This window comes from Lepidochelys kempii, chromosome 9, assembly GCF_965140265.1.
Source record: "Lepidochelys kempii isolate rLepKem1 chromosome 9, rLepKem1.hap2, whole genome shotgun sequence".
Lineage (NCBI taxonomy): Eukaryota > Metazoa > Chordata > Testudines > Cheloniidae > Lepidochelys > Lepidochelys kempii.
Genome location: NC_133264.1, coordinates 76,706,498 through 76,831,424, shown reverse-complemented (window position 1 = coordinate 76,831,424; position 124,927 = coordinate 76,706,498). Strand labels below are relative to the sequence as shown.

Below are 124,927 nucleotides of genomic sequence, written 5' to 3'. Positions count from 1 at the left end.
GGCTACGCAGGTGGTGTCGGAGAGAAGGCTTTGGATTCTTTGACCATGGGATGGTGTTCCATGAAGGAGGAGTGCTGGGCAGAGACGGGCTCCATCTTACAAAGAGAGGGAAGAGCATCTTTGCAAGCAGTCTGGCTAACCTAGTGAGGAGGGCTTTAAACTAGGTTCACCGGGGGAAGGAGACCAAAGCCCTGAGGTAAGTGGGAAAGCGGGATACCGGGAGGAAGCACAGGCAGGAATGTCTGTGAGGGGAGGGCTCCTGCCTCATACTGGGAATGAGGGGCGATCAACAGGTTATCTCAAGTGCTTATATACAAATGCACAAAGCCTTGGAAACAAGCAGGGAGAACTGGAGGTCCTGGTGATGTCAAGGAACTATGACGTGATTGGAATAACAGAGACTTGGTGGGATAACTCACATGACTGGAGTACTGTCATGGATGGTTATAAACTGTTCAGGAAGGACAGGCAGGGCAGAAAAGGTGGGGGAGTAGCACTGTATGTAAGGGAGCAGTATGACTGCTCAGAGCTCCGGTACGAAACTGTAGAAAAACCTGAGTGTCTCTGGATTAAGTTTAGAAGTGTGTGCAACAAGAGTGATGTAGTGGTGGGAGTCTGCTATAGACCACCGGACCAGGGGGATGAGGTAGATGAGGCTTTCTTCCGGCAGCTCACGGAAGCTACTAGATCGCATGCCCTGATTCTCATGGGTAACTTTAATTTTCCTGATATCTGCTGGGAGAGCAATACAGCGGTGCACAGACAATCCAGGAAGTTTTTGGAAAGCGTAGGGGACAATTTCCTGGCGCAAGTGCTAGAGGAGCCAACTAGGGGGGGCGCTTTTCTTGACCTGCTGCTCACAAACCGGGTAGAATTAGTGGGGGAAGCAAAAATGGATGGGAATCTGGGAGGCAGTGACCATGAGTTGGTTGAGTTCAGGATCCTGACGCAGGGAAGAAAGGTAAGCAGCAGGATACGGACCCTGGACTTCAGGAAAGCAGACTTCGACTCCCTCAGGGAACGGATGGCCAGGATCCCCTGGGGGACTAACTTGAAGGGGAAAGGAGTCCAGGAGAGCTGGCTGTATTTCAAGGAATCCCTGTTGAGGTTACAGGGACAAACCATCCCAATGAGTCGAAAGAATAGTAAATATGGCAGGCGACCAGCTTGGCTTAATGGTGAAATCCAAGCGGATCTTAAACATAAAAAAGAAGCTCACAAGAAGTGGAAGTTGGTCATATGACCAGGGAAGAGTATAAAAATATTGCTCGGGCATGTAGGAATGAAATCAGGAGGGCCAAATCGCACCTGGAGCTGCAGCTAGCAAGAGATGTCAAGAGTAACAAGAAGGGTTTCTTCAGGTATGTTGGCAACAAGAAGAAAGCCAAGGAAAGTGTGGGCCCCTTACTGAATGAGGGAGGCAACCTAGTGACAGAGGATGTGGAAAAAGCTAATGTACTCAATGCTTTTTTTGCCTCTGTCTTCACTAATAAGGTCAGCTCCCAGACTTCTGCGCTGGGCATCACAAAATGGGGAAAAGATGGCCAGCCCTCTGTGGAGATAAAGGTGGTTAGGGACTATTTAGAAAAGCTGGACGTGCACAAGTCCATGGGGCCGGACGAGTTGCATCCGAGAGTGCTGAAGGAATTGGCGGCTGTGATTGCAGAGCCATTGGCCATTATCTTTGAAAACTCGTGGCGAACCGGGGAAGTCCCGGATGACTGGAAAAAGGCTAATGTAGTGCCAATCTTTAAAAAAGGGAAGAAGGAGGATCCTGGGAACTACAGGCCAGTCAGCCTCACCTCAGTCCCTGGAAAAATCATGGAGCAGGTCCTCAAAGAATCAATCCTGATGCACTTGCATGAGAGGAAAGTGATCAGGAACAGCCAGCATGGATTCACCAAGGGAAGGTCATGCCTGACTAATCTAATCGCCTTTTATGATGAGATTACTGGTTCTGTGGATGAAGGGAAAGCAGTGGATGTATTGTTTCTTGACTTTAGCAAAGCTTTTGACACGGTCTCCCGCAGTATTCTTGTCAGCAAGTTAAGGAAGTATGGGCTGGATGAATGCACTATAAGGTGGGTAGAAAGCTGGCTAGATTGTCGGGCTCAACGGGTAGTGATCAATGGCTCCATGTCTAGTTGGCAGCCGGTATCAAGTGGAGTGTCCCAAGGGTCAGTCCTGGGGCCGGTTTTGTTCAATATCTTCATAAATGATCTGGAGGATGGTGTGGATTGCACTCTCAGCAAATTTGCAGATGATAGTAAACTGGGAGGAGTGGTAGATACGCTGGAGGGGAGGGATAGGATACAGAAGGACCTAGACAAATTGGAGGATTGGGCCAAAAGAAATCTGAGGAGGTTCAATAAGGATAAGTGCAGGGTCCTGCACTTAGGATGGAAGAATCCAATGCACCGCTACAGACTAGGGACTGAATGGCTAGGCAGCAGTTCTGCGGAAAAGGACCTAGGGGTGACAGTGGACGAGAAGCTGGATATGAGTCAGCAGTGTGCCCTTGTTGCCAAGAAGGCCAATGGCATTTTGGGATGTATAAGTAGGGGCATAGCGAGCAGATCGAGGGACGGGATCGTTCCCCTCTATTCGACATTGGTGAGGCCTCATCTGGAGTACTGTGTCCAGTTTTGGGCCCCACACTACAAGAAGGATGTGGATAAATTGGAGAGAGTCCAGCGAAGGGCAACAAAAATGACTAGGGGTCTAGAACACATGACTTATGAGGAGAGGCTGAGGGAGCTGGGATTGTTTAGCCTGCAGAAGAGAAGAATGAGGGGGGATTTGATAGCTGCTTTCAACTACCTGAAAGGGGGTTCCGAAGAGGATGCCTCTAGCCTGTTCTCAATGGTAGCAGATGACAGAACGAGGAGTAATGGTCTCAAGTTGCAGTGGGGGAGGTTTAGATTGGATATTAGGAAAAACTTTTTCACTAAGAGGGTGGTGAAACACTGGAATGCGTTACCTAGGGAGGTGGTAGAATCTCCTTCCTTAGAGGTTTTTAAGGTCAGGCTTGACAAAGCCCTGGCTGGGATGATTTAACTGGGAATTGGTCCTGCTTCGAGCAGGGGGTTGGACTAGATGACCTTCAGGGGTCCCTTCCAACCCTGATATTCTATGATCTAATATGTCTCCTTTAAAGTAAATAATCTGAGAAACCTCATGCTCAAATAAATTGGTTAGTCTCTAAGGTGCCACAAGTACTCCTTTTCTTTTTGCGAATACAGACTAACACAGCTGTTACTCTGAAATCTGCGTAGCAGCTCAGGAGCAGAAAAAGAACGTTCTCAAGAACTAAACCAAGACTTTTTCTGGTTATTTAAAAATTGACACCAACTTCAAACCTAGTAAAAAAAAAAAAAAAAATTGTCCTTTCAAAGTCTACACCTACCTCTGACTCCTTTTTAAAAATTCTCTTAGACAGTATAGTAAGAAAAGCATCTGGCAGAAACTGCACTCTTCAAAACTTCAAGCATTTCTATTTGAATTACAAGCAACACACTCAAGAGGAGAGGGAAAGATGTACATAACTATGGTACAAGACAGAAATCCTGAATAATAATGAACATCATGGTGAGTGAGCCCCAAAAGCAATTTTGAATCACAGACACGGTTAAAAAACAGCTTTTATTGCAGCATCGTTATCCTGGCACTATCATTCTTCTCCTGATTCCATTAACTCTGAATATTTACACATTTTCTGTCACAATTTGTGAACAACATTTTGGCAAGTTCCAACTTGGCATCAGACTCAATATGAATCACACCTCTGAAAAAGTATGGAGACTGGACTGTATCCCTTTACAAATTATCATAATCGTCATCATCTTCATGCTTCCTTTTCAATGGATTTGCCTCACTGGCTGCATTCTGTGATGATACCATATTTGTAGTAATCAGAATGTTTTTTGATCCAATTAATGAAGGATTAATCAGAACATTCTGAACTGTAGGGGTAGTAGGCGTTGCTGTATTTAAAAGGAAAAGAAGTGTTTTAGCTGCCATTGCCACAAAAATATAGTTAGTATTTCAAGCTAATGAAAATATAGTTTCCTATTATAGGACATGTAATATCCTAAAGGCGAAAGGTGTGCTGCATGCTAATATTCCTGTTTATTTTCAATAATGTTCAATGGAGTTTCCATCACATAATTGTGGATTTGCTGCAAAGCTTAAATTGAAATTTGCTATATTGTTTCTGTCAGGTTTTGCTAGTCCTCACTTAAAGTTGTCCCAGTTAACATTGTTTCGTTGCTGATCAATTAGAGAACATGCTCCTTTAAAGCTGTGCAACGCTCCCTTATAACGTTGTTTGACAGCCGCTTGCTTTGTCCACTGCTTGCAGAAAGAGCAGCCCGTTGGAGCTAGCTGGTGGGAGTTTGGAACCAGGATGGACCAGCAGCCCCTAAGTTCCCTGTACAGCAGCAGCCCAGCAGGCTACCAGTTGACAGGCAGTTCAGCTCTCCCTCCCCCCACTGCCTAGGAGCTGCTCCCGACCTCTGCCTAGGAGCTGCTCCCAGGAGCCTCCTGCTTGCTGTGCAAGGAGAAGGGGGAGAAGAGAAGAAAGTCAGGGTATTCCCCTACCCCCGCTAATTTACCCCATTTCCACAGAGCAGTGGGGGATATGACAGGGCTCAGGACAGAGGGAGCTTCTTGGCAGCAGCTGCTGTCTCAACTTGCTGATCTACTTAAAAAGGCAATGTACTTAGAATGGGGTCTGTGTACTTAAAGGGGCAATACGCATCACACACACACATACAGTGTGTGTCTGCCTCTCTCTGCCGTGCTGTCTCCCTCCATTCGTGCTGCCTTGTAGACTGTGAGGCTACATTAACAACAATGTATTAACCGTTGAGAGCTCTGCCAAATGCTAGTTCATCATTTAGCAGTAAGGCATTCCCTGGGGAATATCCCACCCTCTGACTTCACCACCTCAACCAAGCTTCACAATCATCCCTGCTGTGTATAATATTAAACTGTTTAATAGGGAAATTGGATTTGCTTAAAGTAGCATTTTTCAGGAACATAACTACAACTCTGGTTGCTTGTTTTTGTTCGTTTGTTTTTAAACAGGCTTAGTCCTTAAAGGAAGTTTTGTGCTGTCTGTCTAAGTAGGAGCTATGACAATTTTACTGATTAAGAGAATCTGTAATTGCTTAGTAGCAGAAAGTGAATTATTTCAATAGCTAAGTAAGACTAACAATGGCTTTGGTACATTTGTACTGGTTATGTTAAGACTAAGAATTGAGGACCAAAATAAAGTTGAAAAGACAAGCTTAATTCTGGCATTTCATGCCTTTTGAGCGCTTGACTTTTAAATCTTAAGTAAGTAAGTAAGTGTGTGTGTGTGTGTCTAGCTTCCTAGGTTTTTAAAAGAGAAAATGGAAGAAAGAAATTCCATCATGTGGTATCACATTAACCACATGGGTCATCAATAGGGTTAGAACCTCTAGATCCACCATGCAGATCTCTTGCACCTCAATAGAAGAAAAAAACCAAACCAATATATGTGGTCTTTTAAAGAAGTGGTGTAGGTCTCAAGAGATTGGTGTTTTGTAACTTATGCCATACCTGATTTGACTGTTGTCTGAGAGGATGGGATTTGTACAGTGAACCTTTGACCTGTCAGTGATACCGGAGTGCCAACTTTTGTTGAAACAGCTACTGTTTGTGCTGAAGGAGTTCCTGAAATACACAACGATTTCATTAGAGGACTCAGTGCAGGCAAATACACAACTCTTTACATTACATAAAATGTCTTCAAAAAAACTGAACTTGCTACTTTCATATAGAAAAGAGATAAATTACTATTAAATAATATCAATATACATTGATACTTCATAGCTAGGTTTGATCTAGATCCTAACAAATGGCCAGATATGCAGAGTAAGCTGTGTGCAGCAGCATTTCATACATTTGTGTATGAACACAACCAGTGAAACTCCCAGCTGGCCAGAAGCACATGCATGGTTACATGTATATCATTGCATGTGCCCAACTTAAATTCTGGTTCAAAATAGCTGAGTCAGTAAAAAACCTGTTTCAATCTATACTTCAGGGTGTAAGCCCTCCTCAGAATGTAGTTTGTACTTTTTTAAAAAGTCATTCAACTAATTCATTTTTCTCTCCTGAAAAAGTGCCACAGTTTCCATTTTATAGAACAGGTCAGAAATACAAGAATGGTATTATCATTCCTACATACTAAATAAAAATGGTCTAGCTTTGGTAACTTAGAGAGAAACTTATTTTCATTTAACTTCCATTGCACTTTCCTAAAAACTCATTAGGTTGTTAAGATATCAAAGTTCACTGAAATGGTGAGTTGGATGTTATCTACTGTTCCTTAAAAACATACTCCAAGATGGTTTTTAACAGGCAAGAATATTCTTCAAAATTTAGAACTGTTCCATAAGTTTAAAGTTTTTTCTAAGCAAGGTCAATATGGCAAACCATAACTGAGTTCCCTCTTACCTAACGTAGGCGTGCTAGGTCTACTACTTACAGCACCAACACTTAGTCGGGGCACTGTTATTCTTCCCGCAGAGGAAGAGACCTGTAGATAGAGAATATATGCATTCAGATTAGAACCACCATTTCAGTGTTAAGAACCATTGATTATTTCTGTGATAACACATGTATCCTCTGCAACATGGAAGAGTAACAAAATATGAACATGTGATCATGCGCAGCCTACTGCAATGCAACACTTATGTCACAGAATTTACCCACTGGGACAGAAGTTCTCAAACTCCTCACACTGTGAACTACATTTCAGTAGAGATGCCTTGTGGAACCACTAATCCACCATGCTTATGCACAAAGTGCAGAATCTTTTAAAAACTTAAGCTGTTTGAGTTATACAAGTGTAAAAGAAATTACATTAAAGATTTAATTTTAAACACACCACTTACAGACTAAGGCCTTCTAAACTTTGTTTTGGCTCAGGATGAAATTTGTTACCTGGATAGTGTTTACAAGGGAAGTGTTGCTACAGTTATAGCAGTGTTTTAATATTGTGATAGCACTAACCAATTTTAATATTGTAGTTACAGATACTAACCAATCATTTATAATGAAAGTGCATTGCTAGTTTTGAGTAATACTGAAAATTATTGCACTATTCACAGTATACGTGACCAACAAATACTACTATTACATTAATAAGAAGCAATACAATTTACTTTGATTTGCTTTTTCAGTATAGTATGTCATTTTGCATAGGCTAAAGCAATCTAACCAAAGGACAAGTCTTCACTTTAGCATTTATTTATCCAGGAAAGCTTTGTTTAGATTCTGTGTCTGATTTTCAATGACTTTGTACCTTTTACCCAATAGTCCAGCTGAGCTGACTGAATGGTCCACCAGGATACACCTAACCTGAAATCCTTTGTGCTAACCATTAAACAACACAGCCTCTTTTACACACAATATTAAAAGGTAAATTGGTGGAAAGAATATCTGCAAACAGCAGATTATTTCTGGCAATTGCCAGAAATAATTTCCATATACTTTAGCACCCAAAGATCTCTACTGGTATTTGCACCTATGTTTGTACCTTGAGAAAAACTGAATAATTTGAGCATCCTGTTTAATAAAATGTCATCATCACACAAAAATCCCATTTGGCTCATAAAACTCTTACCTTTTTTTGCAAGGACTTAAGTCTGTAATTTGGAGCTGTTAAACAGTATCTATCAGGTGGTAGTCTGGGTCCAGAATATGGCTTTATCAATGGCAGTGGGGTTTGATTCTTTTGTCTTGCAATATCTAGCAAAAACTAGGGGGGAGAAAAAGGGAAATAGTTATCAATACCCATGTTCTTTTGTTATATAAAGATTCTCTAAATAAGCTTTACTTACATCTCTTGGGGGAGGAGAGGTAAATGACTGGTCTGTTCGACACTGGATTGCTAGTCTCACATCATCTGCATCAACACTGGACTTCTTAGCATGACTTGAGTAAATTTTTGCATCTTCCAATATAGTAGTCACATACCCTTCGAAGAACAAAACAGAATATCTCCCAATGCACATGTCTAAAAAAATAGCAACTTCTCTTCACAAAAATTTGGTAAAAGTTCATGTACTCTACAGGTTTTCTAGAAGCTATGAAAGAACATTATTTCCTGATACACATTCCACGAAACAAAAGATGAATCTGTCTCGTCACAATCAACAATACATTTATTGTGACAAAAATTAATCCCTTAGTACCCATCTAGTTTTATTTCTAATAGTTCCTCTTTTTCTTCAAAAAAATTTTTTTTAAAACAATTGTGCTCATTGAAAAGCTAATAGCAATGACTTGTGCAAGACAGTACAAGTTTTTCTATCAAGCATTTGTTTATGTACATGAAACCTAGCATACAATATCACTCCCACCTGTGCCAGAGTCCAGGGCATCTCATCAGCAACATTTGCAAATTGTGCCAAATAACATGGTGGGTTTTCCATATAATTTTTTTTTTTAAATTGCAATGGACTCATTTTTACTTTTGTTCTCATGCTAAGATTGGAGCCAAAAATTCCACAGGTGAAACTCTACAGCAGCAACACACCGCACCACAAACCTTCTAAATATCCAAATTTTTCTTTTCTTTTTCTGTGCCATATATTGGAGAGTTAGGAACATGGAAACCGCCATACTGGATCAGACCAGTACGTTGTCTACAAGTATCCAGAACTAGATGCTTCCGACAATAACATAAGATCATCCTGATCTCTGCTAATCAGAAATTGGTTTAAGCCCTGAAACACAAGGTTTACTATTGTTTCCTACAGTTTTATTGTCATTACTGATAACTCTGGATATTCTTTCGATACCTATAAATATGCAATCACCTTCTGAATCTTGGTAAGTTCTTGACCACAATGATCTCCCGTGGCAATTAATTCCACAATTTAATTACAAGTCATGTGCAAACATATTTTCTTTTATCGGTTTTGAATTTTCCACTTTTTAATTTAATTGAACATCCACTTGTTCTGTTATGCTAAGACAGGCAGGCACTCCTGATCTGCCTTCTCCACACCATTCATTACTCTACATACTTCTCAAACAGTCCCTCCTATTGGTCTCCAGTTTTCCCAGGTCTTTGATCATCCTCACTGACTCTCTCCGAAGCCCTGCCACTTCTGCAATAGCCCGTGTGAGAGAGGTGCCCGGTACCGCCTCGGGGAGGCCACACCTGGAAAGGCAGCGCAGCATGTTCTGTAGGTAGCACTTTGACAACTTACTGTAGGCGAATTCCAACATCTGATTGATAACCCGTGGTTCATACTCCGTGATCCCCATGTCCTTCAGGATCTGGGCCATAACCTGCGTTCGGGGAAGAGAAATACAGCGTGAGTCCATTAGATCAGGCGCTAACATCCCCCTGCCAAGGGCGCAAGGGGCTGGGCACACAGTGCTCCGGGGCTAGCGCCCCCAGCTTCTCAGCGCCCCTTCGCCTCAGCAGCAGCCGAGCACAGGACCCAGTCGCTGCACCGAGGACGCCCCGGAGCCGCCCCGCCGAGCATCTCCACCCAGCCCGGCCCGCGACGCCCCCACTAGGAGCCCCCCGCTACCTGAGCATCCTTAGGCGCGCTCTTGGGAGACGCCATCTTGCTTTGCTCCATTGCTTCCGGTCAGCTGACCTGCTTATTGCCGGGGCTGCCGTGTGAAGTCCCGCCCCCCCCCGTTTGCTAGTGAGCATGCGCAAGAGCCTCCGCACGGTGCTGTTGGGCATGCGCAGTGGAGTGTCAGGGTGGGACTAGTAGCTCATTTTCGGCGTGGCTGTGCGGGAGAGGTCGGGCAGGGTCTGTGCTCTGTGCTCCTCTGCTGCTGCTCAGGGCGGCGCGCGGACCCAGCCCCCGGGGTGCTGCGCGAGCGCGGGAACTCTTGCTGCTGCTTGGAACGCGAGGGTCCAGCCCTGGTGGCGCGCAGGGCTCAGGCGGGGGGATGCCGCGGAGCGGGCTGAGGGCTCAGGCGGGGGGATGCCGCGGAGCGGGCTGAGGGCTCAGGCGGGGGGATGCCGCGGAGCGGGCTGAGGGCTCAGGCGGGGGGATGCCGCGGAGCGGGCTGAGGGCTCAGGCGGGGAGCCCCGAATGCTCGGCTTTGGAAAGAGCCGGGTGGCTGTTTTTAAAGCCAGTCTCATGGTTTCCGGGGGCCTGACTCGTGGCTGTTTTTATTGCTCGGTTGGGGCTAGTGTTGGTGACCCCAAGTGTATCAAAATAACGAGTGCGCCCCACCAAATCGTACTTAAAAATTAGTAAATGAAGGGTTCATTTGATGTGCCTTCCTCTGCCTGAGCCTTTGCCCTGCTCTTGTGTGACATAATCAAGTTTTTCTCTGGCTGGAGGGCTAAAAACTTATTTTTTTTTGAACGAAAGCCTAATCACATGCCTCCAGGAGCTGGGGCTTTCAGAAATATATCAACAATCATATGATTTGCTATAAAAGCACAAGAGTTGGCAGTGCTAGATGACATGAGTTTGGGGGAGTTAGAGGAGGGGCAGGATTCCTACCGAGCAGTGAGACGCTCGTACAGACTGTTACGGGAAAAAGTAAAAGTGGGCAGAGGTCTGCAAAATAAATAAAACCACAAATAAATGCCTGCCTTTCTTTGTTCCTCTCTCCCACACATACAAAAGGCGAGGGTGGTGAATAAAATGAATTGACATAAGAATGGCCATACTGGGTCAGACCAAAGGTCCATCTATCCGAGAGTGGACAACGCCAGGTGCTGAATGAACAGAAGAGGTAATCATCAAGTGATCATCCCCTGTCGCCCATTCCCAGCTTCTGGCAAATATGCTAGAAAATAGGCAAAAGTATCATAAAATGCAACAGACAACAGTGATTAATGAAATTCTAAAAGAGGAATTGGGCAAAGGTTAAATATGGACCAGCCAAGGGCAATTAATAAGCATTCACTTGAAAAATTAGAAAATAGGCAAAAAGTGATTTTTTAAAAAATGTATTCCTATCAGCAAGGGCAGTTCAGAAAATTAAAACAAAAAAAACAATCAAGGTAACATGACATGTCTGCCACCGCTCTGATCACTCTGTGTGTATGGTGTATCTCTACCTGTTGCCTTTTGGCTTTCTCTTTATAGGTCCAAATCTTGCAACTAGATGTGCGTGGGCTTGTGTGGATTCACTTACCTTAGGTACTGATCCACCAAATACTTATGCATAAGTTTTTGCACGAGGGTAGTCTTGTTGATTTCAGTGGAACCACTAACACATGCAAAGTTAAGCATATGTTTGCAGGATTGAGAATGTTCAGGACACTTAAACATTTTTGCTTTTGTGCATGATTCAGTAGGAACTATGGACCAAGTTTCACCACCATCTTGAGGGGGTTACCAACAGAGCCTCTCTGGAGGCATGGGGGATGAATGGGACCATGTGGACTTTGTCCTCCTGTCTCCACATTACTGTTGAAAGAATGAGGGAAGGGGAAAATCATTGTGTGGAGCTCAGAGGGGAAGTGATTTGGGGGGGTGGGGTTGCTACTTCTCGAAGTCACTGTCAAGAGGCAGTGCAATTTAGGGCAGGACCATCTGTGGAATAAGTGTGATCCATGATCAGTATGGGCTGTTGTGGAGCCACCCATTCAAGGTGGTGTGGTGATGGGCTGCCCCGGGACAATTTAGGGGCTTGTGGTCACTGTGGGGCAAACTCCATTAACCTCTCTATCTACGTTCCAGAACCCTGACACCAGCATTACTATGAAAGGATTGCAAGCTGGAAGAACATTGTGCAAACAAGCACAGAATTACTTATGTTTTTAAAATCACGTTGTTATTCTGCGGAAGCAGGGAGAGGCTTGTAGAAGATAGTAGGCAGAGCGGCTGCCTTCCTTTCAGGCTAAATGTGGGAACAATTAAATACTCTTTAGAGATAGTTGAAACAATAGTTGCCACTGCCCAAAGCACAGGCTGCATTTAAAGCCATTCAGGAATCTGAACTATGTGGACAGAGGAGTTTCACTAAGGGCTGAATGTAAGTACAGGGCAGGGGATTGAATTGATTGCAGCTGTGTGTTTGTGTGTGTGTGTGAAAGAAGGCAGAAGCACCACAGGAGCATGCAGAGAAGTAGCAAAGAAGCCTCAGACAAAAGAGAAGCCCTCATAGCATGACCCTGACAAAAGCCTAGAGAGGGAGTTTTTAGGTGGAGTGCTGGCTGGAAAGAGGCTTGGAACTGTGAAACTGTCTCCTGCCATTTGATTTCTACTGTGGTCAGGGAAACAACAACATATGTGACTTTATCATCAGTTTCTCCTAATGGCAACAACCCACTTAACCCCAATTTTAGTTAACCACAGAGGTCAAAAGGGGTAGCAATATTGCCCTACAAAACTACTTGGATTTGAGGCTCCAAACTTTTCCGAGTTGACAGCATGGCCAGAAAACAAAGCCCACACCTAATATGCAGACAATAGAGAAGACTGCCACCCTCTTCTCTTGCTATGGAGTCAGGCTCTGTGAAGATGACGAATCCTAGCATGCAGGGTTCCATTATTAACTCTGTGGATTTAAGCAGACCAGGCAGCTCTCTATATTAAAGATGAGGGGTGCCATGCACGCCATTGTGGTGCTCTGTACAGGGCCATCTCTCTCATAGAATTTGCAGCCCCTTAGTTGTATTAGTTAATTTCTCATATATTAATTTAACAAGAAAGAAAGCAAGAACCACCATGGAAGAAATGAGCCAAAACTGTTTTATTTATCTTCTAATTTTCCATGAAAGTCACCTTTACCACTTACTTACATTATGTACTAGCTGTGGAAAATAATGTGAGTGGTACAAAAAGAGAGGCTGTATCCTGGAGACAGCATGAATATTGTATAATGTAGCTCTTGCTGTCTGTTCATTTATATACTAAAGCAAACAAGCATGTGAAATTTCAGCACAAGTTGAAGCCACAGTCTCCTGGGAAGCACAGATAATGATTCTGAACAGGAAGAAGGGTTGGGGACATATTTCCCCTAAATGGAGTGCATTTTTCCCCATAGATCAGCCCTTCTCAGCTTGCTTTTTTCTTTACTTTGAGGAAGACATTTTCCTGTTAACAACTGGCTGGATGTCTCATTTCTGTACTCTCTTAGGTACTTATTTGACCTCATTACTGTAGCATTTGAGCAACTCACAACATCCCTATAAGGTAGAGAAGTACTATTATCCCCATATCTGGGGAATAACTGGCTAGGCAGAAATAGTGCAGAAAAGGATCTGGGGGTTAGAGTGGATCACAAATGGATTATGAGACTACCATGTGATGCAGCTACGAAAAAGGCTAGTATCATTTTGGGCTATATTAACAGGCATATGGTATGATCTGTTCAGCATTGGTGAGGCCTCAGCTGAAATACTGTCTCCCGTTCTGGGCACCATACTTTAGGCAACATGTGGCCAAATTGGACAGAGCCCGGGGAGAGCAACAAAAATTATAAAAGAGTGAGGAGGAACCTGTTAATAATCTTCACCTATGTTAAGGGCTGTTGTAAAGAGGACGGTGATCAATTGTTCTCCACAGCACTGAACGCAGAACAAACAGTAATCAGTTTAATCTGCAGTGAAGTAGATTTAGGTTAGATGTTAGGAAAAACTTTCTAACTGTAATGATAGTTAAGTACTGGAATAGGCTTCTGAGGGAGGTTGTTGAATCCCTGTGATGAGGTTTTTAAGAACAAGTTAGACAAACAGCTGTCTGGGAAAGTCTAGGTTTACTCTGCTGTATCTCAGCACAGGAGCTGGATTAATTGACCTCACAAGGTCCCTTCCAGCCTTATGATTCTTACGGAGGGGACTGAGGCACAGAGAGACTAGTTAACTAGCCTGAGGTCACACAGGCCAGCCTGTGGCAGGCAAGGACTTGAACACAGCAGGTCTCCAATGTTCCAGGTGAGCACATTAACTACTGGATCACTTGTGACAGGTTTCAGAGTGGTAGCCATGTTAGTCTGTATCAGCAAAAACAACAAGGAGTACTTGTGGCACCTTAGAGAAAACACATGTATTTGGGCATAAGCTTTTGTGGGCTAAAACCCACTTCAGAGGCATGGAGTGGAAAACACAGTAGGAAGATATATATAACAGTACATGAAAAGATGGGAGTTGTCTTACCAAGTGGGGGGTCAGTTCTAATGAGACAATTTAATTAAAATGGGCTATTATCAACAGGACAGAAAATCACTTTTGTAGTGGTAATCAGGGTGGCTCATTTCAAACAGTTGACAAGAAGGTGTGAGTAACAGTAGGGGGAAATTAGTTTTTAGTTTTTGTAGTGACCCATCCACTTGTCTTCTCTTGTCTTCACTGTGTTACAGAAGTACACGATATGTCATTACTAATAATGGCAACAGCTGTAAATGTTGAAATTAAATGTTGAGGGGTGTTTTTTGTAACAGCTATACAGGAGAAAAATACAACTGTACTTAAGGCATTACATTTTTGTGTTCGTAATCTCATGACGACCATTAGGAGCAAAAGCCACATCATGATCTTATTGCTGTTACCCTCTTTTTCCCCTCCCACCCAGTGTTTGAAACCATCAACTCTCATTGATGTCAATGTAGCAACTCCCAATTATTTCAGTGGAAGTAGAATGAAGCCCATAGTTCCTGATCTTGTAAACCAATCTGCAGTTAGATCCCTGTGCCCTGGGCTCACATCATTTCATCCTCTGCACTAGATGAAAGGATACTGGCACTCACAGCCTTACGATGTTCTGCCTTGATGACAGGTTTTTTGCTATGGAATGTATTCTTGACATTGAAAACCAAGTTAAAGCAAGGAACTGAACTTCAGAGAATGTGGATTAGCATGTACGTTGCTTGGAAGGTAGGTAGGAAGGAATTTAAGTTAACACCGAGAGTCAAAACACTCACATGTGGCCATCATTTTAATTTCACTGCAAAATTAATGTTCTCGTATGTGATAATGATGTGTGACATTTCAAAGCATGGAAACAACCACCTGATGAGCAACCACACAAGTGCAGCTCTATTAGCCATCTGGCTCTCATACTGCATCTGTTCTCTCCCATCGCCTCCTTAACCCCATACAGACACTCCTCCACTGGAGCTCCAAGTAGAGAGAGCAGCTCTGGGTGCTCCATGCCCAGATTTCTGCATGGAAATCAGCATGGGAGATGGTACAACTGGGAGGAGTTGTTTTTAAGTTTGTCAATGAAAATGTCTATCAATATCTGTCCTCTGCATCAGTGGTGCAAATAGAAATAATTTCTTGATGATACTGCACTCATGGGAGGGACACGAGGGAGGGGACGTGACCTCCCCACATGACCCTTCATGTGACTCCACCCCACCCTGCTCCCCCAGCCCGGGGCCCCCACACTCTCCCCATCCCCTCCGACACCTCTCTTTGTATATACAAACATCAACATGCTTAACTGCTTACTTTCCCCCACATATGTAGTATTCAGTCTGTTTATATGGAATATGGGAGTTGGATGAGGAGCCATTTCAGCATACGTATGATTTATTAAAAGACAAATTGTAAGTAGAACTGTATCCTAAACTGCTTTATCGCATTGTACCCAAACATTTCATTTCATTTCAATGGGGGATTTAACTTCCTTTATAAGGATAGACCCCTGAAACTCTTACCAGTCCACAAAAGTGGTCCATAGTTATGCAAATAGTCCCATTGTCTTCAATGGGATTGATCAAATGATTAAGGATTTGCAGTATTAGGTTCCAAATTTGGAAATTGTTCTGGGTGAAACTGGCAATGCCTGAGCGGTCAGATCAGAAGGAGCTCATTCGAATAAAGGTGGGCAGATGTGCGATAAGTCCTAGATCCATTGCTAAGATGAGGAACATATTTTCAGCAAAGTTCTTGGCATCAGTGTCCAGCATTATAATCTATACTTATAGTTCTCTCACCCACAAAGCTGGAAAATGAGGCATTTATTTTCTCTGTTTTGCTGCTCCAGTTCCAGTTAACAAAATGCATGTTAGACTAGTTTGGCTGCAAAGAAGAATTCTGTGTACACTGGGGACAACACCTGATTCCTGTCAGGCTGCAGAATTGGGCTGACATCAGAATCCAAACATCCTCTGCTCAGTGCAAGCAGGGGCATTCCTCTAATGATTTGGACTTGATGTGATGCAGTATGAATATCATGGATAATTCAGACAAATGGGGCGAAACAGAATCAAAAACACTGTTTAAACACCTTCCGTTCCACCCCAACGGCCCCCCCCAACAAACTTAAACAAAGCCTTTGTTTAAGTTTGTTAGCATATGCATTGTGCTGTTAAAGCCATTTAAAGGATGAATGCCCTCCCTAGCCGCGTTCTTCTCCTTTAAGGAGCAGAGCACAGACCCAACTCCTCTCTGGGGGAGGCTAGCCCCAACTCTTTCCGGTACCCTGTACCCACTAAAAATCTCTTGGCAGTACTGCGTACTGGAGGGTACCACCCTACATGCACTCCTGCCTCTGCTTGTCCCATAGGGGCAAGGGCACTGCAGTCTAGTCTCATGTGGGGATCCACGAAGCTCCAGGGCCAGCCCTGTATCCAATACATGCCAGCATTAGTTCTGTATGAACAGAAAATGCAGCTGCTGAGATTCTTTGGGTTGCTGCATTATTTCACTGTAGTCCAAGAAATTTAAATTTCACGCATCTTAGTATATTACACAAAAACATCTTGCTAGGATGGGAGGAAAGACAACAAAGGCTATAGACAACAAAACAAAATTCAGCAAAGACAAATGTAAGGTGTTACACTTAGGGAAGAAGAAACAAATGCACAAATACATATTGGGGGATAACTGGCTGCTGAGAAGGGTCTAGGAATTGTGGTGGATCACAACCTCAACATGAGTCAGCAATGCGAAGGTGTTGCCAAAAAAGCAAATGCAATTTTAGGTTGCATTAACAGAGGCATAGCATGCAAGTCATGGAAGATGACAGTACCACTGTACACGTTGTTGATTAGGCCTCAGTTGGAATACTGTGTCCAGTTTTGGTCACAAATATATAGAAAAGATGTGGAGAAACTGGAAAGGATGATCAAAAGGATGATCGTAAGGCAAACCATACGAACAAAGGCTGAAGGAACTGAGTATGTTTAGTTTGGAAAAGAGGAGTTTAAGGGGGGACATGATAGTGATCTTCAAGTACTTGAAAGACTGCCATAAAAAAGATGGAGAAAAGTTGTTCTCTCTTGCCACAAGCGGCAGGACAAGAGGCAATGGATTCAAACTACAACATAGCAGATTTAGATTAAATCTCAGGCAAAACTTCTTAACTGTAAGAACAATAAGACAATGGAACAGACTGATAAGGGAGGTCATGGAAATGCCTTCACTGGAGGCTTTCAAAAGGAGGCTGGATAGCCATCTGTCTTGGATGGTTTAGATCAGAGGTGGCCAGCTTGAGCCTGAGAAGGAGCCAGAATTTACCAATGTACATTGCCAAAGAGCCACAGTAATACGTCAGCAGCCCGCCATCTGCTCCCCCGTCCCGCTCCCAGTGCCTCCTGCCCACTGGCAGCCCCACCAATCAGCACCTCTCCTCCCTCCCTGCACCTCCCCATCAGCTGTTTTGTGGCATGTAGGAAGCTGGGGGGTATGGGGGGAGGAGCAAAGGCATGGCAGGCTCAGGAAAGGGTGGAGTGCGGGCAGGGCCTGGGGTTGAGCAGTGAGCACCCCCTGGCACATTGGAAAGTTGGCACCTGTAGCTCCAGCCCCGGAGTTGGTGCCTATACAAGGAGCCGCATATTAACTTCAGAAGAGCTGCATGTGGCTCCGGAGTTGTATTTTAGACACAACAAATCCTGCATCTTGGTAGGGGGTTAGACTAGATGATCCTTGTTGTTCCTTCTGACCCTATGATTCTAAAGATTAATACCAGACACTGAACTAAAACCAGCATGTTTCTGGCAGGAAAGGGGGATCTATTCCACCAAAAACTGAGCAAAGTTTTTATACAGCCTCAGCCAATGGATTAAATCAAAAGCAGACAAAATCAGGACATCTGTCATGTTGCCATTCACTCCTGCCATACTGTATAAGAGGGAAATACATTGCTGACAGCTTATGAACAAGGACTGATAGCATGCATCTTGTACTGGTGAAAGGGGCTACATTAACAACCCTGAAAACTGAAGTCCTCTGTTTATCCACAGACAGTGGGAGGGCAATCCTGTTTTGGAAAAACCATTTTTAAGCATGCGCAATTAGTTCACTTTTCCATCAGCCTGGTTCCTCTCTGTGGAGACTAACAACAGGGACAGAGTTTGGGAATGTTTTTCACAATGGCTCACTGGGACAGAGACCACAAACTCCTTTTACATAAGCAACCAAGCATCCCTCAGATGATACCTTTTGATTCCTAAGGCTTGATCTGGATTCAGACTGACTGCCTAGACAGGAAGGGTGGAGAGTAGCCATTACCCACCCAGTCCTCCTGATAGTTCTATAAATGAATATTTGGCTAACTTGGAGGTGCTGTAAGTTTTGGAAGAAGAGAGGAACATTCACAGTGCATAGCGCTGATCAGGTAGTGAACACTGTCCAGGCAGCACAACTCTACAGTCAAAAGATAATTTTTTGGAACATAAGTTGTTTCTTGTCCAATAAGATGCTCTTAGCAGTGTTGATAATGATGCTTCCTGCAGGATTTAGGGTGGCTTATTTTTAGAACTCCTATTCACATGAGTGTTGTACATGAAGCCCAAGAAGTGAGGGCTTTGGGGACAGATTTTTAAAGGCATTTAGATGCCTAAAGGTGCAGAAAACCTAGTAGGATTTTCAGTAGTGCCCTGTCTAATGCCCTTTGATTTAAAAGGACATTTGGTGCCAAGACTCAGCTCCTCAAAACTATTTAGGCATCTAACTGTCATTGAAAGCAGTGGAAGTGAGGTGCCGATCTCACTTTTGAAAATCCCATGAGTTGCCTATATGCATCTTTAGGCACCTAAATGCCTTTAACAATCTGGCCCTTTATGCCTATTCCTGTTGAAGTCACACTGGAATGCTTCACTGTAAGCAAACCCACAGCTCTGGAGTTTAAGGAATTAGCTGTGCTGGACATGCACTTTTCACCCCAAATACTGAACTACTGTACAGTACATTTCAACAGCACACCTTGAATAGGCTTTATGATGAGAACAAATCAAAAACAGTATAACTGAAGAAAATGAACATAACAGACTTCTCTTCTGGGATCCCTGTTTCCCTGCTCTCCGATCTTGAATTTACAGGGAATATACAAGTTCCCTCGGATTACTCAGTGAAGCACCCTGTTTTCATATGGAGAGTACTATAGCTCTGATATTTAGCATAATGGCTCTCTTCTAGCTGTGAAGAATGAAACCACTTTAAAAGTTTCCCTGAGTCAGCCACTAATGGCTTCCTTTATGTTTTGTACAGTACCAACACCCCCACCCCCCATCATTTAGTAAATAATTACTGATCCTTTCTGAAGTTAAAAGTAAATCAAAGTGACACGGTCTCATTTTTTAAACTGATGTCCAAACAAACATGTTTCCACCTAACTTGATTATCTTATTAAGACACGTTCAGTCCAGACCTCTCACCCTGCAGCATATGTTATGGAGGAGATGTAGGGGAAAAGGCACTAAATAAACACAGCAGTCCTATGTACAGGCCAATGGAAAAATTACATAATTATCCTGAGTGGTCATTAAGTTTCCAGTATCAAAGAGCTTTTTAATCTCTCTGTTAGCTGTGACTACTTTCCACAAGTTAGGCTTCACTCTATTTTTCTCCCTAAGTATTTAATGATGTATCATTAACTGTATGTAGATGGAAGAGGAGGAAGCTAGATTATTATGAAAGTCTGTGTAATGTCCGTGCTCCACAGGAAGTGCACTAAAAGATCAAAGTACCTACCCCAAATGCTTTCTTCGGAAATTGTGACACGTCAGAAGTCTACACTTGGCTGGGGACATGCTAGTACAAAGAACATATTTAGCACAGATTCTGCGTCAAGCTGATGTTCCATATTGCAAGTGAAGTGTACCTTCTCTCTGCCTAGAGCAAAGAGAACCTGTAAATCCAACTGCTTTGGAGGATTCTTTAGAAAGGAGTGCTTCTTTGTCAAGAAAGGGTCTGAACTTTTGTAACTTGCAAATTCTTAAAATATGGCAAACTTTCGCAGAGGTAAACAGTGATTTTCTCAGTCCATGTCTCTCTGCCTGTTAAAATGGATTGTATCTATTTGCATCCACATTGGCTCCATCTTCATCTCTCAAGAAATACCCCTGGTGGACTTGTCAAGATACAAATGCTATTTTGAAGCAGTGTAAAGCAAACAGTAAAAATGTACATTTTCAATTTTTTTTTTTTAATTTCCAAATGTTTGGTATAGTAAGCAATAGCCTCTCTCTTGCAACAGACCAGTGACTATTTCCATATTTAGTTATATCCAACCAATATTTTGAAGATAATTATTTTGAGTTTTTGTTTCAAAATTGATCTTTAAAGGAGATGACATGCCTGATATCACTCTCATGATAGCAAATGATCTGCAGCCAACCCTACCATTTCTTTTGAGACCCGACATGGATTCCTTCTCGAATTACAGCTATTTCCAAAATGACACAGACTACTATGAAGAGCAGTCTTTTTCTTTATTTGACATTCATATCCTGGTGCCTGTGACTATAATTTCCAGCATCTTGTTTTTCTTGGGTATTGCTGGGAATTTGCTAACACTATTAATTTTCAAAAGATACAAGGAAATGAGGACTACAGTTAACATGTATTTATCCAGCATGGCGTTGTCGGACATTCTGATTTTCCTTGGTCTGCCTTCTGATTTGTACAGGATTTGGAAATACAAACCATACATATTTGGGGACTTTCTCTGCAAATTTTTATTTTACCTCAGTGAAACCTGCACATACTGTACCATCTTGCACATCACCACTGTGAGTGTTGAGCGGTATTTTGCAATATGCTTTCCCTTGAAAGCCAAAACCACCATCACTAAATGCAGGGTGAAAAGGGTCATCCTTTCTTTATGGGCATGGGCTCTCCTGACAGCCAGCCCAATTCTGTTCCTGTTTGGCGTGGAACACCGCAATGGAAGCCTGCCTGATGAAGCCAAGGAGTGCAATTACATAGAACACTCAGCCCGCACAGGGCTTTTAGAAACAATGACTTGGGTCTCAACCATGTATTTCTTCCTACCGGTGCTTTGCCTGACTCTGCTGTATGGACTCATCTGTGGAAAGCTTTGGCAAACCAGACACAAGCTGCGAGGACCTCAGGCCGCAAGCAGAGAAAAGTACCACAAACAAACAGTCAAAATGCTAGGTAAGGATCTGGCTTGAGACCAGGCTAAACATCTGCATTTATATAACACTAGGCCAGACAGAAATTAAAGGTAGAAAGGGGGAGGTGAGACAAAAAGAAAGGAAAGGCCCTTACAGATTTAAGGTTAGTACATTGTACTTCATTTAGTCATGTTCCTGGGTTTTACTGAGATACGGGGCCCCAATTTGAAGTGTGTGCAGGTTGGTCGTAGGAACAGTTGAGCTCATCGTTTGCTCTGGACTGATGCAAACTCAGAATAGCAGCAAAAAGAAACGTAGGATGTGGCTGAGACTTTTTTTTTTAAATTTTTTTTAAGGCAAATCTGATCAACCTTGATTTGTGTGCATCAAGAGGGGCCTGTGCTCAGCAGTCATGGTCTGACTGGTAGTTTTTCAAGCCAGCCACTCTCACGTCTCCCATGGAAAGTTTCATGTGTTTTAGCAATTAAACTTTGGGCCACAATCTAAGCAAAATCATGTGTCCAGGCCTAGTTAAACATTGGTTTTATTTCCACTTAAATCATGTTTAACATTTTAGTAGACTCATTACAGAACCCACTGGTCAGTATGTGGTGTGTTACCCTCTGTGGCTCAGGGACAGGGGCTAAGCATCTGAACCCACAGCAGCATTTACTACTTTAGTTCCGGCTGTAGTGACTCATTCTTGAAGCTCTGAAGGTCTTTGGTTCAACCCCCAGTCACAACAAGCAGTTATTACGATTTGATAAAACAAAGGATTTATTTGGGTTAACAACATTTAATGCTTCACTGAGCCTGTTCATTCATCTCAGGTGAGCAAAATAGCCGCTGCTTGTTGCTGTCAGCAAAATTCAGTGGGTGCAGATACCAACTCTCTGTGCTCACAGTGGAGGCAAAAGCACTGATGGCCCTGGCCTCAGTCTGTTCACAGATCCTCCATCATCCCCCAGTAGCTGTGAATGGCCCCAAAATTGCCTCCTTTTCCAGAGCTCAAAGTGGAATCTTGCCTCTTTTCAGCTCCCCCACTTTCTGCAGGAAACACACAGGGAAATGCAGGACTATGGATCCATGCAGTAAAATGTACTAACTTCAGAGCTGTGCATTTTCCCCTTCCATCAACTGTTATTGTCCCCAACTTTTGTTTCCCATTATTATGGCTTCTAATAATTTGTCCTCTTTTTCAGTGTTTTCCTTCTCCGTCTTTCCCTCTCCCCACTTCTTCCTCTGCATCTTTTTTATTGTTCCATTCATCTCCCAGATTTCTTTCACTCCTCTTTTCCATCTCCTCACCATCCCCTTCTATTTGGGCCCACCCAGACACTTTGTTCCTCTTCTGATCCCACTCACTTCCCAACTGCTGACCCTGCCCCACTCCCCTGGTAAATATTTCACTGACAAGTGAGGCAGATTTCAGGATAACAATGTAACAGCAAGAAATAATGCTGAAGTACCGATGCTGCTGTAACCTAGCCTGGTTTTGTTCCTTTGTCACTGTACTACATACATTTAAAGGGTCTTTTACCTGAACACTGCAGCAGGCAAACAAATCCCCAATGCTTATATCTACCTGCCAACATGAAGCAAAAACGGCTGCACAAGTCAGGTGGTAGCATGTTACAGTACATGCCATATTCAGCGTAGTCGTCTGAGGTCTCAGCCACAGTATAGTTTAAAGAGACAGAACAAACAGTGCTTCAAAATTACTGTACTAAAATATATTCCCTTCCTTTTCAGCAGTAGTGGTCCTGGCCTTCGTGCTGTGCTGGCTACCATTCCACATCGGCCGAATCCTCTTTTCCCAGACCAAAACCATCCTGTATGACATCACTCAGTACTTCAATCTCATCGCCATGCTTCTCTTTTACCTTGGAGCATCTATAAACCCAATACTTTACAATGTCATGTCACAAAAATACAGAAAAGCAATGAGCAGAATCCTGAACTACAGTCAAGTCTGGCAATCCAGAAACTTGACAAGGAGTGAAAGGACTTCTCTTGAAGGTACAGAAGTCAGTTCTGTCATGTAAATAGTTCATCACTGACTTAAATACAATGTCCTGTACAGCTAGATTACAGCCGTCCACTGTGCTTGTGAACTGTGTGTTAATACCAAGCCATGACACATGGGCATGTTGTGAGTGAAGGGGGGATTTTAATCTCTCAGGATGGAAAAAGTTTGCTGCTTCCATCTGTGTGCACAAAATTCTCCCTCAACCATTGTCACTCCTTCTGCTTCAGGGTGATGCCACTAGTATTTCCTGCAACGTTTATGAAGTTTTAGCAGTGTCAGGATCAAGTCAAAACTATATGCAGAAGCCAGTAGTGACTCAACACTCTGAGTGCCAATGGGTTCAATCAATTGCCTTGCAATGTATCTCTGTGCACTTCCAACAAGCCACAAAGTGGTCATCTGCCAGTGGATTTGTCCCAAGCCCTACAAGATCACAGCTTTTGCTTATGGTTGATACAGAATCTATTCAATACCCTCATTCAAGTTCTTAGTATTTGTTTGATGTATGAAAACTAAATCAAAACAGACCAGTGGATTGAATGAAACTACCTTTGTTCTCTTCATTTTAATATATTTAATAACTGGGAAAAACTTAAAGGGAAAGAAAATATGAAGCTGTTGTGATTGTGAAAGGTGCATGTCCATTACAAAGGCTGACCAAGGGAAGCAAGAAAGTAAGCTACAGATTGGGGAAGGGGGGAGAGAGAAAGTTACTTGCTCAACTTCCACAAGAAGTTTGTGACAGATAGGGATGGAACCCAAGTCTCGCACCAGTTCCTTAACCTCAAGGCCATCCTCAAGTGGGGGCTAATGAAATTATACTGTTTGGACAGCCAAATTACTGCACTTGCATTAAAGGCAAAGGACTTTGATGGGTAGAGAGAGGATGGAGTCTATTTCAAGCATCATTTTCCCTGGTGGAAATCAGGGTTATGTCAAAGCAATCAAGCAATCCTGCCTTTGTTGCTCTGTCACCATTTCACGAGAAGTTGTTTGTGTTGTTGTGACACAGAGCACAACAACCTACCAGGGAAAAACAGGCCGTGTCACTTCACACACCACGGGAATTGTGCTAGATCACATCGCTCAATGCCGCTTTCCTTTTCAAAATGTTGATTTCAATGAGACCATTTTCAATCACCACCGTCAGTCATACATGCTTCTTGTCATCTGAATAACTAGAAATGGCGTTATGAAGACTAGTACACAGTGGTTCCAAAGGATGGTCTCCATTGGCTTATAGCAAACAGAACAGCATCCCCGAGTTCACTCATTTCATTAATAGATTGTAAGGTTTATTTTTTGTCCTTCATGCATGTCCTGTAACCTTGCATAGGAAAACGGGTGGAGGGCTAATTCTTTAAGGCTGTATTCTCCACTGGATGGAACACTGAAATCAAAGCAGTGGAAATTCCATTGCCATTGGGCCAAAAATAGTTTGAGGGAAAGGAAGTGAGGCAATCTGCTATAATCCAGTCTCCCTTCCTGGACATATCGTGGCTGGGCAGAGCCAGGGAACAGCTGATCTACATGATTTCAGTGAGTTTCCTTTAGATGATTCCCTGGAGTAAACGAACCGATTGGAATTAACTACTGGAGTCCCGCTCTTTCCACTGCACTGGAAGAAGGGAGGGGAACAAATGGCAGCACAATCCCTACTAGAGCAATAGAGGAGGGCATGGTGAGCAGCACAGAAGGACTGGTCGTTGCCTATGGAACTTGCGAAATCTGTGCTGTGGGAGAACTACATCCCCTCCGCAAACCTCCACCCACATGGAAATAGCACCTTTGGAAGCACACAAGTTTCATCTTGGAACTTCCTGAGCACCTCTCTCATCTGTAGGTTTAAGATGAGATAGCCTCACTAATGCTAAAAATCAACCTAATTCCGTGTTGCTGTTTCCTTCATCCTAAACTACATACTACATGGATGACAGGATTGTCCCAGAAGGAAGTTATTTTCTTCTTCACAAACACACAAATACATATAATCAAATTTGAAAATTTGTATTTTTATTGGCTGTATTAAATATATTATCTATTTCATAGTTACAATTTAGTAATACAATGCAGCTTTAACATAAGTTTGAAATATCTCAAAATTACAATGCAAGAAAAATGAAGATACCTAATCTGTTAATGCCACTAGGGTACATCAATCTGGAATGTATAACCGTCAATATAAAATCTACATTACACTATACTTTCCAGTATATTTCCTGGAAATATGAACATTTTGTGGCAATTCAGAAGCATTTTATTTTAATTTTCTAGGAAATCATGATTTCGGTTAATATTTATTCTGAAAGCCTACTTTATCATTTTAAAAATATATCAGAAATGCTATTGCCAAATAAATCACTAAATGATTTGCTCTGTTTGTCTAAGAGTTAAAGAAAAAATCCCTTGGCAAAAGAAATTTGCTGAAGGCAGTCTATTGTTTTCTAAAAGTAAAATATGAAAGGAAATGAAGGCATATTTGTAAACTTCGGCAAACTAAAGACACTAATATCTGTATAAAACTCTTTCCAACACTGAAGAGAGACTTCCATGATATAAATGATGAAGTTAAAGTTCTGCTACAAGTAGAACAATACATTCAGACATACATTTTCCAGGATTTTTTTAATCAAAATAAATAGAGTACAAAATGAAGAGTACATTTTTGAAAAGGTTAATTTCAGATTGCACCATAGACCTACTTTTAAGAATATTAACTGATACTATGTCATAATTTAGGATTTCCACATTTGAAATGCAACACAATGCCTCAAACTAACTTATTAACAGCCATAGGAGAAACATCCTTAAGATGTTTTATTCTTTGAAAGAATTAGCTTGTACCCAACAGTACTATCCCACATGCAAGTGCACTGCCCCGACGTACATGAAATGTAGCTGTAGCATTTGCAAAGTATGTTAAATCTGTAACATTCTATGGCATGTTCTTTTAATGCCAAAATTATTAAGACGACCCATTCTGAAACAAATGTCTAAATTTGTGGCTTCCAGCTTGCAAAACAGTTGATGTAAAGAAAATAGCTGTCAGACTTCTCTTCAGATACCTAAAGAATATGTCTGACAAGGAACAGTCGTATGTAGTGCATAGTAACCACCAAAAATATTCCTCAAAACAGTGTCAAGACATGCATGACAAGTTTTGGAAAAGTTTCATAGCAAACTGAAAATTCTCACCACCACCATAATGGAATGTGAACTGCCACCACTGTGATAGCAATTAATTTAAAACATTGTATAAATGTTGCCTAAAAATATTTCATATATAGTTTGCTAATTCAGATAAGGATAGAAGAGCATCCAAAAGCAGTCTGAACTTTTTTATTTTTAGGTTAAGAATAGTACAAAAACATTTGCTCAGTTTGAGCCAAAAGTGAAACATTTATCATAAATGCACTCTTTCTCCTTAAAGACAAAATCTGTGCCTTCTCTGAAAATGCTGAAAAGATTTAATCAGACGCACAGGAAATTACTGTTCTCTCAGGCACTGAGAATGAAAATGTGGATTGGGCCAACAGTTGTTTACCAACTGCTGAAAGCATTTCATTCAGAAACATAAAGTACAAAAGAGGACCAATTTGCAATATTACATACAAATACATTCAGTCGCTCTGTATGTACATTACATCCCTCTAGCATTTTTAATTACAATTCTCAAAATGCTGGCACCTCCTACTTTAACGCTTGAAATATTAATTCTTGAACCCCAAACATTAAAATAACTGTAAAGTAGTAATATCATATTTTGTTTTCCTTCTACAGTATATTAAATGTGGTTTGCTCTAGCAATGTTCTGCAGTACAGTACTGTTCTAAGCGCAAGCATTTTTGCTGCTGTATTTCATGTATACCAAACTATAACAATACTCGATTAAAAGTTGCTGATCCACTACCACTTGCTTAGTTGCACTTCAAAAGACTTTATATAATGCCTTTTCTCTAACTGGCGAAAGGGCCTATGCTTTGATAGTGAGAGACAGTGTGGTAAGGCAGTTTTTTGCTGTTTTATTAACAGCTAACCCTGATTACAGAGGACCCAGGATTACCCCTTCTATGGCAGTTGTGTGTTCTTTATTTGGAAAGGTTCTGCCAACCCAGTCTCAATGTCAGTCAGCAGCAAAGATGGAAACGTGTGTATGTCTTATACAATCATTTCCAGCTAGGATGTTATTTAGAATTAACCAACATAAATACCCAGAATAACTGTCATAAAAAGCTGAACAATGACTAGGCTTTAAACAATCTACTTGATTACAAAGTACTGAATAACAAAAGCAAACAAAATAGCAACCATTGCAAATCCCACAAGAAGAAGAAAAGCAAACTGCTCATCACTTAATGTCTTCTTAATCTTTGCAAATTTAGCTGTCGAATCAGTATACTGGGGAACCAACTCTTGTTTTTGAGATGAGAATACTGTACTGGGACTATAAGGTCCATACAGTTCTTGTAATCCAGTAGAATCTTGATACTGGCGTCCAGCACAGACTCTGAACCGATATTCACAGTTTGTCTGAAAGTTTGTGAAACGGAATGAAGTCTCTGATCCCTTGTATACCTAAATAATAAAGAGAGCAAACAAATTGCTCATCTATTTCACTTTCCCAGTATCTAGCAATAGACACAATATTCAGTGCAACCAGAGCAGGCCTGCAAGGGTCTGGGAAGCCCTCCCCACGCATCCAATTTGAGGGCTTCAGAAATAAAAGAATCTCTGCTTTTATTTCTAAACTGTTTCCTAGCAAACAGTCTTTAAAATGTGAGAAAGAACTAGGAGTGAAAACTTGCCACCGATGTTCCCCTGAAGATGACAAATTATTTGCTGTCCCTGCAAGCCTGGCCTCTGAAAAAACTACCACCATAGATTTGTGCCGACGGTGCGCTAGGACCATCCTAAACAAAGACAGCACCTGTCCCAGAGTTTACAATTTACAATGAAGTGCTGGGGATAGGTAGGGGGATAAAACAGTTATCCCTCTCCCACATAAACATCAAATCCCCAACTGTTCTTCAACCTTGCCTCTACTATTTGACTCATTTCATAGTACAAGTGGGGTTTGGGAGGAGATTATGGCAGTGGCTTTACAAATCAGTGCTGACAGAGTGCTCCTACCTAAGGGATAGAGTACAAGAAAGCACAAAGTTGTTTGCAGAAAAAGTGGACAGACGGGTAAGGAGTGAGAGCCAGCCGGTTTATACTGGGATAAGGAAGGGGGCCAGATTTGTGAAGGGCCTGTTAAGATTGGCACGTATGCTAAAGCATCTCATTAACCTTACCCCAAATAATGATGAGGCTGCTCCTGTGCATGGTGGTACACTCAGGTCGATAGGAGGTTCTTTATATGCGAGATGGAGCAGAAACAATTCTAGCTTTTTGAAAATTACCCTGTTCAAAACCTATTTGAGGTTTTCAGTGACATAAGGCATTCAACATGTACAATGGTGTCACTACTATCATCATAAAGCTTTGTGCATGACAGTGATACATGAAGATATGCATAAAAATTGGAAAGATCCTTTTGAGGCCGAGCTGCCCCAGTTGTAATCATTAAAACTGTTCACAACAGTTTAATAGTTTGAGGAAGTTTGTTTAAAAATAAAATGGCAACACAGACTTTTCCAGGTTAAAAATCCATACTGAGGGAGGGAGGATGGTTTATAGAGCCTGGTTTTAGTAGTGGTCAAGAAAGTGTGCACAAGAGGGTTGGGCAAGTCTAAAAACCAAGAGTCTTGAGTTTGTCATTTCAGAATTGGTACTTACGAACCACTATGTTCACAACTGTGTAAACAGAGCTCGCCATGTTCCACCCCCTCCCTCTGGGAAAAAAACCCGTATATTTCTGTCTAACCTCCTAGGTTAATACACTGCTTTGATTCTGTGCCTCTTATGGTCTCAGTAAAAATTTACAAATTCGAGTAAGGCATTCAAATTTATTACTTTGAGTGCATTCAATTTGAAGAAAGCTGGGCAAAGGCAGTATGTATTAGAACAATTTAAAATCTAATCAGCCTAAGGCCATGTCTACACTACTTCTTATGTCGGCAAAACTTGGGTGTGGATTTTTTCGCACCCCGAGCGTCCTACATTTCGCTGGCACAAGTGAGATGGGTTTGTGAGATGGGTTTATGAGGTCAGCATAGAGCAGCCACGTGAGCGATCTTACAGCAGCACAGCTGCACTGATGTCCCTGCAAGCTCGCTAGCGTAGACATGGCTTTAGTAACATTCAGAGACTTGATGTAAAAAAAAAAATAAATTCCTTACAATAATTTTTTTTTAAATAGCAAATGAAATTTTAAAGTTACCTGATCAACCTCTCTCCCACTGGCAAGTTGAAGAATGTAAACAATGGAATCTCCTTTCATTGACTGTAGAGGCTCCCATGTGATTTCACAGATGTTTTCTCTCACCTGATTTACTTTGGGTGCTGGGGAAGAAACAAAAAAAGAATCCACCCACGCGCTTTCAAATTTTTTGTTAGAAAAACTTTTTTCATGGTTAACCTGAAACCACTGTAATCCCTTTTTTACACGACTAAGGACATGGCTTTAGTAACCCAGCCACACCACTAATGAAGAAGTGATTCTCAATGGGGCTGTTAAACAGGCTCAGGACGGATATTCAGTTTTGTGGTACTATCTTAAAGTATCTTAGAAAGATTTAATATGGAAGCCCATTATGCTGTGTGTCAATTTTTCCACATACAACTTGCTTACAATTTGGTAGTGAACGTTTTTTTTTTTTTTTTTTTAAACTGTTAGCCCCAAAACTGAGGCTGAAGTCAGGATTCTTTCCATTTTGCATATCTCAACAATGAAAGGTTTTGCAGGCCAAATTATGCTCTCAGACACTCTGCAACTCTCTTGCAAAACTTAAGGGGGATGCAAAGGTGCTTCTGAAAACATAATTTGGCTTGAACAATCTTTAATCATCGGTGATGTGCCAGATGAAACAAACGGTCTCTAGACCAGCATTTAAAAGTGTGACGTTACCTTGTGTTAGCAAAAATACTCCAACATACACATTTCAAAAGTCTAGTGTAGATCAGACAGTGTACTTTTCAGTGGTGTTAACATGTATTTGCTAATGCGTTAATAAGTGTGAAGTTATCCTAGGCATCATCTACATGGGAAAGTTGCACCTGTCTAACTTAGATCTTTTGTAAAACTGTTTTAAACTGCTGCAAACACCTGTGCAGACACACTTACTTTATTTTAAAATGGCTTCCTTTGGTTTACTTTCAACTGATTTTATATGTTTAACCTAAATCAAAATAAGCCTAATGTAAAATGAAATAATTGTCCACACAAGTTTGTGTCAGTTAAAAAAAAAAAATCACACCTTTAGTCACATGGCAACTCTCACATTAATATGGACAAAGCTTTGGGAAGAGGGTGAGTTTGTAGAACTAGCACTTTAAAAAACTTTACTGGCAAACTGATTGTATTAGTACCTTTGGGAATAGAGAACTATTCAATAACGTTCTTGCTTTTGAGTGATATCCAGTTAGGATGGACGCGAGTGCCTTGTAAACCTGAGTCATTGTAATTTACATACTTAGGAATTTCTAAGTAAGCAGCCTCTGAACCATTTAAACAAGTGGGTACCTAGTGTCTTTCAGGCAGAACTCAGGCAACTGCTTTACTTTCCAACTAAAAATGCATTCTCCTTTTCAAATGTACTCCTGATACCTCTTAAAAGTCACAAGAGTTAGTCAAAGCAATCTAGAGGCTATAGGTCCTCGTATCTTATGATTTGTTCCTATTTTTTCCACTAGGAGTATGTCTACACATAAAATGTGACAGGGGTACAGCTGTAGCGCTTCAGTGTAGACACTCACTACAGCAAGAGGAGGGGTTCTCATTGCTGGAATTAATCCACCTTCCCAAGAGATGGTAGCTAGGTTGACAGAAGCACTAGTACTGTCTACACCAGGGTTTAGGTTGGCATAGTTTTCGCACCCCTGAGACAAACAGCTATGCCAATGTAAGTTTTCAGTGTAAACCAGCCCTAAATCAGATGACACTTACTTTTATGTGCAAAGTGATTATAAGATTCTACTTTTCTAGAGTTTTGTTTATGTCAAATATTCTCTTCTCCTTTAGGTTATATTTCTGTAACCAGATCTGAGAAGGACTTCAAAATTGCTTGTTATGCTGAGATGGTGGATTCTCAAACTAATGCCTGTCTAGTCAGAGAATTATTTAGTAATTACCTTCAAGTAACTAGGGAGGAACAGTGTGTAGGTCCTTGTATCTCCCAGTTGGGAGTGATATATGTCATACAAATCTTCATAATTGTATTCTTTCCTATAAGATAGGTAATATTCTGACTGTCAGACTGAGCTGCTTTTATGTGGCCCCTTAAAGTTCTCATTTAGAGTGAAGAATATTTGATGTGTTTATTTTCTCTTCTCACTTGCCAACAGGCCACTCTAACCTATATCAGCTTGCAATGGTCCCCAGGAGACTATATACCAGGAGAGAATTGGAGGAGCATGTCCTCAATGCCAGGGCTGGGAGAATAGTGGTGCAGGAGCTGGCCACACTGGTTTTATACCTGCAGAATGCTTCGTCCCAGTAGGGGAATTCTTAGCTGGCCAGATACAGTCACAGTATCCAGCCCATCTGTACTGCCTGTGTTTGACAAAGAGGCTAGATAGAGGAAAGAATCTGTTTTTAATATCAAATATAAGGAGGACCATATTGGGTGAGACAAAAGGTCCATATAGCCCAGTATCCTGTCTTCTGACAGAAGTGCTTCAGAGGGAATAAACAGAACAGGTATGCTACTGTTGATTTTTACACACTAGAACAACAACAACTCTTAGAATGCTGTATGCTCACCTTTAAGAGATGCTGGTGGAGATTTGGTTGTAGTGAAAGCATAAACTTCAGAAAACTCCCCTTCTCCAGCATCATTGTATGCCTGGATTTTAAAATAGTATGTAGTGGATTCACTGAGTCGCTGCACCTTGTACGTATGACAAGGTCCACTATAAACAGTAACAAATCTAAAAAAAAAATATTTTTTTACAAATAAGTACACGTTAGAATTACACAAACTAATTTATGTTAATGTTTAACACTGAAAAGTGTGTGATGGGTGAAAGACGTTTGTAAAATTTTATTACAAAAATGGTGACTTTTACCTTAAGTTTGTTACACAAGTGTTAGACCAAAAAGACCTCTTTTATTGCAATAAACAGTTGTGTGTATTAGTGTCATTCACAACAATAACACTGAGTTGTCAGCACCAGGGAGTGCCAATACCTTTCCCCCCCCACTCATTTTATGGGATCTATCATTAAATCTAGATTTGCACTAGGCTGGAACGTTACACAGGAAGTTTGTTACACATGGTTAGTCATGCACTTTGTTTCCCAACCTCTCAAATTTTTAAGTTAGAGGAACTGAGAACTTCTGGGGAGTAGAGGGGGGTGGGGGGGGGAAGGTTCATACGCTTTTATAATCTTAGGACAAAAAAGAATTGTTCACCCTATTTGTCGATTACACACACTAACCCTTTAATATTAGAGCAGATTTTTTTAAATACAGAAAACGGACAGTACACTTACAGGTTAATGCATTATGTTATTACAATGTAACAATTCATAACTTTCTTGAATGGGGTTCTCAAACTGGTAGTGGGACCCCTCAGGGGGTCACGAGGTTATTACGTGTGTGTGTGGGGGAGTCACGCACTGTTGGCCTCCACCCAAACTTTGCTTTGCCTCCAGGCTTTATAATGGTGTTAAATATATTTTTGAAGTGTTTTTAATTTGGGGGGGGGGGGGGTGATGTCACTATATAGAGGCTTGCTATATGAAAGGGGTTACCAGTACAAAAGTTTGAGAACCACTGTTCTTGAATAAAGATGTGACGCAAATGCTAAGTATTAATTTCTCATGTCATACAATGAATCAGATACACCCAAATTAGCTTTTCCACTGGAAAATGAAACTGAATATCCGATTCCACCATAAGAGTTCCAAGGAAACATACAAATGCAATTTATACAGCACGTGGGCTTAACACTTGACAGTCTTGATTATCTTTCCATTTTTTGTCATCCAGTAAACTATATCCACTAACAGAACTGAGGAAATGAATAGTTTTATGATATACATCCTAATAAGATTACCTGATTTCATACCCATTAACTTGATAAGATCACAGTGGACTACAAAACAGGACATGAAGCTGTAAAACATTAGCAGGCTTCTGAATGTTCCAAATTGTAGAGTAATGATCTCACCTGCCAAACCTATCCTCCATCTGCAAGTTGAACTGTGTAGGATTGGTAATTAAAGCTCTACCAGGACCTTCACCCCATTTCAGTTTAAGACTCTGGTAGCTGAAGACCACACATTCAAGATGAGGCGGGTCAGGAGGTAGTGGTTTTGTTTTGGCTTTAATGGAATGATTGAAAGGACCAACTCCAAAGTTGTTTATGGCCTGTATTCTAATTCTTCAAGTGAGAGAGGAGGAAAAAAGGTTTGTTGTTAATTTACAACTACTAGGTTAAATAATATACTAAAATACACTATTTTACTGATTGTAAATTTCAATTACTGATGTACTAAAATAATCTTATACAAGCCCCTGATAATATTTTGCAATGAAGCAAAATGTCAATTGTCATCTGCAAAGAACCAAATACCACAAAAGTTATAAAGCTACAGTTAGAGATTTCAGAGTTGATTTTTGGAAAAAAAAAAGTTTAAGAGTTAAGATCTCTTTCAAGTTGAGGTAATATTTGGAATACAAGTGAGACAAATACCACAAGGTTTTCGGTGGGATTTTGCATAAAATAATGCTGAATAATGCATAAATAACATTGAGAAGTAGTGCAGAATGGAAGCACAGTTGCTGCTGTTCATGAAGGTAAAGCATGCAAGTTACAATATTTTTAAGAGTTCAGAGTTAAAGCAGGTTATGATGTAAGCTTAAAACAAAAAGAAGGAAATTTGCCTTAATTCACCCTATTTCAGTTCAGCTGGTAATTCTCCTTCCCTCTCTAGTAAAGCATCTAAAACTGTAAAACACAGGCACAACGTGATGACTAAGGACAGAATGATAGCCGTGACTATGATAGTCCTTCTCCTTCCCCATTTGAGTTTTACAGGTTAACCTACAGATGTGATATTTTAACCTTTATTAGCCTATTAATTTTTAAAATAGATTGAAGGGCAGTTACATATAGATGTGTATTTAACAAAACTAAAAAAACCAAAATTTACATTTACAATGTATAAAGTATACAGAATTTAATTTTATCCCTTCATATAGAATCATAGAAGTGTATGGCTGGAAGAGACCCCAAGAGATTCTAAGTCCAGCCCCTGAGACCATCCCTGAGAGGTGTTTATCTAACCTCTTCTTAAAAGGTTTTAGAGTAACAGCCGTGTTAGTCTGTATTCGCAAAAAGAAAAGGAGTCCTTGTGGCACCTTAGAGACTAACCAATTTATTTGAGCATAAGCTTTCGTGAGCTACAGCTCACTTCTTCGGATGCATACGGATGGTTAGTCTCTAAGGTGCCACAAGTACTCCTTTTCTTTCTGTTCTTAAAACGCTCCAATGACAAGAATTCTACAACCACCTTTGGAAGCCTATTTCAGTACTTAACTATCCTTATAGTTAGAAAGTATTTCCCAAATATTAAACCTAAATCTCCCTTGCTGCAGATTAAGACCATTACTTCTTGTGCTACCTTCAGTAGGACATGGAGAACAATTGATCACTGTCCTATTTATAATAGCCCTTAACATTTGAGGACTGTCATCAGGTCCCCCCCCAGTGCTAAGTAGAACAGAACAATTACCTCCTGTGTCTTACATATGACACTCCTGTTAATGCATTCCAGAATATTAGCTTTTTTGCAATTGCATCACATTGTTGGCTCATACTCAGTTTGTGATCTGATATAATCCCGATTCTTCTCAGCAGTGCTACTACCATAGCCACTTATTCCCTGTTTTGTAGGTGTGCATTTGATTTTTCCTTCCTAAGTGAAGCACTCTGCACCTGTGTTTACTGAATATCATCTTGCTGATTTCAGATCAGCTCTTCAATTTGTCAAGGTCATTTTGAATTCTAATCTTGTCCTTAAACCCCTCCTGCTTGGTGTCACCAGCAAATTTAAAAAGCATACTCTCCACTCCATTATTCAAGTCATTAATGAAAATATTGAAAGGTATCGGACATGGGAGCGACCCATTGGGACCCAACTAGATACACCCTCCCACTTTGACAGCAAACCATTGATAACTACTCTGAGTACAGTCTTTCAATTAGTTGTGCACCCACTTTATTGTAATTTCATCTAGGCCACATTTCCCTAATTTGCTTACGAGAATGTCACATGGAAGTGTCTCAAAAGCCTACTAAAAATCAAGATATATCATGTCTGCTGTCGTCTCCCCCCGGCCCATCTACTAGGTTAGTAATCCTGTCAAAGAAGGAAATTAGTTTGGTTTGGCATGATTTATTCTTGAGATGTTGCTGGTCGTCTTTGATTGTGAGCTCTTTGTGGCAGAGATTTACTGCTTATATGTGGATATTTCTTAGCATTCCGTGGAAGCTTCTAGTAAAAACACAGATATTTTGTGACTAATAAAGCCACAGTTATGAAAGATCAGTTCCAGAATTCGAAGTGTTGTTTGTTTTATTGTTAGGACAGAAGTCCATAATTATACAGGCAAAACAAAAAAGGAAACACCTTGGTTTTTAAGGTGTCCAACCTTTTCAGGCCAAGGTCCATGACCAGTGTTGTAGAAGCACCAACCATACTTCTTTCAGAGTAGCAGCCGTGTTAGTCTGTATTCGCAAAAAGAAAAGGAGGACTTGTGGCACCTTTATTTGAGCATAAGCTTTGGTGAGCTACAGCTCACTTCATCGGATGCATCCGATGAAGTGAGCTGTAGCTCACCAAAGCTTATGCTCAAATAAACTGGTTAGTCTCTAAGGTGCCACAAGTCCTCCTTTTCTTTTTACCATACTTCTGGCATTCTGGAAACACTACCAAGAATAGAAAAACTATATAGCCAATCAATGATATTTTGCACTATAATTGAAGTTGGACTTAAATATTTTAATATAGATTTTCAATGCATTCTACACCAAGAAGGAAAAACTAATTTATAAAAAAAATAAAACCAGCTAACTGAAACCACAAAGGGTTATTTAAAGCACTTCAAGCCTGAAAGGAAGAATTTGAACTAGTGGTAGACTTTGCTGGACTTCACTGCAACCTCTATCGAAAGCTATCTGATATCCTATGGACAGCTCAGCGAAGCCTCTGCAGCTTGTCTCCTGGCAACCAAAAAAGTAAACGAAGGATACACAAGGAATGGGACAAAAAAAACGACAATATTGCGATACCTTTGTGAAGTCAGTGGTATGCCTTCACCTAGAATGCCCTGTTCAGCTCTATTATTTGTATTGTAGCACTTAGGATCCCCAGTTCTACACACCTACCTCAAAAAGACAGAAATAAAGCTCAGGGAAGGATGACGAAAAGATTATGGGCATGGAAAGACTTTCATATTAAAGAGAACTTGAACAGACTGGTACTGTTTAGAAATGACAGACTGGACGTGACAGATGAACACACAAATAATAGTATAGAGAAATCACTCAGTTGCTCCTGTTCACTATTTTAGAACAGAAGAGGCAACAGATTTAAAGCGGATTTGAAGGAAATCCAAATTAGCTTTTAAAATTCACTGTTACCAAATATCATGAATGCTAAAATGCTTAGTCAGATTCAAAAGAGGGTTTTTTGTTTTTAAAGATGTTTTAGGGCACAAATCAAAACACTAAACTCATGGAGTTAGGAAGAAACTCCACCATCGGCAGGTAATTCCATAATTGTCCACCTTCCTCTGAAACATTTGCTACTGGCTGCTGTCAGGAGCCAAACAGGGCTAGATGGGGACTACTAGTTTGATCAAGGATCCATACTGTTTCTTTAATACCCAGAGTACAGTTTGCACTTGGTAGCATTCCAGATACCAGGAAATGTTAATGGCCAAATTAAATTAAAGTTCAATTAAAGCAATGTTACCATACTGCCCACTATCACAGCTCTGATATTTTTTAAAAGTTATTCAGCACTGTAAGGATTGGGATGGGGTGGGGGGGAGGAAATCAGTAAACTGAAAAACGGACCACATTCAGTGTGAGAATTCAGCTCAGTCTTGCAACTGAATAAGACAAAATGGCTGGGTTGTAGCAGTAAATAAGAATGTAGGCCAATCTCACTAGCTTCCAGTTCTCCAGGTGCAGGTAGTGGATCTTACGAGGAGGGGACTACAATGGCAATGGGCTGCCACTGCCTGCTTGAGGATGCCATGGCAACTGGGCACACAGGCCATCTTCACTGACTAGCTGATCATCACAGTGGCAATCAGACCAAAGATGGCTTTTTGCCCTCCCAGGAGCTTAAAGAGTTCTCAGGATCCATCTGACTGTAGCTGCAGCTGGTATGTAGGTAATAGAGATGAATGACAGAACAACTGGATGCAGTGTTGCTGTAGCCATGTCAGTCCCAGGATATAAGAGACACAAGGGAGGTCATATGTTTTATTGGACCAACTTCTGTTGGCGAGAGACAAGCTTTCAAGCTACACAGAGCTCTTCAGGTCTGTGAAATGCACTAGCTTAACAAGTAATTAGTCTGCAATTCATGACGTGCTGATGAGACCCATCGGTATATTCCTCACAAGTTCAAGATCCATCCCTGCAGACCGAAAGGGAAGACAGCATGCAGTACAAAAAATGTTGAAAGATGGCACCAAATGTGGATGGAAGCACAGGGATTGCTGGGATGCAAAGCGATGCATCTGCAGGACTCAGAATGCACTGCACTCCACACCCCCTTCCCACAAACCACAGCACCAGAATGGGAAGAGGTGCTCTGTGAGATAGCTGCCCATAATGCACTGCTCCCAATGCTGCTGCAAATGTGGCCACGCCAGTGCGCTTGCAGCTGACAGGCAGCGCTTTCCCTGCTGCGGTCTCCGAGGGCTGGTTTAACTCTCAGCGTTCTACATCTGCAAGTGTAGCCATGCCCTAGGAGTGTCACAGCTAAACAGAAGGTGGAAAAGGCTTGTTTAGCATAAGTAGTTAACTCTGAATGGTCCCCTGCCAATATGTGTTAAGTGGCCCGTTAATACCCCTCCAGTCACTGGGGAGCTGGAGGAAGGGCAGGAGAGAAGGCAGCTAGGAGGGGTTATTAATGGGTTATGGATTGTTATAAGACAAATCCAGGTTCTCTATTCAGTCCATGATTATTAGTGTCTATCAAAGTTATGAATTTAAGCTTCACTTCTGTATTTGCATGTTGGGTTCAACCCGAAATCATGTTCCATTTGTTCCTTCCCTGATTTTCTGTGAAGTTTTTTCTTTCTGCAATTGTATTGTCAACTTCTGAGGGCAGTGGGGTGTGAGCTGGTGGAGGAGGGTGGCATCAGTGTGACAAGACGGTAGTTAAGGGGACAAATATATGAAAATTAGTCAGTTATTCAAATCTGGTGTTTGGAGATACTCCAACCGATTTCCAAATAATTAACCACAGGGCTCTGCTAGACACAGGAGGATGCTCCTCTTGGAGCAAAAGAGGAAATCACTTACACTCTGGTTTCCTTAAAACCAGTGGACCTGGAGACCTCTTCAATTGTCCTGATTTAGTTTGTTGGGGTAGGGTCCCAGGATCCCCCATAACATTAGGGAAAGTAGCTAGGATGGATTCCATCACAGGAGGGAATAGGTTAAAAAGACTAACTTATCAGGCTGCTGCATTTTGTGTTTACTAATAAAGTTGTAGACAAATAGAGAAAAATCCAGATATTTGCCTGTCTTTTTTCATTCTGCTGTGATCTCAGCAACATACCGATACAATGTATGCTGTATTTTAGGGCTCCCGGACTCAGTGTATTCACCTTTTTTTTTTTTTTCCCCCCCCTCTAAAGAAGTCAACCACTCTAAAGACAACCCATTACATAAATGCACACTCTGGCTTACAGCATGTTCACCTTAATGAAGTGGACTAGGAGACCAAAAAACCTGGAGGGAAAAAAACAGTCCTGAACATTGTATGTTAAAATAACTACAAGACTGGTTTCAGAATAAAATAAGGAGTAATCACCTGTACAAAGTGTCAGGGTGCAGATTCTCCAGAATATGGCTTGTAACTCTACCAACAGTTACAAGTTGCTTTTCCCCATATTCTATATTATATCCAATGACATCTGACCCATGGCAACACGGTTCCTCCCACTGAATGGCAAGGCACGTTGACAAGGGACAAGGATTTTCCATCTGATCTTCTTCAAGCAGATGAAGTAGAGACACTGCTGCAGGCACTGACGCTGGTGTTGTTACCACACCAATATCTCCAAACAATCCAACTCCAGCTATATTCACAGCCTGAAAGAGAGATTCTATTGTGTTCAAGGAGGCCACATTTTTCTATCTTATCTTTGAGAAACTGCTTTGATTTTGTGCTTCTTGAAAGAAATTTGCAAGAGGATGGCATTTTCCTAAACATAATGAAAACGTATCAGTCCAGAACTAAAGGCAAAATTCCACTTTAGTACGTGCAGCTCACATGGAGGTTGAGAGAAATGAGAACAGCAGCAGAATGTCCTTAACCATTCTGTCTTTCATGATAACTCAGATTAATCTGTTCTGAAACACTTTTTGTTGTGTTCCTTAAAAATATAGTAAGCAATAGCTTGCAGATCTTGAGCACCTTCCAATAAGGACATCTGGCATACGGGTGTAACAGGCCTGGACATGTTCCCAAGATGGCTGGCCACAACCATCTGGGACTTTGAAGAGATGCAGAAGACATTAGTCTAGTGTTTAATCGAACACTATCCTATTCCTAGGTGTACACACTTTGGTTGGAGTGACAGAAGATGCTCTCCAAATCCTTTTCCTCGTCCAGTGCATCTGTACAAGTTGGACCAGAACTTTGTCCTTAGTTTCTAGATGAAGTACTTATTCAGATGCTAATTATCTTTAGGTTTTGATTTTTAGAGTGACATACAAAAGGAAGCCTCTCATACCTGTACTCTGCAATAATATGTGGTTGCAGGTGTAAGACCTTTCACTTCATAGCTCAGACAAGGGCCAGTGTATATGATACGCATTGATCCTTCCATTTGTCCCCAGTCCAGCCTATATTCACAAATTTCAGCACCATTGCATGCAGGACTCTGGGAAATTCAAGTCAGTGAAAGATTAGCTTTCAGATAGCTCATGATTTGTAATTATAAATATATATTTAAGATTATATCAACGGGGAATGGGTAGCGAAGAGTGTGGATTCAGTAAATTTATCAGTGAAATGAGTTGGCTGGTTTCTACCTACTCCTAAAAGGGTATATGTCCTCCTCAAACCACTACACAAATGACGCTCCTGGCTACAGGGAATACAAGTATTGAACAGGAGTAATTTGACAAAAAACTGCATTGAGAAGTTTGCACATATCTACCCTATAGCACACCTGATTTTGGTCAGTAGTGCTTTTTCACACAAGGCACTACTGTTGAAATTATGCTAGTAAACAATGGTGTCAGAACACTTTTATTAATAGTACAGTCCTAGTATGCAAAATGGAGGTTTTTCAGTTTGAAAACCGTTCCATAAGTAACACTCAGACCTTTTAGATAGTCAACAGCATGGCTATAAGTACACCATTTGACTGAAACAGGAACATTCTTCACAAAGATTGCAATTCCCATCTGGTCCCATAATTTTCCAGTAACTAGTTGTAACAGTGGTGTGCACACTACTTAAGGAAAATGTGCTAACAGCAAATAGTCACCCACACCATGAGAAGGGCTTAAATATCACTCCATTTTCTCAATACAAGAACAAAATCTGTAGCTGAGAACATTTACAAAATGAAATTATTCAAAGCTGACTTCTGCCTGAGTACTGGTAAAATGGGGGAAGCATTTGAAATATTTCATCAATATACTCAATTCTTCTCTTTGTGAATTTACTTATGTGCTACATATGATGCATGAAATTCTAAAGCTTTAATAATAAAAATTTTAAAAACCTACCTCCCAAGTGACCACTACACAGGTGGCAGCCTTACAGGTTAACAAAGGTGTACTACACTGATCAGGAGGTCCTGCAGCTGTAGAAATCTCTGCTTTTTCAGAGAGAGGGCCAAACTAGAAGGAAATACAATTGCAAGAGTGTAGCAATGACAGAAAAATAGGACAAATGCACATTTGCACAGTGATAGGTTGGAGAAAATAAAAGATGCCATTTTATTTTGACAGTACTAAGATTTTGCATCACAATACCTAACTTCATAACTCCTACTGGAGCTTTTTGGGCACCTGCTACACATAACTGGTCTTGTGCACACAGAACCTCCAAAAAGCTCCCACTCAGAGGGTTCTGCACAGTGGTAAGCCTCTCAATTTTGTGTGTATGCATGGCTCCCCCAATCTTCCTTTCCTTGCAGTCACATCTTGCTTCCAAAAGCAAGTGGCATTGCTCTAGAGGGACTCTTCTGTGACTAACATTGCTCCAATCCCTTGTTCCAACCCAGTATAGCTTGGAGGTATCCTCTCTGCCCAACACTACCACTACCCTACCCTGAACCTACTTATCACATACTGTAAATTTAAAGTGATCTGCAACATCTAGATGGGACATAACAGAAATGGGGTCACGGGGACGAAACTCCAACTGCAAAATTAGGGGAAACTTTTGGAAGGCATAAAGGACAGTTGGGCTCCTAACTATTCTTTGAGCCACTTATGATCTTGCACATAAATTTCACTGTCTTCTCTTTGCCAGAAGGGCTTTTGCAAACTGGTCCTTCAATGGGACTAATATGGAAAGCCACAGAGATGCTGCAAACACCACCACCAGGATGCTAATATATAGCTATCTTACTAGTGGTAGTACCTGTATAGTTACTTGCAAAACAAAAACTGATCATATAAAGAGATTGATTACCCCAGCTTTATTTCCTGCTCTTATCCAGAAGCAGTACATTCTCCCAGGAAGTAGACTGTTCACTGTGCATTCTGTCGTCTGACCCTGATACACTTGTCTGTGTTCATCTTGTTCAGAGTCTGCCATTTCTACAACATATTCTATTACTTCTGAGCCCCCATCTGTGGAAGGAGGATCTATGAAATATAAAGTTGCATTAATACAAAACCCAACAGCTCTTATTTTAATAACAGTTTCAAGGTGGTCTGTATGAAACCATAAGTTAGACTAATTCTAAAAATACATTTGCAGATGTTTGGTTTCAGCATCTATCTGAGCTGCAACAATTCACAAGCCTCTAATCCTTTTAAAAAACACAGCTGTCAGTTAGTAAAAGATTCATATCAATCTTTTTGATCGGGCATTTATACATATTATCTCTTACTTCTCCCCTTTACAGGGCTAAAAATAAAAAAGCAACAACTTATTTTTGCTTTCAATTGCCAGTTACAAACGGGTAAAGGGTAAAGACTAACCATAGCATACTGTTCCCTAACTTCTGTGCTCGCTGCTCCTTAAAGTTCTGTTAGTAATATACCAACTGCCCCACAAGCTATACGAAGTATAACTGAAGAGCTGTGCATTACAGTTTTTCCTTTTGACTGAGTTTAATTATATAAGCTTTCAAGTTTTTGAATGAGTGTCCTGATATTTCAATTTTAGTTTTGTGGGATCATTTTTGTTTTTAGCCTTCTATTTTTATAATGTTCAAAACCTGGAAAATGTTTATCTACAGAAACACTGGTCCTTACCCCATTGTAGAGTTATTTCTCTGGGCTTAGCTTTGCTAATCAGGCATGGAGCATGGCAAGGTCCAGGAGGAACAGCTGATGTTTGTACAGTCAGAACATCAGAAGCCTAGCAAAAGTGTACATATATTATTTTACAGTTACAGTTGTGAAACACTGCACAACGTTATTTTACCAAAGGAGAAATAAAACTACTTTCAAGGCCTAATGTGTTTATTCTTTTCAAGTGACTTCTTGGCTCACCAGGCTTTCACCTCCCTTACTGACACAGTAAACTCTCAGTTTGTATGAAGTACCAGGCTTGAGATGATCACACACATGTTCTCTCATGGAACCACTATACACTACTTCCCATTTAGTTCCTGCGGGAAAAGGAAAGAATATCAATTTGCAATCCATGGGGAAGGTTTTGTTACATTAAAACATTAAACTTTTCCCCATATTCATTAATTTAAGGCACACACATCACAGAACAAAAACTGAATCCTGAATTGGTTCAATTATGCATACAAACAGCATTTACTGTAATTAACTACTACTCCTATCTATAACAAAATGAACATTCTAATTGCTACAGTAATCACAATACATACTTACATGTGAATAGAAGTGAACAATGCATTGAATTAGGCCTTTTCAATGATTGCTTACCAATTAAAGTTTCTGAAATTTCTAGGAAGTACTTAGAAATGTCTGATCCTCCATTATCCTTTGGTGGATCTGAAAGAAAGTTACATTTTAGTTACAATGAATTTCAAAAGTTTAGAAAAAACCATGAGGTTCATGTACCATCTTGTAATCAACTATTCAGAACAGTATTTTTCATTGTGGAATATACTCATATGGGAAGTTAAACTGGAATTGCAATAATACTGCAATAAAAGATGAAATGTGAAAGCTTCATGTTCAGACAGAGCATAAAACATAAGGATCCTATCAGAATCTGTTTTTATGAAATATTATACACATTTTAAGACATCAGTAGAGTGGGTTGGGCTCCCAGTAAGAGTATGAGGAGAGAGAGGCCAGCTACTAAAGTTCTGCTACTCTTTTCTGAATGAAATAAATATTTTTGCTACTTATATATTATATGAAGACTAAGTTTTAATGTGTAAACTGCAACTTTTCTTGGAAGCCACACTCAAAGTTAAGAGTAGGGTAATCAAATAATCTCTCGGTTGGTAAATATATTCTGAAGGAATAGCTGGTCATTAGTGCATCTTGAAAAGAGATGGGATTGGGAGAAAGATTTGTATTTTTAAGGAGATTACATTTAGGCTAGAAGTTTCTCTGAAGAAAAGAACTGCATGGAGACAGACTATAGTCTATTTTTAGACCAGTTCTCTATGCTATTTTAAATTTGTTTTACTGATACCTTATAGCAGGGGTGGGCAAACTTTTTGGCCCAAGGGCCACATCTGTGTATGGAAATTGTATGGCGGGCCATGAATGCTAATGAAATTGGGGTTTGGGGTGGGGGGGGAGGTCTCTGCTGGGGGTGCAGGCTCTAGGGGGGCCAGAGATGAGGAGGGCTCCAGCTGGGGGTGTGGGCTGTGGAGTGGAGCTGGGGATAAGGTGTTGGGGGTGCAGGAGGTTGCTCCAGGCTGGGGCAGGGAGTTGGGGTACGGTAGGAGGTCAGGGGTGCTGGCTCCGGGCAGCGCTTACCTCAAGCAGCTCCCAGAAGCAATGACATGCCCCCTCCCCCCGGCTCCTACGTGGAGGCACAGCCAGGCGGCTCTGCAGGCTGCCTGTCCATAGGCGCCACCCCTGCAGCTCCCATTGGTCACGGTTCCCGGCCAATGGGAGCTGCAGGGTCAGCACTTGGGGTGGGGGCAGCGTGCAAAATCCCCTGGCTGACCCTACATGTAGGAGCCAGAGGGGGGACATGCCGTTGCTTCTGGGAGCCGTGTGGAGCAGGACAAATCCCCGATCCCACTCCCCGGATGGAGCACTGGAGCGGGACAAGCCCCGGACCCCGCTCCCCAGCAGGAGCTCGAGAGCCGGATTAAAACGTCTGGAGGGCCAGCTGCGGCCCCCAGGCCGTAGTTTGTCCACCCCTGCCTTATAGGCTCATTTCTCTTTCGAGGAGCAAGGGAAGACAAAATTAACACAAGCTGACTTACCCCATGTAACTTTCACATTGTGTGAATGGATCTTTCCCTTTACACTTGGTTTACTTGGTGGTCCAGGTTTATCAGGAATTGTGCTGTATTCTACCACCTCACTTGGGATACTTTTCCCTTCATTGTTACAGGCACAGAGCTGTTAAGAATGAATATAATATATTGATTGCTATGGACAATATCAGACTAATTTGCAAACAAAGATCAAAGAGAAAGGCAATTATTTTTAAAACATCTCTGACACCATAATAAAATAAAAATGTAATCCCACTGAAAAATTACTACTGCTAGGTTAGCCTGCTATTGTATATGGTTAGGAAACACCAAACAAGTGCTACGAGCAAATAGCTTCAGAAATACAATATTGGTCAATAAAAATAAAAGGAAATCGAATACGTAATTTAGCACATACCCTAAACTTATGAGGAGTACTCCTCCTTAGATTTTGTAAAGTGCATGAGAGTTCTTCTCCATTATATTTTGGCTGAAAACCATAACCCTGTAAAGCACAGAAATTAAGAACAGGCATACAATCACTAACAACTCTCCTGGTAAAAAACAAGAGCAGCAATTGGTCCCCACAATTTCTCAAGCATTAAACCGTTTGAATTTCCCTGGGACACTTCTAACCAAGTCTATATGGTTCCATACTATATAAAGTGTCTCTAATAAGGTGAATTACTTCATAAACAGAAGAGGATGGCAACTTCAGCAATTATGCTTAATTTTTTTTTATCATTAGATAGTGTAGGCCTTTACATAGTTCAGCATTTCCACTTTATGAAAGGCTGTTTTATTAATTATACCGTGTTTATGAACTGTTAATTGTAGTGCAATGTTTCGTATTATTACACTTGGGATAATCTTAATGAGTTACATTTACACTTAAAATTACAGACTACTCATCAAAACATTAAGAAAACCCAACTTACAGAATCATCTTCTTCCATATCTAAAGTATAAGTCAGAGAGTCATCTGAAGACATGCCATTAGGTGGGCTCCATTTTAATGATAACCATGTTACTCCTGCTTCAGTTAACTCAGGGGGCAGTGGTGGTGAAGGGACGATTCCTGCTGTATAATATATCACTGTCTCACTAAACCCACTGAAAAGTTAAATTTAAAGGTTAGTAACATTAGCTTGGGCTATTGAGAAATTAAAATGAGAAACCACCACCACATTTTACCTCATTCCGATGTCATTTTTAGCTGCTAGTCTGAGCAAGTATTTTGTAGAAGGAGAAAGTTTGGTTAGTTTGTATTGCTTTAGATTCCCATAGTAGCATTCTTTGAAGGCTCCACTCTTTCCCTTTAAACAAATAAAATAGAGACAGACTTAAGTAACTTTTACATAGGGACTATTTTTAAGGTTAAATTTAATCTCCTCCGCTCTCCACCTTCCTGTTACTCCACTAATTCAAAATTTTAATAAAAGCATTAAACCTAAATATTACATGTGGGCAGGTTGTGATCTGTTTATTTTTTATATTACACCACTTTTCAAATCAGAAGGCCAGTGGCCTGACATTTTCAACGATGGATACCAGCCAAACATGGAAACAAATGACTTACAACTGAGGATACGTCACTAATGGGGAAAGGAGGGGAGACAGACTACAATATAGCAGAATTCCTGGAGTGGAAAGATGGTCATTAGAGCTACAAAGACCAAGGCCTACTGGTAAGAGGGTTTGGAATGTAGAGGAAAATAACCTAAAGGATTACAGGAAGGGCTACTCAAAAATTTGAGACTTAGAACTGGTCTATGCTACACAGTTAGGTCGACATAAGTTGCCTTACACTGACCTAATTATGTCAGTGTCTACACTGCAGCCTTCCTCCTGTTGATGTAAGTGCCCTACTACACTGACATAACTCCACCTCCACCAGAGGCGTAAGGCTTATGTCAGTGTAGTTAGGGTGATGCAGTATGTCTGCGTTACTTACACTGGCTGATGGCTGTCTTGTCAATTACACAGCAGGAATGGTTTCTAGCCTAGACATAACCTTAGTTAAGGTAGCAATAAGCATCCAAACTTCCTTGGATACCTACACAAACTAAGATGTTAATCCTTTCATGTTTTGTCCAATCATTACAGAACACATTTTTAGTAAGAACTTCTCAAAATTTTAAGTGACGTTTATGATTGCCTTTATGAAATGGACCCATAATGCTCTCTTCACTAATAATGGATATATTATGAACATTACTTAGGATGGCAAAAAAAATCAAATAAATCAAACAGTTTACAATTTAACACTGTATTCTCAGAGTAATTTAATGGAATCTCTGTTTGAAATAGCTGTAGCACTATAGACTGGCCCAAGTTTTGTTTGTTATTTTAAAGTTGGCTAGCCACAAAAAAATATATTGATTGGCACAATAAAAAAGCGTGTATCTACTTAAGCAATATACATATTCACCTCATATCTGCAAAGCATTCATATTTGCAAGCAAACTTTTCCATCATAAAAATAAAGGGCTTACCTCATCCCATTCTAAGAGAAAATTAGTTATTTTGGAACCATTATCATTTGAAGACTGAAATAAAGAAACAAAAGAGAAGATCAAAGGTTTAAAAGTAGAGTTTCATTTTACACAGACACTTGGATATTGAAAGGAAAGATTTTAATACCAAGGATAGGGTTTCCAACTGTGTTACTTAGACATAACTAAGTGAAGACGATGCAAACTAATTTTAACTATACAGTCCACACTATATCTCATCTTTTTCTCGCAATACACTTATATTTAAGCACCCTTTCAGTGATCATTTCAGACCTTATTGTGACAGTTTGGGAATGTATGTGAATTTATGAATTCCAGTTTGATTTATGAACTCTCTATACTTTTGGAAGTCTTTCACTATCTACTTGCGTCATACCTTGTGTGTTATGGAGAGGGGTACTGGCATTTGGTTTCTGCCATTCAATGTGACAAATATTAATGCCCACATGAATTGATGAAATTTGCACTAGCAGGACAATGGAGCCTCCCTGGAAGGACTACTGCTCTGCTAATGACTCCTATCACACCACTACCTCCTCTGAGACATGAATGTAGCAACACTGGGGCACGAAGTCTCATGCTGGAACTCATGACCAAAACTGTGCTTATAAGCTGGAGGACTTTTGTGCATGCATAGAGAGACCAAAACCAGAAGACAAGACTGGGCAGGAGGAGGAATGGTGCAAAAGAATCCTGACCTCCCTGGAAAACACTAAGACCCAAAGGACTTTCAGAAGGGTGAGTAAACTGAGGCAGGGTGTTGCATGCAAAGGTATATGTTACTTTTCTATAGATCTCGTGTGTGTCGGTTTAGAAATTCTTTTGCAGAGTCTACGTTATTGTGTTACATCATGTACTTTCCAAAGAAAGTAACGGTAAACCAGAAAGTCCACAGCTTTGGTGGAACTCTGGATCACCCAACAGCTACTGGGGAAGCTCTGGAGAGCATAGGCCCTAATGCAATTGGTCTGTAGGGTCCCACCGCCAAGAGGAATATCTGACTTTGGGTCTACACTTGGAGAGTGGGCCTAGATGCCCAGAGCCAGAGAGACACTGCATCACTTCTGCCCAGCCCCAGGAAGCCAAGAGCATGAGGGACCAAAGGTTCTGTTTGGGTCTTGTGTAATGGCTTGGAGCATCTAGGAGAGGGAACTCATCTAGAGTTGTGACACTGATTTTCTGATTTTTACTTGCCTACTTTACACACATTACCACAATTGTTCTCACAAACTGGGCATTTGCTCATGTGATGACAGCATGTGTAACTGTAATAGAGTTATGCACTTACTTGTATGTATTTTTGAAAATCAGGTTGACAATGTATGTTTATTGAGCGTGAATCTACATTAACCAGAGAGCCATATGTAATTGCAAAGACATTCTTCAGTCAAGTACATGAACAGGGATAGCCTTACAAAACTCAACAGCCTAACAAACACACAATGTATTATAACATTTCTGTATAGAATACATTGCATGGTCTATTCAAGAGTTAGCCTTGGGGGTGGAGGGGGGGAGAGCATGATGCATAAACCAGGCTAAAATAATAGAATTCGGCTTCAGAGATATCTTCGACATTCTGTGATATTTAATCTACCACACCGGGACCTAAGCATTAGAAGTGTTGATGCTCCCCTCTCTCACATGCAATCATTTCATTTCAGTATTTTTCCAAATATTCTAGGTCATACACGTGTCTTGTCAGTGCAAAAATACATGTATTTTATGCTGAAAAAAAGCATTCTACCAACTCACATATTAATGGGATACAAAGGATATTGAATAAGTAACAGAAGAAACAGGATGACCTGGAGATGGAGAAGTGATATGATTTCAGCTATATTGTAGAGAAAATCTTCACTGAGGAACTTAAAATCCAACTTTAAAAAAGAGAAATAGTATGTTTTGCTTTTTCAAGATTTTAAATATCCCTGCCAAGTTATTTACCTTCCAATGTAAACTCAAGCTGTTTTTCGTTCTGTTGATTAGTTTAGGTGCAGTTGGAGGGTCTGGTTCACAGCTTTCTGTAGTAAAACTCACCAATTCGGAAACAGATTCTTTTATGGAACTGCTTGTTGCTGAAACTCTGAATGACAAAAGGCAATTAATGAAGTGTCCCAAGATCATCATCACATGAATATCCTAAAATTTAGAACATGGAGAATCACTTTAAGAAATGTACTTAATCAGAGGCAGAAGGTAGAGAAAGGAGAGTAGATGGCTTGTTGTATTAGAAGTGTAATACAGAGCCTTTCTTCCCTAAACCACTGGTTAAAGAATAGCTCACACTGTTAGCATTGTAATTGTCCAAGAGAGGGCTAATGAAGTGAGTTTATGATCTCATTCCAGTTCCTAGTGGACTGGTATTCATGTCTCAAAAATCACCACCACAAATGCCACTGTCGTTGGCAGTGTAAGGGAGATAAAGGCACGTTGGAAGAGCAACATGGAAATGCTCACAATGCAGTTTCTTTGGATTTAACCATTTTGTGGACAGAGGAACTCAGTCTTGAGGGCTGTCAATCTGGCACTGTTCATGAGCTCTACATTTATATTTTTAAATATGAAAAGCATTGAAGAATCAATTCTAACTGTTGATGTTCCTCTGAATCAAACAATTCAGCATCTCTGAGGCTTACAGTTAACAAGCTTCATCTTTAAAGCTAGAAGCAAAAGTCAATTTTAAACCTGCTATAGACCTTCGAGAAAAGTAAACAACTTCATGTTAAACCATTTTCAAATGAATTCCTTTTTTCAAGGAGCACATTTAACACGAGCCCAGTTGGCAGACTGTCAAGATGTCACCACTATGACAAAGTCTTCCAGGTAAATTTGTATTATATCTATATTGCACAAACTACTAACTTAAATGGAGGTTAACTGCTACTACTTCTTTCGTATGGCTTGGGTAGGTAGCATCAACTACAAATTTATATCTAAGTTTGATAGCCAGCACATTGCCACAGCAGTGAGCTGGTGAATGTCCTTCTAGCTCCCAGCAAAAGAACAAAGGGAACATTCATATATGTGCTCTATAGTTTGTGCCTGGTGACCACAGTTGCATACAGGTGTTTGCCTCATTTTCCATTTAGGGTTTGTCCACATCTTCCATGAGATGTCCTGATGCGATTCAATCTGCACCAGTCTTTCCGACAAATCAAAACCCAATGGCTCCTCAACAGGATCAACGATGAGCTGTCTGTTTTGAGTGGTTAAAATGCTCCATGTGATTCTCCATTGAGGCTCAGGATCAAAGTTGGGTGTAAGGGTCTTGATACAGTTCCATAGAGGGTTGTGGGATTTTAATCTTGTCTTTGGCAGGTTCTGCAGGTCATGGTGCAGTGGGATCCCCGTATTTGCATTGACACGATTAAGAAAGCGAGATGTCTGAGCAGATAGTCTAATCTGTGGAGGCTGGATGTGTGATAGGACTGGGAGCCAGTCAACTGGAGTAGATTTGAGTGTCCCCAACACTATGCGCATAGCATTACTGAATTGAGTGTCAAGGAGTTGTGTGTGACTGCCGACCTCCCAGTGAACGTAAGAATGATCATACTTCCTCAAACCGCCTTTTCCAGGACCAAAAAAGAACAGTTGGGCCAGTCCTCTGAGTATACCAACTTAATGTAGAAGGGATGTCCAGGGAAAAACTGGATTACCTCTCAAGAACCCTCAAAGACAATCACAGTGGTTTCTTGGAGGGCCACAATGTCACACATGAAAGAAGAAGATAAAGCTGCCAGACTTAAAATCATGGCTATACTAAAATCGCTGCTGTTAACCATCCAAAACATGGTGGGGGAGGGAGGTTAACTAACCAATATATTTAGAACTGCAAGTGAAATAATTCAAGAACACTGTCTTTCTGATTTTCAGATGAGCTACAAAGAATTCCAAGATAACACTACTCTTGAACAAGACTAGAAATTAAGTAAATGCAGAACGAAGGCCCCAGACCTACTTGTCTTCCACCATGTATGCATGTTTCATATTGCTTAGATTGGAGGTGGCCCTCGTGATCTATGCAGCACATTAGACCTAAACTATGCAGCAAGACTGCACTGAATTATGCAGCACACTGAAAAACATTCTGCACATTATAGGAGTGGCGTTTCTCTTGCAGTAGGATTTAAGAGTTGTCTTCTCCTGTATCCAACAAATATTGGAGTAGAGCCCTGCATGGGACTATTTTTAATCCCTCTCCTGTCCTGCTCCTGCTATTATGGGCCTCCCTTCTGCTGTTGGATGCCCCCAAACTCACTACTCCGGCCAGTCTCCTTTCCTGCATAATTAGGCACTGCAGGGGCAAGGATTTGTTTGCTCTGATGGGCCTTAAGAGCTCTGGATGGCAGCTGCTGATTCTTGCAAGCCTCTTCTTCTCTCCACAAATACTCCATTCTGCCACTGAGGGGTCTGCTCCCCCACTACTCCAACCAGCTTCAGTTTCCCCTCCTCTAGTACTATTAAGGTTCATAGGAGAGCAGTTTGGAAGCCTCCTCTCACCTTAACACAGATTAGCTCAGAGACTTCTTCTGCTCCCCCTAGACATGTGAAAAGATCCAGGAGGGCTGATGATTATGCTTTTCTTTGTTGCTGTCCTTAGTCTAGAAGAATCTCCCTCTTGCTGACTCCTGTCTACCCTTTAGAGCAGTAGCATGGAACTTCAGGAAATCCACTTAACTCCTCCTTTTTTGCTGAGAGGAGACAGGCAGAGGGACAACGGTAGGCAAAAATGCTAACCAGCAAAGGCAGGATATTTATCAATTTAGGCATTACAAATAGGACAATATTAGTAAACAAGCGGCAACAACAACAGTGCATGGACAGGTTTCAGAGCAACAGCTGTGTTAGTCTGTATTTGCAAAAAGAAAAGGAGTACTTGTGGCACCTTAGAGACTAACCACTGAAGCTCACGAAAGCTTATGCTCAAATAAATTGGTTAGTCTCTAAGGTGCCACAAGTACTCCTTTTCTTAGTGCATGGACACAATCACATTTTACATAGAACCCTGGTAAATAGTTCATAATCCCATCCATCTCAAGAAGGAAGAAATCAAATAATAATTCTAATTTATAACGGTAATGGGTATTCCTACACAGTTAGGGAAACTTCCAGTACATACCTGATATGGTAATCTGTTGCTGGTCTGAGTTCAGGAAGAGTAATTGTTGTTTCTTCTCCTCTGTAGGAACAAAAAAGTGATAGCTCTCCCATGTACTTCAAAACACAGGCTTATTGCAAAATAAAACTATATAATGTACTTTTAGTGTCAAAGTGCCCATTATCCCCTTTATACATAAGGCCTATTGATATTACTTAAAATGATCTGCATGTGAAAAAAGGTCTTCAAGACAACATACACCTGATAAAAACATTGCTGATATATGTCAGTGTATTTGAACATACGTATTGTGCTTAAATTAAGAAACCAGACTTACATATAGACAGATTTAAATTTTCCATTTTTACCGCTGTTGGATACTGCTACTTCAAATATAAATGTTGCTGGAGTGAGACTATGACTTTCTCCATTCTGTGAACTAACTGGGAGATTCCAGGACAGAACTGCTGATCTTGCTTGTATATCAGAAACCTTTTAAAACCACAAATAACGCAAATAGGTTTGCTTGCTATAATAAAGATATATTAGTCATTAACATGGTACTTGCTCATTTCTCACTGGAGGAATTCTTTACTTTTAGTTAGTAGAAGTGCTGAGTCTTTTTTAAGTTAGGACTTTACTGAGCTTTAATTTCAATTTTAACTATTAGTCATTCTAGGGTGCTCATATCAAGGGCACTATATAAACAGACCAGGGGCATATTTAAATGGTCTTGAGGTGTGAAGTGAAGTTTCTATTTCATTTGCAGTGTTTGCATTAAGTATTTAAGCCAAAGTTTTCAGATTTGGAACCCTAAAAAAAACCAAACAAAAAAAACACACCCATGCAGCCAGATGTGTGTTTACGCACGGACAAATGGCTCAATTTTCTAGCTGAGTACCCACAGTTCCCACTGACTACAGCACCTCTGAAAATTTGGCCACTTGTTTAAATTTCTCAGTACAGATTTTTTTAAGGTGCTCAAATCTAAAAGATTTGGTCCAAATACTAAAAAGACTTTTTTGCCATTTGGTTTTAGTTCTTCACAGCACTCTGAATTTCCTCCAAAATAAGGTTTGCACAGTTTTTTCTGGCACTAAACCCACAGGGAATCAGTAGCAGTAGCAACGTTACCATAACATAATGAACGGTGGGAAAGCTGGAGCAAAAGAATGCAGATTACACTCTGTATAATTAATGCACAGAAGAAGGAGTTACATGTACTAGACTGCAATTTTAATCTATAATCTATTTAAAATATCGCCATAAGATTCCAAGGTCCCAAACAGTCTGAAAATACTCAAATCTATGCTCCAATTTGATTTTAAATAAAACAGAAAATGATACACTACTTTTTGCAAGTACCTCTATATTCTTAAATACTTTGCACTCAACTGAGCTCAGTCCAAAACCCAGTGAAGTCAATGGACAGTCTGCATCAGACCCAGAGTGCCTTTCATCACAGGATCTCAAAGCATTTACAAAGATTAAATAATCTCAGAGGCAGGTATTATCCCCATTTTACAGACTGGGAAATTGAGGCATCCAGAGATTAAGTAAGTTGCTCCAGATGTCTCAGCAAGTGAATGGCAGAGCTGGGCATGGAAAACAGAGCTCCTGATGCTTGGCCTCAAGCTCCAACCACTAAAGCATGTACTCTCAATTTAAAACAATGAAAGCATTTCAAATAAAAGATCATTGAAGAAAATGCTTTAATACTGTTTTTAATATTTGTTATTTATCAAGAGAAAGTATACAATCAGAGGATTATACATAACATTTCAAAGACCATACTTACTACAGGTTTACCAATGCTTAAGTGGAGATTGTACAACTCTTTGGATTCTGTGTCAGACTCTGAAAAGCCAAACGTAAAAGTTCATTACAGTTAAAAAAAATAAAAATAAAAAACAACCCCAAATCAGCAGATAAGAAATGATTATCTAAATGCAACCACAAGATGGAGTTAGCTTCACTAAGAGATTAACAAAAGTATATATTATGTAAAGTTCATTTCCCATATTTGTTTTGGCTGTGTGACTTGCAGAATTGTCCAAAACTAACAGCTTTACACAAACCCCGTTTAGTACATCCTGCACAGTGTGAACAAAGGATACATTTCCCTAATCTGAGCATATCTTGGTTTACTTTGAACAAAAAAAATATATAAAAAATATTTTTATATAAAAATAAAAGATGTTAAAATTGACAATATGATTTTGTCTTGGCTGCAGTATGTGCTGGTGATATAGTTAATGCTGCATTTCCTTTGTAAACCAAAATTTCTCCATGGATATAAATTTGGAAGATGCGTTTGAGATTTTTAAATTACATAGTAAAAATACATAGAGCAGAACACATTTCCACCCAGAGTTGTTCTAGTCAGTCATATGCTTGTGAAAAATATTTCATTTAAAACATTGTATTTAATCGAAGCCTGTACATTCAAGAGTTCAGGCTGAAATTGCACCCGTAAAGGAAAACTGAAATGTTTTTAAAAGATAAAAATCTAACAACTTTTTGCAAGGCCAAATCTTTAACAAAACATATGTTTAGATATACCAGTAAAAGTTAGTTGCTCCTTTACTTATCTGCTAAGACCCAAATTCTGAGATCTGTTTTACTCCACTATTGAAGTGCTAAGTTTGTCAACTACAGCAGAAAAACAAACCTCTGAGTATTGCAATTTGAAACCTAATAGGTCAAGTCTTTCACTTCGCCTTTAAAAAACCTGGGTATTTTTACGACAAGCCTACACATGCACATACATCCACATCCTTTAATGAACTGGGATCAAATAATTTACATTTCATTCCTTCCTTCAAACCAGTGTGATACACCGAGATACAACAGTATCTCAAGTGCTCAGGAAAGCTGGTTTTTCAGTTGCATAATTAATTTTTGAAAAATTATTGGCTCTTAGTCCATCACTGTGCTCAAAGGAGTATTTGAAAACATTTAAAGAGACTGAGTAATTTCATTTTAAAATGCTGTTTACTGCTCAGACTAAAACTTTTCAATTGAAATTTCATGAAGATTTATAATAACTGAGACTCACATGAAACATTAGAATGAGAGAGATTCCTGATGCTGTTATACACATTTATGGTACACCCCAACATGGAACACTGTTTTGAGATCTGGTAACACTATCTCAGGAAAGATATGGCAGTAATAGAAGAAAGTTCGGTGAAGGGAGATAAAAAAGAGGCACTTCCATATAAAAAAAATGAAAAGAGTGAGACTGTTTAGTTTAGATGAGATGAGACAATATGGTAGAGGAATAAATCTATTGACTGGTATGCAAAAGATAAGTAAAACACTCACGTTTATCTTCTCTCATAATACAAGAGCAAGGGGACATTCAATTAAATTGAAAGGCAACAAATGAGAAGAAGAAACACTTTACACAATGAACAATTAAGCTGTGAAACTCTGTCACAAGATGAAGGACAAGAGTTTAGCAGATTCCAAACGAGAATTAGAATTTATCTGCCTAGTGGGAATATATCCACTTTTACAGAAAACAATTTTAAAAGTTAGGGAAAAAGAAATCCCCATGTTTCAAGGCATTAACAAACCAGTAGCTGGAGGGTTTGAACAAACTTTCTATGGGTAAGTCATTCTGTAAATGAACTATGCAGTTCTGAGTACCTTTCTCTGAAGTGTCTAGTATTGGTAGTATACCAGACTAGATGAGCCACTGGTCTGATCTGGTATGGCAGTTCTATGTTGCTATTCAAAGGAGCAAGATTAATAACTGAGAAACAATACAGCCTATCATGAAACTAGCCCACAAATTAGAAGCTTGAAAACAGTCAAATACCCTGCAGAAGCAAGCACCCCTAAATAGTAGTAACAGGAATTTTCCAAATACATGGCTAAGAGATGCACATTCTAAATCAGCAATCATGGCAAGCGATAAAGAGTGAATTTCTCACAACACACTTCAAAAATTATGTAAATCAAATGGTTAATTTTTTTCAAACCTATGTATAAACTCTGAAGGGATAGCTATAGCGAAAGTGATGAGAAAAACATTAGGAAAAAAGTTTGAACTTGACGAGTTTGTTTCTTTGATGTATAAAGCCTGAAAGGATTTTTGTTTTCAAGCAAAAAAAAATGATTTTCTTGGTTTATATTAGAAATTGAGATCTTGTCTGCTCTGGAAGACAATTATGATGTATGGAAAACTAGCAAAAAATCACATCAGTCTCTCTCAAAGTTGAGCAACTGACAAAACAGATTTTTACTCAGAGGTGCATAAACTGTTTAATACCACTTGAATTTCAATGACTAACTGAAATTTTGGAGAAAGGATCTTTGTGCAAGATTCAACACCTTCCACTTCAATTAAGTAATTTGAGGTTATAATAAACATGCTTCCAGATTCTCCCAAGAGGTACTCCAGCGAAAAAACCAGGGAACACCAGACTTGACATTTCCAATCTCTCTAAGCTAAAAAAAAACCAACTAAAACAATTGAAAACATTTCAGGCCTTCTCTATAAATCCCAAAAAAGGCAAAGAAATTTAAATCTTTTTATTTTATTTTTTAAGTAACTGCAAGAGACCTTACTCCTGGGGGAATTCTGCACCAAAAAATCAAAGATTCTGCATATTTTATTTGTCAAAACAACAATATAATCATGCCAGTTTCAATTATTTTGATAAATTTATTTCAAAATACCATCAGCAAGTACGTCTGTAATGATACAGACGCCAACAAAAAGATTCAGGAATTATTAATTTTTTTTGACAAACAGATTTCTTACTAGACATTTTGATACAGAACTCTGAGTAATAATTCATTTAAACTACAATACAGAAATGTATTTCTTGCACCCCTCAGAAGTGGAGGGGGATTCAGGGGTAACAGAGAAACTGAGGGAAAGGGAATAATTGTTGGGCAGGAGCCTGTGTATGAACTAGGAGTTCTGTTGGGTGGGGGTGGGAAAAGTATGGAACAGGGTTTTTTGGAGGGGGGAGGAGGAGGAGAAGGGGAAGGGAGGGAGGAATTGTTAGGGAGCCACCCCCATGCAGACCTTGGCTGACCTCTAGTCTCTCCCATTCAGTCAGGCACATCTGCCCCATCCCCGTGTGTCCCTGCACTCCTCCCCTCCATCCCTGCTCAGCCACCTCTCCTCCCCCGTTCCCATGTGTCCCTGCACCTCACTTTTTCCCAGACTCTGCACTACCATTCAGCCACCCTCCTTCCCCCTGTTCCCATGTGTCCCTGCACCCCCATTCCCATTCAGCCACTGGTTCACCCCACTAGCTCTGTGCCCCTGCCCCATTATGTCCCTCTTACTAACCTCTCTGAACCCCAGACTCCTTGACTTCCCAGCAGCCCTGTGTGCCCTACTCTGTCCTCTCATATCCCATGCCTCCTCACCTGGCCCTGCGAGCAGGGAACTGTGAGGAAGACAGCCTCTCCCAGGCCCTCTGTTTGGCACCACAGCAACCCCTGGTGGGTGAAAGGTGTAATTGCAGTGCCTTCCTGACAATGTATTTTCTTTGGGTAAAAAAAAAATTCTGCGGGGGACATGAATTCTGTGCATGTGCAGTGGCACAAAATTCCCCCCCAGCCCCCAGGAGTAAGACCTGTAAGATACTTTAGGTATTTCTATCAAAAAGCCTACATGACAAAAGTGACAAGCTATTACTTACCTCCCATCTCTGAATCTGCTGGTGGGCTTGCTCTTGTTTTTCCCATTTGTTTTTGCTTTATTACCCCACATGCTGCTTGCTGTCCCTTTCCATTTCCATATCCATTCTGAACATTTGTACTGGAAGAATTGTGAACTTTATGCGGTGAAGAAGGAGGGCTGTTAAGTTTATTATTAGTATGACCACTAGCTTGTCTCTCCTTAAGTCTTTTCTTCAGATGTTCTTGCATTTTGACAGTCCTTTCATCTCGCTGAATAAAATTTGTCCTTCCATGGGAACGAGATTCTAAAAGACAACATTTGTATGTTTTATTATTCAGTAGAATTTGCTTAGCTGGCAATTGAGAAACACTCCAGAAGTTAGAAAAGTAACTGCAACATAGCCAGGAGTTGAAAAACCTTGCCAATTCAAAGTAAGTGTAAAGTGCAATGCTATCTGACTGAGTCTGTAGGACAGATCTGGTGCTGCTCATAGCTGTGACAAACCACACTCAAGTGAAGACCAAAGTCTTGACAATTTTCACACCGTTACTCAGATGGGTGTGGGCACCAGTGGAAAGGCTAAGAATTTCATGCTGCTGATTGGCAGGGGCTTCCCATAGGTCCAGGCAATACACTCAGAATTTTAGGATCAATGGTGTCTAAATAAGAGAGAGGTAGCGGTAAAAGTAGACAGCTCCAAGTTTATTTTTGTTTTATACTACAGAAGAACCTCAGTTATGAACAGCTCAGGAATGGAGGTAGTTTGTAACTCTGAAATGTTCGCAACTCTGAACAAAATGTTATGGTTGTTCTGTCAAAAGTTCATATCTGAACACTGACTTAATACAGCTTTGAAACTTTACTAGGCTGAAGAAAAATGCTGCTTTCCCTTTATTTTTTTGGTAGTTTACGTTTAACACAATATGTACTGTATTTGCCTTTTGGGGGTCTCTGCTGCTGCCTAATTCTGTATTTCTGGTTCCAAATGAAGTGTGTGGTTGACTGGCAAGTTCGTAACTTTGGTGTTCATAACTCTGAGGTTCTACTGTATTGCTAATTTTGCTCATATTTGTTTTAAATGTAGCCCTTGCCTTTAATTTATGCCCATTTCCTTTTTTTTGGTTGTATTTAATCCATACCCAGTGAGTTAGTTCTGAACTGTAACTTTTCCTATTTTTAAATCCTCTCATTAGCTCTTTTTAAAACTTTTCCTATTTTCTCTGTTTTTAGTCCTTCATATTCTCAATAGTTAAATCTTTCCTTTTTGCTAGTCTTCACCTAATATCCCCCACCTCCAAAACTATGCCTCTTGAAGAGACTTAGGATCCTTAATCATTTTGGAAAATCAGATTTAAGTGCTTTTTTAAAATTTTCCCTAAGCTTTTCTCCCCAAGAAGTTGCCACCATTACTATCATTGATCAAGCTCCCCACACAGTATGACAGTGGGTACTCTTGCATAGCCCCATCTTGTTAAATATCCTCTTTATTATTGCTCATAAAAGGAGAACTATGTAGGCCTGCTATGTTACAAAAGGTTACATCAGCAGGCTCTTTAACTGAGAGTGTTCACATACGTATAGCTTTCAATATGTATAGCTACTCCTGCCACCCTCAACCTGAAGGACCAGTTGTGTGTGCCAAGGTTTGTGTTTTTTTAAATTTAAGCCATACCTGACTTTGTTAGAAAAAACAAACCCTGAATAAAATCTCCCCATAAGATAAAAGCAGTTGAAAATTTCCTAAAACTTCCCAAAAAATTCACCTTTGGGTTGAGACCAAGTATGAAGAGTATCAACATCAGCAGAAACTTTTTCAGAAAGTTAGAAGCAATTTCTAAAATGGGATCATTATTGAATCTGCATTGCAAAGACTAAGATTTAAAGATATTAAATCTAAAATATAAGGTATTAGAAAAATTTTAAGGTAAGTAAAATTTCTACATTTCTACTATATCCACCCGAAAGACCGAATTAAAATAAATTTAGTTTACTCTATGAGCCTGCACATCTGTAACACCTTTCATTTGAGGATTTCTAAACACTTTAATGAATTTAGGCATACAACATCCCTCTAAGGCAAATATTTCCCCCACTTACAAATAGAGAAACTAAGATTTGAAGAGGCTATGGCCCGCACCCACAAAGCCTGAGTTAGGCATCTAGGTTCCCTATACTATGAAGGGGGAAGAGACAGGCACCTAAGAATGGGATCCACAAAAGCCAGCACGCTAGACAGAGTAACCTAAGCTAGTCATTCAGAAATTCTTACCAAGAGGGATGTTTCTTAAGTACTGCCCTCCCATGGAGTTCAGTACCCTTAGCCTAGGCTGCAGGGAGACGCCTACCTCTCCTTACAAACCACAGCTGGGAACCCTTGTCCTGGAGCCAGACTGCTTAGGCTCCTGCCTAACACAAAATGGCAAGGTGGGGAGGGCCCCGCTGCTTATAACCCAAGGGGTTAGGGTACTCACCTGGGATGTGGGAGACCCCAGTTCAATTATCCCTTCTGCCTGATGAGAAGGGATCTCCCACCTGTCAAGTCACTGCCCTAACCACTGGACTATAGAGTGATTCTCTTGCTGTATCTGGCCCAATTAATATTTGATTTTAATTAAATTGGAACGGCTTTAACATTAGAATATCCCATAATCTCTCAAAATATCGCCAGCCATTGTGTGTGGAGTTAGGTCAGAGCACCCCTACTGGATCAGTCTCCAGGCCTTACTTCTCTCTCCCTGGTTTAAGGATTGCTCTAGGACTTCGGTGTGAGACAGGCATCCAGATGCCTGCCTGAGGCAGCAGTGTGCTTGCCCAGAGGCAAAAAGTTAGGTAACCAGGGAACTTCTACAGTGAAAATGTAGGTTCTGAGTTTGGGCACCTACAGGGCTAGGTGACAACTGAGTGAGGGTTTTGTACATTGCATTGGTGCCTAAATCCCTTTTGGTTCTAGCTCTAAGTGACTTATCCAAGGTCACACAGTAAGTCTGAGAGTGGCAAACAGAATGCAGGTTTCTTCACTTCTAGACCTGGTGCCTTAACCAGGAGACTATGCCCCTTTGTCAGTTAAAGCACAATATTAGCAAGTCTTACCTTGTTCTTGATAAACATGTGCTGGTGGAGGAGGCTGGTGAATGAACTGCGGTGGTATTTCTCCTGTCCCTGGAACTGGAGAGTACACTGGATGAGGTGGGTGGGGAAGCAAAGCAGGGTGAGGATGCATGTAATGTGGCACATGTGGTGGAGGGGGATGCATGGAAGGATGGAATTCAGACGAATGTGGTAATACCACCACCTTACGAACTCCATTTTCTTCTACCATCTGTGATGCAATGAAAAATACAGAAAAAGTCAGTAAAAATAATTTTGTATAATCTACGTTCCTTAATGTTTAAGATTAGATTCCATCTTAAAATAATTGATATTCATAACCAGATACTGACCTGTATTGCTTTGGGAGAAAAATCCCCACTGTGATGGACCTCAATAAATTCAAACTCTTCTGCAAGAAATCCCAAATTTCTGAGCGTGCCCATTTAAAAAAAAAACTGGCAGAAATGTAACTAACTCAGAAAATATCCATAACATATTCCTGTACATATTCCTTGTACCATATTACAAGTAAACTTGAACTGACCATAAATGCCACCCCTACCTCTTTCAACAAAAAGAACAGGAGTACTTGTGGCACCTTATAGAGACTAACAAATTTATCAGAGTATAAGCTTTCGTGGGCTACAGCCCACTTTATCAGATGCTTAGAATGGAACATATAGTAAGATACACACATACACACACAGAAGGTGGAAGTTGCCATACAAACTGTAAGAGGCTAATTAAGATGAACTATTATCAGTAGGAGAAAAAAACCAAACTTTTGTAGTGATAATCAAGATGGCCCATTTAGATAGTTGACAAGAAGGTGTGAGGATACTTAACATGGGGAAATAGATGTCAAAAGTGACATATGACCTGCCTTAGGTCTTGTATAGATTAGGGATAAAGAGATGTGACAGCACTTTAGCTAATATAAAACTAACTAATGGTGTAGACAATGCATCATATACTTTAACATATCCTAATCTGATTGAATTGAAATCTTGGCTCCCTTTAGGCTCTAATTTGATTGTCTTAGCACATGCTGAAATATATATACTACCTTGCCTATGCCAGACTTAAAATGTGCACGTGTTAGTTAACACACCTTTAAATGCTAAATTTAGGCAAGAATTTAGGATGAAACAAAGGTTTTAGGTGAGCACATATATAAGCAGGAACATAAAGAAGGACTCAAAGAACTACATCAGACAATTAGGACCAACTGTGAAACAATAAGCAATGCCCTATCCTGCTGGATCTTCAGGCCATCTGTCAGAGGCAAGCATAGGCTAAAATTTGGGATTTATCCACAGGGAAAGATCCTAGCTGATAATGGATGCAGAACACCTATAGCCTTCTTGTGGTATCTGGAAGTAAATGAATCCAATATCTCTTAGGCTCCATGGAAATGTTATCCAAGGGACTAAACTTTTCAGTATCCACTCTTCTGGTTGGTCCAAAGGCCTCTAAAATTATTATTGTCACATGAATTGTGTTGGTAGTAAAGTTGTTTTCCCACCATCAAAAACAAGATATCACTGATTCTAGATTAAGACTGCATCTAGTCAGAAGTTAAAGAGATAATGAGGTGGATCTCCTGAAACCCCATTCAAGTCAAAGAACAACCAACTACCTTCCTTTTCCCTCTTCCCCACCCCCTCTCGAAGAGCTTCACTAGCTGCTGAGTGATATAACAGAAGAGACACTAGATGACAGAATATATGTTCTGATGAAAGAGGCAAAACAGGTACTTGAGAAGTAACCAGAATTCAGCAGAATAAGCAGAGGACTTAAATTGGTTTAAAATTAGATTTGTCTGTAACCGGATCCCCTCTGACTGCCACCTCCAATCATAGTGTTACATCAAAAATGTAGGTTACAAAACATTGGTGCTATAAAATAATGATAGCATATTAATTATCAATGGACTCAAGGAGAAAAGCCCACACTAGACTTACACTGGCAAAGACAAAATTGAGACATTAACTGATTTGCTTCTTATATACAGTCCTCAAAGTAAATCATACAAAATTAACACTGCTTTTAAACCACCAATAATTTCCAACTAAACCACATTACTAAAAATATATAACACTCATGTACTTGTAGACATTTGCACATTAAATATTAACCTACAGAAATCAACGTACTAGTCTGTAAACCTCTCTCAAATTCTAAGCCCTGTACAAAATTAAATTAAGTTGCTCCTGTTAACACCTAATGCATGAGAAGGAATTAAACACATCAGCAATATTACTGTATAAAAAGTTTTACAGTTCACAGTTAAAGCAGTTTCACAGAAGAGGACAGTACGTTTTATCCTGCTAGTTCTATCAAGATCCTCTACTAGAAGAGCTGGCTATTAGAAGTCATCACAGCATTTCATAGTTTGCAAAGCAGAAATTGTGGCTGTAGGTTTGTTACTTATACCAAAAATATTTTGAAAGGCTCCTCAATAAAAGATAAAGCAAACTGACCAAGTAAAAGAAAAGTATTTTTTCAAGAGAACGAGAATGTGTCAACTCATGGATTATTACGACAAAAATCTGCTGTGATGTGACCTCTAAACCAGTTGTAATTATACTGCCATTTGACTATTAGGATTTTTTGGAAAAAAATATAGATTACCTTCTTCAATTTAAAGGAACATAATGAAAACACTTGTCATTTGTGTATTGAATGTTTGTTTTAAAATATGAGTGAATTTCTCTCTAAAAATAAGTTTTCTACATCAAATGAACGAAGTATATTCACTAAAGGTAGATAAATCTAAAAGTAATGGCAAAGTTTCATGGATCTATTGAACTTAATTAGGAAAACACTCAGTTTGACAAAGGAGATTAATGAATACAATAAGGGTTTCAGCTACAATTTTATAGTTTGGCATTGGTACAAGTCAAGGCCCATTATTCCATTCTACTAACGTAGAGACCAACATTACCACCATTTGTTTACTTTTGTACATCTTTCAGAACTGCAAGGTGAGTCCTCATCTTTACTGGGCTGAGAAAAAGATTAGAAACCCCAAATTTTGTTTCAAAAACTTGGTTTCTACCATTATTTAGGCCTTCCACGGTGGTCACCCAAATCAGTTGAGCTGGACAGTATTTAAATACCATTTCCACAATATTCCCACTCCACTAGGGTCAAGGCATAAGTTCTCTATAGCCTAGGAGCTGTTTATCTCAGATATTACTTTTTGGTCCAAATATACTAATTTCATGAGACTAAACAAGGAGTTTTAGTTCCGAAAGATTTAGAATAATGAACATTCACCAGATTTTTTTTTTTAAATCACCATCAGTAAAGTTTTGGGTCACAGCAAACAGAATCCCCTTTACATCTGATAATTTTTTCTTTACTATTGTTCCAAGATAACTATAATTGAAAACAAGTAATCTTTTTTTCCAGTTTATTCACGCTGTGTATTTGCCAGTGCTTTATGTAGTAATATGCACGGTTAGTCCCATGCACCAACATAACTTATGAAGTGATCTGGGGGAGCTAAAAATACATTTCCCCTCCAAGTCTTGCAAGAGGGTCTTCTGCTGTAAAAGCAAAAGCAAACAAACTAAAGAGGCATTAGGCAGGTGTGTGCACAGACACAATGGGAAGGGGGACCTGAGCATGCAGGTTGATGGGTTCTCAAGGCTTGCTCAGAAAAACTCTTTCATGCATCCCTGGGTAGCTGAAAAAAAGACGGTTACTCACCTTTGTAACTGTTGTTCTTCAAGATGTGTTGCTCATATCCATTCCAATTAGGTGTGCGCGCCTAATTCCAATTAGGTGTGCGGCCGTCTGAGGATTTTTACTCTAGCAACACCCCTTGGGTCAGCTGTGGAGCCCCCTAGAGTGGCGCCTTCATGACACTAGATATATACTTAAGCCAACCCAGCGCCCCCTTAGTTCCTTTTTGCCGGCTACTCTGACAGAGGGGAAAGAGGGCAGGTTTGGAATGGATATGAGCAACACATCTCAAAGAACAACAGTTACAAAGGTGAGTAACCATCTTTTCTTCTTTGAGGGCTTGCTCATATCGATTCCAATTACGTGACTCTCAAGCCTTACCTAGGCGGTGGGGTCGGAGTGAAGTACTGTGGATTATAGGACCACTCTACCAAATGCCTCATAGTGTCTGGCTTGTCGGACTATGGTATAGTGAGAGGTAAAAGTTTGTACTGAAGACCAAGTAGCGGCTCTGCAGATCTCCTGGATTGGGCCCTTGTAGAGTGAGCGGTGGGGTTGGAACACCGGCCAGATCACAGCAAGCATGGATACAGGAAGTGATCCAAAGAGGAGATCTGCTGGAATGAGACGAGGAGGCCCTTCATCCATTCCACCACCGCGACAAAGAGCTGCGTCATTTTCCTGAACAGCTTTGTATGCTCAATGTAGAAGGCCAGGGCCCTACGAACATCTAGGGAGTGTAGCCGTTGTTCCTGACGAGTAGCGTGAGGTTTTGGGTAAAAGCCAGGAGGAAAACGTCCTGGTTGATATGAAAGGTCGATACCACCTTGGGAAGAAAGGCCGGGTGAGGTCATAGCTGCACCTCGTCCTTATGGAAGATCGTATATGGTGGTTCCGAGGTAAGAGCTTTGAGCTTGGATACATGCCTTGCTGACACGATAGCGACGAGGAAAGCCATTTTCCAAGAGAGGTATAGGAGGGAACAGGTGGCCAACGGCTCAAACGGGGCCCCGATAAGCCTGGAGAGGACCAGGTTCAGGTCCCACATGGGGACTGGCTGTCGTACCTGTGGGTACAGACAGTCCAGGCCCTTAAGGAACCTGCTGACCAGGGGGTTGGCACAGACAGATCAGCCATTCGCTCCTGGGTGGACAGCCGAAACGGCCGCCAGGTGAACCCTGATGGATGATATCACCAGGCCCTGCTGTTTCAGGCTCAGGAGATCATCCAAAATGAGACGCACGGACGCCTGAGTGGGGAGGGCGTGCTGCGGTGAGTGCACCAGCATCAGAATTGCTTCCATTTAGCCATATATGTGGCCTGAGTAGAAGGTTTCCTGCTACCCAACAAAACCTGCTGTACCAAATGAGAACAGAGTAGCTCGGAGTGGCTCAGCCATGAAGCATCCATGCCGTGAGGTTGAGGGGTCATAGGTCGGGGTGACAGAGGCTGCCATGATCCTGAGTGATTAGATCCGGAAAGAGAGGCAGTGGAACTGGGGCATCCACTAAGATCTCCAACAGCGTGGTGTACCAATGCTATCTGGGCCATGCCGGGGCAACCAGAATCAGTCTTGATCTGTCCCTGCGCACCTTGAGCAGGACCCTGTGTACAAGGGGAAATGGCGGGAAGGCGTAAAACAACCTGCTCATCCACGAGAGTAGGAAGGTGTCTGAGAAAGTCTGGGGAGTGGCCCTGGAGGGAGCAAAATGCCGGGCATTTCCGGTTGCTACACGAGGCAAACAGGTCGACCTGGGGAAACCCCCACTTTCGGAAGACTGACTGGATGATATCGGGACGGAGCGACCACTCATGGGATTGGAAGGACCTGCTGAGGTGGTCTGCCAATGTATTCTGGACCCCTGGGAAAACTATGCCACCAGCTGAATAGAGTGGGCTATGCAGAATTCCCACAGTCAAATGGCCTCTTCACGGGGGGGGGGAGAGGAACAAGCGCCCCCCTTGCTTGTTGATATAGAACATGGCCGTGGTGTTGTCTGTGAGGACTGCCACGCAACAACCATGCAACCGCTCCTGGAGGGCTTGGCACGCAAGATGCGCCACCATCAGCTCCCGAACGTTGATATGGAGAGAGAGATTGGATGGGGCCCATAGACCTTGCATCTGGATGTCCCTGAGGTGGGTGCCCCATCCAGGGGCTGACGCATCGTGACAAGGGACAAGGAAGGCTGAGGGGTGTGGAAGGGGACTCCTCCATATACTGCCCTTGGGTCTAGCCACCACTGGAGGGAGGCCAGGACCCCCTCTGGAACAGTGACCACCATATTCAGGCTGACTCAACCTGGGCAGTAGGTAGACTGATGCCATCCAGGCTTGAAGAGGGCGGAGCCGTAGTCTGGCATGTCTGGTCATGTATGTGCAGGAAGCCATGAGTCCTAGAAGACTCAAGCACATTCTTGCCGTCGAGGTTGGGAAGCTTTGAAGGCTCCTGATGAGGCCTGACAAGGCTTGGAAGCAAGCATCCGGAAGGAGGGATCGAGCCTGCATGGAATCTAGGACCGCCCCGATAAATTCTATCCTCTGGGTCGGCTCTAGCATTGACTTCACCACATCGAACAGGAGGCCTAACCGTTGAAATGTGTCTGTGACGAATTGAAGGTGAGCCTGCACCTGCTCTTTGGTGCGCCCTCGGATGAGCCAGTCATTGAGATACAGGTATACCTGTATCCCTTATCGATGAAGGAAGGCTGCCACTACTGCCATACATTTAGTGAACACCCGGGGGGCCTTGGAGAGGCCGAAGGGAAGGACAGTGAACTGATAATGTTCACGGTTGACAACAAAATGGAAGAAGCGTCTGTGAGCTGGATGAATCGCGATGTGGAAATACGTGTCCTTCATGTTGGGGCGGCATACCAGTCTCCAGGGAAGATATAATGGTGCCCAAGCAGACCTTCAACTTTACCATGAATTTGTTGGAGTCCGTACAAGTCCAGGATAGGCCGAAGCCCGCCCTTTGCCTTGGGGATTAGGAAGTAACAGGAGTAGAACCCCCACTCCTTAGCTCCCTTGGAAACTCCTCCATCGCCCCCATGGCAGGGAGCGACTGCACCTCCTGGATAAGGAGTTGCTCATGAGAGGGGTCCCTGAAGAGGGACGGGGAGGGAGGGTGGGGAGAACGAAAATTGGAGAGAGAGTATCTCCTTTCCATCGTGCAAAGAACCCAACGGTCCATGGTTATGAGGGACCAGGCACAGTGGAAATGGGATAAACAATTCAAGAATGGGGTAGGATTCTTAGTGAGGTCCGGTACACCATCCTCGGGCGTCCCTTCAGAAGTTTTGTTTGGGACTCGCCGAGGGCTTGGAAGGACCTTGGGCCTGGCTGGATTGGTGGTTGGAGGGTTTTCTCCTGCCACCGCACCCGTCTCCTATAGAAGTCCTGCCTTGGCCGAGGAGGAGGGTAGGAGCGTTGAGGCTGCAGTTTAAATGGTTTCTGCAGGGTAGATGGTGTGTGCATCCCCAGCGAACGCATAATGGCCCTAAAGTCTTTGAAGCCCCGAGTGTCTTGTCTGAGAACAGGCCCCCTCCATCAAAGGGAAAATCCTGCAAAGTTTGCTGAAGCTCTGGTGGAAAGACAGAAGCTTGCAGCCAAGAAATGCGCCTCATTGCTATCCCTGAAGAGAAGGTCTGAGCAGCAGAGTCCACGGTGTCCAATGTGGCCTGCAAAGTGGTTCGCGCAACCATTTTGCCCTCCTCTACCAGAGCCCCAAACTCTTCTCTGGACTCTGGAGGAACCAGTTCCTTGAACTTCATCATGGAGTTCCAAGAGTTAAAATTGTATCGGCTCAGGAGAGCCTGCTGGTTTGCAATCCAGAGCTGGAGCCCCCCTGAGAAGTAGACTTTGCGCCCAAATAAATCGAGGCGCTTGGCCTCTTTCAATTTAGGTGTTGGGGCTTGCTGACTATGATGCTCCTTCTCATTCACTGAGGCCACCACCAGTGAACAGGGCTGTGGGCAAGTGTAGAGAGAATCATACCCTTTGGAGTGAACGAAACACTTCCGCTCCTCCCCCTTAGCACCTCCTCTGCTTGCAGGTTCATGTTCTGCGCCACCCTGCGCAAGAGTTCCTGGTGGGCGCAGAGGTCTATCGGGGGTGGGACCCGATACAGCAGTCCCCGCCACAGTCTCATCGGGCGAAGATGAGGATGCCGCCACGGGAGGGAGAGGATCATCCAGGGCCTCTTGCTGAGCTCTGTCCCACTGCTCCGGTCCTGCAACCTCAGTGTTCGGGCCAGGAGCTGGAGTTGAAGGAAGAGGAGCTGGCGCCTGGAAGGACAACGCCACCGTCTCCATGCCTCTGGGAGCAGGACGGCTGGAAGAAGCCTCAGGCACTTGCGACTCGGACAGGGCCGAGTGAGAAGCCCCAGAGGGAACACCCTGGGCCTGGTGGTACACCCAGGGTGTCCAAAAGGGCCACTGGGTGGACCCTTGAGCAAGCCCCTCTTCTTGCGCTTGCCACTGATCCGCTCCGAGCCCAGGCGGCCGTGATCCGAGTGGTGGCGGTCTGAGACCCTGCCTCAGACCTTGATGAGTGAGAGGCGGAAAGCGATGGCCATGGTGGTGCTGAGTGGGTCTGCGCTGAATCATGTCGATGAGACAAAGTTGATCAGTACTGCAAAGCTAGAGATTGGTGCCAAGATGGAGAAGAACGGTGCCATGATGCTGGGGAGTGGTGTCTGGACCTAGATCGGTGCCGGGACCTGGACCGGCGCCTGGATCTGGACCTGGGTCTCAACGATGATGACCGGCGTCTACTCCTGGATGGCGACCGGAGCAGTGTCAAGACCAGTGCCAGAGTGGTGCCGCGAGTACGACTGCCGCCACGATGGAGAGCGGTGCCGGGACTGGGAATGGTGCTAAGGCTCAACCGACAGTGCCAGCGGGTGAATAAGAGTCAGCTTGCCCCTAGATGGTGCCACGCGGACAGCTGGCAGTGCCTTGGTCTGTTGAGGGGATGCTGATACAGTCAAGGCAATCAGATCCCTTGCCGCCGCAAAGGTATCTGGTGTAGATGGCAACTGGACCTCAACCACGCTGTGAGTTGGGGAGTCCAGACACACCGGACTCAACAGCTCCATCCTCGGTGCCGGAGTCAACAGTGTCGAGGCCGTCACCTGTGTCCCCAGGCACTCTGCTGCGGGACGAAGTTCTGGATCCGGAAAGGGTGGTGACTGCTGAGGTGGGCCAGCCTTTTCTGGCTTCCAGTGCCGCTTCTGACCAGGTGAGTGAGAGCAGTGCCAGACTGAAGATGTTGGTGCGGTGCCGCGGCGGTACCGTTCCTGTAGCTGAAGCTGGGGCGCTGCGTACCAAAGCGGTTGGCACTGGGTCTTGCTGCGCTGCTGGAGGCTGAGGACTTAAGAGTCGCCTCCATAAGGAGCTGTCTCAAATGAAAGTCCCGCTCCTCCTTAGTCCGGGGACGAAAGCTGTTGCAAATCCTGCACTTCTCCACCTGGTGAGATGCCTGAAGTGTCTGGGGGAAAGAGTTGTGGGGGTCACCCATTGGCATGGGCTTGGAGCAGGATCTGCAGCGCTTAAAGCCCGGAGCTTTGGGCATGAGCCCAATCAAGTACGGTGAGGAGCGGAAACCCCTTTTTCCTCCCCACTAATACAAACTACTATACTATAACTAGAACTACAACTATTAATCTATAGCAATAACAAACTATGAACAAACTGTAGGGTGAACACTAGGGAGAGTGGAGAGTAGCAAAGCCAAGCTCCACAGTTCCAACGACTGTCATTGGTGGTAAGAAGAAACTGAGGGGGCACTGGGTTGGCTGGGGTATATATCCAGCGCCATGAAGTTGCCACTCCAAGGTACTCCACAGTCGACCCACCAGGTATTGCTAGGGTAAAAATTCTCCGATGGCTGAGCACACAGCGCGCACACACCTAATTGGAATCGATATGAGCAAGCACTCGAAGAACCAAACCTCCTCCTTTTAAAAATGCCTTTGAAAAATATTTCCAGACATGCTATTCAAAGAAAATTTGATTTTTGAAATTAGTCAGTTTGAAAATAAAAATAAAAATAAAAAAATCATGTTCATTTGAATAGCTTTGGTGTTACTTCAGATATTGCAGGCAGTTCTGATCTCCACAGTTTAGGAAGAACACAGAAAAAGTGTAAGATAGAAGGCCTAAAAGAGGAAAAAAAGATAAAGCAAAAGGAGGAGTAAAGACTCCTGCTACTTTCTTACCAAGTACTCTTGCACAAATCACTAGCATTTTGTCTCAGCTTACATTTCAGCACAAAGAATAAAATATTTAACTATTACACTGAAGTGTTAAGAGGATAAATGTTGATAAAGAGAAAGACTTTGAAATCCTTTGAGAGGTACTATAAAAGAGCAGAAGACATAACCTGAGGAAAGATCTAGGGAGTATTTACATTGGCCAGGAAAAGATGAAAAACAAACACAAGTATGAGAGGATGACATCACAGACTGATATAAAAGAAGAAAGTATGGGAGACAGAAGTCTCATTTATCTGCACTATGGTTAGCTCAAGTTTAAATACAGTGCTGCAAACAATGTGCTTCAGCTATATTCCAGAGGGATCCCCTCAAGGAAAAGCAGACCATGCTTATTAAGTCTTTTGACTCTGTCATCTAGTGCCTATTGTGATTGTTTACATCACCTGGACATCTATTACCACCGAGAACTAAGACTAAAGCAGACTCATGGCATGGGGACAAATAGGCCAACTAAAAGATAACCTCCTCCTAACAATGCTCAGATCCCATATCGCCATCATTCTACACGGTTGCAGATTTTGTCACAGTCAGTCAAAAGGTACTACTGACCTACTTACATCACATAGCTGAACTAGACAATTGCAGTACAATTGCTTTGATAATTCCTTTCCAGACCCAAAGAACTGATGGGAAACTACTTGCTCCCCAAAGCCCTCACTAGTATAATCCCAGCGGGATCTATCTTGTCCTACATGAGAGCTCTTGGAGAGGTGATAAGCAACATGGATTTCATTGGCAACAATACATTGATGACATCCAGCTGTATATAGTTCCCTACAGGTGCCAATATTGGACACCCCAATGCTTATAAGAGATAAGAATTTGGATGGCTCAAATGAAACCTGGGCAAGACCAAAATCATGTTGGCTGGGAGAGGCAAAAGTTGTGAAAACCAAGCTGGAACACTGACCTCCCCTCCCACCTAGTTTCTCCCACCCCACCGCCCAGTGAAATCAGTTATGTAACGCCTTGGGGTCCTATCAGGCTAATCATTAATCCTGGATGACAATGTAGCAATAGTGTAAAGAAATGCCACCTTCTCCACCTTTAACTTATGAGAGGAATAGATGAAGTCTCCTACAAGAATCTGGTCAGTGAACCACTCTTTCACAATTTCCTAGAAACAGAAAATTAATCTACTATATCTTGGTCTAAAGGTTTAATCAATGCAGACATACAATCGAAAGCATATGACTCTTCTACCTATAACCATTGCTAGCTCCCAAGTACCTTGCATCAACAGTGTAAGATTTTGTTTCTGATTTTTCAAAGCCATCCACGTGGGTCATGGGTTGACCTAAGACAGCTCTGGGATAATGCATTTAACAGGTAATGTCCTGAGTTTTGTTATCTAGTCTGGAGGTGATGCATAAATTAGGTCTCAGAGTTAGTGTTTTGCTTGAGGGAGTCTGGCAATGGAATGAGCTCCAAAAGGAGATTCAATTAATTTAAAACCAGACTACCAATTTTTGAACATGCTGCAAAATTCCTCTTTTTAATGAAACTTTTTCACATATCTGGAGAGCTTTAATACTTAAACATACAAACAAAAATCCACATACTCCAAACAGAACTTGCTAGAATCTGGCAAGGGCAAGAACAGATTTCTCTATGATTTAGACCAGGGGTGGGCAAACTATGGCCCAGGGGCCGCATCTGTCCCTCTATACGTTTTAAGCCAACCCTCGAGCTTCCGCCGGGGAGTGGGGTCGGGGGCTTGCCCTGCTCCATGCAGCTCCTGGAACCAGCGGCATGTCCCCCCTCTGGCTCCTACACTTAAGGGCAGCCAGGGGGCTCTGCATGCTGCCCCTGCAGCTCCCATTGGCTGGGAACTGCAGCCAATGGGAGCTGCAGGGGCGGTGCCTGTGGAGGGGGCAGCGCACAGAGCTGCCTGGCCGCGCCTCCATGTAGGAGCTGGATGTGGGACATACTGCTGCTTCTGGTAAGCGCTGCCCGGATCACGCATCCCTGACCTCCTCCCATGCCCCAACCCCAGCCCTGATCCCCCTCCTGCCCTCGAACCCCTCGGTCTCAGCACAGAGCCAATCCTTCATCCCCAGCCCCATCTCAGAGCTTTCACCCCCAGCTGGATTCCCTCACCCCCTCCCGCACCGCAACCCCCAATTTTGTAAGCATTCATGGCCAACCAATTTCCATACCCAGATGTGGCCCTTGGGCCAAAAAGTTCGCCCACCCCGATTTAGATTATGGACCTGAATTACCTGTGCTGGGATTAGATACTACAGTGAGAGGCGTCATAGGAAACTAAGATTTTTCACATGTCAACACAGATCCCAAACAGTCAGATTATAACTACTTTGGTAATGACTGATCTGGGAGTAAATCAAATCTGTGAGCTAACGGGTGAAAGACTCTGTATTCCACTACATATATCCATGATCATACAACTGGAATGTCTGGAAGCAACTATTGCTCTTACTGAATAGTGGTAGCACTTGTGGAATATGACTATCAAACTCATCAATCAGACTGGTATTAAAAGAATTCTCTCCAACTTACATTAGGTTTTCCTACTGCCAATAAAAGACAAATATTGCTAAGGTTTTCAAAGCCATCAAAGGGAACTGGTCAGGCAATTCCCATTTGTACTGGAATTGGATACCCAAGTCAAAAGGCATTTTTGAAAATCTCAGCCTTTGTGCACAAATCAGACACCTGATATACTAGATCTGTTTGTGAAGGAAACCATGATTTCTACAGCTATTAAACAGCTTTAGAAATTGTCTTTCATTTTTATTAGGGATGTGATGAGCAGTAACTTCTGATGCAAAAGCACAAAAAACTGTAAATTAATTCTTACCTGAGATACATAACCAGGAGGCACAAATATCGGAGGCACAGAACCATTTGGTGACACCATAGGAACATGTGCTGGACCTGAAAAGGAAAAAAAGTGTAAGATTTAAAAGTGTTAGCACTTTTTACCACAGTGGGTATTCCAAATTTTACACAATCAGAAATCTCCTCACCCCTCCCCACTTTTATTTGATGGCCTAAAGGTAAGCACTCATTCATTTAAAAAAACGTGGCTAAGTTACATAGGCTGCCCATCCACATTTATCCACCCATCTTTAGACAACTGAATTTAAAATGGGACTTAAAAGTTAGGAAAATGGTAAGCAAATCTTAGTGTATACTTTTTCCATTTAAAAAACCCCAAAAATATTTTAACAGTGTTCATCAGCAGATATAAAGTCACCTCTGTTCACAGGAGTGATTCGCGTTCACTCAAAACAGCGCGTGGAATACAATTTTCATGTCTCACTAAAATGTTTGGAAACTTTTCTGTCATACTGCCCCATATAAATGCTCCACTTGGATGTATACTACTTGGGTTTATTAAAAACACACCTGTGGATAGGAAATAATCATAACCGCTTTATGCTCTCACATACTAGATATTACTTAAATATCTGTATAGGATAATGCTGGTTTTCTTATCTTTCTGATGAGTAGATTTAAAATATAAAGTAACATTACTTATTACTCTGGCTATCTGCACTTGTAAAAAACAGCAACCATTTTTGTTAAGAGAATACAACAATTATTTTCAGAAAGCTGATCTTGGAAGTATTGTGCTATATAATATAAGCACATTTTTAAACCAATGTTGAAATCTGCAGACTTGCCATTTGCTACTATGGAACAAGGTCTCTGTAACTACATGGATATTAGTATTCACTCCTGAATAGCAACAGACTACAAATACCACAGTGTTAGAACATAAAAATGGCCATACTGAGTCAGACCAAAGGTCCATCCAGCCCAGTATCCTGTCTACCGACAGTGGCCAATGCCAGGTGCCTCAGAGGGAGTGAACTTAATAGGCAATGATCTAGTGATCTCTCTCCTGCCATCCATCTCCACCCTCTGACAAACAGAGGCTTTGGACGTAATTCCTTACCCAGAGATTGCACAGAGATTTTGCCATACAATACATATTAAAGTAATTTGGAGTAAGGTAGCTAAAACCCTCAATAAACTGAAGTGTTAAAATCCTGACACAATCATTACAAGTCAATAGTGTTATCTAATTAAGACAAGATTCAAATTGGCCTGCACTATATTTTATAAATAACCAGTGAAGTTTGTTAAGATGTAATACATCCAAGATATTTAACTCTCTTCAAGATTAACATTTATCTTCCAGTGGATTCCTATTCATGCTTACAGTACAGACTGAACAGACTCATTCACTGTATGACTGAAAACATGTAAACATACCTATGACTATGTAGTGGAAGTCTTATGGCAGTAGTTTTATGAAGAATCTTTTACATTTTTTTTTTTTTCCCTGTTTAACACATTTGATTGAACTCAGTGGAATTTTCTTTTACCTTGGATACACTGGATATGTCCATCTTCAGTTCTAATTGTGAAAGTTTCTCCTGGGTTTACCTGCACAAGTATAACCTGAAAACAAAAACACAGTAATTTCAATAAACTTCATTTAAAATATTTTAGAGATTTAAAAAAAAAAATTCCTTTCCAGTCTCGTCTTACAAAATTTCTTATAGATGCAAATAGGGCAAGTTTAGAAATACTAATAATGTGGATTGAATTCCCATCAGTCTCAATAAATTATATAGTTATCCTTTATTCTGAAACATTCAAAATTGTTCCGATAATACCTACCAGTCATTTCCTCCCTAGTTACAGATGAAACGTAAGATATACTTTACTTTTCTTTGTCAACTTTGTTTTCCATGCCATTTCCCTTTTTTACTTAAATACCACTACCACATGATCTAAGAAATAAATACTTTATGCAAAGTCAATACATTTTGCTTTACAGTCTTCTCTATGACACCGCCTCAACAATCTCAGAATTAGATTGACAAGATCGGGCATCTAGAGAGAGTATTTATAAAAGATGTTCTACCCAAGAGGATATTTTACTCAAGAGTTTCCACACTGAAAATAGGTTAAAATATAGTTTGACAATGAGTTCTCCAAAGACCAATTAATTTTATGAAGAAAAATTATTTCTGAACTTGGTCATTAATATTTTCCATGCCTTCTCTTTTTGAGGACAAGCAGCCTATAATTTTCCTAGACACATTCAACCTACTTAAAATTTTCCTTTATAATCAAATAGATATAATGTATTGACTGTTGTATCTGACTGTTTGAAATAGATAAAGCCTCTGGATATAGTCTCTGTCAGTCTTATTTCTGAAGACAAAACCCTTGTGCATTATATTTTATATTGAAAATGTTTAAATCCATTATTTGTACCACTGTACAGCAATACAATTAAGCATTAAAAATTGCCTTAAGCTTTAAGTTAATTCTCAGTTTGTTTTTACAAGTGTGTGTTTTGCTCTATGGCTTGTAATAGCTTCTCTTTGGAGGAGCTGCAGCAGAAGGGATGAGGACAGCAAGTTACACCACAAACAGTGGCAACATTACAATTGTTTATTACAACCTTTTGATCAGCTGTGCAGGGACAGGAACTGTTGGCAAGTTAACACTACCACAGCTGTAAAATAAATACAGGCTCTCCAATTCACACAAAAAGGCTTCTATGTAATTCCCAAATCAAAACTCTGGAAGCTGTATATACTAATTTCCTTGCTTTTGACACAAGCTTATTTAATCAATATTAAGTCAAGTCTTAAAGGAAAAGAAACACATTTAACCAGGGATTAACAAACAAGATTTTAGTCCGTTCAAAATGAATATGCGCCAGATTTTTGCCTACCTGTGCTGCGAAGTGTCAAGATCATAGTTGTTCCAATTAACAGCCCAATGGAATACACATAAAATGTTAAGTGCCTGGCTTGTTTGCATGCAGAGGCTACTCAATTTAAAACCTGAGGGAGCTCACTGAGGATTACTTGTCCTGTTTTCTACTTTGTGTTTACCTTTTACACCCTACTGTACAGGTTAACAATGTTAGAACTATTAGGAAAGGGATAGAAAATGAGACAGAAAATATCATAATGCCACCATATAAATCCTTGGTATGCCTACAGCTTGAATACTGTGTCCGGTTCTGGTTGCCTCATCTCAAGAAGGATACAGCAGACCTGGAAAAGGTTCAGAGAAGGGCAGTAAAGATGATCAAGGTTATGGAAAGGCTTCCATATGAGGAGAGTTAGGGCTGTTCAGTTTAGAAAAGAGGTAACTAAAGGGGGGGAAACTGATTGATGTGTATAAAATCATGAATGATGTGGATAAAGTGACTAGAAAATTATATATCTTTCCCACAACACAAAAATCACAGGTCACCTGATGAAGTTAATAGGCAGAAGGTTTAATACAAACAAGAGGAAGCAGCTTTTCATACAATGCACAATTAACCTGTGGAATGCTCTTCCGTGTGGGATGTTAGGATGGCCAAAAGTATAACTGGATTAAAAAAAAAAACTAGCTACGTTCATGGAGGATTGGTCCATCTTAAGTCCATGAATATTAGCCAAATGATCATAAATGCAACCCCATATCTCCGACTGCCAGAAGCAGATCAATCCAACTGCCCTGTTCTGTACACTCCTCCTGAAGCTCTGGTAGATTCACTGTCAGACAGCATAAGGGGATTGATGGACAGTTGGTCTGACCCAATATTGTAGTTATATTATGTAATACAAAAAAACCTCACTACACTAAAAAACTAAGTATTTACTTTGTACATTGGTGGTTTTTCTATGGACATTTAATCTTTACCTCCTTTAAAGAATGAAGGAAAGTAAAAAGGCTTCAGGGATTATTTACTGCTGATGTTAGTCAAGAATTAAAAAAACACAACACCACACAGATTTAACTAATTTTTACTTTGAACAATGAGCTATAATTTGCCTTAAAATAAATGGCATCACATCCAACTAATCTTACATTCCTGATACCCTGCCAATTCATCCAGGAACCAGGATGGCTGGGGGACAATTTAAACCATGTATTATAGTGAAGTTTTGCCTGTGGTTCACCCTACATCTCAAACTACATTTTCAGTTGGTTATAGGAGCCGAGTATACATAGTATAACCACAGGAGAATGCTAGTTTTACAATGGCTAAAACACAGGGATCCTAAACACTGTCTATATTAAATGGTTCAAATAGTTAAACCCTCAATGTCTGCCATGAGGCATATTAGGAAGGCAGAAAAGCCACAGCAGAACGCATTAGAGCGCTCTCCCAGCTGCACACCTCTCACACTGCAGTAACTCACCTTGAACCTCTCATTACTTCAAAGGCACACATGGATTTACAGACTCTTGCTGTGCAACGTAAGTAAGCTTATTAGCATTTGATTTTTTAAAGGCTTTTGGATAATATCAATGTTTATTTTTAAACTTTTATTTTTATCCATTTAAATTTCCAGTTTACACAAAATTATGGGTTTTAAGCATTTTTTTTTTTATTTTATTGATGCACATTTCCACAGTTATGGGAAACTGTGAGGGAGCAAGCAATAGGGGAGACTGAAAATAATTTAAAATTCAAAAAGTTAAAGCTTTATAACCATTTGTAGCCATTAAAAAAAAAAACAGTCTACATCACAAGTCAATATGCTTAAATCAAACTCTCATAAGTTCAAGCGGATTTCTTACTTTGTCTAATTGTAAATTTAGATAATCATCTATACAAGTATTTTTTCATTGGTTTGAGAGTGTATGAAAATCAACATTTACCGATTAAAACCTAATCCTTCCAAGCCTAAACATAAGGTAAGCAGATGCTGGTGTAGGTTGTCTCGAGGTATTTGACTGACCCATCCAGTGATGTGATCTACTTCTCTGGTTGAGTGTTTTTATTTGGTGATGGTGGATTTGAGTGTATTATGGTGTATATCCCAGACTCTCTTCTTGGAGCACACTATGTGGCTGTAGAGATCAGATTTCTTGGTGTGGTGAGTGGATCTATGAAGGTAGGTATGGTGATCGGTGGGTTTCTCATATAGAGTTGTCTGTACGGTTCCATTGTTGAAGCTGATCGTGGTGTCCAGGAAGATGTTTCTAGTGTAGGAGTGTTCCAGAGAGAGTTTAATGGATGGATGGTGGTCGCTGAAGCTGTGGTGGAAATCTATGAGGGAGTTGAAGTCGTCTGTCCAGCGGATGAAATCATCATCAACATATCCCAGCTACAGCACTGATTTTATGATCCATTACAGAAAGTAATTTGGAGATTTAATTTTTAATTATAACAAGTATTGTTTTGATTAGCTGAATATTAATGTTTGAAACAATTTCAGCTATGGCCTGTTCAGATGTAAGGGGGGGTGGGGTGGAGAATCATTCCTACACTATGGCTAGTCTCATATGCACAACAGTTTGGCTGCTGAAGTGTAGTTCAAACCTTCTGGCAGATGACGACAACTGAGTTAGATATGGGCCTGGGCTGTAAAGTTTGCCTCTAAATCTAAAGAGGAGGTGGTGTTCTTTTGAAGAGATTGTCCTATAAATTAAGTGAACTGTAGGCTCATAGGTCACAGTTGAAACTGAAATCAATAACTCAAACAGTAACTTTATAACAACCTCTCCACAACACTGTATGCTAAAATTCGAGGAAGTATACAGAAAGGTATCACTGCACTTATAGAATTAGCTACAGAAAATTCTTCATTCTCAAAAGTCGTCCAGACACACAGGACTTTGGAAATACCTAATTGCCTTCTGTTAACGATCATTCTGCCAATGCTGCAACAGCCCAACACTTTGCCACATGTTATTTTAATGTATGTAAGTAAAATGGCATATTGTCTTCAAAATTTTCAGAAGTGAAATCACCCCTGCTGCTCAAAGTGAAAGTACATTGCAAAATTAGTTGTTTAAGTGAATTTAGAAATTTACCACCGTTAAAAAGAATTCTCCCCAATGAGTGACTTTCTCCAACTCTACACTCTCTAGATGGATGATGTCTGCCCTCTTAAGCCTTCGATGCAGAGGGAATGAATACCAGGATTCTAAAACCCCAAGTCCTTATAACACAAATCTGTGACGCACTAAGTAGTTTAATCTGCTCTCATTTGCATCAATTATTATGGGAAAAGGAAGAAGATAATGTCCAGAGAACAACATGTTAAAATATAAGCTTAAGGTTCTTTGCAGGAATCAGCACTCAGTTTTCCCATGTCAAGGTTCCTCCCCCACTCTGAACTCTAGGGTACAGATGTGGGGACCTGCATGAAAAACCTCCTAAGCTTATCTTTACCAGCTTAGGTCAAAACTTCCCCAAGGTACAAAATATTACCCCCGTTATCCTTGGAATGGCCGCTACCACCACCAAACTAATACTGGTTACTGGGGAAGAGCTGTTTGGACGCGTCCTTCCCCCCAAAATACTTCCCAAAACCTTGCACCCTACTTCCTGGACAAGGTTCCACGGTAAACATCTGATGAAGTGAGCTGTAGCTCACGAAAGCTCATGCTCAAATAAATTGGTTAGTCTCTAAGGTGCCACAAGTACTCCTTTTCTTTTTGTGAATACAGACTAACACGGCTGTTCCTCTGAAACTCTTCTAAGCAAGTGGCTGCCAGGAACACCTTCAGAATAAGTTTTTGATATCCTACACAGAGAGAGGATTATGACAGTATTCAGGATTAAACTAAACTGGTTTCTATATACCAAGTGGTTTCTGGAAGCTGGGAGAATCCATGCAGCAGCTCCCACAAGGACACACTTCTCTGTAGGGTCCAATCACTACAGACCAGACTTTTAATAACTAGCATTCTGCCTCTTGCCTAGCCCAGTTTAAGACACACCAGATGTCAGTTGCTGCTGGAATAGTTAAACACTAGTCTTGCGACATTATCCCAAAAATATTTTCCTCCTAAATACAGTGCAGATGCTAAATAACTCATTGCTAAAGCAACTCTGAGAATCCATTCTTGACGTTTGCCCACATAATGGCTATGATGTAAAATATGCCAGATCTTAGTAAATCACACAGTCAGCACGTTCTCCGAAATGGACAGATGGAATGAAACTTCCTTTAGTTTCAGATACCATGGGTTCCTCAACCAATGAGAAGCAGAGATGAAGTTCCCCAATGATCTGATTATCTTTTTTATAACTCTGTAGATCAAGTTAAAATTCCAGCTGGATGAAGCTCTTGAACCTACCAGAGTTCTTCATTTTCCTGATGGCTCGCTGCTGCATGAAGACTTGGCTGAGGAAAATGGTTGCCACAAGTTAGGGAAGAATGACAGCTACTACAGCTTTTATAGCAGTAGGGTTTCTCTGCAGCACCCGGCCCTACCTTTGTTTTTGCCTCAGGGATCGCTACATAATTTAAGACATAATGCTGGGCTGCTTTAAATCCAATAACAATGGCATCTCTGTTTTAGGATTCCTATAGGAAATTGCTCTGCAAGCTGTGCCTTTGGCTTCTCTTCTCCATTTACACCCTTTTTGGGTGATCTCATCCACGGAGAGCTTCAACTACCAACTTTGTGTTGACAACTCACATATCTCTCTTCCCTCTATCCAATCCTATCTCTCTGCTTCCTTCTGAAAAGCTTGCTGTCAACTTGAACCTGACATGGCGCAAACGGAACAAGTTATTCTTCCTCCAAAACATTTCCCACTCTCTCCTATTCACTATTGCTGAAATAACCACCATCCTACAAGTCACGTAAGGCCAGAGCTTGGTAATTATCTTTCATTCCTCTATTCTTCACAGTCAGGCTGTGTTCAAATCGTGTCATTTGTTTCTTCCTTTCAGCACCTCCAAGATCCCACTCTTCCCTGCTCACACACAAAACCATCTCATTCCTCAGCATCTCTCACTTTAATTACTGGAACCTCCCTTTCTTGGTGGTCTTCCTGAAACCCAATTGGTCACTAACTTTCAATTTACTATTTTCCTGGTGTAACATGATGCATCAGCTATTTGAATATTCTCTCAGCTGATGAGTGTCTAAAAAGAGGGATTTCACCTTGCTAAAATGCTAGGGTAGGCTAGCTCATATGCTTTTTAGCTTTTGTTTATGTGATATAAACTCTTAAAATTTCCCCAAATCCACACCCGCTATTTAAATTCTGCTGGTAAAAGTATAACATATTCCTTTGCTTGTTCCTTCTCTGAACACTTTCTAGTTTATCAATATCTTTAAAATAATGAGATGCCCGGAACCTAATATAGCATTTTCCAGTGTGGTCCCGCTAAAAGTGTACAGAGACTATAATCTCTAGGTCACATAACACTTCCTCTTTATATTTAGTACAATGCAGTAACCTTTAGAATGCCATATCCAATTGCAAACTCACTTCTAGTTTAGTGTTCCCTAGACGTACTAGCTTACACTTTATCAAGCTGAATATCATCTGTTTTTGCTTACAGTTCTAATCTCAGTAAGCACTCGTGTTATTCTTATGTCCTCATTCATATTCTGATCTCCTTCCAAATTAGCATAAACAATTTTCATTAGTGTGCTATGAACTCCTTTTTGCAGATCATTAACAAAGATATTAAATATCACCAACCTAACCGGTCCTTGCTATATCCTACTACACCTCCTTCCAACATTATTATTTCTTTATGGTACTGCAACCAATTTCTAATCCAGACTGGTATTTATATTTAAGACAGTTTGTTATAATCAAAGATTTTGTGAATTATCAAATGCTTTATTAAATTCAAATACACGCTTTTCTTCCATTGATTTTGTAATTCTATAACAAAGCAATCAAGTTTGTCTAGTGAGAAATATTCTCTCTAAGCTTTACTGCTTATTAAGAACATAAGAATGGCCATACTGGGTGAGACCAAAGGTTCATCAAGCCCAATATCCTGCCCTCTGACAGTGGCCAATGGCAGATGTCCCAAGGGGAATGAACAGACAGGTTACCATCAAGCGATCCATGCCCTGTCACCCATTCCCAGCTAGGGACACCATTCCTGCCCAACCTGACTAATAGTCACTGATGGACCTATCCTCCATGAATCTATCTAGCTCCCTTTTGAACCCCGTTATAGTACTGGCCTGCACAACACCCACTGGCAAGGAATTCCAGAGGCTGACAGTAAGTTGTGTGAAAAAATACTTCCTTGTGTTTGTTTTAAACCTGCTACCTATTAATGTCATTTGGTGGCCCCTTGTTCTTGTATTAAGGAAGTGTTATTTACTCATTCTCATATTTACTCTCTCTATACCACTCATGATTTTATAGATCTCTATCATATCCCCCCTTAATCACCTCTTTTCCAAGCTAAACAGTCCCAGTCTTATTAATCTCTCCTCATATGGAAGCCATTCTATACCCCAATCATTTTTGTTGTCCTTTTATGAACCTTTTCCAATTCCAATATATCTTTTTTGAGATGTGGCAACCACATCTGCACACAGTATTCATGGTGTGAGCGTACCATGGATTTAGAGAGGGGCAATATGATATTTTCTGTCTTATTATCTATCCATTTCTTGATGATTCCCAACATTCTGTTCATTTTTGACTGCTGCTGCACATTGAGTGGATGATTTCAGAGAACTATCCACAAAGACTCCAAGATCTCTTTCCTGAGTGGTAACAGCTAATTTAGACCCCATCATTGTATATGTATAGTTAGGATTATGTTTTCCAATGTGCATTATTTTGCATTTATCAACATTAAATTTTATCTGCCATTTTGTTGCCCAGTCACCCAGTTCTGTGAGATCCTTTTGTAGCTCTTCGCAGTCTGCCTGAGACTTAACTATCTTGAGTAGTTTTGTATCATCTCCAAATTTTGCCACCGCGCTGTTTACCCCTTTTTCCAGATTGTTTATGAATATGTTAAATAGGACTGGACCCAGTACAGATCCCTGGGGGGGCACCACTATTTACCTCTCTCCATTGTGAAAACTGACCATTTATTCCTACCCTTTGTTTCCTATCTTTTAACCAGTTACCAATCCATGAGAGAACCTTCCTTCTTATCCCATGACTGCTTATTTTGCTTAAGAGTCTTTGATGAGGGACCTTATCAAAGGCTTTTTGAAAATCTAAATACACTATATCCACTGGATCTCCTTTGTCTACATGCTTGTTGACCACTCTCAAAGAATTCTAGTAGTTTGGTGAGGCATGATTTCCCTTTACAAAAACCATGCTGACGATTTCCCAACAAATTATGTTCATCTATGGGTCTGACAATTTTGTTCTTGTTGATAATTTCAACCAATTTGCCCGGTACTGAAGTGAGACGTATTGGCTTGTAGTTGCCAGGGTCACCTCTGGAGCCCTTTTTAAAAATTGGCGTCACATGAGCTATCCTCCAGACATTTTGTACAGAAGCTGATTTAAATGATAGTTTACAGATGACAGAAGTCCTGCAATTTCACATTTGAGTTCCTTCACAACTCTTGGGTTAATACCATCAGGTCCTGGAAAATTATTGTATAGTTTATCAATTTGTTCCAAAACCTCCTCAAATGACACCTCAATTTGGGGACAGTTCCTCAGATCTGTCGCTCAAAAAAGAATGGCTCAGGTATCTCCCTCACATCCTCAACAGTGAAGATTGATGCAAAGAATTCATTTAGTTTCTCTGCAATGGCCTTATCTTTGACTGCTCCTTCAGCATCTCGATCGTCCAGTGGCCCCACTGGTTGTTTAGCAGGCTTCCTGCTTCTGATGTATTTTAAAAAAAATTTGCTATTACTTTTGGAGTCTTTTGCTAGCTGTTCTTCAAATTCTTTTTTTGGTCTTTCTAATTATATTCTTACACTTAATTTGCCAGAGTTTATGCTCTTTTCTATTTTCCTCATTAGGATTTATCTTCCACTTTTTAAAGGATGCCTTTTTGCCTCTCACTGCTTCTTTTACTTTGTTGTTTAACCACGGTGGCTCTTTTTTTGGTTCTCTTACTATGTTTTTTAAATTGGGGTATATATTTAAGTTGAGCCTCTGTTATGGTGTTTTTAAAAAGTTTCATGCAGCTTGCAGGCATTTTACTTTTGGTGCTGTACCTTTTAATTTCTGTTTTACTAACCTAATTTTTCTGTAGCTTCCCTTTCTGAAATTAAATGCTAACAATTCTTATTTTCATGATTCCATAACCTTCTATATGCTTAGTGATTTTTTTCCATTCTCCATATTTACATCTGAAGTTAGACTGAAGACAGCAACAGAAAAACTCTGATTTTGAATATCAGTACTACTCTGACTTTCCTTCCATTTCCTGTTAGTGTCCCAATTTTCAAGGAGTTTTCAAACAAGAATTGTCAGTAGTACAAGCACAATTTCTCTATAAAACACATAGCCCAATTATGGACAGTGTTGAAATATCACTCCAATTAGCTTGTTAGGCGATTAATGTCATAGTAGGCAAAGTCTGAACTGACTGTTATGCATTCTAGTTTTACAGGTGTACTTGCCTGTTGTATGCTGTCCCCATTAACCATATGAGGTAGAAGTGGCACTTCATTCATTATAGGTGTGGCTTCTAATGGTGGTGGCTGGTCGGCCATCATGGCTAAAATGACCATTCGTTGACAGTGTTGCACATCAACCACCTGCTGAAATGAAAACACGGAATCAAGATTAGGGTGCTATTTTTATTTTAATAACTTTCTTACTAGACTCATTTTTACAGAAGTTTGCCCTTCACATGAGGTGTCTATCAAAACTTTGAAAAGAAAAATATAGCAGCTTTAGCAGCGTAGATTCTCTTCTTCAGAAGAAAGATTTTATATGAATTGGTTCCTTTACTGACACCACTCTCATCAACTCACTGACATTTTAAAGTCCTAAGAACAAAACATCAGACTTCCTTACTCCACAAAAAAGCAATTATCCCAAAGAGGTTAAAATCATTTCAATCTGAGACAAAAAAAAGTTACTACAAGAGCCACTTTCAAAATCACTGCAACTTAAAAAAAAAAAAGAAAGCACAAATTATTGTTAATTCCAAGGATATTTAGTAGTTTTTAATCTGAAGCAATATTTATTGGGTGTATCTGTAGGCCCACTACATTAGACACACTAAAAGCCCAAAACATTTTCTTGCATGTGATGCTAAGGAACAGACTTGTGCCATATAGAACCTTACTTCTGCAAGTAAGTTCCTGAAATTCACTGTATGCATCTTTAAACTGAAAGAGCACTATCACATAGAAATCAGAAGTAAATACAGGAACTCCTCACTTAAAGTCGTCCCAGTTAACGTTGTTTCATTGCTGATCAATTAGGGAACATGTTGGTTTAAAGTTGTGCAATGCTCCCTTCTAATGTCGTTTGGCAATCACCTGCTTTGTCCACTGCTTGTAGGAAGAGCAGCCCATTGCAGCTAGCTGGTGGGTGGTTGGAACCAGGGTGGACCGGCAGCCCCCTAGCAGCTCCCCCCATCAGCTCCCTGCTCCCCTAAGTTCCCTGTGCAGCAGCTGCCCTACAGATTATCAATTGCCAGCAGTTCAGCTGTCCCACTGCCATGTGCTGCTCCCCTAGACTCCTGCTTGCTATGTGTGTTGGGAGGGGGGGAAAAAGGAGGGGGGGGCTAATGTCAGGGTGTCCCCCTCCCCCCACTTACCTCATCTTTCATAGAGCAGGGACACAAGAAAGGAGGCAGGGAGCTTGCGCTGGCAGCAGCTGCAGTTCAGCTTGCTAATCTAATTAACAAGGCAGTGTACTTAAAGGGGAAATGTGCATCTCTCTCTCTCTCTCACCCACACACACACAGTGTGTGTGTCTGTCTGCCCTCCCTCCTTTCCTGCTGCCTTGTAGAGTGTGAGAGTTAATCCTTGATGGCTCAGCCAATTGCTAGTTCATCATTTAGCAGTAAGACATTCCCTGGGAAATAATCCACCCCCTGATTCCTCCACCTCAACCAAACTTCACAATCATCATCATCACTGTGTACCAGTATTAAATTGTTTGTTTAAAACTTAGTGTGTGAGTGTGTGCGTGTATGTATTAGTCTTTTGTTTGGTGAAAAAAATTTCCCTGGAACCTAACCCCCTCACTTACATCAAAAAGTTAGTATAAAAATTAACAGCAAGAAAGACTACTGACTGGACTGGGGTAGCCACATTGGAGAAGGGAAGAGGAGTGCTGTACAGTTCTGGGGTCTCTACTGTATATTTATGAAGTCTAATGTGCTGCATAGGATAACAGGATACAGGAAATGCTGTATTACATTTAGCTGATATTTCTTTCTCCCTCTCCATCTTCTACAATTTAGACAGATTACTACAATGCGAGTAATTTGAGTATTTCAGTTTATTAAATTATTAAATCAGTGTATAATAGTAAATTCTCTTTTAGTCTGCTGCATCATGCTCCATATTGGGGAAAAATGATTCCTGTGATTATTTCAGAACTTAATGCATTTACACCACAGTAGCAATGGTGGGAGCACTAAAGTAGAGTGACTGATGTAGTTTTTGTCACCGTGCCATCTAACCCTGTTCAGAGCTGCTCTACAGTGAAGGTGCGAGAAATCCCTGAAATCCTTGGTGTGGACAGGGTCAAAGAGACCCTCAACATCTAACTGAAAACTTCCCTCACTCAGAGGAAGTTCTCACGATAATTGACATAGTAGTAGTTTTAGTTCAAAGCTACTGTAACTTCTCAGCATATTATGAAATATCAAACACTACCAAATACAAATAAATAATGTCACTGGACATCAAACACCTTTTAGCTATGCTTTTAGCAAGGGCATTTTAAGAGAACAAATGGGACTGCACAGGTGTGAGGGCAGAAATTGTCCCACGAAGTTTATTTTAAGCATGCCTACATTAGTAAGTTACTTGCTTCCTGAATAAAATAATCATTCACTCAATGATATTTTTGATCTGCTGCAAACAAAAATGTATTGATATCTGATTGCATATAATTATTCCACTTAAAATAACTGTATTTTAATGTTGCCATTAGCAATCCTTAAAGTAAGGAAGTCACATGGCTTACACTGTACAAATCCTGTTTTTAGTGGTTTAAAGATACGTCATTAAAATTATTCATAGCATGAATTTAGCATACATGAGTCATCCAAAATTTTGCAAGACTTCTTTGATCTAAGAATAAGTCATCTCAGAAGATGGAAATAAATACTTAACAGCTAAGAAAAAACCCTTAATCAAACAGCATTCAAATAATTAATAAAAATATCAAATTGCAAAAATATGTATACAAATTATCCTAACACCTGCAACTTCAAATAAATATTTAAAGTTTCTATCCCAGTCTCAAACTTCTAAACATAAAATAATGTATCTAGGGGAATACTGCAACCTCAAGGAAATTTCAGATATAAATATTACTATGTTGTGGCAGCCCTAATTCAGAATGCTCTTATGTTTGAAGGTGTACTTCTATTGACAATTTTTAAATGCTACATTATTGCAGCATGAAAGTAATCAGCATAGTAAAATACAAGTTTTCAGCCTTTACTCCCTCATGTCCTGTGGTGTCCCAAATCAATTTTTCTGATTATATACTGTATATACAAAAAGAAAAAGGAGTACTTGTGGCACCTTAGAGACTAACCAATTTATTTAATTTGCCAGTGGGCAGGGCCTGCTGAAATTCCTCACAGGGTAATTAAGGAACCAGTGAAAGCAATCTTGGAACTGTTAGCAATTATCTTCAAGAACTTATGGCGATAGTTAAGGTCCCAGAGGACTGCAGAAGGGCAGCAATAGTAGTGCTGATCCATGTGTCTAGATTTGACAGATTGGTGATGAAACTTCCTCTTAAGGTCAGGCATGCGGCGAGCAGAGGGTAGCCCTGGAATTCTTCAAGGTATGGAGGGACTCATCCGTCTTTTATTGAAGAGGTGCGATTAATTGAAGAGGAGGTCCTCCATGTTATTCTGGACCTCCCTAGGGAACCCTGATGCATAGAGCCATGACTCCTTGTGCATGACTAATCTGATGCTAAACAGGAAAACTGTTAAAATTATTTACAAACTAGATGATTCTTATTTAGTAAAATGAAGCCAAAGCTGCGGACACTAAAGATTCCGATCCAGACCATGTAGTGATGAGAAGGAACTGGAGAGAGAGTATCAGTCCTGCTCTTATCCCCTTGGTCAGAGCATGATGTGAGCCAGGGTGCATGCACAGACCAATGGACAATGCTTTCAAGTTCAGTGGTTCTAGGCGCATGATGCGCACCAACAGGGACCATCACTCAAAGAAGAAACTTTACTTTCCAAAACTTCAACCCCATTTGTCATTGGTGGGATATGCTATTTTAACAAAATTTATTAAATAAGTCTAGCTTAGTCTGTTGGCCAATACTGCAATGAAATAGAGCAATAATTTAACTTGGATATTAAGCTAATAATTTATTAAGTTTTGGTTCAGTAAAAATTAGTTTTTGTAAAGCTTGGGATAGCTATTTGCACTGAATAAATCCACATGCCACCCTTTTACTATTAGTAAAAGATGAACTAATACACAAATTCCAAAATTATGATTTAGGTCAACCTGAAGCAGGAAACTAACTCCATCTGAAAGCATCATGGATTGCGCTATTTTGTAGTTTTCTGAGTTACAAAAGCATTGTGACAGTCTGTATCCCTAAATTCATCCTTTTTACAACAAAGTAACTGATTTTGTACAAAGTATGCCTTGTGAGGGATCATTTGAAAAACTCGATGTGCTGATCATTATTGTTCTGATAAAACAGGTGTGGCAACACTGCACATAAAAGTTAAGATATTATTGAGACATATTCCAAGTTTAGAAAAGCAGGCACAAACCAGTCCTCAAAGACAAAAGGCAAACTGACACCACAGCCAGGTCTCAACATAATCAAATGGACTATCACCTGGTTAAGCAGCCATTCTTTGATAGAAGAAGGGTGTAAATGAGAAATTTACATTTTGGCAATGGAACAGCTGGAGGTTCCCATGCAAACAGACTGTATCCTGAACCTCAGCTGGAGATGATTTTCAAAGAGGAAAATAATTATAAAAGGTGAGAACAGAAGACACAAATCATCTCTCCCTTTATATCTACTCACAGCAACCACAACACCTGAGGTACACAGGAAACAGGTTGGGGAGAGATCCTGGCTGGAAGATTCAGCCAGTAAAACAGCTAGAATGTGTGGTAAGATTAGACTTTCACTTAGAAATCACATAGCTTGTTAAGTTAGGTATTAGTTTGCGTTTTACCTTTTTATTTCTTTGTAACCAATTCTGACTTTAATGCCGCATTACTTGTAATCACTTAATCTATCTTCCTGTAGTTAATAAACTTGTTTTATCTTAACCAGTGCGTGTTTGGATTGAAGTTGGTTGGGAAACTCCATTTGAGATAACAAGGGTTGTGCAGATCATTTTCTCTTAATGGATTTTTTAGGAGCTTGTATTGTCCAGGAGGGTAATGGGCAGCACAAGAAGCACATTTCTGGGGAGAAGTCTGGGACTGGGAATTTGCTACTGTAGCTCTGTAATATAATTCAGGAGTGGCTGGCTAGAGCACTCAAGATACCACCGCTGGGAGTAATTCACATGCTAGAGGCTGTGTGAGAGCAGACCAGGAGTGGTTGCTCTCATAGCAAAGCAGTGTAAAAGGCACCTCATTTTGGAAAATTGAGGAGACAGTTGTTCAACAGTCCAGACTGTACCCTAGGGAATGTCACAAGCATATTCTGAGAATTAATCCATGGGCAGTAGCTACATTTTCGGGGACTTTGTCACCGTACAGTGTAGGTTTTCAAGTCAGCATGCAATTTAACCTGTTAATTTTAGTAAAATTAGCTTTTACAAATGCAATTCTCGCCAGATTCATTTCTCCACAGAGGTTTCCAAATGATGTTCTAATTGGAGGATCTGTTTCCAAACCTCTGTTTAGTTGGAGTATGATTTAAAAGTCTGGTATAAGATGCACTCTACTATTTTTTAAAATAAGAAACAAAGCTTCTATATTCTTTTGATACTCATAAGAAATTCAGAGTTTTGATTTATTCTGCCAATCTGCAGTGCTTCCCACAAACAAGCCATCAACAGTACTGTTTTGGTAACAGAATCTTAAAGTCAGTAGAACATCAAAATGCATCATTCATCCCTAAAAGTAGTTATTCAAGTTATTTTCAGTACATATTCTTTTTAAACTTTAGTAGCTGAAGTTAACTGCATACAAAATTTGGCAACTGTGCTTGAAAAGTGAAAAATAGTAAAATGCAATTAAATTAATTAAATATTCTAACTTTTGTATCTAAGTATCTTTGGTTCTAGTAGACTTTATTATTTAAAATACAACAACTGAAGAAACTTGGTTATGTTTGCATTCAACAATACTTTAACAAGCATCAGCAAGCCTCACATTTTTGTTTCAACTTTGTGTAGTAGTTCATTTAACTCCATGGATTAAGTGCACTATAATACGTACGTGTTTTGATCACACGTTTACTTCTGTATTATGCTGCTTTGTTCTAATATAGTTTTCAGTCCCTTTGAACACTGGCATTTGAGACTGCCAGCCAAATTAACACTTAGGAAGATTCTCCTACAGCCTCCCAAGAGCTGAATTCTAGAATACTGGATTACTGTTTACACAGAATTGAAGCAGCTATGCTTAGATACCCTATGTGTTGTATGCACAATATATAAAGATCCATAAACTTTCATCTCACACTACTAGAAGATCATGTAAAAAGAAAGTAGGTAAAAAAATGTTTCATATTTAAACTTTCCCTCAGAAGTACACTTGAGCAATTCAATATTCTGATGGTATAATTCAGGTAATCATATTTAAAAAGAAAAGTTACAAAAGAAAGCAACATTTTCCATAGAAGACTTTGTAATAGAGACTGCCTCAGAAAAACAGAGAGAAGTCTATATGACTAGCTTCCCACAAAACAAATACTGTATATAACATTAAGAACGAGGAGTACTTGTGGCACCTTAGAGACTAACAAATTTATTTGGGCATAAGCTTTCGTGGGTTAAAACCCACTTCATTGGATGCATGTAGCATTGTGACTGACCTCATTTCCAGATATAGGAAAAACGCAGAGACGTGACAGCTGAAACACCAACCTTCCCTTCTCTCTTGCTCCCTGTAACACGCTGCGACAATTATTATGGATTCCCATTGACTTTGGCTCAGTATTACCAAGTGCTTCAATGAACACAAGGAGTCCGAAAGTGTGTGTGGGGGGTGGGGCTATATAAATAGGAAAATGTAGCAACCAAACAGATAACAAGAAATGGTTAGCAGTGAAGTGACACTAGATCAGCGGTTCTCAAACTGGGTCAGGACTCCCTTTTAATGGTGTTGCCAGGACTAGCATTTAGACTAGTTGGGCCTTGGGGCCAAAGCCCAAGCCCCACTGCCCAGGTCTGAAGCCTAAGCCCAACGGCTTCAGCCCTGGGTGGCGAGGCTCAGGTTACAGGCCTCCCACCAGGGCTAAAGCTCTAGGGCTTCAGCTTTGTGTCCCGTCCCGTCCCCCCGGCCCGGCAGCAGGGCTCAGACTTTGGTCCCCTGTCCTGGGGTCATGTAGTAATTTTCATTGCCAGAAGGGTGTTGCAGTGCAATGAAGTTTGAAAACCCCTGCACTAGATATTATTTCCTGAACTATGAAATTCTTTACTTAAGAACATTTTGTTAAAAAAAAATTAAAAAGATTTTTAAAATATATTTTACTTCAATCAAAAAGTAAAATGTATATGCAATATTAATATACAGGAAATGGTAAATATCAGACTTTTACTTAACAGATGGCATCTAAGCTTAATAGGCAGTGTTTAAGATTAAGGGGGAAAAAAATCAAACAATCTTTTGCCAAGTAAGTTGTTAAAACTATACCCATTGGGATTGTATAATGGAAATGCCATCAAAACAAGAAGCTAAGATATGAAGTCATTATTAGTTTTACTTGACAAGACATTACACCTTATTTTATGCAAAAACTTGCATTTGTTTTCAACATATAAAAAAGTTCACAACTGGTATAAAACACTAACAGCATGGCAACAATTTACAACAATTAACAAGTTTATAGTGAAATCTCCTAAGAAAAGCAATGTGGACATTATAAAGTCACAGGCAGACTTGTAAAAGCAGAGAAAATCCAGTCATTTATATTCACAGCTTAATGGTCTAAAGAAAGTAAGCACAGCGAGTTTTGCATGAAAAGAAGTGACAACTAATAAAACAAATTGGGAAAAACACTCCACAGAAAAGCAGCAGTGCTTTTTTTGACAGCTGTTTTATCAGGGCTGGTACTGTATTTTGAGTCAGATTTTTCCTGATAGAAAAAATTTTACTAATTTTTATGAACATTCATGCTACTTTTGAGTAATCTACTTTTATCTTAACACCTGAAGTAAGAATTCAGCATGTACAAGGCTCTTAATTAGTAGCAGTATCTACTTTAATGTAATTGGAGGGGGAAGGAAGAGAAAGCAAATTAGCATGTTCCAAGGAAAAAAGGTTGTTTATACTCAATGTCTGTATGGATTTTTTTCCTACAGTCTTGTATAAATCAACAAAATATAATTGCCTTTTGTTGGACTCAGATGCTATATCAATATTTATTTCTGGATTTAATACATTTTAGACCCAGTGACTAGGACTCACATCAAAATATTTTCCCAGTACCCAAAAGTCTCCCCAGAAGGGCATCACATGTCCTTGAGAAAACCATAGAACTGTGTTCCAGTGGGTCTCAGCAGACTTAACGTTACTGGCAATAAGTAATACAATTCCACACACATATACATAGTCTCATGTGATCTATTGTGATTTTTATTTTGTAAAGAAACAACAGTGCTGGCTCAGGACCTCACTAATAAAAGGCCACCCTCAAATCTTTCATGTTGGCTCTGTCTAGTAGGTGTCAAACTTTTCAAGCACTTCAAATGATATTTAAAATGAGATGCCAGATAATTCAGACCCAACATTTAGGATCTGCAAAAGATTTTTCACAAACACTAAAAACAAATTTCTGAAACAGTAAAGAGACTTCCTGTTAAAGCATAAGTCTCAAGACATGAGCATGATTAACCAAATCAGATTTAACTGTCCAAATAAAGTAATGAGCTGAAGCTAAACAGAATGCATAAACAGTGAAAAATTAATTACAGAACCACATAGATTGCTAGAGTGATCTGTATACATCTTAGATTTATTATAGTTAATACTTTTTGTTTTTATCCCTAATTTTGAATTTCCTGTCTTTGAAAAAAAGAAAAAAAGAGCAATTTAAAGGTACTTCAAATGTGCCAACCAAGAAATACTCATTTGAGTTCACCCACCAACAATAACTGTCCTTTCATTGCCACTTGTCTTCCACTTCCCTGCAGAACAACCCCACTAAGTGCAACGTTAATTCTTTCATGTTGAACATATGAATTCATAGATTAAAGCTAGATGAGGCCATTATGATAATCTAGTTTGATCTCTTGAGTAACAAAGGCCTTAGAATTTCATCCAGCAATTCTTTCACCAAGCCCTTAACTTCAGGTGGAACAAGAACCTAGCTTTTACACAGACATCAGATCTTGATTTAAATAATGATAATATGGTATTTATCTCTTTGTTTGAGTAAAGTTATGGTGAGAAGGAAAGAAAGAAAATCTGTCACTTTTACATCCAGATAGCTGAGAGAAAGTTTAAACTCCAGTCTGTATTTGTAATGTGGCGACTCTAACCTATTGGGAGGCTAAAAGAAGTATCTAGCTCCTTGAGTAGTGGGGGACATGGACTGGGTCTTGCATGGATCATGTGTAGATGGGAATAAGCAGGATGCGGTCTGTGGGCTGCAACAGGGGTGAGGAAAATAACGTCTGCAGTCCTTAATTAAAAGCAGGGAAACCACAATTTTCATGCAGATATGTAGAGTTTATCTTCGGTAGCTGGAATCTGGCTGAAAAAAATCAAAAGGCCAAATTTGCTAAGGGGTCAGAGATACCTGGTATTGGTACCTCAAATACTTCCAGATTTTCTAGATATTTCTGATTTTTTGGTGTACAATATTTTATATTTCTGATTTTCCAACGTGTTTCCTCTGTTCCCAATAATTATCATGTATATTAGAACGAATTTAAAGATGGTTAGAGCTTTTTATTTTTTGGAAAAAAGCTTCTTATAAACTTTGATGTGTGAAAATTTTATGTAGATGAAATTGCTACATTTGAGGCAGACAAAGAGCTGGGGTTTCCTGACTCGCTTTGGGACTCTACAGGACACCTTGCCAATTCCTACTGAGGCGTCCTGACTTCTGAGCACCTTAAATCTAGTATTACCTGCCAGTAGAGTTTATGACCTCTGGAGTTTACAGGTTCAAACACCCCACACCTGCCCAAGCCATGGCACAACTCCAAACTTAAAAAGGGGAAAAAAAAAAAAAAAAAAGGCAAAAATCAGTCTTCAGTGAGAACAAAAGAAGAAATTCGGAGTTACTACAGAGCTGGCTATTTTGAGATAGGAAACATTTCACAAACTGACAGGTTTCAGAGTAACAGCCGTGTTAGTCTGTATTCGCAAAAAGAAAAGGAGGACTTGTGGCACCTTAGAGACTAACCAATTTATTAGAGCATAAGCTTTCGTGAGCTACAGCTCACTTCTTCAGATGCATATCGTGGAAACTGCAGCAGGCTTTATATATACACAGAGAATATGAAACAATACCTATTCCCACCCCACTGTCCTGCTGGTAATAGCTTATCTAAAGTGATTTCCAGCACAAATCTTGGGAGACAGGCCAGTCCTTGCCTACAGACAGCCCCGCAACCTGAAGCAAATACTCACCAACAACCACATACCACACAACAGAACCACTAACCCAGGAACTTATCCTTGCAACAAAGCCCGTTGCCAACTGTGCCCACATATCTATTCAGGGGACACCATCACAGGGCCTAATAACATCAGCCACACTATCAGAGGCTCGTTCACCTGCACATCCACCAATGTGATATATGCCATCATGTGCCAGCAATGCCCCTCTGCCATGTACATTGGTCAAACTGGACAGTCTCTACGTAAAAGAATAAATGGACACAAATCAGATGTCAAGAATTATAACATTCATAAACCAGTCGGAGAACACTTCAATCTCTCTGGTCACGCGATCACAGACATGAAGGTCGCTATCTTAAAACAAAAAAACTTCAAATCCAGACTCCAGCGAGAAACTGCTGAATTGGAATTCATTTGCAAATTGGATACTATTAATTTAGGCTTAAATAGAGACTTGGAGTGGCTAAGTCATTATGCAAGGTAGCCTGTTTCCTCTTGTTTTTTCCTACCCCCCCCCCCCCGATGTTCTGGTTTAACCTGGATTTTAACTTGAAGAGTGGTCAGTTTGGATGAGCTATTACCAGCAGGAGAGTGAGTTTGTGTGTGTATCGGGGTGGGGGGGATGTGAGAACCTGGATTTATGCAGGAAATAGCCCAGCTTAATTGTCATGCACATTGTGTAAAGAGTTATCACTTTGGATGGGCTATCACCAGCAGGAGAGTGAATTTGTGTGGGGGGGTGGAGGGTGAGAAAACCTGGATTTGTGCTGGAAATCACTTTAGATAAGCTATTACCAGCAGGACAGTGGGGTGGGAATAGGTATTGTTTCATATTCTCTGTGTATATATAAAGCCTGCTGCAGTTTCCACGATATGCATCTGAAGAAGTGAGCTGTAGCTCACGAAAGCTTATGCTCTAATAAATTGGTTAGTCTCTAAGGTGCCACAAGTCCTCCTTTTCATTTCACAAACTGCAATACATTCCCAGTTTTTCAATCATCAGTCAGATCTCAGACACCCTGTTGTATCACTCCAATCTTAAAATATTTCTCCTGTGCCACAGGACCACACATGAGAAGTTTTAGGCAGACTGGTTTATTTATGGCAAAATTAGAGAGGGTGTTAAAAATCAAGCTTTTAACAGAAGCTTAGTTACAATTTTAGTTCTGAAGAGACCACCACCTCTCCATAACACTAATTTGTTCAATGCTCTTATGTTTTTACTACATCTTTGGAAATAATCCAGAATGATACTCAAGTGAATTTTTCTACACCCTGTCGTGTATAAAGTTTGGCTTCTAGCCAAAAAGCCACCACAAGTTGAATTGACAGACACAGAAAATATTCTTTAGGGCTTACCCAACAAGTAGGTGCAGTCAAACATTTTCTGTACTTACAACTGGGAAAAATACTGTATAATTTAGGCCTGTGTTCTCAGGCTGGGAGACCTCAGTGTTAGGAAAAAAGGATAAAGTTAACTCCAGAGACAGAATAGAAGATGCTTTACAAAAGAGACTACACAGCTTTATTATATTAAGTACATTCTCACAAGAACCCTGTTTAACTTGTTCTCATCCTCCTTTAATACCCAAATAAGCAGCAGAATGCCACAGTGATTTATGTTAGTGCTACCTGCAAGATGCTCCTGTGCAGAATTACTTTCCATATGACAGTACCAGAAACTATATGAAACACATGCTGGCCATAGTTTGAGAGTTTTACTGCTGCTGCAGTCATATAGGAAGCGCTACTGCTCAGAAGCATATCCAAGATAGCAATTATGAACATTCTTTTGTTGGAGGCTTTTAAACAAATGGCAGAGTACCTGGAGATGCAGAAAACCACAACAGCACAGAGAAACTTTTGTTATTGCTTTTTAACGGTTCTTCCAAAAACAGTTTCCCCAGGTAATATACAGAAAGAAGGATTGTGTAACAAATCCTTTCACAGGCCACGTTCCAGACTTTGTACCAGCATAAAAGTTGTGTTGGCACCTTTCTGGAAAGAACTATGTTTAAAAGCTGTTTTTGTTAACTTGATTTCCCTATAGTGTAGACAGGACCAGAGAAACAATATCAGCAATGGCTTTGGTACTAGGAAGACTCCCTTGCATTTATAATATGTCCTGGACATTTTTTGAGAGCTCCAGTCCAAGGAAATTCATTTGCAATCATATAGATTCAAAGGGTTATCCTTTTACTGAAGCAATTTATAAACCTCTGCAGGGACTGAGTAAATAAGAGCTAGATAATATTGCTTTTGACCAGTAGATCTCAAAGTGATTTACAATGGAAGTACCACCATCAGATGGGGAAACTGAGGCACAGATGCAAGATGATGCTGAAAGCTTATTAGATTTTTTTTAGTTAGATTTAGGTGGTCAGTTGACTGACCCTACCTTTGCCACATCAAGGATCACCCCTGTATATTTTAACTAAATGGTTATTTACTTAGTATAAGGCTCATATATACAACTTATATAATACAAACATCTATTATATTGCCATTTGGGCATGCACCTAACTTCCTAACTGGAAGCAGCGGCCAGTACATCCCTCGGCCTGTGTTGCTTCCGGCAACTCCCATTGGCCTGAAGCAGCGAATCGCGGCCACTGGGAGCCACGATCGGCCAAACCTGTGGACGCAGCAGGTAAACAAACCGGCCCAGCCCACCAGTGGCTTTCCCCACACAAGCGACGGAACAAGTTTGGGAACCACTGCATTAGGCTATGGAGCATTCTGATGTGACTTCTGAGGTCACTCTCTTCTGTTTAATAAAGTGGAACAACTTCAATAATGGAATACTTAAGTATTATTTGGGCCAGAAAAAGAGTTAGAATGACTATAGTTTAGTGGTTAGAGCACTTATCTGAGAGATGGCAGATCCCTGTTCAAATCCCTTCTCCCTCTCAGGAGGAGAAGAAACTTGAACTAGGAGTCTCCCACATCCTAGGTGGGAACCTTATCCACTAGGCTAAACATTATATGGGATCTCCTCCTCTGTCCCCCGCCTCCACCTGTTTTGTATGACTTTGTCTGAGGGGTCCCATCTGCTAGGCATGCTCAGAGGCTGCCTACCAGATCAGGCCCCTGCACAAGACTTGGGCAGCCAAATGCTTGTCTTTCCCAGTTTATGAATCGCTCTTGGGTTTAGGCAGGAGATAGGTGTCCAGGCGCCTATAGTGAGACCGCAGCCAGAGGTGAAAGTAAGCCGGTACGCCCCGGTACAGCGTACCGCCAAGAGCCGGGGTGCCGAACCGGGGTGGATTCCCAGGTGCAATTTAAAAGGTCTGCAGCTCCCAGCAGCAGCTCCCTAGGCCTTTTAAATCATCCTCAGAGCCCTGCCACTGCTTCCCCAGGGCTCCGGCAGGCTCCGGGGACAATTTAAAGGGCCCGGGGTGGTAGTGGCGGCTGGAGCCTTGGGGAAATGGCGGCGGGGCTCCGGGGATGATTTAAAGGGCCCAGGGCTCGGCCGCCGCTACTGCCCAGGGCCCTTTAAACCGCTGCCAGAGCCCCCGGCTGCCGCTGTTACCCCAGGGAGGGGGAAGGAGGCACTTGCCGGTACAGGGTGGGCCGGAGCTGGCTCTGACCTCCCCCAGCCCTGCCCCTTCCACTTGAGGCCCCGCCCCTTCTGGGACCCAAAGCCAGCCCCAGCCCAGCCCTGTACCAGTAAGTCCCTAGACTTATTTTCACCCCTGACTGCAGCATGGATGCCCAGAGGAAAAAAATTAGGCACCAAGAGACTTTAGAGGGAGTTTTGTGGATCGTAGTGGTATCTGAAAATGGGATTTAGGTGCTTAAGTACCTTTGTGGAGCCCATCCTTAGAGCACAATACTATGAAGGAGCCAAGTGGCTTCTGAAATGCGCTATTCCCACTTAGGTCAACAGGAATTAAGGATACTCTACTCCTTGCAGAATTGGGCTCTTAGAGTGTTTAATTCTCCAACTACAAGGAGCAATGGGATTAAGATGTTTTCCACCTACAGGTGTTTTTTGTTGGTTTGTGTGCGTGTTTAAACAGATGAGTGCACAACAGTCTGTTTCTTTCCACTTGCTGGGAATACACAGTGTTTGGCATCAGCTAACTTGTTCAGTTAATGCTGTCCTGAAGGTATAAAGCATGAATTCTTTAAACACTTAGTAAATTAAACTTATTTAACACAATTAAAGGTAATTTCTTACGTGAAAATAGGCTAATTATATCTCAAAGCATTGCTCTGGATGTTTAGGGCTTGAAGGAATCCATTTTATTTGTATGTTAACACTGTACTTTGAAATCCTACATATATATCTCATATCTAAATCTGAAAAAATGGCCTTAAGAATTGCAGGAAAAACAGACAAAACCGTCCAAAGATAAACAAATGAATGACTTGGGCTAGAAAACTACAGATTTACGTTGCAAAGGCAGAGCCATTGCTAGAGACAGAAAGTGAGAATGAAGAACCCAGAAAACAGGGAACAAAGACTGAAAATGTCTGTAAAAGACTTCCACAACAGCTGAAACAATAAACACAGCATTGGCTGAGAACACTTAGAAAACTGTTAGGCTGAATGCTTTGCACCTAAAATTAAAGCAACTCTAGACAGACAAGACAAGACTGTAAGCTCTTTGGGGCAAGGACAGTCTTTTTGTCATGTGTTTCTACAGTGCCTAGCACAAGAGGATCCCAGTCCATGACTCCTACCCCAATACAAACAGCAGCAGTAACACGTCAGACCCTATTCAGTCACCAAAAAAGCAGCAGGTTTTTAACCTCTTCCAGAGGCTACAGGTTTCTGCAGCAAAAGCAAAATGTTTGGATGAATGCTGATCCCTTATGAGATCTCAATAGGAGCTGCATGTGCTCAGAATTTCTGAAGTCCAGGTTACTTACATAGGTAACTAACTTTAAGCACCCATGTTTGAAAAATTTGACCTTAATGGGAAAAATAGTGAATTAGTAATTTGTTTCATTAGAAATACAGGTAAAACTGAATCCTTTCTAAGGTAATTTGCATTCAGAAGAACCAAGTGCTGCTCACTCAGTGAGCTACCAGCTCTTTCTTTAGTACCTGGGGAAGAGGTAGCCTTTTGTCTGAAACTAAACAACCCAATATATTGCTTATTAAGCCTGGAAACAGTCTCAAGGTAATGAGTACGTCTAGTCAGACTAACCCATTGTACAGAAAAGACATGGAAGTGCTTCTGAGGGTTTCTCCTGCACTAATGAGTGATTAACTTGAAGACCCAAGTGGCAAGGTACCAAATTCAAGTCCACGAAGTGGCTGATTTAAGTCTACTTTACCTTATGGAGGATATTAATTTGGGTTGAGTATTTGAGGATTAAAAAGTTATAGGACAAGAAACTTTTGAAAATGCTTTCAGATGAAACTGTCAAATATGTAAACTCAATAAAAAGTGAACAAAGAGAAGCAGCAGTCTAATAGGGAACAATGAAACATACAGATCATTAAAAAAATATCATATCCCAGGAAAGGTTCTCTATTAAGAAACTGGTGAGACCAGTCACTTCTTTTCCAACCCAACAAAACAGCAGTAAATACAGGGCTTCACAGCTTTAATACAATCAGGAGTTTGTTTTCAGGCCTCCATCTGCACTAAAAAAGCAAAAGTTGTTTTCCGCTAGCTCTGAGTCAGTCTGCTTATGGGAATCAGAAATGTGCTTGGTCTACAATGTCAATTTATGATTCAGATACAAACTTTTCCAATGTAAGAACTCATTTACAAAGCATGATTTGCTTTAGTTTCATGCTTCAAAATAAAAAAAATTACAGGCCTTGGTACAAATTAAGAGAAATCTTAGTGTTTACTGCCTTGCTACATCAAAACAAGGAAAAAACAAAAACACACCTTTATACTAAACCTCCAAAGGATATTTAAACTATCATGTCCCAGTTTGATTGCCCAGCAAGTCAGTCTAAGGCTTGCTCTTTATACCAGTGGTTCCCAAATTTGTTCCGCTGCTTGTGCGGAGAAAGCCCCTGGCGGGCCGGGCCTGTTTGTTTACCTGCCACGTCCACAGGTTTGGCCAATCACGGCTTCCAGTGGCCGTGGTTCACAGCTCCAGGCCAATGGGAGCTGCTGGAAGCGGCGGCCAGTACATCCCTCGGCCCGCACCACTTCCAGCAGCTCCCATTGTCCTGGAGCAGCGAACCACAGCCACTGGGAGCCGCGATTGGCCGAACCCGTGGACACGGCAGGTGAACAAACTGGCCTGGCCTGGCCCGGCCCGCCAGGGGCTTTCCCTGCACAAGCGATGGAACAAGTTTGGGAACCACTTGTCTACACACACACAATAACTAAAAGGTATGATGTTAAAATGACTTAAACTGGATCAGCTTTGTTTGTGGATGCTCTCACATCATGTAGTCATAACTTTAGTTAAATCAGTGCAACTTTGTGCGAAGGGAAGCCCTAAATCTAACAGTACATAGGACAGATTTATGAAGTGTGAAAGCTTTCCCAATTTTGATTGAATATGTCCTACTTGAAACCTCTATTCTTTATCCGCTTCTCCTAAAATCACCAGAAAGGGAAAATGTTCTTGACAATGACTAAGATTAAGATTTTGTCAGTTATTTTTAGTAAAAGTCACAGACAGGTCATGGGCAATAAACAAAAATTCACAGAAGCCTGCAACCTGCTTGTGGACTCTTACTAAAAGATAACGGGGAAGGGGGGGGGGAGGAGAAGCCTGAGCTCTGTGGGGGGTGGTGTGGTGGGGGGACTGAGAGCCAGAGTCTTGCTGAGGGTGGGGTAGGGGAGGCTGACACAATGGATGACAGCTCCAGGGCCCCTGCCGCCCACATTGGCTGAGAGCCCCGGGGCTAGTAGCTCGGAGCTCTTGGGCTCCCGCTGGCTGACAGCTCCAGTCCCAGCTGAACATGTCATGGAGGTCTCAAAGTCACGAAATCCATGACTCCTGTGACCTTCATGACAAAATCTTATCCTTAACAATGACTGATTTTTGTTTGTTTTTCTTTCCACTTTGGTAAAGATTGAGTGCTAGGAATTGAGAGTGTTGCGCAGAAAAATTGGGGTTGCTGCAGTTCAAACCTAATGTTTAATAGGTTAGTTATATAAAATCTTAAATCTTGTATTTTAAGATACCTATGCCTCAGATAGCAAAAGTATTACTATTTGTTGTTGTACCCACACCAGAAAGTTCATTTTCACAGATGTTCCATGTTTTAACAACTTCCATGGCTGGAGAAACCTTTTAGATAACAATATCAGTGTACAACTATTTAAGACTATCAATGGGAAGAAAGGAAAGAATTAGTAACATAAATAAATAGATTTGAACATACACTTTTGTACTTTTTTTTATCCACTCTACTTAATATTTAGAATCTCTGGGTAGTAAAACAAATAAAAAACCACAACCTTTATAGCTTAAGTCTTTGTAAATATTAAATGCTACCTGATTCCTGTTCAGTCCTTCAGTAATCCTAATTAGAGCAACACATTTACAGTACAGATTAAGCAAGTAGCTGACTTCGCTTAAACCTCCACAAGGCAGAGCCAAATAAACCAACCCCTTTTATAGAGCTATCAGTGTTGAAGATATTTGCTGTAGGGCATTAAATAGCAGCAGATATGTATAATCATTGTGTTACTTTATTTATAACAGTCATCTTAACATCTGGTTTAACAAATGTCTTTCACCTGACAAAGTAATAAAACTACCTAGTCCAAGGACAGTATACCAAGGCATAGCTACCAAAGAGTTCTTAGCATACAAAAATCTCTTTTGTGGGTATTTCAAGATGGCTCTCTCCCTATACAAACACCTATTCATTTTATGGGAGAAGTTAACTATTCTCCATAACAGAAGTACCCCTTCCCAGATGTTTGCTTTTTATTTATCTTCCAGTTTTCCTGCAACCTACCACTCTCTGCCTCCATGAGCCAACTTGTGTTCTCTCTCCAGTTCCATCTACTGCTTTGGAAGGTAATGAAACAAATTATACTGATTGCTCATTTGAATCTTCCCAGAGTAGCAGCCCTTTACAAAGATCAAAATGGCATGTCAAAGTATGACATGTGGCTTTGATGTGTAGCCATTCTACAAGTATCAAAAAGAAAAGGAGTACTTGTGGCACCTTAGAGACTAACCAATTTATTTGAGCATAAGCTTTCATGAGCTGCAGCATCCAATGAAGTGAGCTGTAGCTCACGAAAGCTCATGCTCAAATAAATTGGTTAGTCTCTAAGGTGCCACAAGTCCTCCTTTTCTTTTTGCGAATACAGACTAACACGGCTGTTACTCTGAAACTTACAAGTATCAAGAAATACTACTCACTCAGCAAAAACACAAACATGTATCAAGAACTTAAAATGAAACAAGAAGACTACCATAATTTGACTATCACAATAGCAACTTTGTTTGCTGGTATTTCACTTTAACAAACAGCATGTAGTAGCTGTGATACTTTACTGAAAGATGCAAGTTCATTGCATGCAAGAAAAAAAGTGTGCGTCTGGAGCTGGGGAGAGGAGGGAAATCATACAATTGTACTAGCCAAGAGAATAAAATGCATCACTGTATGCTGTTTGCAGCCAACACTATATATCAAATAGAAGTGCTTGAAAACATATCAAAGGGTACAGTGTTTACAAGTGGTGATACATAAGGGCATATAGGTCTATGGCTTTTTGGTGGATGTTAATTTGTATAGCACTTTTACCAGTGTCTTTTTCTCCCAACATTATCCATTTCTGTGCTTATAATTATTAGAACAGTTAATTAGATTCAGACCCCACAGCAAACATTAGATGACAGATTCAAGACATATTCCTTTCAACTTTCCAGGAACAGTTAAGAAATTACACATGTATAACTATACATCAGAAAGCTCTTTTGCATTTCACAAAAACATTTTATGCTGCAGTCACTTATTTTCCACCCATTAAAAAAAAAATTACTCTAGCTCACTGGTTCCCAAACTGTGGCCCATGCAGCTTATCCTCATCTCAAACTAAAATTAAAAGAGACAGAAAAATCTCTAAATACTTTTCCAATACTATAGATTTTTCATGAAACAATTATTGTAATTTCTTCAGGGATCTTATGGAGTCATAAATAAGAGAGAAAGCAATCTATGAGAATCTTTAGCTTTTCATTGTTTGGACTGTTTTAATAAAGAAACCCTGCTGTAGGTAGAAAAACTGGACATAAAACAGAATTCAGTTTACGCAGATTCATCTTTATTTTTAAACCTGATCAGAACCTTCAATCTCAAAGCTATTTAGAAATATATATATATATATATATATATATATATATATATATATATATATATAAAATCTGAAATGTCATCTAGTTAGTTATTTGATCAATATATTATTACTGATTAGGACTAAATATTTCCTTGTTGTGTGTCAGCACATATTCTGCTTTAGGCAGGTAAATAGATTTTACTGTATATTAACTTGTTTTCTGTATCCAAATGCCACCTATGCAAGTCTCCAGTAAGATAACACCAGGTAGCAAAGAAAGTGTGTGAACCTATTGCCAACATAAACAAGGTACGTCCACACTGCTCCTAATTAAACCGTTGATATCTATTCTGTCAGTCACAATGCTGATTGAAAAAAGTCTATTAAAACAGTTTCTAAACTTATTAACTATTGAATCAATGTTTACGTAGAAACATTTAATGCCCTTTTCTTTCATCTTCTCCATTTATCAGTGTTTAGCTTTTTTCTGTATACTTGCTGGATCATAACTCACCCCTGGAACCTCCCCTGGCTGCAGAAAGCACCGCATACACACACATCCCACTCTGCCATGCTCACTCCCCAGCCACGGGAGGAGGGAATCACTGTGTGAGGAGCTGTTCCTGCATCTGCCCAATTTCCATACATCCAGACCTTCCCCTCCCCATCAACTCCCACCCCCCTACATCTGGACCTTTACCCTTGCAGTCAAACCCCCCACCTCACCAAGCCCCAACCAGCTGCACCCAGACTGTACTGTGATGGGCTGGAGCTCAGGCTCTAGGGCCCTGCAGAGTGGGAAGGTCCCAAAGCTCCATCTCTAGTCCGAGTCCAGATGTCTGCACAGCAATGAAACAACTCCGCATCTTGAGCCCCGAGTCGGCTAGCACAGGCCGGACACATTATTTTATTTCCTGTGTAGACACACCCTTAAAGTTTTTTGTGCTTGATATAATGGAAATATGAATATTGCCATGTGCTCTGTGGAGCCATATAGATGTACTAATACGCCTAGTAAGGAATCTATTTGTCAAAACACATTTCATGAATCTTTTTTGTTATCTGTATTTGTTACATGTACACTTGCTGACAGGTATTTTGAAATAAATTATCAAAATAACACGATATAATCATGCCATTTTCAATAATCATGCCATTTTCAATAACCATGCCATTATTTTGACATAAAATATGCAGAATTTTAAAATATTGTGCACAGAATTTTTAATTTTTTTGGCACAGACTTCCCTCGGGAGTATAAGTTATATTTGGTGTTACAGAATGACTATCTACAACCTTGTGTATTTTTATACATACACACACACACCCCCCCCACATACATGTAATAGCATAGTGTCCATGTTAAGAGCTCAATTATGAAGCTAATAGAGTTTCAGTATTATGTAAGTACTAAAAAATAACTTCCAAGTAATTAAGATGTTCTAGTGCATAATGTATTCTTTGGAAATTAAGGCCCCAGTCATTAAAGATGCTGTCCGATTATTAAAAAACTGGAAAAGATTAAAAATCAATTGATAAAGTTAAGCAGATTTCTTCAAATTTGAATTACCTTGAAAATATTTTACCTGAGAGGGAATGTAAAGAAAAATCAACCATTTCTCTACTTGTGTGGCCTAGAAAATGTATTCTTTGTGCTAGCTTAATAGCTACAAACTAAAATATAACTACAAAAATTGCTCTACTAAAAGCTTTCCAGTAGAAGGTACTACATTCATTGAAGCTTTTAAAAGCAGACATGTTACATTCAAGATAGGGGAAGAGTATTCAACAAATGTTAATGGATACAGTTGTTAAGAAAAATAGAACAAAAATTAAGTACTATACCAAAGTTGACAGTGCCCTTTCAGAAGTATCTAATAAAGTCTAACCAAGTCATTTTAAATTTAAAACTATCTAACTCAGGTTAGTCTACAAAACAAGAAACTGCTTCTTACTTGGAATAAAATAAAGTGATGGATCGGGCACCAAGTTCCAACCTTCAAAGAGTGTGTATGTTAAAAGATTAAAACTTTCTTGCCTTTATGTATATGATGAGGGCCAAAGCACTTCAAGGTCTTTGCAAATGCTGGATTACTAATATGATCTTCTAAAGAAAGTCAATTTTAGTCAGATATACTGATTAAGATCCAGATCTAAATATTGAAAAAAATGAATTCTCAGAAAACTGAGGCAGTTTCCATATCAATCAAGAGAGACAGAACAATAGTAGATTTACATTAAGACTGGAAATAGACTTAGGGCTCTGAGCCAGTGGTCTGTCTATGCTGGTCGATACACAGAAAGGATTGTGTTAGAACCACTGAAAGAATAAATTATCGCTGCTTTTACAATAAGCTCTTCAAGAATGTAATAAAGAGTTCAGTGTGTGCTCCTCACTCAGGAATCCAAAACTTTTCAGTTAAGATCTGGCTTGCAGTAAAGATAACAGCTGAAAACTAACCATCTTGACCTGGGCAAACTTAATCAGAATTTGCCTTATATTGCACACTAGAAAGCAGGTGAAAGAAAAAATCTGAAGTTATTTTGCTGGTATTAACAGGACTTGGAATTTTGCATCAATTACATTTTCTAGTAGCAATAATTTGATTCAGAGACCTGGTATTCGTATTCATAATCATTTGAAATTTAGCGATAAGTTGACTTGTAATTAAAATAAAGATTCCCTTCTGAAGTCTCTAAGACTACATCACAACCTTATTAATATGAGGACACACACCTCCTTTCAGAGGCATATTTTTAAGTCTCCCTTAATTATGTGGAATTAAGTATTTATGGCACAGAAAAGTATCCCCAGAACTTTTCATTCCAAATGTATTTTTTGTAGCTGACTTTAAGTTTTCAAAGTTCCTGAATCACAGGGTCACTAAATAATGGTTGTATTAGAGTTAGAGTTCCAGTTTTCTGAACTTAAAACAAATGCATATTTTTGTTTAGATACAATACTTTATCCAGAAGAATTCCAAAATATTTTTCAAGCAATGTGTATACAGACAACCATATACTATAGGAACACACAATACAACTGAAATGCAGTGACTGTACAAAATTGGTGGGAGTTTGCCAATTGGGGGTGGGGGGGGGCGGGGAAGAGCATTGCCAAGGCCAACAGGACAAACTATCTTATGAAAAGTGTACTGGAATTTTTACTGTCTACACAGTGCAGACAGGATTTGGGTTTTAAAGGTCTCATCAAAACTTTTCCAAAAAATGAATAAAAAAGTCATATTAATATTGACAGACCCACACACAGTCAACAGAATACAAAATGTTACCCCCTCCAAAAAAACAACAAAAACCCAAACCACTTTAAAAAGTCCTACCAAAATATTCTGCTTGACTTTGTTGCAAAGTTGGTTTCAACTTAACCTCAAGAAGGACATAGTGCGTGATCAAGGACTGCGGCAGGAAACACATTTGTGTAGACAGAGTTATCTTTATTCTCTCTAAAAGTGTACACATTGAGTTACTATTCCAAGTAATTCCAACAGTCAATTCTTTGAAAATATTGTTAGGTATAATTGCTGGGCATGACAAGAAATAAGCTATTTTAATATTACTTTAAAGATGAAAACTACTTTGAAATACGCGTAATATCTACAGATATACTAAAAGTTTAATTATTCAGATTCATTGCCAAGGTGCAGCCTAACTGCAGCCCAGGCCAAGATTTTGGAAAAGAAAATCTTGTTGCAACAATCCTGAACCTACGAGTGATCTACTTGTAATAGCTTGTTCCAAGAAACTTTAAGATGGTCTATACAAGGGATCTTTTCACAGAATCTTGTAATTAAAAGTTACAGGTTAAAATACAAGGGAAAATGTTCACTACACTTTCCCCTACCCTACTGAAAGGACGAAACTGGTGGGAGACCTTCCAACTCTGCATTATGAAATATCAGACTAATTTAACCCAATTTAATGACAGGAGATCACAATGCAATGATCGCACAGACTGCAAGACTTGGGACACAGTGAGGCAAAGTTTTGGAAGGGAAGAGAGCATACCAGCTAGCTACTTTTCCAACAGGCACAAAAATTCATATATTATAATTTTAGGTCTTAAGAAATACAACTATTTTTCCTGTTATTCATATTTATCCCTTTTCCAACATGCCCTTTCTGCCTTTTGCTTGAGGCATTTGGAAGGCAGGGATAGGGAATTTTTTTTTTTCTGATAAAGACACTGGACAGCATATAAACTACTACTATTTTGTCAATTTTAGTACATAAATCCAAAGATATTTTATTGGTTTAAAATACAGAAAGGATGGTCCAATGATTAGGGCACTACTCTGGGACTCAGGAAACCTAGATTCAATTCCATGCTCTACCACAGACATAATACATGATCTTGGGCCAATATCTGTGTGCCTCATGCCCCCCACATCTGTAAAATAGGGATAAAGGCACTTCCCTACCTCACAGAGTGTTGCATGGACAAATACATTAAAAGATTGTGAGGCACTCTGATATTGCAGACTTATATAAATACCTAAGATATACACAACCTTGTAGTTCTACTGCAAATTTCATTATTTTCTGTGTCCATGTTAATACTTAGGCTTTGGGCAAAGCTTGCAATGATTTCTGATAAGCAAAATCTAAATGCCATAGAAAGAAAAGGATTTTAAAACACAAAGAAACTGGCTGGAAATTGAAAAATTCTAGTTCTTTTAAAAAATACAACATACACTGACTTCACATAATGTTTCCATCATTCAGAGATAGGAGTCTCAACAGCAAGCTTAAAAACAAAAGATGAACCTATCTTTAGTTTTAAAATCATCCAGGAATAAGAAGTCAGCTACCAGAGAAAGAATAGTTATAAACAGGAAATAAATTCTGAGCTTGAGCTAAATACACCTGCCAGCTATGTATCACCCAGGATTAGTTGAAAAGATTATAGCTATAGTCACTTCATAAAGTGCCTGCTGCAAAAGGTTAGGAAGGAAAGTTGCATACTGTGGGACAGGGGTCCCTGGAGGCCCCCAATCCCAAGCACCAGCACTACACACTAAAGTAACAGCAGTGGCCTTTTGTTAAATGCCAATAATAGGATCACACTGGAAAGTAGCCACAGTAGGATACCCACCTTCACGGCTGCCCCTAGCTGGAGGGGTACAGGGCAGGGGTAAAACACGGTGGCTACTAGCCATAGATCAGATGGCAGGACCGACCTGCCCACCTCCCACCCAGAGGAGAGAGGTTGAGGGAGGTGTTCAGTCTCTATTTGCTGATCACTCCAGTCAAAGGGAACAAGTAGAAGGCGACGTGGCATTTGCAGGCAGCAACGCCGGCTGCCGGAGGGGGTGGGGGGGGTGGGGGGGTGGGGAAGAGATGAGGAAAGAGAGGGACTCCAGACCCTGACCCCCTCCCCGCACATAAATAAACGGAAAGTAGCAGGGGAGAAATATGGGGGACTCCCTGAAGATAGCTCAAAGGGGAGGCAACAGGAAGGCTGGCTATGTTCCAGCTGGCTCCGTATGGGACACACTGGGGAGGAGATGGGGGCGGGCTCGTGGGAGTAAACCCCCTTCTCAAAACGGGGGACCTCACTATAGTCTCAGTCCAGCACCCCATCTGCCTGCCCCACGGAAAAGGGGGAGGAGACAGATATCCGCAACAGGAGAGAAATGTCAGTAACCGCTCCCCCGTGTGCGCTCCCTACCAGCCTGCCCCCCACCTCCCAAGGTCCACACCCTACCCCCCTCTCCCGGTGCCCTCTGCACCCTTCTGTCCCCCACGATTCGCTCCCTGCCCCCCATCCCTCTTCTGCTCTCCCCGCACCCTTCTGCCCCATTTCCCCACGGAGCGCTCCCTGCCCCCACCTCCCGCGTTGCGCCCCCTGCACCCCACGAGCTTCCCAGTAAGCGCCCCACCCCCCTCGCCAGCAGGCCCCATGGCGCCCTCCCCCCGGGCTCCTGGCACCGCACGCACCGCACCGCCCCGGCCGGGGAGCGCCCGCTCTGCCCCAGCCGCCCGACTTCCGCAGTGCCCGGCAGGGAGTCCCTCCGGCAGACAGGCGGGCTGGGGGTAACGCCACTCACCGAGCGGGGCGCGACGCGAGCGTAACCGCTGCCCAACCTCAGCGCTGCCAAGCGCCCCAGACGCCGCCAGACGGCTCCGCCATGATGGAATGCGGGCACTGCGCATGCGCAGCGGGTACAGGCGGCTCCAGGCGTGATAACAAGAAGAAGGGGCGGCCGGGCGCGACAACCAATATAATGACACCAGCATTCCAGTTTTAGCCGTTCAATCCGGCAAAACTGACTCGGGAGGAGGACATTCCAAATGAGAACAACTTCTGGTACCCTTTCTGGGACCCCTTAGTTCAAATAAGATAATTAAAAAAACCCCTGAGATTATAATGGGAAGGTAGATGAAAGTATAATCAGAGACTGTGATTATACATAATTATAAAATCAGAGGCATATTATTACAAAACTAAAAGCAACACTAAAATAAGATTACTGAAGGATAGAGGAAGATGTAGGTCTATAATAAGACCCAGTTGACATATTGTTGTTTATTATTTGTATAGCTACCACAGTGCAGTAGGCATAGGGTTGCCAACTTTCTACTCACACAAAATTGAACACCCTTGCCCTGCCCTCTGTCCCACCCCTCCTCTGAGGCCCTGCCCCCGCTCACTATATCCCTCCTTCCTCTGTCGCTCACTCTCCCCACTCTTGCTCACTCACTCATTTTCACCTGGATGGCTCAAGGAGTGGGGGTGTAGGAGTGGGTGAGGGCTCTGGCTGGGGGTGTGGGCTCTGGGTGGGGCCAGGGATGAGTGGTTTGGGTGCAGGAGGGGACTCCAGGCTGGGGGGTAGAACTGAGGGGTTCAGAGTATAGGAGGGGGTCTGGGCTGGGGGTGCAGGGTCCAGGGTGGGGACCAGAAAAGAGGGGTTCAGGGTGCGGGGGGGCTCCAGGCTGGGGCAGGGGGTTGGGGCCCAGGAAGGGGTCAGGGGTACAGACTCTGGGTGGCGCTTACCTCAAGCAGCTCTCAGAAGCAGCAGGGGTTGGGGTGTGGGAGGTGGGGGGGGCAGGGGTTGGGGTGTGGGAGGAGGTATGGGCTCTGGGCTGGGGGTGCAGGGTCTGGGGTGGGGCCAGAAATGAGGAGTTCAGGGTGCGGGAGGGACTCAAGCAGCTCTGTAGGGGTTGGGGCCCAGGAAAGGGTCGGGGTACAGGCTCTGGGTGGCGCTTACCTCAAGCAGCTCTTGGAAGCAGCAGCATGTCCCCTCTCTGGCTCCTACGTGGAGGCACTGTCAAGTGGCTCTGCACGCTGCCCCATCTGCAGGCGCTGTCTCTGCAGCTCCCATTGGCCAGGGTTCCCAGCCAATGGGAGCTGTGGTGGAAGCACTTGGGGCACAGGCAGCGTGCGGAGCCCCCCGGCTGCTCCTATGCGTAGGAGCCGGAGGTGAGACATGCCGTCTGCTTCCTGGGAGCTGCACCACGCGGAGGCTAGCAGGGAGCCTGCCAGCCCTACTGTGCAGCGGCATCAATCGGATAGTCAATGGCCCAGTCAGCAGTGCTGAGCAGAGCTGCCAGGATTCATGCCTGCTTGAAAACCAGACACCTGGTCACCCTGAGTAGGCACTTTATAGACAAATGAAGGCAGGGTGCCAGCCCTGAAGAATTTACAAAGGAAGCACCAGAGACTATTTTGCAAACTGCTCTGCAAATGTGGGCCACTATGCCCATGTGGAGCCCAATATGTGGTTAAAATTGGCCCCCCATGTGAGTCTTTCCATGTGGAGTTGTTAGGACATAGTGGTCTAAAGCCCAATTCTGCAAATACTCAGGTGGGAGTCTGGCCTTAAAGACTATGAATCCATGAGTAGTCCTGTTGAACTCTACTATACATGTGCTTAGGTAGGTGTAGTGTAGCAGCAGCAGATGAATAAGACTGCAGTTCCTAAGAAGGCAGGGGAGCTCGAGTACAGAATCTGTCTAATACAATGGGGAGAAAGTGAAGAGTATGAAAATTGGAGCTGGCCTTGACAACATGTAATTTAACCACCTATCTTTGACAACTTGTTCACCTGAGGAAAGAAAACACTTTCTTTTTGTCACTTACCTGGCAGGCCAATTTACAGTTCTCGTCATTCTTTACTACTCTTGTGTGATGTGTGGCTTTTTATTACGACTAGTTAACGCTGTAAGAAAAAAAGAGCTAGGACTCTCTGATATTGCATTTCATACTTTGCTGGGAGGTACTTTCACTGAGGGCTAGTCTACACTAGAATTGCTACAGTGGCGCAGCTGTACTGCTGCAGCTGCCCTACTGCAGACACTCTATGCCAACAGGAGAGAGCTCTCCCGTCGGCATAATACATCCACTTCTGTGGGGGGCAGTAGCTATGTCAGCAGGAGACATTCTCCTGCTGACATAGTTCTGTCCACATTGGCACTTAGGTTGATGTAACTTATGACGCTCTGGGCGGGTGGGGATGGGGGGTGGCTTTTTCACACCTCTGAATGACATACTTTACACCGACATAAGTGCTAGTGTGTATAAGCCCTGAGAGACATAATTCCAGAAGGTAGAGGTGGTTAGATAGTCAAATTCCCAACTTGCCTGATGTTCTGCCGGACAGCACTCCCTAAATTCAGATGGATGTAAAATATATACATAATCTGGCACTTATTATAGACTCTAACCACTGACCGACAGAGAACATATCAGTTCTTTTCTGCCTGTCACAGCTGATCAAGATGATGAACAGGGATGGGATTCAGTATATTTTATCTTCTCCACCACTTACGTGGATATATGGGTTACATTAGCACATAAAAAAGTCAAAAGAGTTTAACATTGTAAAGCTCTCTAACAGGAATAAGTAGTCGTAATATTATTACCTAAAAGGGCTCATTAGTATTACATTCGTTTTACAATTGGGTAAACTGAGGCAAAGGGAAGTGCTATGACTTGTCCAAGTCACACAGCAAGATAGTGAGGAAGTTATTAATAGAACCCAGGTATTCTGACTTCCAGACCCATGTTCTAATCATACTCACACCCATCCTCATCCAGTTGGAGCTCTGATGAAGACCACCAGCGATTTGTCCACAGTCTTGTCATGTCAGGAAAAGCTATACAGCAAGTTCTCTTCTGAAAGAGTCATTGTTGGAAGGAAATTATTCAGCATCTCATTTACTTCACAAACATTGCAGCAATGATTTTTGCTCTCTCCTACTTACTTCCACTTGACAACTCACACTTCCAAATCATAGACACATTCAAGGTACATTCTGTGCAGCAGTGATTAGAGGCTTATGCAAAAAATAAAAATATGTAGGTGAAGTTCTAGCTGCTATTCCATTGTACATGAGACAAGATTCTATGCAAATCTGCACACATATCCGGATTTTTTCCCCTGTAACTTGAGTATCCATAGATAGTTGTGAAGTCTATTATGTATAAGCAGCACTTGACAAGTGAATTAATGTGTTTTCCACTATATTAAGCTTAGATCAATGATTGCTGTTTTAATGAATGAGGAAAATTGTTCCTGTGCGTTAGGAACCCCTGTACAGAGGGACTCTCACTACTGTCTGAAATGATGAGCTTGATATACTAAGCTATCAACACTAAAATAAGCTACCCTAGCTAGATGCCTTTCAAACAGCCAGTCAGGGTGAAGGAAGATCAGGGTTGGTCTTATTGATTGCTGAATCAGTAAGTAACTAATTAATTATTTCAACAGGCGGAGTCCACCAGAAAAAACAGCATAACAAGTAATTCTAGTCATATTGGTCCTTTGAATAATACTTAATAACTTTCCACTAAAAACTGCATTAAAAACGGTTAATGTTGTGACAGAAAGCGATGAAAGAATGGATACAATCTCCTGTAAATTTATGAGTGATGGGGCACATTTGGAAAGTTGTTAAAGTGTTACCCTTTTCTCTGTATGTGTTTGCATGTGCATAAGTAGGTACTGAAAGACTTCAGTAGAAGTTTGGGGTGAATTTGTGACTTCCCTTTAATTTATTTATGCTATTTTTTATTCCTAAACACAATTGAGAAACTGCAGCTGCTGCAGAATGAAGCTGCCTGCATGTTTAAAGGGTGATTCTTGCAAGGAACACATTACTCAAGGAACACTTTATGATCTTTTTTCAGAGTAGCAGCCGTGTTAGTCTGTATCCGCAAAAAGAAAAGGAGTACTTGTCTACTTGTGGCAATCTTTGTCGGCCTTCCTATTAATTTTGAGTTGTAATTTAAGGTGCTGGTTCCTTAGAACTTGGTTACCTACAGAACTACTTATCTCCCTGTGGGGTAGACCTGGATGGCCTTGTCCTCAGTCTAGTGGATGTCCTGGCCTCTGATGGATGTCAAGAAACCCATGGGATTTGGTACCTGGACCCATAGCACATTCTACATGGGGACGAAATGGGGAAAATTTTGACTTTTGATAGAGCGATGCTGGAGAAATCCCATACAGCGCTCTCTTCCCACTTACACCTTGTCCATGGGTTTGACTCTCTCTCGCTCTAAATTAATGGCCTGATCCTGAGATGTGCTGAGTACTGGCTGTTCCTGTTTTTGTCAGCTGGAGTAGCTGTGTTCAGCACCTCTCACTATCATACCATTTAAAAGGTACTTACATTTATATCTATATTAAAATAGATTAAAATATCAATTAAAAGGATTTGGAGGGAAAGTAACTACTATTGAATGTTGAATCATATCTTATGTAGAACTTATTTATTTCACTGGCAATTCTAATATCCAGAAGAGAAGCCATAAATCTATACCAAATTTAAGCCCTTCATATACTTCAGAAAGATAGTGAGAGAGTCCAGCACAGCATCCAGTGAAAACAGCCTTGCTTTCATGATGTGTTTGTTGACTAGGAACAAAAGACTGGTTAATTATATCACCTTTGAGAGAATTCCTGGAATCTTCAGCACTCAGTCTCAGGAATCTTATTCCTTCACAGGCTCTAACTCAGCTACAGTGAAGCATATCTGCTACCCTAAGGATTTTATTTTCTTAAGTGAAAGATATCCCCTTAATTTTTAGGAGACTCTCTGAAAAAGGTACATCAAGATATTTTAAAATTTGAGATTGTTAATGAGAAAAATGTATTGTATAAAATAAATTTTGCAATTTCAAGCACTAACCTACAGTACTTTATTTTGAATGCACAGTAAGTATTTCCCCAAGATCCAATTTTTTAGTTATTACCTGCTTGACATGAAAAGGGATGGCTAGCGGTGTTGTGTCTTATTCCTCATCATGAGCATAAAAGTTATGATATGCAGAGTACAAAAGTTCTCTAGAGGTGAATACTTGACATTCTTTGCACTGAAAGCTGCATGGTCTCGGAGCTCTGCCATGATTAGGAAAAGGAATTGGATTCTCTTGTAGATAATAAGCCTATCCTTTAGCAGGGGGGTGTAAATTCCTTTTTCCTTTTTGTTGTTGTTGGGTTAAATTATTTTTTGTCTTAATTTACCTCCTTAAATGCATTTTATGTGGGTTATAGCATAGCAAGGTGTTCTCTGGTAATTCAGCTCTAGCAAACAACATCACTCACAGAAAAGCTTACAAAATCACTGCCATTTGCTTGTGAGCCTTACGATAAAGGCCTAAAAACCTGCCAACATTCCACAAGCTCCAGACTTCCTCTAGAATTCAAATTGCTTCAAGTATGAGAGCTAACAGAGCTATTCCTAAGCTGCAGAAATCAAATGATTGCATATTTGCTGCCTAGCATCTTATATGCAAACTTTTATGGGGTAATGGTAAGGGAGAAAAAGACAAGTTTTCAGCAGAGTTTGGAAATGATACTGAGAGACAGTGAGGCTGAGTCATACAGGAAGTCTGTTCCATATGGCAAGAGCTGCACAGAAGCAAGGTTTGGCACCAACAGTGGCATGTCTGCATTGAGGGACCGAGAGGAGGCTGGAGCTAGATATAAGGTAGATTGGACAAGAATCATAAGATAGGATGGAAAAGTATATGGCAGGTTTTGAAAACAAGGAAGGAGAACTGGATTTTGAAATTAATGGGGAGCCAGTGGAATTGTGTGAGTATAGGACTGATGATCAGATTTCTTTGAACATGAAAAGGCAGGAAACACCAGTCTATGCCTGCTGGAATCTGAAGAGCTGGAATTTAGCGAAATTATAGCCTAAGACACTGCTTTTTAGTCAAGGTAAGAGGAGATGAAGATATGCATAAGAATCTGAGGGTTACTGACTTGCTGTACTTGAGCATCAAAGACATAGATTACAGGAACAGGAGTGACACCCATCTCTTTTATCTGGGTTGAGCACCACCACTCCAATTTAAAAACCAATAGTTCTCTCACTTCTCCATCCACAAGCCATGCAACCCTTCCTGGTGCCAGTACTTGGCTCTTATCTCCTTCATAGTTTTGCTGATACTGTACCCTGATGCCTAGTGTAATTGGAATTCTTCCATGGCATGTTTCTAAAGCTTCCAAGGCACCATGGGAGTATTCAGATGCACAGAGCATTTTCTGATACTTCAGAATGAAGGCAGAACCACAGGGGGCACTAAAACGGGTATATTGGATCCAGAAGTGGATCTGTGGATGGGAGGATAAGTTGAAAGGAGCAGAATTAAGATCAGAACAATGATGGGGGAGGAGAGACATAACTCAGAAAAGATAAAGGAGAAAAAGAAGAAAACAATAAACAGTGGGAATGGGGAAACACAGCTTGGGAGGAAAAGGAAGAAAAAGCAAGAGGAGGGCTGGGCCTGTAAAAGGAGGAGGATGGGGGTGGGTGGGAAGTGTGGGTGTTATTTACAGATAGTCAAAAATGGAAAAAAGGTTTTGGAGAAAAAAAAGTGTCCCCTTTCTTCATCAGCAAATTTTGAAATTTGAAAATATCTTACAAGCTGTAGTATTAATATTTAATGAAAGATTAAAGGTGTGTTAAAAAAACCCAATCAGAACAGAAAGAAGAGCAGGGGGAAAAGGAGTGAGAATAAAATAAAGAAATGGACAAGAAAATGGGAAAAAAGAAAGTGGAATAAGATTTGCGTTGAGTAAATCATTAATCATGTTGCTTTCTGCATTTCTTAGCATTTTCTTGGAAACCAGGGCACAACTCTATATTTCTGGGAAAGAGAAGGGGGAACAGAAAGGCATAGCTAGATATTGTGCTGATGGGACTTGATTAAAAACCGTTATTTACATTTATTCTTGGGCATAACTAACTGGGTTTGGAAGGTACACATTTCCAAAAAATCACTTGTCATGCTGACTGGTATCTTCTTTGAATTTCAAGCCTTAGGAACTGGGCACATGGCACTAACATTTTTCAACACTTGCATAGCTTCACAGTAATGCCAATATTTTAACAAGGATCGCTAACAAAATTTCCCCCTCTCTTGAGTCTGTGATAGAACTTGTGTATCAGGGCTGTGTGTAGTGCACACCTACACAAAAATACTCATTCATAAACCATCCATAAGAAAGGCAGGAGGCAACAGCCCTGGCAAACGTGCTTATATTAATCCAAACTATGGATGCTTGGATTCTTAAAATAAACTGAGTGTATACATTGAGTCCGATCATCAGCAGGTATCAATCAGCATTGTTCCATTGATCTCAATGGATTTAACATGTTTACACAAGCTGAGGCTCTAGCTTAGTGATACAAAAAACACTGTTCATCGTGTGTAAGTTGAAAGGAGCACGAGAGGCTAAAGACCTGCACGAACGCCTAGGAGTTTGCTTCACAGCTACATTATTTTGAAACATGCCTACCATTGAGTGCACTCTGATCTATTCCAAAGACAAACAATTTTCTGTTCACATATTAATGGACCCCAGAGGTAAGTCATCTCCACATTATTTAACAATAATTAGGGAGAAAGAGGTGACTGCATCAGAGGCCTGGCAATCATTCCAGTTCTTGTCAATGTGGGGCAGGGACTTGGCCAGTGTGTCACTGTCCAGTAATATAATGTTTAATGAAATGGTTATACGTAAGTACAGTGATCTGTCTGAGTTCAGGAACTGATGTATAACATTTGCTACCCTTCCTGGCGCTATGAGCCATGCTCTTGGTTACATCAGAGTGATGTTACATCCTGATACAGCTGGCAATTACTTTTACTGATAAGGGAAAAAGAGAAGAATCCTAAGGAGAAGTAATGTAGGCTGTTGTCATCAGTATTGGTAGAAGGGTGCAAATGGGGTCAGAAGCATAGCAGTGAGTGTGGGGTGAGGAAGCAGAGGCAAAGCTGCCTGACTGCCCCTTTCTAGTAGTGCACAGAAGCCCAACTGCAGCACGTTCCCCTGTAAACCAACCATTCAGAGTAGATATCTGCCTGGAAATGAATGTGTCTAGGAGCAAGGCTAACTCATACTTCCTGCTGTTCCCTAGCACAGGGCGGAATGCCAGTGGCAGTATGTTTCTTCAGGAACTCATGGTCCGAGGTGGAGTGGACTACACAGAGTAATACAGAGGTGCATCCCCTCCAAAGGATTAGAGCTTCCTTTCACTGAAGATCCCCAGAGACCTTGAGGGCTGCAGGCACAGTTCCAGAGCTCCCAAAGCCCTCTCTTTGATGGAACATTTGCAGAAACTCCACAAGGTTCAGCTTGTATGGTTTCCTAGTCCCTCTCTCACTCTTTGGAGGGTTTTCCCCATGAGTGTCCTATGTGAAGTCCTAAGACAGGACTCTATGTGACGTTCTCTTAGTTTCCATTTTTGTATAAAGCTACTTATAGAAGGTAAACAGTACATTATTCAATAAAGCTTTCAAGGCAAAATTATAAGAATGTAAGAACTGCCATGCTGGGTTACACCAATCTAGCCCATATCCTGTCTTTGACAGTAGCCAGAACCAAAGTTTCAGAGGAAGTGTATAGAACAGGGCAGTTGGAGTGATACACCCCATCTTTCACTCCCAGTTTCTGTCAGTCAGAGGTTTAGGGCTGCCCTAAGCATGGGGTTCTGACCCTGACCATGTTATCAGTTTCGCCATCACAACATCCCATGGCAATGGGTTCCACAGGTTGTATCTTGTGTGGAAAAAGTACTTCCTTTTGTTTGTATCATACCCACTGCCTATTAATTTCATTGGGTGCCCCTGGTTTTTGTGGAAGGGTATACAACACTTCTCTATTCACTTTTTCCACACCATTCCTGATTTTATAGATCGCTATCATATCCCCCTTAGTCATCCCTTTTCTAAATTGAAGCATGGGGTTCTGACCCTGACCACGAGCTGTAGCTCACGAAAGCTTATGCTCAAATAAATTTGTTAGTCTCTAAGGTGCCACAACTACTCCTTTTCTTTTTCCAGATCATTAATGAATATGTTGAACTGCACAGGTTCCAGTACAGATCCTTGGGGGACCCTGTAGTTTACCTCTCTCCATGGTGAAAACTGATAATTTATTCCTACCCTTTGTTTCCTATCTTTTAACCAGTTACTGATCCATAAGAGGTCTTTCCCTGTTATCCCATGACTACTTAGTTTCCTTAAGAGTCTTTGGTGAGGGACCTTTTCAAAAGCTTTCTGAAAATCCAAGCACACTGCATCCACCAGATCACCCTTATTCACATGCTTGCTGACTCTCTCAAAGAATTCTAATAGACTTGTGAGGCATGGACTTGGAATTCTGTTGTTTACTATGGTTTCTACCAATTTGCCTGATATTGAAGTTAGGCTCACTGGCCTGTAATTGCCAGGATTGCCTCTGGAGTGCCTTTTATAAAGCAGTGTAACATTAACTACCTTTCAAACATCTGGTACAGAGGCTGGTTTCAGCAAAAAGTTACATACTATAGTTAGTAGTGCTGCAATTTCACATTTGAATTCCTTCAGAACTCTTGGGTGAATACCATCTGGTCCTTGTGACTTAGTACTGTTCAGTTTATTCATTTGTTCTAAAACCTCTAGCTGCACTCAAGCTAGCCACCATGTGAATGACACATTCAGATATTTATGACTATTCTAAATGGAAAAGAACAAAGTTCAACATTTGAACATGGCATACAGCATCTGCTTTATTGTTCTTTAACTAGTTTATTATATGGACTAGACTTTGAATCTATATGCTGCAAATAGTTTTAAAATATAAATACACCCCCAATGTTATTTATTTTGGAACTTCAAGCTTAAATGAGTCCCCCTGAAAAGCTGTAATTTTTCAGTCAGGCTCTGTCCAAGGAATCCATTTGGTGAATTAAGCCTTGGCTCTTTGCAGCAGCTCTGTCCTTGCCCCAAAGAAGCATGAGAAGCAAAAGCTAAATCTTGTCACTCTTTATAACAGACATTTGAAACTACAAAAGTTGGAACTGTCAAAGCTTCTACCTCACCTATGGCATATGCCTTTTAATAATGATGGACAACTCTGCTGAGCATGCTTAAGGCAGAGTGACTCCTCTGAAGTTTCAGACACAGATCTGCCAATCAGTCACAGAAAACGAATTAAACCACAGCAGCTTTTAAAATGAAGGAAGAAAGGTAGATTGAAGCCCTTCAACACAACTGAAAGGATCCCTATGGGATCAAGGTACAGTGTTTGTTTGTTTTTGAATATTTGCAAGTGTTTGGCAAGCAGGAGCTATTAATCTAAATGACCAGCTGCAGATACTTAGCAGCCAATCTGACTTCTGACCAAAATAAATCCTTATAAAACAAAACACTACCTTTGTTTTGTTTTTATCTGAAAAGGCCTACCAGAATCCCGAGGACAGTGCTGTTGGTGAGAGAACTCATAATAACCAGTTCTTCTGTCTTTGCAGATCCTTGAATGTGTACATACTTAAATAGAGAAATGCTACAAACTGATCAGCCTTTTGGCCAAATATATGGCGCACTCTAGAGTAATGCTGGTTGGGAATTTTTCAATTAAATGTTCTTTTTCATTGGAAAATGCTTATTCGTTGAAACCAAAACTTTTTGCAGGAAAGGTGTGGTCTCGATGAATTTCTCAACTTAAACAAAAAAGAACAGGAGGACTTGTGGTACTTTAGAGACTAACAAATTTATTTGAGCATAAGCTTTCGCGAGCTACAGCTCACTTCATCAACTTAAACATTCAACAAGTTTTGAAGCTCTCAGAATGAAAATAATCCTGTTTCTGGTACTTTTTGTTTTGAAATGTAAGCTAATTATAGGCGGGAGACTAAAAACGGTCAGCACTAAAATGAACCATTTTCAAATTAATGAAATGAAAAATGTTGATTGACCCAAACTGAATTTTATTTTTTCAGACTATTGGTTGTGAAAACGTTCGACATTTCCAATTTTTATCCCGATTGAGGCAGCAAGAGTTCTTGAAATCTTGACATTTTTGGCAGGACAGGCAAACCACTTCCCAAGGTGTCAGCCAGCAACTGCCCCACATAAGAGTCAGATACAGCTTAGTTCCAACACAGCCAGTGTTTATTGGTAATTTTACGACAAAGAAAAACAAAACAAACAGACTGGCTACAGCAAATCCTGTAGAAAGCATGGCTAACTTTGCACTGCACTTTTTTGTACAGAGTAAAACCATACCTCACAGACCTCTTTCCAGCTAGCTGTAGCATGCTAGTGTCAGAATCACACTCTTTTTCCTGGTGTAAATCAAGAATAACTCCATTAAAGTCAATGGAATTACTTTGATTTTACGTGGGTGAAAATAAGCTCAGAATCAGGCCCAGAATGCTCGGGGCAGAGTTACCACTGCCATAAATAGGTGCACTATACTGAAATCAATATATTCTCATTTGCTTATTCCAGCAGTGAATTTAGGTCAGTGGGCCAAATTCACAAGTGATGTGTAAATTACACATTGGTCCGTAGTTCTGAGTCTTAGGGAATCTAAGTGGGTGTAATGTAGATGCAGAGGAGCTGGAACTTAGTGATATAGGAGGAAAAGCAAGTAAGAGGGAGGGTAAGAAGGTGAAAATTAAAGCAGGCGCCTTGCAACTCTTACTTACACCCTCTTCTGCCTGAAGTTGCATGAACATGGATTCCCTGGCACCCACTTACTGATGTGAAACTAACATTTATATCATCCCTAATTTGATCCTCTGCATGTAGCCTCCCATCTTAAAATATAAAGCCCATCGCCAACAGTGGAGAGGGCTGCTTTTTGACAGTAACATCAAAACTTCTCTTTCGGATGCTGGTTTTTGCTAAGCACAGGGACATGAAGTAATATTTTCGAAGTATTCATTTCACCCATCTCCACCAACACCCCATTTCCTTGTTCCTGATGCCTGACTTTTATTGAAAAATGGCCCATTTCCAGTGAGCTCTTTCAGATACAGATTCCTTTTCAAAGATGTGATAGTCTACAAGGCTTGCATACATGTTTGCATGTCACTGCCCTCTGGCCCATCCTTGCACTGGGAGCTGTGAGGAAGTATTATAGGGCTGGCTATGGTGGTTTTATACCATCTGGGGAAGCTCCTTATACAAGGAATTTCCAGGAAGCTGATTAAGCCACCTTCTTTCTGCTTATTCCACCAGAGTGGCATGGGGCAGGAGGAATGTAACTCAGAATTGGCATCTTTGTCCCTGGATTTAAAGCAGAATCAGGACCTTTGACCTGCTCTGGAATCAAAGCAGAGACTTGAACAAGGAAGACGACAGGCCTGATTTACCACTGCCTTGCTCCTTGCATAGAAATAAATGAATTTACAAAGTGGGAATCAAATACTACTGAACTGGACTGGTAGTGTTTTACACTTTTTATTCACTTTGTACAGCTGTAAATGACTACACAAATTGAAAGGTAGTGAAAAATCAGATCCTCTGTATCTCCAATCTGGATTATGAGAATTTTGAAAGAGCAGATTGGTTCTAATCAAAATAAAAGGAGCCCAGTGGCAGGCAAGTGTTGAAGCTGGTTTGCTGTTACACGTACTTTATGTGAAGCTCAATTGCAGCACCCTTGTGGAGAGCTGGGGTAAAGTACGGCAGCTGATTCTGAAATGGGGGAAGGAGAAAGGAGAAATTTATTCAAATTTATAATCTCAATAGAGCTACTTGGAAAAAAACCCCACCATTTGAAATTTGACAAGAAAACGGTCAATTTTTGTAATGAAAATTTTTGTGGAAAAATGGGTCCCTTTTTTTCCCAACCAGCTCTAAATCTCCAATCTAGGTGAACTGCCAGTGAAATTGCATCAGTGATACATTGCTAAAAGAAAGGTGACGCTCTTCCCTTTTTTTTCCCTATTCTTTTATTTCCTGTTTTGTGTATTTGTGCAGTTTTTCTATATTGTCAGGTGACTCAGGTTTCCCCTATTGTTCTGGCCACTTCCTGTTCTGAATCATCCCGCATTTAAAATTTAGGGAGAAAAACTGCTTCCCTGGTGTCATTTCAAACCCCTCAAGCTGCCATATTAACTTAATTACCTACCCAACAAGAGGAGAAAGGAAATTTTTTGATTTACACCCCATCAACAACCCCATACCTCAGAAACCTAGAAAGATGGGATATGTTAGTGAAATACCATCAGCCTAAAAACTGTGTCAGAT

General features: G+C 40.9%; 3 protein-coding genes across 5 annotated transcripts; 1 reads left to right on the top strand and 2 right to left on the bottom strand.

Moving 5' to 3' along the window:
- Positions 1–3,628: 3,628 nt before the first annotated feature.
- Positions 3,629–9,637, bottom strand: TAF9B (TATA-box binding protein associated factor 9b). The gene is made up of 7 exons (XM_073360950.1): positions 9,582–9,637; positions 9,252–9,333; positions 7,875–8,011; positions 7,658–7,792; positions 6,487–6,568; positions 5,587–5,700; positions 3,629–3,983 (listed from the first exon to the last, which is right to left on the bottom strand). The coding sequence occupies exons 1-7, from the start codon at positions 9,630–9,632 to the stop codon at positions 3,817–3,819; spliced, it is 768 nt and encodes a 255-aa protein (XP_073217051.1). The 5' UTR covers positions 9,633–9,637; the 3' UTR covers positions 3,629–3,816.
- A 10,925-nt stretch (positions 9,638–20,562) lies between these two features.
- LOC140916822 (growth hormone secretagogue receptor type 1-like) lies at positions 20,563–23,324 on the top strand. Its single transcript, XM_073358710.1, has 2 exons — positions 20,563–21,319; positions 23,032–23,324. The coding sequence occupies exons 1-2, from the start codon at positions 20,563–20,565 to the stop codon at positions 23,322–23,324; spliced, it is 1,050 nt and encodes a 349-aa protein (XP_073214811.1).
- Positions 23,325–25,299: 1,975 nt separating this feature from the next.
- Positions 25,300–111,598, bottom strand: LOC140917667 (fibronectin type-III domain-containing protein 3A-like). 3 transcript variants are annotated; one of them, XM_073360949.1, is made up of 26 exons: positions 111,495–111,598; positions 85,877–86,017; positions 75,913–75,988; positions 74,376–74,452; positions 61,582–61,810; positions 58,511–58,795; positions 54,640–54,698; positions 53,179–53,333; positions 52,863–52,922; positions 49,688–49,826; positions 47,720–47,773; positions 46,419–46,540; positions 46,163–46,337; positions 45,643–45,729; positions 45,231–45,369; positions 43,759–43,827; positions 43,351–43,469; positions 43,111–43,216; positions 42,320–42,495; positions 41,407–41,520; positions 40,401–40,550; positions 39,476–39,756; positions 33,583–33,795; positions 32,172–32,338; positions 29,631–29,752; positions 25,300–27,883 (listed from the first exon to the last, which is right to left on the bottom strand). In XM_073360949.1, exons 2-26 carry the CDS (start codon positions 85,985–85,987, stop codon positions 27,569–27,571), a joined length of 3,600 nt encoding a protein of 1,199 aa, XP_073217050.1. In that variant the 5' UTR covers positions 85,988–86,017; positions 111,495–111,598; the 3' UTR covers positions 25,300–27,568. The 3 variants fall into 3 exon arrangements, with proteins under 3 accessions (XP_073217050.1, XP_073217048.1, XP_073217049.1); XM_073360947.1 differs by having other exon boundaries at positions 85,877–86,014; positions 111,495–111,573; XM_073360948.1 differs by lacking the exons at positions 85,877–86,017; positions 111,495–111,598 and adding an exon at positions 79,211–79,599.
- Positions 111,599–124,927: the final 13,329 nt, after the last annotated feature.

What these genes read in the sequence shown, in the direction of transcription:
- LOC140916822 (XM_073358710.1), top strand. Translation starts at nt 20,563, where the DNA reads ATGGATTCCTTCTCGAATTACAGCTATTTCCAAAATGACACAGACTAC. An exon ending in ACAAACAGTCAAAATGCTAG is followed by an intron (nt 21,320 to 23,031) that starts GTAAGGATCTGG and finishes CTTCCTTTTCAG; the next exon opens with CAGTAGTGGTCCTGGCCTTC.
- TAF9B (XM_073360950.1), bottom strand. Translation starts at nt 9,632, where the DNA reads ATGGAGCAAAGCAAGATGGCGTCTCCCAAGAGCGCGCCTAAGGATGCT. An exon ending in GCGCGCCTAAGGATGCTCAG is followed by an intron (nt 9,334 to 9,581) that starts GTAGCGGGGGGC and finishes CCCCGAACGCAG; the next exon opens with GTTATGGCCCAGATCCTGAA. An exon ending in ACCTAGCACGCCTACGTTAG is followed by an intron (nt 5,701 to 6,486) that starts GTAAGAGGGAAC and finishes TGTGTATTTCAG; the next exon opens with GAACTCCTTCAGCACAAACA.
- LOC140917667 (XM_073360949.1), bottom strand. Translation starts at nt 85,987, where the DNA reads ATGGTCATTTTAGCCATGATGGCCGACCAGCCACCACCATTAGAAGCC. An exon ending in GCAACAGATTACCATATCAG is followed by an intron (nt 49,827 to 52,862) that starts GTATGTACTGGA and finishes TTTGTCATTCAG; the next exon opens with AGTTTCAGCAACAAGCAGTT. An exon ending in ATATGGAAGAAGATGATTCT is followed by an intron (nt 45,730 to 46,162) that starts GTAAGTTGGGTT and finishes TGTGCTTTACAG; the next exon opens with GGTTATGGTTTTCAGCCAAA.